At 42.3% G+C, this 144,179-nt stretch overlaps 1 pseudogene; it reads left to right on the top strand.

The window, feature by feature from the left end:
- The first annotated feature begins 24,194 nt into the window (after positions 1-24,194).
- LOC139563499 (galactocerebrosidase-like) lies at positions 24,195-118,309 on the top strand (annotated as a pseudogene).
- Positions 118,310-144,179: the final 25,870 nt, after the last annotated feature.

The following is a 144,179-nucleotide window of genomic DNA, read 5'->3' as shown; positions in this document are numbered from 1 at the left end:
GTGTGGTAGGGTTTGTGGGCGTTGGCACTCTTATGTATGTGACATAACCAGCCATAAAATAACACAAAATATGTCACAACAGGTCTAAATATGGTCATGACGGTGTTATGACCATATTATGACGGGTTATCACAAGTTATGTCAGCTGTCATAGTTTAACATGGTTATGACCGTATTATAACATGTTATGACCCTATATGTCAAGTAATCAGACAAACAACATCCTCTTTAACTTTCAACCTTGTGCAACCTTAAGTCAGTGATGTTTGTATACCAAGGGAAATAAGGGCATGCATATTTCAGTGTGTTTTTTTAGTGGCACAATGACTTATGTGTCTTACAAAAAGCAACAGGGGTGTGGGACTCTGTAATTTCAATAAATGATGTTTGCTCTCATTGCTTTTGACAGTTTTATTCATAGCCTTGTCATATAAACAATGTCAAGCCCTATCTCTGTTTCAATATTGTACAGCAAAGTCACAGACAAACACTGTATATACAGTAGCATGTTATAGTTCTGGCTTCCAATGGTGTCTCCTGTAAGTCACTCTGGATAAGAGCGTCTGCTAAATGACTATCATGTAGGTAGAGAAGGTCAACGTTGGTGTGCTTGCTGCTGCCGGCGAATCAGTGTCCTTGAAACAAAACAGCAGTTGAACACAAAGCAACACGGTGGTCTTTGACTTACTGTCGATACCCGACAACCTCTGGAGCCATTCCATAGTTCATGATCTGACCAACAGTTTCTCCAAGCTGACCATCATGTTTCAGTCGCAGCTATTTTGACAGTTAAAAACTAGATACAACCTAAATCACCAAACTCATGACTGATTGATTGGTCTAAGATTGTTAAAGTAACCAATAATACAACAATTTGTTTGATGAACATGCAACAATTAAACTTAACGTCAGTAGCAGCTAGGACAGAGAAGGTGGAAACATAAGCTTCCCAATGAGAACATTAGGAGTGACTTGATCAGATTTATGAGTGTAATTTAGTCCAGGCATGACTACATATGGTTTATAGAACCGTGAGCATATTTGCACAAAGTAAGCGCACAGCAATATACTGATGATGGCAGTATGTATGGGCTTAGCTGGCTACACTTTTACGCAAGTAAGAATGGAAACAGAAAAAGTATGTATGCTAAATGCTAAAACTAACATTCTCACACACACATGCACAAACATGCACACAGACATGCACACACCACACACACACAATCAACCATCAAACAGCTGATCACAGATTATTTATAGTTCAGAGTTAAAAAACATGATTTGTAACAGGGTAATGACAGTGTAGTAACTTACATTTGGGAAGTCATTGTACTGTGTCCCAAAGGTCACAATTATGGTTTTAATGATGTGTTTCTTATGACGTCATCAGTCATGTTACCTGTCATATGTGTGTGTGTGATGGGGGAGGCAGACATTATAGGAACAAGGGCCCTGAGTAGTACACTGAATGTGGCATCCTGACAGAGTTATATGGAAATCAGAGACAATGTGCTGCAGTATATTGGACCAGAGAAGCACTGCAGCCTTATCCATGCACCATCAAGCATGTGACCCAAAGTTGCTCTACAGTATGATGTTTATTTTCCCTTCTTTTTTCACACCCGGAACATTTGCCATCGTTTCTCTGGTAGGCGGAAAACAGAAAAACAGCACAGCAGGGCAAAACAGATGTTAGGCGCAGCGGAGCTCCTTGGCCAGATCATGAACTATGGAATGGCTCCGGAGGTTGTCGGGTATCGACAGTAAGTCAAAGACCACCGTGCTACTTTGTGTTCCACTGCTGTTTTGATTCAAGGACACGATTACTCAGTTCCCCTCCACGCTGTGTACCCGTGTAGAGAGACAAAGCTGCCAGTCTCACAACCACAGGCCTCTGAGCTGAGGCGGAGGCACCACATGGTACATTGTCATTCTCCCTCCCACCTCCTCTCTGTACACCTGCAAAGTGTGTTTGTGATAGTGTGTGTGTTTGTGTGTGAGTCAGTCTGTCTTGATGTTATTCTGCCAAAACACAGTGAAGATTCTTGTAATTTGTTGTTTCCCACCTTGTCTCTCTACCTGCAGAGTGTGTTTGTGAGAGTGTGTGAGAGTGTGTGTGTGTGTGTGTGTGTGTGTGTGTGTGTGTGTGTGTGTGTGTGTGTGTGTGTGTGTGTGTGTGTGTGTGTGTGTGTGTGTGTGTGTGTGTGTGTGTGTGTGTGTGTGTGTGTGTGTGTGTGTGTGTGTGTGTGTGTGTGTGTGTGTTTGTGAGAGTGTGTGTTTGTGAGAATATGTGTGTGCACTTGAGAGTGTGTGTTTGTTTGTGAGAATGTGTGTGTTTGTGAGAGTGTGTGTTTGTGAGATTGTGTGTGTTTGTGAGAGTGTGTGTTTGTGAGAATGTGTGTGTTTGTGAGAGTGTGTGTCTTCATGTGTGTCTTTGTGTATTCCGCCAAACACGAGCCAAATTACAGATTATTGTAATTCCTTCAAAATAGAATTCCATTTAAAAATTTGGTGGGCGCTTATATTTGTCATGTTACACACATACAGGTGTGTATTATGCAGATGTGTGAAACAGAAAAGTTTTTTTTTTCACCTTGTCGGCTCAGGGATTCGAACTAAGGACCTTTCCGTTACTGGCCCAACACTCTAACTACTAGACAACCTGCCGCCTCTATGCCTTTTAATACTTGAGTTCCAATTCTGGAACTCAGTTATGCCACAATTACTAAATATGGTGCGTGGAACTGAACAAGGTAGTAATTGCAGCCAGGCAGCACTCCTGATGCATGGTAATCATAGTAATGTATTTTTGTAGATAACATGAGGCATTTTAGAACATCATGCTTTTTGAGGTGTTTATCATTGGAGGGAAGGAAAACACTTTGCAGCAGCAGCATGATTCATTACATATTTTCTAAGCCATTGTCAGTCAAATTGATTTCATCACCAGAATGTTGTCTTTAGCGTTTTAAATGTGATTTTTCCTTCTTGTTATTGTTGTTTTTGCTAAAGAGAGCTTTAAAAGTCACACCTTAGCTGATTGTGACCTGCAGGACGCTGCCATTTCTCTTCTCCTCGGCTGGCAGTCTGCTGCAGTGACGGAGGTTAAGAAACTAAAAGGTCAGTGGCAACACAGCACCGGGTTACTGCTCCTTATTCCTCACCAAGCCAAAGCCTGGCAGAGATGATAAACTGGAGAAAGAGGCTTCTGGTACATATTCAATAAAAGACCAGTTTTTCTGCTTAAAATATGATTCAACTTGCAGCGTTCCATAAATAACGGTGTTGTTGTCACGGCTCTGCCTCAGTTCATTCGTTATTCAGTTATAGATTCTTTATCAAGCGCAATGGAAACTTGTCTAACAGATACTAACCAACATTACTGTAAGCTACCTTTCATTTTGATATTTACGATATGTAGCTCCGGAAATCATGTGACGTCTTAAGAGATTCTATGTTCGAGGTGTGTTTCAACCACTGTGCTCCAAGGACCATCCATTTAAATGATTAGATAGGTGTCTCTGTTGCCTCTAACTCAAGACCTCTAAGGAGGAACGTGTCCAAAAAATCCATACAGATAAATCACTTGATGCTCCCATCTTAAGTTCCGGGAGCTAGCGTCAATACCCTACACAGTACAGATGAGGACCAATGCAGACGTGTTGCACATACCAAAAACAGAGGACATCTATCCTTGAAGCTTAATTTATACCCTACACAGTACACAATGCAAGAACTATGAATAGCTATGCAAAATGGCAATCCTGTACAATGGCGTAGCAAGAATAGGCAGACATGTGAAGCCCCGCAATTATAAACTTTTTACCCCTTTTTCTCCCCAATTGGTAGTGACAGTCTTGTCCCATTGCTGCAACTCCCGTACGGACTCGGGAGAGGCAAAGGTCAAGAGCCATGCGTCCTCCAAAACACAACCCTGCCAAGCCTCACTGCTTCTTGACACACTGCCTCATGGGTCTCCCGGCCACAGCCAGCTGTGACACAGCCTGGGATCGAACCTGGGTCTGCAGTGGCACCTCTAGGACTGCGATGCAGTGCCCCTAGACTGCTGCGCCACTCGGAAAACCCTCACAATTATAAACTTGATGCAAGTACGTAGGATCGCCATTTCGCTTTTGTGTTCTTTCATTGCGTATGTACGGTGTAGATTAGGTTAATGTCCTGCAGGTCATATTTCTGGACTGTTTTAGTAGATAATAACACATATTCACAATTGTTTTTAAACATCTAATTTCTCACAAAAAAATTGCATTTGTGGATGGGGCCTGATAAATACACGTTCCTTACAAACCAATGAAGAGACACACTTAAAATTAAATTAAATGGTATAATTAGACATAGCCGTGTATAGAAGTATTGAAGGCAGATTGCAAGGACAGACGAAGTAGGCTCCATTGCCCATTCCATCTAGTGAAAAATTCCTCCACTTGTCGAGTTGAGTGCCAGCCAATTCACTGGGTTATTGTCATGCCAGTTACTTTTAGATTCCTAAAGGAGGGTACACATTCTTTGAAAAGTCTATTTACTCTATTTCATTCTATCCTTGGCTGGAGAACTGATTTAGTTATTCACTGGGGTCTGTGCGTCTCGTCTCTCTATAGGCTGAGCTGCCACCTCAGAAATCATCAGTGGAGTTCTGTTTCAGTCTGAAATTGCCTGAGCAGACGGATATGGCCTAACAACTCCCTTCGTAATTAGCAGTCTTCAAACCAGTGGCACACTGTTTGTTCTCTGAAGATTAAACTTTACCCAAACCCAGTTTCATTAATAATAATATGGGAATATGTTTTCATCTTCGAGATTCATTGAGGGACCCAGGTTTGTTTGATTGTGTCCAGGATGTGTATTCTGCTTGTGTCCACTGAGACTGCCTTGTCTAAGGGTAGTTTCAATTAGGTGCATATGAATAAAATGTTCATAACTCTTGAATACAGACATCAAGCCATCGTTTTACCAGCTAAAACAAAATATGCGGAAAGTACTGTCAAACTTAACCAAAGTGATGAAATCTTCCACTTTGTTTTTGATTGGAAACTTTCTCCCAAACAAGTTGTTGTCATCCATTGCAAGTTACACTAATTCTGACACAATCAGAATGCTGTCTTATGAGACGTCCCCTTTGTTTTCCGTTCCATTCCAGAAGTGTGATTACTGTGGTGCTGACCTGTTGCACCCTCCACAACCACTGTGATTATTATTTTTTGACCCTGCTGGTGATCTATAAACATTTGAACATCTTGGCCATGTTCTGTTATAATCTCCACCCGGCACAACCAGGAGAGGACTGGCCACCCCTCATAGCCTGGTTCCTCTCTAGGTTTCTTCCTAGGTTCTGGCCTTTCTAGGGAGTTTTTCCTAGCCACCATGCTTCTACACCTGCATTGCTTGCTGTTTGGGGTTTTAGGCTGGGTTTCTGTACAGCACTTTGAGATATCAGCTGGTGTAAGAAGGGCTTCATAAATACATTTGATTGATTGATTTATTGATTTAAAGAGCGGTGTAGAGTAGATGCAGAGTAAATCTACACACAATACACCCCACTGAGACCCACTAACAACTATCTACAGCTTCCCTATCATCTACAGTTTCCTTCGCAACTCGCAACACTTTGTGATTCTCCCAAATTCACCAGGGACTTCATTACGCTTGTATTAATTAATAAAACTTGTTAGAAGAGCTTTACATAAGTAGATCAGGGAAGAAAAGTGAATTTAAAGACAGAACCATCACCATGGCAACTCTGTAATAGCACTATTTGATAATGACACCCTTAGTTATACATGTCACCAATATTCTACAGTTTATAGATTGGTTCATTAGATGGTCATTTTTCAAATGCAACACTCATTTAAAATGTGATACAGGGTACACTTAAATTAGCAAATTACTCAGCTAGCATATTGGTTGCTTTCACACAAATGTAATATCTTCTGATATCTGGTAAAATATCTGGTTTTGAATGACAGTATGATGAAGAGCAATTAATTTGTAAACAGAAGACAAGGATCGTGTCCTTGGTATTTGTTTCTATATCTATGGTGTTAACATGCAGTTACCAAACACTCCAAGCCTGGTTAGCCTCTGAAGGAATCTCTCTCTTTCTCTGCAAGTAATTAGAAAGGGATGACCTAACTGGAGAGGATTCCCAAAGACTAGGCAGGGTCCGGTTAAACAGAATCTTCCCTAGCACAGGATTAGAGTTAGCAATTTGGCGTCCATGTAATTAATGAATCCCTCAACCGAGCCCTGTATAAACTCTCTATCACTCTCTCTCTCTTGCTCTCTCTCCGAGAGAGCCAGGCACAGGGTTGGAGACAGGTATAGCAGTGTGAGCATACGCTGATAATGTCTCAGTGATGGTTAGGGGTGAGCAGGACCTACGGGCCCTGGAGACTAGTCTGCTGTGGAGGTGGGGGGGTTGGGGGGTCTTCGGCTAAGGTACACTCAGGCAAGAGTGAGGCTCTGTTATGTGGGGCAAGAAGGGAAAGGGCACCTCTGCAGCTTCCAGCTTACGGGTGGGTTGCAGAGGGGCTGTGAGGGGATCAAGATTCTTGGGGTGTATCTGGGCTCAGAGGGGTGGGCAACCGGTGCTGTACCTGCCGGCTACAGGAACAGGGTGTCAGGGTTCCGACTCAAAGTGGAGCAGAGACTACTGTACAACACTCTCTCTCTCCTCTCTTGTCATGCTGAAACAGGAACGGGTCTTCCCCAAACTGTTGCCACAAAGTTGGAAGCATAGTATCGCCTAGAATGCCATTGTATGCTGGAGCATTAAGTTTTCCCTTCACTGGAACTAAGGGGCCTGAACCAAGAAAAACAGCCCCAGACTATTATTCCTCCTCCACCAAACTTTACAGTTGGCAATATGCATTCGGGCAGGTAGCGTTCTTCTTGCCAGAGTCATCCGTCGGCCTGCCAGATGGTAAAGCGTGATTCATCACTCCAGAGAATGCGTTTCCACTTCTCAAGAGTCCAATGGCGGTGAGCTTTACACCCCTCCAGCCAACGCTTGGCATTGAGCACGGTGATCTGAGGCTTGTGCGGCTGCTCGGCCACGGAAACCCATTTCATGAAGCTCCTGACGACAGTTCTTGTGCTGACATTGCTTCCAGAGGCGGTAGTGAGTGTTGCAACTGAGGACAGACGATTTTTACACGCTACACACTTCAGAACTCGGCAGTCCCGTTCTGTGAGCTTGTGTGGCCTACCACTTCGTGGCTGAGCCGTTGTTGCTCCTAGACGTTTCCACTTCACAATAACAGCACTTACAGTTGACCGGGGCAGCTCTAGCAGGGCAGAAATTTGACGAACTGACTTGTTGGTGCCACGTTGAAAGTCGCTGAGCTCTTCAGTAAAGCCATTCTACTGCCAATGTTTGTCTATGGAGATTGCATGGCTGTGTGCTCGATTTTATACACCTATCAGCAACGGGTGTGGCTGAAATAGCCAAATCCTCTCATTTGAAGTTCACATACTTTTGTATATATAGTGTATTTGATTAAACTTTGTAAAAGCCCCAGTATCGTTAATTGACTGAAAAGATGTGGGTGCTCTCTCACAGCACTTGGCAAAGGAATGTGATTCCTTTTAAAATAATAAAAGTGATGAAAAAGTGAAAATTATGAAGCAGAGACCTTTTCCATTGTCTCTTTCTAAAATAAAAGGCTACTGTGACACAAGACTATTTCACCTCTGTTTTGTTAAGACTGTTTTGTTATTACTTCTTTACTCAAGTGTAATGCTGATTTCTCTCTCTCTCACCTCTCTCTCACTCTCCTCTCTCTCTCTGTCTCTCTCTCTCTCACGCCTCTCTCACTCTCCCCTCTCTCTCTCTCTCTCTCTCTCTCTCTCTCTCTCTCTCTCTCTCTCTCTCTCAGATACAACAACAGATATGCAAATATTTCATACATTATTTGGCTTAGAATAGCTTACATACATTTGCTCTGCTCCTATAACAAAGGTGCAAATTAACATCAAATGGAAGATTAGAAATATCTACTTTCAATCCAATTTACTGTTTTTCAAACAATCTACACACATCTAATAATAATAATTATAATAATAAATATAGCTTGGAGCAGCAATGAACGGGGTTCACAGGATGACAGATAGGACACAAGATCAAAGCAAGAACTTTGCTATCCAATTATGAAGGAGCTGTCTTCTTTTATGCGCAATCAGTGAAAGCATCACCATATTGATCTCTCAATACCACAATGATGATGTAAGTTAAGTTTAGTCTAGTGCTGTATGCACCAAATACTCATTACTTAATGTATTGAGTTTATTTACCAATTCTGGGGTCAATTTGACAAATGGTTTATGTTAAGATTTGTGAAATATTTTCTGCTTTATTTTAACGATATTTCACATTGTTCATCTGCAGAATTTAAATATACCATTCATTTGCATGGGACAAAGTCCACTTGATCAATAGCTATTTCTCTTGTATCCTATGATGCCACTGGTGCCAATGACATCGATAGTGCCATCAACTGGTCTGGCACAGCCATATAAGGTTGCAGTGACTTTATACTCGCATAGCTTCTAAGGACATATACATAAGCTTTACAAATGAAATGTCATGGCCCCGTGTCCATCTGTTCAGTTCTTATAGCCCTGATGTGATATGATGCCATCTAGTGGTGTAGCGTGGACGACTTTGAATGCATCAACTAATCACTCTCAAATTCATTAGAATCTATGTGAGTGGACTTAATCTGATTTATGGTTCATGAGAGGATTTTTAGCGTTAGTATATGTGCTAACGTGCATCTATAGGCACAGTGTGGACATATTTGAATGCATCAACAATTGTTTCACCAAACCATTGAAGACTGATGTAATGAGTCTAAATTCAAAATCTGTAGTGAATCTGACGTATATTTCATGAGAAGATGATTGCAGATGATTTCAAGTATTAGCGATACATGTGCAAAGAATGAGTTGTTAATAGTTTCCTTGTTTTTAGAGATTCATACCACATGCAGTGAGGCTCATCTTAGGGATGTCCATGATAGTGATGACACGTTTCAAGTTGATAGACCACTCTGGAGTGGATGTACAGCAGATTAAATGGACACGTAAAATCTTATTTTGATTTGTCAATAACTCAGCGATCTTTTGACCAATCCCTTAACTTGCATGCACCGTGGGCCTACATTCTGAATCTGTTGTCATGTTTTGAATAGTTTAGCATATTAGCATATGTGCTAATATGCATCTACTGCACAGGAGGTTGGTGGCAGCTTAACTGGGGAAGATGTGCTCCTCGATAACTACTGTGATTATTATTATTTGACCATGCTGGTCATTTATGAACATTTGAACATCTTGGCCATGTTCTGTTATAATCTCCACCCGGCACAGCCAGAAGAGGACTGGCCACCCCTCATAGCCTGGTTCATCTCTAGGTTTCTTCCTAGGTTTTGGCCTTTCTAGGGAGTTTTTCCTAGCCACCGTGCTTCTACACCTGCATTGCTTGCTGTTTGGGGTTTTAGGCTGGGTTTCTGTACAGCACTTTGAGATATCAGCTGATGTACGAAGGGCTATATAAATACATTTGATTTGATTTGATTTTGATTTGATGGTAATGGCTGGAGTGGAATAGGTGGAATGGTATCAAACACATGGTTTCCATCTGTTTGATGCCATTCCATTTGCTCCGTTCCAACAAATTAATATGAGCCATCCTCCCCTCAGAAACCTCCTGATTCAACTGATATAGTGTGGAATTCCAGAGACCAAATTTGTAATGAATAACACTTTTAGTCCATGAAAAGTAGATTTCTTACGATCATTTTAAGCAATTGCGTCACATAGTCAAAAAAGTGAATTGTTCATTGTTTCCTTATTTTTGAAGATATCAATGCCAAACTTAACATAGTTCATCGTGGCAATGGCTTTGACGACCCTAAAATGTTCAAGTTGGTAGGCCATTGTGGAGTGGATTTACAAAGGATTTAAATGGACAAGTACAATTAGATATCCTGATTTATTAATAACTCAGACATTTCTTAATTAACCAATCTTTAACCAAGCTATTTCTCAAACTAAGTTAAGATAAAATCAGCAAAAAATGAAACGTCCTCTCACTGTCAACTGCATTTATTTTCAGCAAACTTAACATGTTTAAGTATTTGTATGAACATAACAAGATTCAATAACTGAGACATAAACTGAACTAGTTCCACAGACATGCCACGAACAGAAATTGAATAATATGTCCCTGAACAAAGGAGGGTGGGGGGTAAAAATCAAAATTAACAGTCAGTATTTGGTGTGGCCATCAGCTGCATTAAGTACTGCAGTGCATCTCCTCCTCATGGACTGCACCAGATTTGCCAGTTCTTGCTTTGAGATGTTACCCCACTCTTCCACTAAGGCACCTGCAAGTTCCTGGACATTTCTGGGGGGAATGGCCCTAGCCCTCACCCTCCGATCCAACAGGTCCCAGATGTGCTTAATGGGATTGAGATCTGGGCTCTTCACTGGCCATGGCAGAACACTGACATTCCTGTCTTGCAGAAAATCACGCACAGAACGAGCAGTATGGCTGGTGGCATTGTCATGCTGGAGGGTCATGTTAGGATGAGCCTGCAGGAAGGGTACCACATGAGGGAGGAGGATGTCTTCCCTGTAAAGCACAGAGTTGAGATTGCCTGCAATGACAACAAGCTCAGTCTAATGATGCTGTGACACACTGCCCCAGACCTTGACGGACCCTCCACCTCCAAATCGATCCCGCTCCAGAGTACAGGCCTCGGTGTAACACTCATTCCTTCGATGATAATCGCAAATCCGACCATCACCCCTGGTGAGACAAAACTGCGACTCGTCAGTGAAGAGCACTTTTTGCCAGTCCTGTCTAGTGCAGCGACGGTGGGTTTGTGCCCATAGGCAACATTGTTGCCGGTGATGTCTGGTGAGGACCTGCCTTACAACAGGCCTACTAGCCCTCAGTCCAGCCTCTCTCAGCCTATTGCGGACAGTCTGAGCACTGATAGAGGGATGGTGTGTTCCTGGTGTAACTCGGGCAGTTGTTGTTGCCATCCTGTACCTGTCCCGCAGGTGTGATGTTCGGATGTATGGATCCTGTGCAGGTGTTGTTACACGTGGTCTGCCACTGCGAGGACAATCAGCTGTCCATCCTGTCTCCCTGTAGCACTGTCTTAGGCGTCTCACAGTACGGACATTGCAATTTATTGCCCTTGCCACAGTCCTCATGTCTCCTTGCAGCATGCCTAAGGCACATTCACGCAGATGAGCAGGGACCCTGGGCATCTTTCTTTTGGTGTTTTTCAGAGTCAGTAGAAAGGCCTCTTTAGTGTCCTAAGTTTTCATAACTGTACCGTTAATTGCCTGCCGTTAATTGTAAGCTGTTAGTGTCCTAACGACCGTTCCACAGGTGCATGTTCATTAATTGTTTATTTTTCATTGAACAAGCATGGGACCCTTTTTAAACCCTTTACAATGAAGATCTGTGAAGTTATTTGTATTTTTACTAATTATCTTTGAAAGACAGGGTCCTGAAAAAGGGATGTTTTTTGTTGTTGCTGAGTTTATGTACCATGGGCCTACATTGTGTTATTGGGACGTATGGTTCATGAGAATATATGTTTTTCAAAGACGGACCTTATGGATCCTTGAGACAAATGTGTTCAGGGGCGACGGATATGAGGGTTTAAGTGAGACTCGTCAACTAAAGACCAATCGGTTAATTTTTTTTTTACCAAGTTACTCATGGCCTCTAGTTTCTGTGTGCCAAATTAGAAGAAAAAAAAGTACCAGACTATGCTTGAGTTATTTGACCAGCTTTGCTTTGAACTCATAATAATAATCATTTGGGGAGTGCTTATGTTTGTCCTGTTACAGACTTTTACAAGTGTGTAACTGGACAAATAACAACAGGACACTTTTACAAAGTGTGTAATGGAAATTTGTTTTTTATAGATCCCAATCCCCCCTGAGACAGTGAGTGGGGTCACAGACACCATTGCCCAGCATCCCTGGAACAATTAGGATTAAAGGCTTTGCTCAAGTGTGACAGGTTTTTAAATTTGTCATCTCTGGGATTCAAACCAGCATCCTTTCAGTTACTGGCACAACACTCTAACCTCATGGCTACCCCCGTACCTTTGCTGCCGGGTCAGGATGGATGTATTGTAGCCATGCTAAAACAACCTTTTACTTCTCCTGGTTTAATTAGTACCAGCTTGAAAAGTAACAATTACAACCTCATAGGGAGGAAGTTGTCCTGCAAACATACTGTCTCAGTCTTTGCTTTAATAAAAACAAAAACTGCCCTCATGTTTTATTAAAGACATTTTATTGTTGGGGAATGCAAAGCTTTCACAGCAGTCTTTGATGTTCAGACCAATTCCACAATGGATATTATGTCAGCTTTGATACTAATTACACGTAACTTTGAGCATAGTTCTGCTTTTAACCTTGCAATAGAGGAGGACATCTTTTGAGGGTTTACATATTTGTATTTATTTTTAAAGACAGTGTTTTGTCCACAGAGTTCATTCAGAGTTGTTCACATATTCCTTTAGACTGTGAGCCTTTCATATGTTTCTTATGTATTGTTTCTGAGTGTGGTTATGAGAGCTATGTTTTACAGTAAGTGAGGCAATGCTTTAAACATGAAGGAATTCATTTTTAGTGTAGATCCATGGACTCCAGAACCGTAGATAGCATCTGGTAACGCCAGAGTTAGAATGAGGGTAGCAGGAGTTACATGAATGTAATAAATTGACATGGACACAAGAGATTATAGAGATAGCGAACTGTGTTGATTTTCAATGTAGCCAGCATTTTTAGATTCAGTGTTTTCTTATCTGAGCTCTGTTACTGGGTGGGATTGGACTTTGACCTTAGTGAAGGGCTCACTGTATATTTATATGTAACACAATGTAATCATCACCATTGTCTAAGCAAATTAATCCAAAACTGTTGACACTCTGATATCTTCTTGTAGCCATATGCTTGCAGTTTCAAAAGCTGAAGATGTTGCCAATCCAAATGAGTTGTAGCTACATACAAAATGCTTTAGGTTTTCCCGTTAAAGCATGCCTCCTATTCCCTCCAGCACAGCCTGAACCATTACACCAACACATGATGGTTTACTGGTCTGAATACCACAACCACAGTCTATTGTGTTGCATCACCTTGTAAAATAAGTAAATCGTTTCACATACTGTGTACAATATAGTGTTCCTAGTGCACCCACACACTCCAGTAATCACTGCTCCTCCAGGGTAGGGTATATGAGCATTTTTAATAACAACATCCAAAGTTAATTACCTTCAGCCCAAGTCTCCATGCATCATGTCTCACTCCTGACAATACACCGCTAACGCACTTAATTATGTTGCTTCTACTGGTATGTAACAGATATGAAATCTCATAGCCGCCGCAGCTGGGGCTGGGGGTTGGAGGCTTGAGGCTGGAGGTTGGGGGCTGGGGTAGGGGCTGGGGGTTGGTGGCATGGGGCTGGGGGTCAGGGATGGGGGCTGGGGGCCGGGGCTGGGGCAGGGGCTGGGGAAGGGGCTGGGGGCCGGGACACGGGGGCTGGGGGACGGGGGCTGGGGGCAGGGGCTGGGGGCTGGGACACGGGTGCTGGGGGACGGGGGCTGGGGACTGAGGTCAGGAGCTGGGTGCTGGGGGCATCTATAAAAATATAACATGCAGGACCTTGCTGAGTGGCCTCACCCCATCTCAGTGTGTTTGTATATTACATTATCCGGTCGCGGCATACTGGCTGGCTGCACTTGTCTCTGAACATTCAACGTCTGTATCTCAGCCTTGGAGTCTGTATGGAGCTATCTGTGTGTCCTCCGTCCGGCTCTATACACTCAAATAAGTATTCAATACGGTCAACAACATCCAGGATTTAAATGAGTCATGTCTGTATTGAAAGAAAAGTGTCATATCAAAATAGTCACCCCAGTTATATAAGATGAAATATACCTGGTGAAAAGTGAAGATGGGAATATAGTGTAGAACTTTTTAATCTGTTTCCCATGTTTGTTTGGTTTTTATAGAGAGAAGCCTATGGCAATGGTAACCCACTAACTACAGTCTCTTCTTTTTTTTTGAACTACAGTCTTATGAAGACGAAGCAAGGGATGGTTCTGTAGGGCCTGAGTGTGTATACAGAACTGCAGTTACAGTAGCACAGGCTACATTGATATGTTAGTCAGAACAGCTCAATGAATGCATCCAAAATAGCACCCTATTCCTCTAGGGCACTGGTCGAAACCATTTGGAACGTACTCAATGCCGCCGGATGCATCCTGTTGTGTAAACATGTATTTATTGGATTAACAACATCTATGCTTCGCAAAAAACAAATGTTGCTTTAATAGGGTGAGGATAATGTCAATGACCTCGGACGGACCCTTACAAATGCAGACTAAAGCTAAATGTCAATCTAAAAGACTTTGATTCAAATGACCGCAATGACGCAATCCCTGTATTACTGAGAAATAATCATCATAATGCAAATATCAGACACTTTGTCATTAGTCCTTATTCAAATGCACATGGGTAAAATTATAAATGTTTTAAGTGTTCATAAATGTAATCTCAGCTAAAAAAGAAACGTCCCTTTTCAGGACCCTGTCTTTCAAAGATAATTAGTAAAAATCCAAATAACTTCACAGATCTTCATTGTAAAGGGTTTAAACACGGTTTCCCATGCTTGTTCAATGAACCATAAACAATTAATGAACATGCACCTGTGGAACGGTCGTTAAGACATTAACAGCTTACAGACGGTAAGCAATTAAGGTCACAGTTATGAAAACTTAGGACCCTAAAGAAGCCTTTCTATTGACTCTGAAAAACACCAAAAGAAAGATGCCCAGGGTCCCTGCTCATCTGCGTGAAGGTGCCTTAGGCATGCTGCAAGGAGGCATGAGGACTGCAGATGTGGCCGGTGCAATAAATTGCAATGTCTGTACTGTGAGACGCCTAAGACAGCGCTACAGGGAGACAGGACAGACAGCTGATCATCCTTGCAGTGGAAGAGCATGTGTAACAACACCTGCACAGGATCCATACATCCGAACATCACACCTGCGGGACAGGTACAACAACTGCCCGAGTTACACCAGGAACACACAATCCCTCCATCAGCGCTCAGAATGTCCGCAATAGGCTGAGAGAGGCTGGACTGAGGGCTTGTAGGCCTGTTGTAAGGCAGGTCCTCACCAGACATCACCGGCAACAACGTTGCCTATGGGCACAAACCCACCGTCGCTGCACCAGACAGGACTGACAAAAAGTGCTCTTCACTGACAAGTCACGGTTTTGTCTCACCAGGGGTGATGGTCAGATTTGCGATTATCGTCGAAGGAATGAGCATTACAACGATGGCCTGTATTCTGGAGCGGGATCGATTTGGAGGTGGAGGGTCCGTCATGGTCTGGGGCAGTGTGTCACAGCATCATCGGACTGAGGTTGTTGTCATTGCAGGCAATCTCAATGCTTTGCATTACAGGGAAGACATCCTCATCCCTCATGTGGTACCCTTCCTGCAGGCTCATCCTGACATAACCCTCCAGCATGACAATGCCATCAGCCATACTGCTCGTTCTGTGCGTGATTTCCTGCAAGACAGGACTGTCAATGTTCTGCCATGGCCAGCGAAAAGACCAGATCTTAATTCCATTGAGCACGTCTGGGACCTGTTGGATCGGAGGGTGAGGGCTAGGGCCGGCCATTCCCCCCAGAAATGTCCAGGAACTTGCACGTGCCTTGGTGGAATAGTGGGGTAACATCTCACAGAAAGAACTGGCAAATCTGGTGCAGTCCACGAGGAGGAGATGCACTGCAGTACTTAATGCAGCTGATGGCCACACTAGACACTGACTATTAATTTAGATTTTGACCCCCCCTTTGTTCAGGGATACATTATTCAATTTCTGTTAGTCACATGTCTGTGGAACTTGTTCAGTTTTTGTCTCAGTTGTTGAATCTTGTTATGTTCATACAAATATTTACACATGTTAAGTTTGCTGAAAATAAAAGCAGTTGACAGTGAGAGAACATTTCTTTTTTTGATGCGTTTACATGTGTACATTCAAATTGATTTCCAAATGCTTAACACAATAACAGAACAATTTGATCAAAAGATTTGGGATGCATCCTAAATGGCACCCTATCCCTATGGGCCCTGTTCAAAAGTAGTGCATTACTTAGGAAATAGAGTGCTATTTGAAACACAGACATGGACTCCCAAAGCCATAAATCAACAGGTGATCAATGAGGCTTAGGTTGATCATAGGCCGTTGATCTTAATGGCAATTACTGGACTGGGTAACTATGTGGACCTCACTTCCTCATGTCCTTCTCTTTAACCTTGTGGCTCTGACGGAGGAAGGGAGTGTGGCACAGGGCCATGCACTAATCGAACTGTATCTCATGCAAATGACCATCCTCCCCATTCCCCATTACAATCTCTCTGGTCTGAGATATGATTATGAGTCTGCATAAAGGAGCCACACAGAGGTCTGCAGACCAGGGCTTATTCAGACTGAGGGATTGAGTTATGATTGATTACGCACAATTTAGCCATTGGTCTTTCAGTGAAATTGGCACAGCAACAACACACAAATCAAACGTGTAGTTGAGTTCCAGGAAGTGTTGTCTGGCTTTTGATTTGTTTTGATATGGATGTTAGTTACCTGAGGAGCTTCGCTTTAGACTTTCAAGGGAGATTTCCAAGAGAGGATCTGTCCAGAATAGGGACAAGGTTAAGATATTGATGGATGGCCAGTCCTGCCCAAATTCCCAACCCTCATACCATCATGGCCACCTAATCATCCCCAGCTTCCAATTGGCTCATTTATCCTGCCTCCTCTCCCCTGTAACTATTCCACAGGTTGTTGTTGTAAATGAGAATGGGTTCTCAGTCAACTTACCCGGTAAAATAAGTGTTAAATAAGGATAAAATAAGAAAAATACATGTGTTGTTTGCCGCTGTCCATGGTGCTGATTCTGTGGCAAGATACATGACAGCAACATGATTTATCAGCTGTGGTAGGGGGGATACAGTACAGACACATACAGTACACGGCCACAAGTATGTGGACACCTGCTCGTCAAAAATCTCATTCCAAAATCATGGGCATTAATATGGAGTCGGTTCCCCTTTTGCTGCCATAACAGCCCATACTCTTCTGGGAAGGCTTTCCACTTGATGTTGTAACATTTCTGCAGGGACTGGCTTGCATTCCATCACAAGAGCATTAGTGATGTCGGGCACAGATGTTGGACGATTAGGCCTGGCTCGCAGTCGGCGTTCCAATTAATCCCAAAGGTGTTTGATGGGGTTGAGGTCAGGGCTTTGTGCAAGCCAATCTTGACAAACCATTTCTGTATGGACCTCGCTTTGTGCACAGGGGCATTGTCATGCTGAAACAGGAAAGGGCCGCCCCCAAACGGTGGCCACAAAGTTGGCACAGAATTGTCAAGAATGTAATCATATGCTATAGCACGAACCATGAAAAACAGCCCCAGACAATTATTACTCCTCCACCAAACTTTACAGTTGGCACTATGCATTTGGGCATGTAGCATTCTCCTGGCATCCGCCAACCCAGATTATTTCGTCGGACTGCCAGATGGTGAAGTGTGATTCAACACTCCAGAGAATGAGTTTCACTGCTCCAGTGTCCAAAGGCGACAAGCTTTACACCAATCCAGCTGATGCTTGGCATTACTAATGGTGATCTTAGGCTTGTGTGCGGCTGCTCGGCCATGGAAACCCACTTCATGAAGCTCAGACAAACACTCGTTGTGCTGATGTTGCTTCCAGAGGTAGTTTGGAACGGGGTAGTGAGTGTTGCAACCAACGACAGACGATTTTTAAATGCTACGTGCTTCAGCACTGGGCAGTTCTGTTCTGTGAGCCACTTCGCAGCTGAGCCGTTGTGCTCCTAGACGTTCCCACTTCACAATAACAGCACTTACAGTTGACCTGGGCAGCTCTAGCAGGGTAGACATTTGACGAATTGACTTGTTGGAAAGGTGGCATCCTATGATGGTGCTACGTTGAAAGTCACTGAGCTCTTCAATAAGGCCATTCTACCTCCAATGTTTGTCTACGGAGATTGCCTGGCTGTGTGCTCAATTTTGTACACCTGTCACTAACGGGTGTGGGTGAAATAGCCTAATCCACTAATTTGAAGGCATGTCCACATACCTTTGTACATATAGTGTACTTTAAAAGCCAGCATGACCTCTGACCTCTATACCATGTTGGTTCAAATGTTCAGCATGTCTTGCCACGTGAAAGCAGCACTGGGATGCTACCATTATCATTGAAAAATATTTGTCACCTCATTTATGATAAATGTATGGATGATTGTATTTTTTGCTTTCCAAGGGCTGGGGCTAGGGCTGAGGCTAGGGCCTAGTGCTGTGGCTAGGGCTTGGGTTGGGGATAGTGCTGGGGTTGGGGCTGGGGCTAACGTTGGGTTTGGGGCTAGGGCTGGGGCTGGGGCTGCTATATATATATATCCTATAATGGGAACCAGAACCACCTAAAGCTAACATCATGACTTAGAGAAGCAGAACTGTTAGAGGGCTTAGAATAAAGATAATATATTTTAATTAAACTTTTTACACAAAAAGGAAAGAAAATACTGGCCAGCTCCCACTATACCAATCCCAGAGTGCTGCTATTTACATCACTACTGTACTGGCCAGCTCCCACTATACCAATCCCAGAGTGCTGCTATTTACATCACTACTCTACTGGCCAGCTCCCACTATACCAATCCCAGAGTGCTGCTATTTACATCACTACTGTACTGGCCAGCTCCCACTATACCAATCCCAGAGTGCAGCTATTTACATCACTACTGTACTGGCCAGCTCCCACTATACCAATCCCAGAGTGCAGCTATTTACATCACTACTGTACTGGCCAGCTCCCACTATACCAATCCCAGAGTGCTGCTATTTACATCACTACTGTACTGGCCAGCTCCCACTATACCAATCCCAGAGTGCTGCTATTTTATCTGTGGGAATTCTATGGTTGGCCAGACCCAGAACATTTACATCACTCTGGTAGATTTAGGGCAGTCAAGGTATTATATATAAATGAGTATGGTAAAGACTAGGTGGAGACTGATAAAACAGCAAGCATTCGCCAAAATGCATCCCAAATGGCCCCCTATTCCCTATGTAGTGCACTACTTTTGACCAGGACCCATAGGGAACTATATAGGGAATGGAATTCATTTGGGATTATAGCTAAAGTCAGCTCAAAGTGTCTAAAAAGCAGTGGTGAGCTGTCACTATGTAGTCAGACCAGTTTGACTTAAACCTGGTTCACCAGGGCTTAGGCCTCAATCCTCTTCCAGCTGTCAGAACCATTGTGTTGGTTCTGTCTGACAGGAATATATTAGAGATTTTCACTGGGCTCATACTGCTGCAGCAGCTAAGAGTTGGTAAACAGGTAAATATTCTCCAGGCTTCTGATGGCTTTGAGTTATGTCTTTAGTCATGGGTTTGGTTTGTTTTGTTTTTATGAGTTAGAAGCTAATTCCCAAACTGCGTAAAATATCCAAACTTCAATGTCTTGCCTTGTAATCTCTTCTGAGTCCCTTCCCTTCTTTCTACCCTCAGCGCTTCAATCAAACTCTTTAAGACACCTAAGAGGAAGAACAGTAATAATATACAACTTCAGCCCAAGTTCAGAACAGATCATTTCCTTGTAGCTATATAGCACTTAGTATCAGCTACTCATAAATCATTTAGTAATTATGCCAGTCATTTTCTATACTTAACCATTCATGGCAGCATATAAATACACTGGCAATGTGCCCACTGTTCTTAGTTTCAACACTGCTGAAAAAATAATTAAATTTTCATGAAGTAGTTTGTTGGCCAAATACATGTCCAACTGTGTTTCTAGGAAATAGTTTTGATTCGTTAAGGGAATGTTTTTTAAGGGAATGTTTTTTCTAGCTTAATGATCTTTGAAATGTATTGTCCATTTACTTTGAATTAAAGTGGGAAATGTCTGTCGTATTATATCCATAAAGGACCAAGGAGCTGCTTCCATATATTTTCTGGACTATTACTTTTCTGAATGTTTTATATAAATTCCCTCCAGATTTACCCTGTATGAATGTGTCTTTTCTCTTCAGATGGTATCCAGTAAGGACAAAACATCTTTACTCTCAGTTCGTGAGATATGATTTGTGTTCCCTTTATAGACTATTGTATTTCACATAGGATGAAATTTAAGATGTCTCTCATTTATATAAATGAGTGTGAATTTAAGTATGCTCTCCCTAATTCTCTCGTTCTCTCTTTCTTTCTCTCTCTCGGAGAACCTGAGCCCTAGGACCATACGTCACGGCAAACCGGGCATGATGACTCCTTGCTGTCCCCAGTCCGCCTGGCCTTGCTGCTATTCCAGTTTCAGCTGTTCTGCCTGCGGTTATGGAACCCCTACCTGTCCCAGACCTGCTGTTTTCAACTCTTAATGATCGGCTATGAAAAGCCAACTGATATTTATTCCTGATTATTATTTGACCATGCTTGTCATTTATGAACATTTTGAAAATCTTGGCTCTCTCTAATTCTCTCCTTCTCTCTTTCTTTCTCTCTCTCGGAGGACCTGAGCCCTAGGACCATACGTCACGGCAAACCGGGCATGATGACTCCTTGCTGTCCCCAGTCCGCCTGGCCTTGCTGCTATTCCAGTTTCAGCTGTTCTGCCTGCGGTTATGGAACCCCTACCTGTCCCAGACCTGCTGTTTTCAACTCTTAATGATCGGCTATGAAAAGCCAACTGATATTTATTCCTGATTATTATTTGACCATGCTTGTCATTTATGAACATTTTGAAAATCTTGGCTCTCTCTAATTCTCTCTTTCTTTCTCTCTCTCGGAGGACCTGAGCCCTAGGACCATACGTCACGGCAAACCGGGCATGATGACTCCTTGCTGTCCCCAGTCCGCCTGGCCTTGCTGCTATTCCAGTTTCAGCTGTTCTGCCTGCGGTTATGGAACCCCTACCTGTCCCAGACCTGCTGTTTTCAACTCTTAATGATCGGCTATGAAAAGCCAACTGATATTTATTCCTGATTATTATTTGACCATGCTTGTCATTTATGAACATTTTGAAAATCTTGGCTCTCTCTAATTCTCTCTTTCTTTCTCTCTCTCGGAGGACCTGAGCCCTAGGACCATACGTCAGGACTACCGGGCATGATGACTCCTTGCTGTCCCCAGTCCATCTGGCCTTGCTGCTATTCCAGTTTCAACTGTTCTGCCTGCGGTTATGGAACCGCCACCTGTCCCAGACCTGCTATTTTCAACTCTTAATGATCGGCTATGAAAAGCCAACTGAAAATTATTCATGATTATTATTTGACCATGCTTGTCACTTATGAATATTTTGAACATCTTGGCATAGTTCTGTTATAATCTCCACCCGGCACAGCCAGAAGAGGACTGGCCACCCCTCATAGCCTGGTTCCTCTCTAGGTTTCTTCCTAGGTTTTGGCCTTTCTAGGGAGTTTTTCCTAGCCACCGTGCTTCTACACCTGCATTGCTTGCTGTTTGGGGTTTTAGGCTGGGTTTCTGTACAGCACTTCGAGATATTAGCTGATGTACGAAGGGCTATATAAAATAAACTTGATTTAAAAAATAAATAAACTTGATATGTCAAAAGTTTTCCGTCTTTTCTGTTTTTAGCGAAGGAAAGCAGCATGTACAGTACCAGCAGCAAGTCAAAATATGAAAGGATATTGAAAGACCTCACTTTCAATGATGTTAAAGGGTCATGTATTTTCATTTAATAAAAAACAAATGTATTGTTAACACACATCTTCTTTTGTAGAAAATAACCCATAACCTTGGTGTTTCCAGCACAATACTTTAGGCAACCATACTGCTGTACCACAGTTAACAGACTATTACAGAAAGCTGTTAAATACTGTCTGCCTGCTTGACCCTTTGGTCTGGGTTGGCAAATGTATAAGTAGTGCTGTGGATCCTTGGAGCTTGTTAAAGGAAAATTATATCCAAACATTATCTGTTGGCATTTGTTTCATTAGTCCATTGTTGATACACTCCCAAAATGTTTTGTATGTCATCAATCAAGTTCTCAAGATATATAACTTTCAAAGTACAGAAATACAACTGGTGTCATGCATTTTGCATCATATGATGCAAAACACAGCAGCATATGAGGCAGAATGCATCATACCGGCTTATTTCTGTACTTTGAAAGTTATATATCTTGAAATCTTGATTGATGACATACAAAACATTTTGGGACTGTATCAGCAATGGACTAATGAAACAAATACCAATCGATAGTTTTTGGGCGGAGTTGTCCTTTAAGTGTAGGGACCAATCTCATCTCATTGGCACTGGTTACATCCCAAATTACACCCTATTCCAAATATAGTGCACTACTTTCGACCAGAGCTGTATGGGCCCTGGTCAAAAGCAGTGCACTATAAAAGGAATAGGTTGTCATTTGGGATGCAGCCTGTGTATTTCATTCCTTTACTGCCCCAGCCGTCACACCCCAGCACACACCCCTCTCTCTGTGCCACGCTCTCTGCCCACCACCAGTCTAGCTTTCCCAAGCCAATCTGACTTCACACTTTGATGCTAAAAGCTGTCGACAAGCAGAGCTCCAATTAAGCAGGTGCTATAGTAGCAGCACCCACACAGACAGGAGGCACAGAGGTCGGAAACTAGGAAAATATAAACTGTTTGGGAGTCTTTTGCTTTGAGTTTTATTGTAGTGTATGAGCTCAGCTTTTTTAAATAATATTTTTCTGTGGAATAGTCCATTGGGTTTTTAGTAATATTCTGCTTGGTTCAAACTGTACTGTTAGTCTCATGGGAACACAGAAATAAAATTCCACTCTCTCTTCCTCTTTGGTCATAAGGGATAGCATGCCGTGGAGGGCAGGATTCCCAGATAGTAAGTCTATTAAAAGTTGGTGGAGTATATAGAAGATTAATGTATTAATATTGAACGGAGGGACTTGGGTCTCAAAACGACATGAAAACCTAGTGATATAGAATGGATGAACAAGAGCAGAGCAGCTGCTGCCCTTCTGTGGCTTTCAGAATAAACTGGGACTCCTTTACTTTCAGTGAGAAATGGTGTCAAATTTATCTCCCCCCGATGTTTAAACTTTAGAGGCAAACCTTCAGTTGTAAAATATAGTTTTCATAAAAGCCTTATCAGCATTTGAGTGGCAAATTTAGACCTGTGAACTTTGCGTTCTCACTGTACTGACTGATGTCACTTTCGATACTTTCCAACGCAGAGGAGAAGAAATTGCTGGCGACCTGATAACACCGACTGATGGCAATTTGCTCTGACAGTAATTTGTGATCGGAGCATCGAGCACTTTTTCCCCAGGATTGCGTCTGTGCCTGCGACTGTGGGTTGGACTGTAGAGAGAGGACATTATCTTCTATGGTTACCGCTGACATCTCATATTTAGAGACTGTCACAGCTCTGCCATGCCCACCTGTCCCCCTGGTAATACACATCAGAGTAGAGGAGGTGGATAAGTGCCTGAAGGTACGGTTCATATTGCTTCATATTATAGTCCTCTATGGAACATAGTAAAATACCTCCACTGTGTTGCTCTAGTATCACTTGTTTACTCTATTGAAATAAACATAGAATTTCTCTTCAGTGTCATTGAGGTTGTGCAATTTTCAAAAAGTATCAACTCTCAGCACTCCATAGGTATCAACTGCAAGTGCTCCATAGGTGTCCTTAATTCAACTGTACACAAAGCCTATGTTTACACAATAAACATTAATCCTCCATGAAATCCGTTTTTAAAAGAGTGGTAGAATCAGACACAGAGACAGAGACTTTATTTATTTAACCTTTATGTTGACAGGGAGTCATGCTGAGACCAAGGTCTCTCTTTTGTTTTAATTTTTGTTTACTTTTCACCCCTTTTTCTCCCCAATTGGTAGTTACAGTCTTTTCACATCCATGCAACTCCTGTACGGACTCGGTAGAGGCAAAGGTTGAGAGCCATGCGTCCTCTGAAACACGACCCTGCCAAGCCGCACTGCTTCTTGACACACTGCTCGCTTAACCCCGAAGCCAGCCGCACCAATGTGTCGGAGGAAACACTGTATAACTGGCGACCATGTCAGCGTACAGGGCGCCCGGCCCACCACAGGAGTTGCTAGAGCGCGACGGGACAAGGACATCCCAGCCGGCCAGACCTTCCACTTACCCAGACGACGCTGGGCCAATTGTGCGTTGCCTCATGGGTCTCCCGGTCACGGCCGGCGGCAACAGCCCGAGATCGACCCCGGATCTGTAGTGACGCCTCAAGCACTGCAGTGCCTTAGACCGCTGCGCCACTCGGGAGGCCCCAAGGACTCTTTTACAGATGAGCCCTGTATCACATATACACATCAATAAACACTTTCACATCAATATACACTATACACTATAAACCTAAAATGGTTCTCCAATAGATTATTTACAAAGGCTCGTCCTTTGTTCTAAATTGGCCTTTTCACCTATATTCAGATTACAACTTCTCATTTCCGACTAATTGTTTAAAAATTCACCCTTTCTTAAACAAGCCATACAAAGCTGGTTACAATTTCAGTTTTATCCTCCAGAAAATATTAAACAAATATTACAACAAATGTTATGGTTAAACTCAAATATACTGATTAATAAACAACATTCTTTATGGAAAAATAAATAATAATTGTGTCCTATTTATTAATGATATTATGAATAGAAACGGAGGAGTTGTCACATATGCAGCTATCGAAAATGTATGGGAATATCTGCTCAATCCAAACTTACTGTGAGGACAGATGCTTAGAGACAAGAAGCAAGTACAGGGAGTGAACTTTAATTAATGAACAGACATGAAACAGGACCGGACAGCGTCTGGACATGAAAAACATAACAACATTAATACTGACACAGGGAACAAACTGAGGAGCAGACAGATATAGAGGGACAATCATCAAAGTAATGGAGTCCAGGTGAGTCCAATATTGCGCAGATGCGCATAATGATGGTGACAGATGTGCGTAATGATGGGCTGCCTTGCGCCCTCGAGCGCTAGAAATGGGGAGCGGGAGCAGGCGTGAAACTGACAACCAACTGATTCCAGCATTAACAAAGAAATGGAAGGTAGGGAACTTGTTTGCCTGCCATATATTAAAGATACAAATTGGCTGAAAGGAATTGGCATAAATAGACAAATATACCAGTTTCAGTTGAGGACAAAAATGTTGAGAGCTGCGCCATACAGGTTGCAAAATAAATAGGAAGAGATTTCATGGCACATGTTTTATGAACTGGTACAAAAAACAACAATTGATTCAATTTAAATTATTATATAAAATTCATGCCACCAACAGAAAGTTATACAGTCGTGGCCAAGAGTTTTGAGAATGACACAAATATTAATTTTCACAAAGTCTGCTGCCTCAGTTTGTTTGATGGTAATTTGCATATACTCCAGAATGTTATGAAGAGTGATCAGATGAATTGCAATTAATTGCAAAGTCCCTCTTTGCCATGCAAATGAACTGAATCGCCCAAAAACATTTCCACTGCATTTCAGCCCTGCCACAAAAGTACCAGCTGACATCATGTCAGTGATTCTCTCGTTAACACAGGTGTGAGTGTTGACGAGGACAAGGCTGGAGATCACTCTGGCATGCTGATTGAGTACGAATAACAGACTGGAAGCTTCAAAAGGAGGGTGGTGCTTGGAATCACTGTTCTTCCTCTGTCAATCATGGTTACCTGCAAGGAACCACGTGCCGTCATCATTGCTTTGCACAAAAAGGGCTTCACAGGCAAGGATATTGCTGCCAGTAAGATTGCACCTAAATCAACCATTTATCGGATCATCAAGAACTTCAAGGAGAGCGGTTCAAATGTTGTGAAGAAGGCTTCAGGGCGCCAAAGAAAGTCCAGCAAGCGCCAGGACCATCTCCTAAAGTTGATTCAGCTGCGGGATCGGGGCATCACCAGTACAGAGCTTGCTTAGGAATGGAAGCAGGCAGGTGTGAGTGCATCTGCACGCACAGTGAGGCAAAGAATTTTGGAGGATGGCCTGGTGTCAAGAAGGGCAGCAAAGAAGCCACTTCTCTCCAGGAAAAACATCAGACACAGACTGTTATTCTGCAAAAGGTACAGAGATTGGACTGCTGAGGACTGGAGTAAAGTCATTTTCTCTGATGAATCCCCTTTCCGATTGTTTGGGGCATCCGGAAAAAAGATTGTCTGGAGAAGACAAGGTGAGTGCTACCATCAGTCCTGTGTCATGCAAACAGTAAAGCATCCTGAGACCATTCATGTGTGGGGTTGCTTCTCAGACAAGGGAGTGGGCTCACTCACAATTTTGCCTTAGAACACAGCCATGAATAAAGAATGGTACCAACACATCCTCCGAGAACAACTTCTCCCAACCATCCAGGAACAGTTTGGTGACGAACAATGCCTTTTCCAGCATGATTGAGCACCTTGCCATAAGGCAAAAGTGATAACTAAGTGGCTCGGGGAACAAAACATCAATATTTTGGGTACATGGCCAGAAAACTCCCCAGACCTTAATACCATTGAGAACTTGTGGTCAATTCTCAAGAGGCGGGTGGACAAACAAAAACCCACAAATTCTGACAAACTCCAAGCATTGATTATGCAAGAATGGGCTGCCATCAGTCAGGATGTGGCCCAGAAGTTAATTAACAGCATGCCAGGGTAGATTGCAGAGGTCTTGAAAAGAAGGGTCAACACTGCAAATATTGATTCTTTGCATCAACTTCATGTAATTGTCAATAAAAGCCTTTGACACTTATGAAATGCTTGTAATTATACTTCAGTATTCCATAGAAAATTCGGACAAAATATCTTAAGACACTGAAGCAGCAAACTTTGTGGAAATTAATATTTGTGTCATTCTCAAAACTTTTGGCCACGACTGTATATATGGGGCATACAACAATCTCAGCGCTGTAGATTTTGCTGCGAAGAGACAGAATCAATATACACTATACACATCAATATACACGAAACACATCAAAATACACTATACACATCATTATGCACTATACACATCAAAATACACTATACACATCATTATGCACTATACACATCAATATCTACTATACACATCAATATACACTATACACATCAATATACACGAAACACATCAAAATACACTATACACATCATTATGCACTATACACATCAATATCTACTATACACATCAATATACACTATACACATCAATATACACGAAACACATCAAAATACACTATACACATCATTATGCACTATACACATCAAAATACACTATACACATCATTATGCACTATACACATCAATATACACTATACACATCAATATCTACTATACACATCAATATACACTATACACATCAATATCTACTATACACATCAATATACACTATGCACATCAATATACACATCAATATACACTATACACATCAATATACACTATACACATCAATATACACATCAATATACACATCAATATACATGAAACACATCAATATACACTATACACATCAATATACACATCAATATACACTATACACATCAATATACACTATACACATCAATATACACATCAATATACATGAAACACATCAATATACACTATACACATCAATATACACATCAATATACACCATACACATCAAAATACACTATACACATCAATATACACTATACACATCAATATACACATGCATATACACGAAACACATCAACATACACTATACACATCAATTACACTATACACATCAATATACACTATACACATCAATATACACATGAATATACAATATACACTATACACATCAATTACACTGTGCACATCAATTACACTATACACATCAATATACAATATACACATCAATTACACTATACACATCAATATACACATCAATATACACTATACACATCAATATACACATCAATATGAACATCCATATACACTATACACATCAATATACAATATACACATCAATTACACTATTCACATCAATATACACATCAATATACACTATACACATCAATATGAACATCCATATACACTATACACATCAATATACAATATAGACATCAATTACACTATTCACATCAATATACACATCAATATACACATCAACATACACTATACACATCAACATACACTATACACATCCATATACACTATACACATCAATATACACATAAATATACAATATACACATCAATTACACTATACACATCCATATACACATCAATATACACTATACACATCAATATACACTATACACATCAATATACAGTATTCACATCAATATGAACATCCATATACACTATACACTTCAATATACAATATACACATCAATATACACTATACACATCAATATACACTATACACATCAACATGAACATCCATATACACTATACACATCAACATACAATATAGACATCAATTACACTATTCACATCAATATACACATCAATATACACTATACACATCAATATACACATCAACATACACTATACACATCCATATACACTATACACATCAATATACAATATACACATCAATATACACTATACACATCAATATACACTATTCACATCAATATGAACATCCATATACACTATACACTTCAATATACACTATACACATCAATTACACTATATACATCAATATACACATCAATATACACTATACACATCAATATGAACATCCATATACACTATACACATCAACATACAATATACACATCAATTACACTATTCACATCAATATACACATCAACGTACACATCAATATACACTATAAACATCAATATAAACATCAACATATACTATACACATCAACATACACTATTCACATCAATATACACTATAAACATCAATATACACTATAAACATCAATATTCAAATCATTACACCAAAAAAACACAATCATAGAAAAACAAACACATTCTTCAGTTAAAAAGGTCCTCAATCAGCCAACTGAATTGCCCTAGAGGCACAAACTCTTCTAATTTGATAGAGCTTTGGAGATCAAACGAAGAGATGATGATTAGAGAGAGAGAGAGAGAGAGAGAGAAAAGGAGAGAAAAGAGAAAGAGAAAGAGGAAGATTTGTGTGTGTCTATAAAGGTCCATGGTTTGGATAGAATCAGAGTGCATTGCACCCAGCTGGCAGGCTAAGTATGCCTCCCTTGCTCACGGCCAAGATTGATCTTTGTCAGAGCTGAAGAAATTCTCATTGTTTCCGAGCAGGCAGTCCATTTATTTGAAGCCTTGCACATGCTCCAACCCACAGAGGAGAGATTTAAAATGGACCTATAAACCCAGAGAAGATTGAAATGTCTGTGTGTTCAGTGTGTTCAGTGTGTTCGGAATGTGTGTGTGTGTGTGTGTGTGTGTGTGTGTGTGTGTGTGTGTGTGTGTGTGTGTGTGTGTGTGTGTGTGTGTGTGTGTGTGTGTGTGTGTGTGTGTGTGTGTGTGTGTGTGTGTGTGTGTGTGTGTGTGTGTGTGTGTGTGTGTGTGTGTGTGTGTGTGTGTGTGTGTGTGTGTGTGTGTGTGTGTGTGTGTACTGTATGTGTGTATATGTGTGCATGCGTGCGTGAATGGACGTGTTTAACTATACTTGTGGGGACCAGAAGTCCCCACAAGAATAGTAAACGAGCAAAGATTTGACCAACTGGGGACATTTTGTTAGTCCAAACAAGGTCAAATGCTATTTCTAGGAGGCTTAGAGTTAAGGTTAGAATTAGTTTTAGGCTTAGAAATATGTTTGGGGTTAGGGTTAAATTTAGGTTTCTGGTTAAGGCTAGGGTTAGGGTTAGGGTCAGGGTTAGGGTAAGGCAATGATTCACAATATTAAGAATTCACAATATTGTGCAAAATGATCAAATCCGTCTAAGCCATCTTTGCTTTTCTACTACAAAGCCATGGTCATACAGTATATTTGCAGCTTAGTACACAAATCTTCAATGCCAGACAGTGTGTCATAGAGAGGAGCGCTAAAGAAAAGGGTCTGCCCTCTCTGATGGCCTTCTTACCTTCTTACCTTCTCACCTTCTTTCCTTCTCACATTCTCAACTTTTCACCTTCTCACCTTCTTACCTTTTTACCTTCTCACCTTCTTACCTTTTTACCTTTTTACCTTCTCACCTTTTTACCTTCTCACCTTTTTACCTTCCTACCTTCTCACCTTCTTACCTTCTCACCTTCTTACCTTCTCACCTTTTTACCTTCTCACCTTCTTACCTTCTCACCTTTTTACCTTCTCACCTTCTTACCTTTTCTTTCTAGTACAGATGAGTGCTGACGTGACTCAGATGAAAGGGAATGTGTCAGCATCCAAAATGGTGCCTTATTCCCTACATAGTGCACTATTTCTGACCAGAGCCCTATTGGCCCTCGTAAAACATGTTACACTATGTAGGGAAAGGGGTGCCATTTTGGTACACCGACATCTTGAGAAGAACACTGAATGCTGAATAAACGGCCTTGCTGTTAATCATCACAGCTAAATAATGGAGCTGACAAGCTGAAAGTAAATCACATGAAATGTCAATTTCAATACGGTTTACAATGAAGAATATTGCATGTTATGATCTGCTGTTTTCTCTCTGAGGCATCGATGGAGGGAGCTTTTGCTGGAAGGAAAATGTCTTCCTATCATTTCGAGCATAACCAATAATAACCCTATGGATAAGAAGTCTTGTCATTACGAAGCTACTATGACCAACGTTCTACATCTACAGAATTTCCACAATGCTATGATGTCATAGTGAAAGAGGCCTATCATTCTCTTTCCCTAACATCATAAAGAAACTCAGCAGATATTTTAAACTACTGCCCAGAGCGAAACAGGCCCCTTTTAAATTCCCAGAGAAAATTCTGCGGTATTCAAACAGTAGCATAATTGAACCTGAGGTGTGATTGTCTGCATCATCACCGGCTGCTTTGAATACTACGAACGCATTTGACAATGGCTGTGGTCAAAAGCAGTGCACCATATAGGGAATAGGGTGTTAATTGGGATGCAGGCCCATGTGCCTGTGTCTGATGCTGTCTGTGTAGTTGGAAATTCAGCAACATTACCATTACCTCTCTCTCTCCCTCTCTCCCTCTCTCCCTCCCTCCCTCCCTCCCTCCCTCTCCGGCAGTTCAGTGAAGCAGAGAATGGGGAAAATAGATTTTTTTTAAAGATGTGATGGTTTATTCGAGTAAAGAAAAGCTCCGGTTATGTCCCCAGTGGCATCCTATTCCCTACACAGAGTATTACTTTTGCCCAGGGCCCATTTTCCCAGTGTTCTAAAGTAGTGCACTATGTAGTGAATAGAGTTCCATTTGGGACACATTCTCTGTCCTTCATAGGAATTGTGAGGCACCTCAACGGCTTGACTAATTGTACTTAATTGGAATGCAATAACACTAACAAATGTACAATAAGATGGTTTCAAGTGTTAATGTTCATATACAGGGAAAATAGGGAACAGAGTTATACCATGCAGCAACTGAATTATACACTAAGGGTATGCACACAACGACAAAAAACAGCTGACAAACTTTCATCAAAAGTTTGAAGCTTTACTGTGTGTCTGGAAAGAATAGATTATACAGTTATCAGTTAGTTCCTTCTGTATTCTGTTGTGAAGATCACATATGTTTTTTTAATAGTCTTATTTCTTAGTTTCCTCCACAGAGAGTATAGCTTACATAATGGGCCTGTGATCAAATTAATGACATTTGTCGAGAATCTCTCCTCTCATCAACGGTACAGTGGGTGGAGGGATGAGGTAATCAAGTAATTCAATTTTTCATGGATCGGCGAGGACTGGCGGTACACAAAGCTGCTGCTCTGCATATAGAAAAACATCTACCTGCAGTCTATGTATTCTAATAAAGAAGAGCAGAATACGAAGAAGATGAATAAAAAGATGGAAAAGAAAACAACAACTCTGAAGGAGGACATAAAGGGAGTGTATATAATTAAATATTTATTTATTTTTAAACGAGAGAAAGTCAATGACTTAGAGAGAGCATATGCAACAGAAGAGCACTGATAGGGTCATGTGTACTGGCCAGAAAATGCTAGAATAAGAACGTGCTACTTATTCCAGACGTATGGCTTCGTGAATCGGAGTTGAGGGCCAAAAAGAGAGCCGCACCTTTTCTGCTGCAGAAGCTTTGGCTGTTTTATTTTGATCATTCATCACAGGGTAATGAGGTGCCCTTTTTCTGCCAGACTAAAAACAAAACCACAATGAAACAGCCAGGGTGAAGAGAAGGGAAGCCATGCAAATATATCAGATTCACTCATTTGAAATAACACGGCTAACATTTTCAGCAAGAGACTACGCAAAATCTAGTGAACATTTTTTGGGGGAAATATTTCAGTCCATTGTCAAGGCCTTAGGTAAAAATATGAGGACATCTGTGACCCATATTCATCAGTGGTCAAATAGACAAAACCTTCAGAGTTCACAGTAGGGACGAGCAAACTTCTCTTTTTCCTTATCCGACCTTTGTATGACAGACAATGCTTTGGGATGAAAATGATGCTGAGCATATGTCTGTCTGGAAGAGGACAAAAATCCCTCCCGTCTGGCAGAGTACTTGATGATGCTAGTGAATTTGGCTTAGTTCCCCTGGTCAGTTTCCAGAACTACCGGTCAAGTCCCGGAGCTAAACTCCATACAAGAACTCACACACTGCTGGCACTGAGTCAGTCTGCCACACCTGCTGTTAGTTGTCTCACACACCACAGACTGGTCTATGTCAACAAGACAAGGAAGCTGTATGTCAGTGTCTACTTCATCATTTGCTATTAGTCACTTATCACGGTTAGAGCCTGGAGTTTCTCCTGACTGGTACAAATGACTTACCCTATTCATGGTCTATTCCTGATCCCCTCATGGACTACTATATGTACAGCTTTGAGTAACAGCTCTGTCATTTTACTCCAATTACAGGAACATGTCCCACAGAGGAGCTGAATAACACGACACACACAACCCACCATGACACAACACAACACACCATGACACAACACAACCCACCATGACACAACACAACACACCATGACACAACACAACCCACCATGACACAACACAACACACCATGACACAACACAACACACCATGACACAACACAACACACCATGACACAACACAACCCACCACGACACAACACAACCCACCATGACACAACACAACCCACCATGACACAACACAACACACCATGACACACACAACCCACCATGACACAACACAACCCACCATGACACACACAACCCACCATGACACAACACAACACACCATGACACAACACAACCCACCATGACACAACACAACACACCATGACACAACACAACCCACCACGACACAACACAACCCACCATGACACAACACAACCCACCATGACACAACACAACACACCATGACACACACAACCCACCATGACACAACACAACCCACCATGACACACACAACCCACCATGACACAACACAACACACCATGACACAACACAACCCACCATGACACAACACAACACACCATGACACAACACAACACACCATGACACAACACAACACACCATGACACAACACAACCCACCACGACACAACACAACCCACCATGACACAACACAACCCACCATGACACAACACAACACACCATGACACACACAACCCACCATGACACAACACAACCCACCATGACACACACAACCCACCATGACACACACAACCCACCATGACACACACACAACCCACCATGACACAACACAACCCACCATGACACACACAACCCACCATGACACAACACAACACACCATGACACAACACAACACACCATGACACACACAACCCACCATGACACAACACAACCCACCATGACACAACACAACCCACCATGACACAACACAACCCACCATGACACACACAACCCACCACGACACACACAACCCACCACGACACACACAACCCACCATGACACAACACAACCCACCATGACACACACAACCCACCATGACACAACACAACCCACCATGACACAACACAACCCACCATGACACAACACAACCCACCATGACACACACAACCCACCACGACACACACAACCCACCACGACACACACAACCCACCACGACACAACACAACCCACCATGACACAACACAACCCACCATGACACAACACAACCCACCACGACACACACAACCCACCACGACACACACAACCCACCATGACACAACACAACCCACCATGACACAACACAACCCACCATGACACAACACAACCCACCATGACACAACACAACCCACCATGACACAACACAACCCACCATGACACACACAACCCACCATGACACAACACAACACACCATGACACAACACAACACACCATGACACACACAACCCACCATGACACAACACAACCCACCATGACACAACACAACCCACCATGACACAACACAACCCACCATGACACACACAACCCACCACGACACACACAACCCACCACGACACACACAACCCACCATGACACAACACAACCCACCATGACACACACAACCCACCATGACACAACACAACCCACCATGACACACCACAACCCACCATGACACAACACAACCCACCATGACACACACAACCCACCACGACACACCCAACCCACCACGACACACACAACCCACCATGACACAACACAACCCACCATGACACAACACAACCCACCATGACACAACACAACCCACCACGACACACACAACCCACCACAACACACACAACCCACCATGACACAACACAACCCACCATGACACAACACAACCCACCATGACACAACACAACCCACCATGACACAACACAACCCACCATGACACAACACAACCCACCATGACACAACACAACCCACCATGACACAACACAACCCACCATGACACAACACAACCCACCATGACACAACACAACCCACCATGACACAACACAACCCACCATGACACAACACAACACACCATGACACAACACAACCCACCATGACACAACACAACACACCATGACACAACACAACCCACCATGACACAACACAACCCACCATGACACAACACAACACACCATGACACAACACAACCCACCATGACACAACACAACCCACCATGACACAACACAACCCACCACGACACACACAACCCACCATGACACAACACAACCCACCACGACACACACAACCCACCACGACACACACAACCCACCATGACACAACACAACACACCAGACAGCACTGCAGCATACCGCAACACAACAGACCGCACCGCAACACAACACAGCACACAGTACTGCAGCACACCACAACACAACACAGGACACAGTACTGCAGCACACCACAACACAACACACCACACAGCATTGCAGCACACAACAACACAACCCACCATGACACAACACAACCCACCATGACACAACACAACACACCATGACACAACACAACCCACCACGACACACACAACCCACCACGACACACACAACCCACCATGACACAACACAACACACCATGACACAACACAACCCACCATGACACAACACAACCCACCATGACACAACACAACACACCAGACAGCACTGCAGCACACCGCAACACAACAGACCGCACCGCAACACAACACAGCACACAGTACTGCAGCACACCACAACACAACACAGCACACAGTACTGCAGCACACCACAACACAACACACCACACAGCATTGCAGCACACAACAACACAACACACCACACCGTAACACAACACTCTACAACACACCACACAGCACTGCAGCACACCGCAACACAACACACCACACAGCACTGCAGCACAACACACCACACCGTAACACAACACTCTACACAGCACTGCAGCACACCGTAACACAACACTCTACAATACAACACACCGCAACCCAACACAACACACCGTAACACAATACAACACACCACAACACACCACACCTCAACACACCACACCTAAACACACCACATCGTACCACACCTCAACACACCACACCACAATACAACACACCACAACACCCCACACAACAACAGAGTTTACTGTTGACATAATTTCCCTGGCATCCACAATCCCTCCGTATTAACTCTCTGCCCCCTCAGGCCACTGAAGGGATTATGCCCTGTCTCTCTCCCTCTCTTTCTCTCTGCATTGTTATTACCGGCTCTATCGCTGCTGATGTTGTTTGCTCAGCTCAGTCGTCTCGGGAGATTTAAGAGCCCTTGCAGGCAGTGAACAGGACAGGCTGGAACAGAACAGAGGGGCAGAAGGGCACAGGAAGTGTGCTGAATCAGGAGTCTTGGCAGAGGCAAACGGTATATGACCTCTGGGCTAATTAACATGGTCTTATAAGGACAGGTACAGGTAGTCTCTCGTTAGCTCCTCTCTTATGCTAAATCCCAAATGGCACCCTATTCCCTATATAATGCACTACTTTTCACCAGGATCTATAGGACTCTGGTCAGAAGTAGTGCACTATGGAGGAAATAGGATGTCATTTGGAAGTTAGCCGAACAGTGCAGCCAGCAGGCTCCAAGGACCGTGTTCAGGATGATGTACGGGTGGCCGTGACATTTGCCCACTGGGGCCTGATTAGACGCTCTGGCAGCGGATCAATACCCTCCTCCCCTCCTCCTCACCTCCACCTCCTCCACATCCTCATCACCTCCCCCCTCCTGCTATCCTCATCACCTCCCCCCTTCTCCCCTCCTCCTCACCTCCCCCTCCTCCACATCCTCATCACCTTCCCCCTCCTGCTATCCTCATCATCTACCCCCTCCTCACCTCCCCCTCCTCCACATCCTCATCACCCCCCCCCTCCCCATCCTCATCACCTTCCCTCTCCTCCCCTCCTCACCCTCCCCCCTCCTCCCCTCCTCATCACCTCCTCCCCTGCTCATTATCTCATTCTTCCCCTGTTTCCCTCTTCATGGGGAAACAGGGGAGAGAATAAGACACCCCCAGGCAGAATGATGCTTGTTGAACCACTCAATCACCCTACATTACCATCTCGAAACACTAACCTGGTCTCCAGAGTGCTGCACAGATATGCTGTGGCTCAACAATTAAGAGTAGGTTTGTGTATCGTAGGCAAGCTCTTCCTTTTTCCTTTTTCTAATGCTTTTCTGCTTTTTCTCTTTCTCTCTCTCTCTCTCTCTCTGGCTTACAGACACAGTCACAGACACAGACACACACATATACACACACAATGACGTGTAGAAGATAGACATCAGAGGAGAATGCATCAAAGGATAATTATTCCTCTGAAAAGTCCTCACCTTTGTGAAGGGAGATGGAGATTAAGTTTTGATATTGTCAAAAATGCCATGACCTCTAGTGATGAGGTTGATACTGACAGGCTCCAAGGGGTGCAAGAAAGTACTTCTTTATTTTAGGCACTGTAGATCTTAAGGTGCCTCCCTTTAGAATAACAGCCGAGACAATTTTGCTGAGGTAGCACTTCTGACAAATTGGAGATGCTCTGCCTTTGTGTTTGCACAGTACCACCATGCACCACTGCTATAGCTCAGCCTGTTATCAAAGCATAATCTGAAGCATTATCACACATTTCCTCATGCTAACTCTATCGGACACTGCATGGAATTGTGTGGCTAAAATTACAATAGGTTACAGTAATTACTATTGACTATTCTGTCTTGTTATGTTCCAGCAGTTACACAGTCTGAAAAAGGTGAGATAAGGAGAATCTCAAAGTATAAGACATTTATTTAGCTTTGAAAAATGTGCCTCAAAATGTTCCATATTCCTAATGGGCTACCTAAAAATACAATCTGACAGTGAAATAAATTCATTTACAGTAAAAATGTGCCTCAAAATGTTCCATATTCCTAATAGGCTACCTAAAAATACAATCTGACAGTGAAATAAATTCATTTACAGTAAAAATGTGCCTCAAAATGTTCCATATTCCTAATAGGCTACCTAAAAATACAATCTGACAGTGAAATAAATTCATTTAAAGTTTAAAAAAATCCTCAAAATGTCCTTGAATATCCCTATGTTATAGTCTCCATATAAGATACATTAGCTAGCTTCCTCTTAATAATCTCATCCCCAGTCACTGGAAGGTCGGCAGGAGAATTCTCCCTGACACTTGAGGTTTTGTGTGTAATTTAAAGACATGTCAGTGAAGACCTTTGGCTAACTCGGGCGAAGAGGAGAGGAAACATTCCATATTTATGACGCCTCTTTTGAAGGGTATTAGAGGGATAAGTATGAGGGAGTTGTGGGACTGTAAGAGGTCTGATGTGCTTACCTCAGTGGATCACAGGAGGCTCACAGATCACACATCACAACAACAATGAGGTGGCCGTGACAGACAGGCCTGAGGATGAAGAGGAGGGGGTGGGGTTGGGGGGTTGATCAATGGATACACGTAGATGGAGGTCGATTAATGGATACATGTGGATGGAGGTAGAGGGGGTCGATTAATGGATACAGGTGGATGGAGGTAGAGGGGGTCGATTAATGGATACATGTGGATGGAGGTGGAAGGGGTCGATTAATGGATACAGGTGGATGGAGGTGGAAGGGGTCGATTAATGGATACAGGTGGATGGAGGTGGAAGGGGTCGATTAATGGATACATGTGGATGGAGGTGGAAGGGGTCGATTAATGGATACATGTGGATGGAGGTGGAAGGGGTCGATTAATGGATACATGTGGATGGAGGTGGAAGTGGTCGATTAATGGATACATGTGGATGGAGGTGGAAGGGGTCAATTAATGGATACATGTAGATGGAGGTGGAAGGGGTCGATTAATGGATACATGTGGATGGAGTTGGAAGGGGTGGGTCGATTAATGGATACATGTGGAGGGAGGTAGATGGAGATGGATGTTCAACAACAATCATTGTCTCACGTCAGATAGCATTGAGATAGAATTGAGGGAGGAGCGTAACTATGGGAGGTGTGTCAGTGTGCAGGAGGATACAGCACACCGGCGGTTGGGTATATCAGCTGAGTACAATTTTCTGGGCCCTGGTCAAAAGTAGTGCACTGTTAGGTGCCATTCGGGACACAGCCCCAGTTTTCTAAAACCTGTTTTCCATTCCTCCCTGTCCCATGGGACCTTCCCATCCTATCCTCTCCTATCGTCAGCCCTCAGGCTGTTCAGTAACACTGCTGACCTCCTCCACGGATGCTACCTCTGCTGTGAGGATGTGCTGTCTGCCTGTCCGCCGTTCGCCAATAACAGATCCATTTCCACGCTCCTCGCTGCCCCGCCGTCACACATCTGATGCTGTACCGGTTTGATTTATCCCCCCTGCCTTTCCATTCCCTCCTCCCTGTCCTTATTTGTGCATTTATTTTGGGATATGATTTTCCTACACACAAACCGTAAATGCCAGGGCCATCATATAGATTGACTGTTGCATGGTGGGCTCTGGGGGTTGCTGCTGTTAAGAAGAATACTAGTTGAGTTATGAAAACAGATTTCCAAGTTCCTGACCGTTGATGGATGAACATGAAAACAAATTGGACGGTGGACTGCATGAGCTTAAGTTATGTGGGGTTGTTGATATGGGGATCATTGAAGAATCAATCCAAATGCTCTCTGAGTTCAAATGAATACAGAATACAGAATATGGCATACAGAAGGACCTCAAACTAGATCTGAGGTAAGAGGCTTCAGTATCTAACGATACAGAGATCTGAGAAATGAATTCATGTGCAATGTGTAGGCTAATTTAGAAGGAAAACTCGTATTTCCTTGCGGTTGGCATCATTTACACATTGTGAATTTAATAGTCCCCATCATCTCCAGGCCCCATCACATTACTTCCTCTGTTTCTACGTCCCAAATGATACCATTTTCCCTATATAGTGCACTATTTTTGACCAGGGCCCTGGGCACAACATAGGGAATAGGGTGCCGTTTGGCAAGCAGACTATATCCATATTCAGTAAGAGCTTATTAGCTTGTAACTCCGACCATACTATAACAACCTCTGGAGAGGCTCTGTGGCGAGATCCAAGGTGATGGTAAATGTTTAATAAGTGTTATGATCTGGGCTCGGCACTCGTTAACAGATGCATGGCTCCTGAGGGGTGAAACACCAAAGGCTGAACAGGAGGTGAGCGAAGAGCGCTAACACCTCAGATCGTCTTATGTCTGTAGCACAGCAAGCAGAGCCTACAGGGCCTTTTCCCTCTGCTCTACCTCTGCACCTGAGGCATCTGAAGCCAAGGCATGAAGTGGGTGGGAGAGCAGCGAGCAGGGGAATAAGGTGTTATCTCAGAATAATGAGATGCCACACGGCATGCTGAAGTGACTGTGTTGGTGTGTTCAGGCCTGATGTCAAGGATTGGTTAGGCAACTTCCATATTCCCTATAAAGTGCATTACTATTGAGGGCACTAGTCAAAGGTAATGCACAAGGTAGGAAATAGGGAGCCATTTGAGACATAGTTTTACTCTCCAAATGTTCAATATATATATACAGTGGGGAGAACAAGTATTTGATACACTGCCGATTTTGCAGGTTTTCCTACTTACAAAGCATGTAGAGGTCTGTAATTTTTATCATAGGTACACTTCAACTATGAGAGACGGAATCTAAAACAAAAATCCAGAAAATCACATTGTATGATTTTTAAGTAATTAATTTGCATTTTATTGCATGACATAAGTATTTGATACATCAGAAAAGCAGAACTTAATATTTGGTACAGAAACCTTTGTTTGCAATTACAGAGATCATACGTTTCCTGTAGTTCTTGACTAGGTTTGCACACACTGCAGCAGGGATTTTGGCCCACTCCTCCCTACAGATCTTCTCCAGATCCTTCAGGTTTCGGGGCTGTCGCTGGGCAATACGGACTTTCAGCTCCCTCCAAAGATTTTCTATTGGGTTCAGGTCTGGAGACTGGCTAGGCCACTCCAGGACCTTGAGATGCTTCTTACGGAGCCACTCCTTAGTTGCCATGGCTGTGTGCTTCGTGTCGTTGTCATGCTGGAAGACCCAGCCACGACCCATCTTCAATGCTCTTACTGAGGGAAGGAGGTTGTTGGCCAAGATCTCGCGATACATGGCCCCATCCATCCTCCCCTCAATACGGTGCAGTCGTCCTGTCCCCTTTGCAGAAAAGCATCCCCAAAGAATGATGTTTCCACCTCCATGCTTCACGGTTGGGATGGTGTTCTTGGGGTTGTACTCATACTTCTTCTTCCTCCAAACACGGCGAGTGGAGTTAGACCAAAAAGCTCTATTTTTGTCTCATCAGACCACATGACCTTCTCCCATTCCTCCTCTGGATCATCCAGATGGTCATTGGCAAACTTCAGACAGGCCTGGACATGCACTGGCTTAAGCAGGGGGACCTTGCGTGCGCTGCAGGATTTTAATCCATGACGGCGTAGTGTGTTACTAATGGTTTTCTTTGAGACTGTGGTCCCAGCTCTCTTCAGGTCATTGACCAGGTCCTGCCGTGTAGTTCTGGGCTGATCCCTCACCTTCCTCATGATCATTGATGCCCCACGAGGTGAAATCTTGCATGGAGCCCCAGACCGAGGGTGATTGACCGTCATCTTGAACTTCTTCCATTTTCTAATAATTGCGCCAACAGTTGTTTCCTTCTCACCAAGCTGCTTGCCTATTGTCCTGTAGCCCATCCCAGCCTTGTGCAGGTCTACAATTTTATCCCTGATGTCCTTACACAGCTCTCTGGTCTTGGCCATTGTGGAGAGGTTGGAATCTGTTTGATTGTGTGTGGACAGGTGTCTTTTATACAGGTAACGAGTTCAAACAGGTGCAGTTAATACAGGTAATGAGTGGAGAACAGGAGGGCTTCTTAAAGAAAAACTAACAGGTCTGTGAGAGCCGGAATTCTTACTGGTTGGTAGGTGATCAAATACTTATGTCATGCAATAAAATGCAAATTAATTAGTTAAAAATCATACAATGTGATTTTCTGGATTTTTGTTTTAGATTCCGTCTTTCACAGTTGAAGTGTACCTATGATAAAAATTACAGACCTCTACATGCTTTGTAAGTAGGAAAACCTGCAAAATCGGCAGTGTATCAAATACTTGTTCTCCCCACTGTATATATATTTAAAATTATTATTATATTTTTTTTTTAACCCCTTTTGCTCCCCAATTGGTAGTTACAGTCTTGTCTCATCACTGCAACTCCCGTACGTACTCAGGAGAGGCGAAGGTCGAGAGCCATGCGTCCTCCGAAACACAACCCAACCAAGCCGCACTGCTTCTTGACACAATGCCCACTTAACTCGGTAGCCAGCCGCACCAATGTGTCGGAGGAAACACCATACACCTGGCAACCGTGTCAGTGTGCACTGCGCCCAGCCCGCCACAGGAGTCGCTAGTGCGCAATGGGACAAAGAGTTCCCTGCCGGCCAAACCCTCCCCTAAACCGGACGACGCTGGGCCAATTTTGCGCCGCCCCTTTGGGTCTCCCGGTCGCAGCCAGCTGGGACAGAGCCTGGACTCGAACCCAGAATCTCTAGTGGCACAGCTAGCACTGCGATGCAGTGCCTTAGACCACTGCGCCACACCACACCACCCCACCCTAATGTTTTAAGTATTTTCTTATCGATCTACCAAGGTCTTTGGAATAAATACAGGATACATTCCTTCTCTGAAAGACATGTTGACACCGACAGTTTACTGTACATACATGACCAATACTTTAACAGACCTACTGAAATCCAGGAAGAAACTCTGAATTAATCAAATATTATACAAAATATTGCCTCTACTTTTTTACAAATAGCTTTCTCTCCACCAGAAAAATAAATACTTGAAAAACACTGTTTCTTGAACAACTCAGAAACACTTGAAAAAACTCAGAGACACTTGAAAAACATGAACACTCTTGACATGGAGAGTTTATCCTCAGCCCAGTTTATTATTACCCTCAAAATGGTTTCTGACTTTCGGGTGAATGAATCACTTGAATGTTGCAAAATATTGGATTCTTCAAACCTTAGTAATGCTTATTTATTTGACTCCTTCCCTTCATGGCATCTCGGTCTCCCAACTAAGATGCAAAGCTCACGTATTCACACACATACAATTCAGTAAGGTAAAGACAACCAAACTACTTCAGAGGGAAGCTAAAGTACTGCATAGGTGCAAGCAAGGAGGTTTTTGGCCATCCATTTAAAAAATATACAGCAGGGTATTGGAAGAATGTGGATTCTCCTCTTATCAAAATGTTACTATGCTACATATATGTATTATGTGCGTAAGAGATGGGGGGACATACATTGCAATCCAGTAATCACCATATCTAAGAAAAATAAAGCTCTTAGAGATACTCTTAGAAGCACCTCCTCTCCCCAACATTTACATTATTGCCTGGGGATGACGGTGGATTTTTTTTTTTCATATTTTCCAAAGCTGTGTTTCCCATCATTACACTGCGGGTGAATATGTTAGTTTTATAGGAATACATTTGTTTGTGCAAACGGCATCTCTCCAACATTTTTAAGAGAGGTTTTGATTCAAATAACATGTATTTTTCCTTTCTGCTAGAGTACAAAGCCTAAAGGGTATAGTAAAGGAAAGATGCACTCTCCCTCTCTTTCTCTCTTCTCTCTCTCTCCCCCTCTCTGCCTCCCTCTCTCTTTATTTTATTTTACTCTGACAGAAACAAAAGATCTGGCAACCGAAAGAAAAAACAGAACAAGAATAGAGAAATATATGGGCGCTTCGCAGTGATCAGAACGTATTGACTGAGTCTTGGCAGTGCACATATGATTTACAGTTTGACACCATCTGTAGCTCACTTTGATCAGAAAGTATTGATTGAGTCTTGGATGAAGTTGAATCAATGGACTGGAGACCTTGGCCATGCCCTGATGTTAATACATGTGTAACATGGATGGGCGTCTGAGGTTCAGGTCTCTCTCACTCTCAAGCTCTCTTTCCCTCTCTCTTTTTGATTCTCTCTTTTTGATTCTTGTTCTCAGCAGATGTGATGTGTAGGAGGAACGAAGAGGAGAAAAGAGATGCTCACTATGAGTGCAAACAAAGCCAGAGGGTGCGCGCCATTCTCTCTCCACAGCCCCAGAAGACAGAAAGAGAGAGAGATTTACCTGCAACGATGCTAGCTTTAGCCACAATCCACCCCAACAAGCCTGGATGGGGCCAGTCTTTTCCTAGAGACACGGATGATGTTCTGTTCTCTGCTCTTCTTCCTACAAAACAAATCCCATTAAATGTGTTTTCCCCTTATTCATGACAAATATGGTTATATAGATGGGCTTTCGTGCTGCTACTAATGTCTTAAGAAACATAAAATGAACAAAATTAAATATCCAGCTATATCTGAGTGTCAAGATAGCAGGGCGAAATGGGCTTTTCCCCTCTCAAAGTGTCAAACTGAACAGCTAGAGAAACAGCATATTGTACATCTGTAGATCCTCCCTGCTCAAGAATTACTGTGGACCTTTTATGAAAGGCCAGGGTATATATTGCTTGCATCCCAAATGGCACCCTATCTCCTATATATCCACCCTATCCGCTTTTGACCAGGGCCCATAGGGCTCTGGTCAAAAGTAGTGCACTACATATGGAATAGGGTGCCATTTGGGACATAACCCTAGTGTTGACTTCCAGGAGTGATCTGTTCACTCCTGGCCCTTTTCTCTCTCTGTAATTAGAAATTAACACATTCTTTCGGGCAGACACTCTCTATTTCTCTCTATTTATCACCGATACCGTGCCAAATCCCATTCCCAGGAGCTCGCCTGCCAAAACCTCCACAATCCAAGGATGTGTCCCAAATGGCACCATATTCCCTTTATAGTGCACTACATTTGACCAGCGCCCTATGGTCCTGGTCAAAAGAAGTGTACTATGTAGGGTATAGGATGCAAATTGGGATGCACAGTAAGACTCACAGGGTAGGTAAACCCTTCAACTATGGAGGCAAACAAATCCTCAATGATTTTTGTTTTCTTTTAACTACCTCAAACTCTTAAGAGATTGAATAATATGTCAGACCACGTCCCGAAACTCTTAAATCTATTTATTTCCTTGGTGATCACTTGAAATGTATGTGTATAATACGTTGTGAATCGTTTTACACATTATTTTCACTGGGAGATTGGCATACATATTTGAGTTGCAGACACAGCAATTGAGATTAGGATTTGGCCCGAGGAAATGCCTTATTGTTCTAGCCTTAGGGGCGGCAAGTAGCCTGGCTGTTAGAGAGGCGAGCCAGCAACCAGAGGGTTGCCAGTTTGAATCCCAGGTCCGACGGGAAAAGTCTGGAAGTGAGCTGGCAACTGGAGGGTTGCTGGTTTCAAATCCTAGATGCCATTGCATGGTGTTGTGCCCTTGAACAATGCACTTAACCCCCCCACAACAGCTCCCTGGGCACCAAAAATAATTTTGAGCCAGTTTGCTACAGCAAGAAAAAAAATCCTGCAGCAACAGGAAATGTGGATTATAATTAATGGAAATTTTTGTAGGGGTGATTCATTTTTCGTTAGGGCAAATCAAGTCTGACATTTCAAAGTGCAAATTACAAACTACAGAAGTCTTTTAAAATCTCAAATACACTACAATTTTGTATTTTCTGCCTTGCAGTAAAATTATCAGCAACAAAAGTGTGATCAAATTAAAATCCTACATCTGTATGTATGTATGTATGTATGTGTAAAAGTGGAAATAAAATGTCTGTTGGAACTTGTGTGCAATTGACCAATAAAGTGATCTTAATCTTAATATAAATGGAATCCATGGATTGGATTTCTATGGTTCTAACTTATCCACATCTTATATATCAGTGGTTATGAATGACAAGAGACTAGGAAATGGAGCCATTTAAAACAAATAATTGTACATATCCTCTCTGTACTCACTGTGAGCCATGGCTCATTTCATCAGCTTCCTGTGTGCTTTGTATGAACATCAAAAGGAGAATGCGTTGTCTAAGCAGCAAGCCAACTCTGCTCTGCCTCTATGCTATTAACATATAATTGAGAGTGATGCATGAAATTTAAGCCTCCAATAGTTCCTGAATATGCTATGAAGCAATTACCGGGTATTAGAAGACCCGTGTCACCAATTAATTAACTTTTTAACAGTTGTGTTAGGAAAATCTAAGGAAGAGAAGGCTTATCATCGCAAGCCTCATGTATTCACTCTCAACAAGCAAGTGTAGAGTACAGCCAGTCAGTAAGTAACGAAGTATGTATATGTAGCGCTCTCCAAACCAGAACGGCCCACAGGCCCTGCTTCTGTAGCGTAAAGCAGCCTGATGAACAAGTAGGCCAGCAGGTCATCTAGAGGTTAGAGCGTTGGGCCAGTAACAGAAAGGTCGCTGGTTGGAATACTCCAGCTGACAAGGTGAGAAATCTGTCGATGTACACATGGGCAAGGCACTTAAAGCTATTTTTCTCCAGGGGTGCTGCACTACTATGGCTGACCCTGTGATAATAAACATTTATTTCGCGTTTTTTTTATACAAAAATACAGTTAACGATATCCACAGGAATAACTTGAGTCTTGCAGATATTATCACCTTCACGCAACATATCATTCTGCTACGTTCAAACCATATTCATGACTTCTTTGCCGTCTAATAGAGAGGTCGTGCCAAACCCAGATATAGAACAGTAATAGTAGTCCTATGAGAAATCAAGTCTGCATGTTTAATTCAGATGTGTTCAGTGGCATGGTGTCAAAGCACAGTGCAGCTGCGTCCTGATTCTCAGTAGCTAGCTAGCTTGCTCTGGCTAACGTTGGCTAGCTAGCTATTAGCTGTGTACAAGGCAGGGGATTGTTTTAAAGAGAACCCCACAGCGACTACTATGAGACACTACTCCTTTATTTCTGCTTATTTCTGCTGTAACAAAATTACAACAACACCTTGCTAGCTGACTTACTCTTCCACTCAACAAGCACTGTTTCCTGAAGCATTCTGCCATGTTCTGAAATAGCTCCCTGGGTTTACTGTCATGCTGTGGATGTTTGGTCAGAACATGTCCTTTTAAGTGGCTCATTTTTGAGAGACTCATTACTAAGCACCTCCCCACACAAAACACATTGTGGGCGCTTCTCCTTATTTCTCAACGTTTGTATTAAACTAAGAAAGAGAAACTCATCGCTGTATTTGCGTTTCAATACAATTGAGCTCAGTCAGAACTTGTGGCTAGCTTGAGTCCATTCGATGACAGCGGTGAGTGATGGCGAGTGGGAACGACAAGTCAGTCACTGACAGCGCATCATCTGATGCTGAGCGACAGCGCTGCAGCGTGTGGGTCGCAGAGTGATCTTCCAGAAAACTGCTGAAAAAAGATCTGGTAAACCGTGAAGCGCATTGGCTTCTCCCTCCCACTCGTGCAGCTGCCAAACTGAGCAGAGACACCCAGGGCTGCCATGTCCGAAGTTTTCCTGTTATTGGGCTACTTGGAAAACGATGTCGCGGGTGAAAATGTATTGGTCGTGGGTTTTTGCCCTACTTTTAAATTGCACCGCGGCCGCCATGGCATTTATCTTTAAAAAATGTGACCTTCTGCAGCTGACTATCAGGCAGTGAGCAGGCTGTTGGTGATTGGTGGGGAGGGCCGTGGATGTCTGTGTTGAGAAGGCACTGCAGCATGCAGTTTAGTGAGAAGACAGAGCAGCAAGCGCAAATGGCATGACACATTTTTACCAAGGCTGCAGTCCAAACACTTAAAAGACACAACCTATCCCCTCAGCCCTGAAATTAAGTGGGCACTTCTGATGACATATCATGACGTCTGATGAGTATACACTTTCATGAAACAGCCCTCTTTTTGAAAGATGCTGACCAGATTCCTAGAGCAGTCGATGTGAAAAATATATTTTCCAAAGAATCTGGTCTTTGCCTAAACCTTAATAAGGGTGAATTGTTTGCTGTTAAAGACTGTGTGACACCCTCTATATGCAATATTCCAGTCAAGGAAAAGGTAACATACCTTGGGATTACCATATCTAAGGATCAACAGGAAAGATGCTCATTAAATGTTATACCTATTATTGAAAAAACCCAAAAGAAGTTGAACCATTGGTTGCAGAGGGATTTATCTTTGAAAGGTTGAGTATTGCTTTCTAAAGCTGAAGGTATCTCCAGACTTACTTGTGCAGCCCAGTCCCTATATCTTGACAACAAAATAGGTAAAGCGGTTGATCAGGTGCATTTGAACTTCATCTGTAAAAATTGTACACATTATATTAGGAAATCTGTCGTTATGAACACATGAATATGGTTGACTCATTTTTTTAGATTTTCTTTGAATAATACTTTTAAGATAAATCGGGCTAAACATTTTTTTTAAGAATCCTACATCAATTTGGAATTTCATCCCTCATTATATCTTCTCCCGTTTTGGTGGCATCAATTTCATGTTACTTTGTAACTATAACATTGATAAGATTCCTGCAAAATGATCTGCTTCTCATAGACAAGTATTGTTAGCGTGGTCGTGAATATATAAACATAATTTTTCCCCTCATAGGTATTTCACTTGGAACAATAAGGACATTTTGTATAGAAACAAGTCTTTGTTTTTTAAGACCTGGTTCAATAGTCATATCCTACTGGCGAGTCAACATTTTAATGCAGAAGGATTGTTACTCAATTATGAGGAATTTTTATCTCGTTACAATATCCCTGTAACACCTAGAGAGTTCGCCATAGTCTTTGATGCTATTCCACCTGGAACGCTCATGTTATTTAGAGGTGTAGCCAGACCTCACCCTCGCTTAATCCAGTTGACTCTCCAATAGGGAAAATATGTTTCTCCCTGCTCCCTCAGAACAATAGGTCTATACATGCTTTATTTCAAAGGGATATTGTATCCTTCCTTATGTCACAAGTTACTGGAATATATTGGTCACTAATATCTGTTGGAAAAAAGTATGGTTATTACCACACAAATACTTGCTTGTTAACAAGGTCAAAGAGGTCTCTTTCAGAATGATCCATAAGTATTATCCTGTGAATCATTACCTGAAGAAACTCAAAAAAGACATTAACATTGATTGTACTTTTTGTGTTGAGCATCCAGAAACAGTTTCACATTTATTTTGGCATTGTCTATATGTAAAACAATTATGGAAAGATATTCACAGTTTTATAATTGTTAATATTCTTGATGACTTTTGTTTTTTTATGGGAGAATGTGCTGCTCGGTTTCCTTAACCATAATAAAGATAAAGAAAAACTAGTTTACCTTATAAATCTAATTGTGCTAATGGCAAAATGTCATATTCATAAATGTAAATTCCCTAATAAAAACCACTCTTCTGTGTTTTCTATAAGGAATTCGAGCAATACATTAAGACCATTATACATTCTTCTAATAAGAAAGCTGTTAAAACAATCAATATGTGTGCATCTTTTAAGGTCTTTGTATAATCTGTCATTTGTTGTACCCCCTAGCATATGTTATCATTGTCTGTTTATATACTTCTTGTATGTATACTGATTTTTCTCAACAAAAAAAAAGGGGGGCGAGGGAGGAAGAAAATATTTTTAAATGGACCGCCCTTGCCCGGAAATTCGTCACTCCTCATCCCGCGATGATTGTGTTTTCAGCCACCGGTAGCTTGTGGGTGCTTTATATGCGCTACAGTCAATTAAGATTGCATGTCTACTTATATTAACTATATAATTATTGTTAGATTAGATTACTTGTTAGATATTACTGCATGGTCTGTATGATCGCTAGCAAATTAATTAGCCTGCCTAGCTGGAACTTCTGAAGAAGGAAAATGTTGTATTTCTACAATTTCCAAAAGCTAACCAAACAAAAACATAATTACTTTTATGAGAAGGGTTTGTGCTGTCATGGGCATTAGCAGCACATTTGTTTTTACTTACACTTGTATGTTGACTTCTCCATTGATGTTGTTTTTAACTTTTCTTAGCAGACTTTTCTTAGCGGATGTACAATCGTGGCAAATTTAATTATGGGGAGTTTCAGGCCCCGGAGTGAACATAATTATACACTCACAAATCCGACTAAAAACGAGGGTTTAGGGGTTTATTTTACAAAATTCCCTTGCTTGGCTAATCATTTAGACCAGCCAACAAGTTGGTGACGAGGATTCCCCCAAGGGCGTAAGGCGAGGGTAAGTGGAGGAGGGTGTGTTTTTTTTTTTTTTTACCGCAGCCCAGTTGTAGGTAGGCTATTTAACTTCTCATTAATGGTGTGGAAAATTGAAGTGGACGTTATGGAACTTTGTGTGGGGAAAAGTTCTCAATGAAATTGACATTAAATGTGGCAAATGATACATTTGCATCTGTTGGCCATCAAGTAGCCAATTAATGTATATATATGATTATTATTTTTAAATTATTTAAAAAAAAATGTTTTATTTAAATAAGCAAGTCAGTTAAGAACAAATTCTTATTTACAATGACGGCCTTATTTACTTTTCCTAGTATATGCCATTGTAGTCTCCTGTAGGCTACCATTTGATACAGTAAATATGTTGAAAAAGTCAGTTAAGAACAAATTCTTATTTACAATGACAGCCTTATTTACATTTCCTAGTATATGCCATTGTAGTCTCCTGTAGGCTACCATTTGATACAGTAAATATGTTGAAATGACTATACCACTTGAGTCATTGCAAATCAAATTGTGTGACTTGTGTAGCCTACCTGGAGCTGACAAACAGCTGTAATAAATATCCTATAACTTCACTGTATTGTTGTTGTAGCCTTGTGTTATTATGGAATTATTATTGGCAATGTTTAATTAATTAAATTGGAAGTTATCAAAGCTCTATCGCAATTGCCGATCAGTTGTTAGAACGCATTAGATTGACGATAACAGTCGGTCAGATTTGGCTACAGGTTAAAAAAAATGTAATAAACAATGGCTGTTGTTGACAAGCATATTCAGTCCATATACATATTATTAATATTTCATTCAGTGGTTGATATTACGACCTCATTCTCAGTAGCCTATTCCACCAGGCTATTGGGCAACACAAGCACTTCTTACCTTGAAATCACCTCCCTATTCATGTTGAATGAATTAGTCTGTTAATTTGAACTAAGCATTCAGCTAAATCGTTCAATTTACATCTTGCCTACATTTTGTCTAGGCTACTATAGACTATCTGAAATAAGATGTAGGCCTATCAGGGGCTATAGGCTCCTTGCATCTGTCCAAGCAAACCATGGCAAAGTTGAATTACAATCATAAACCCAGATCCCTCAAACTCTCCTGTCGGATTTATTTACAATTATATACGTGGTTCGGGCCCTGAATGCTGATTGGCTGAAAGCCATGGTATACCAGACCGTATACCATGGATATGACAAAAAATAAAATTTTACTGTTGTAATTATGTTGGTAACCAGTTTAAGCAAAAGAGCACTCCGGGGGTTTGTATATTTGGTCAATATACCACAGCTAACAACTGTATCCAGACACTCAGCATTGTGTCATGTTTAAGAACAGCCCTTAGCCGTGCTATATTGGCCATATACCATATACCCCCGTGCCTTATTGCTTAATCATTAATCACAGCAGTCAAACGAGTTAAACCGAAATCCATTGACTGAAAATAATCTGGCAAGTTTAATAAAGGCGAATTATATACTGCTCAAAAAAATAAAGGGAACACTAAATTAACACATCCTAGATCAGAATGAATTAAATATTCTTATTAAATACATTTTTTTTTTACATAGTTGAATGTGCTGACAACAAAATCACACAAAAATGAACAATGGAAATCAAATTTATCAACCCATGGAGGTCTGGATTTGGAGTCACACTCAAAATTAAAGTGGAAAATTACACTACAGGCTGATCCAACTTTGATGTAATGTCCTTAAAACAAGTCAAAATGAGGCTCAGTAGTGTGTGTGGCCTCCACGTGCCTGTATGACCTCCCTACAACGCCTGAGCATGCTCCTGATGAGGTGGCGGATGATCTCCTGAGGGATCTCCTCCCAGACCTGGACTAAAGCATCCGCCAACTCCTGGACAGTCTGTGGTGCAACGTGGCGTTGGTGGATGGAGCGAGACATGATGTCCCAGATGTGCTCAATTGGATTCAGGTCTGGGGAACGGGCGGGCCAGTCCATAGCATCAATGCCTTCCTCTTGCAGGAACTGCTGACACACTCCAGCCACATGAGGTCTAGCATTGTCTTGCATTAGGAGGAACCCAGGGCCAACCGCACCAGCATATGGTCTCACAAGGGGTCTGAGGATCTCATCTCGGTACCTAATGGCAGTCAGGCTACCTCTGGCGAGCCCATGGAGGGCTGTGCGGCCCCCCAAAGAAATGCCACCCACACCATGACTGACCCACCACCAAACCGGTCATGCTGGAGGATGTTGCAGGCAGCAGAACGTTCTCCACGGCGTCTCCAGACTCTGTCACGTCTGTCACATGTGCTCAGTGTGAACCTGCTTTCATCTGTGAAGAGCACAGGGCGCCAGTGGCGAATTTGCCAATCTTGGTGTTCTCTGGCAAATGCCAAACGTCCTGCACGGTGTTGGGCTGTAAGCACAACCCCCACCTGTGGACGTCGGGCCCTCATACCACCCTCATGGAGTCTGTTTCTGACCGTTTGAGCAGACACATGCACATTTGTGGCCTGCCGGAGGTCATTTTGCAGGGCTCTGGCAGTGCTCCTCCTGCTCCTCCTTGCACAAAGGCGGAGGTAGCGGTCCTGCTGCTGGGTTGTTGCCCTCCTATGGCCTCCTCCACGTCTCCTGATGTACTGGCCTGTCTCCTGGTAGCGCCTCCATGCTCTGGACACTACGCTGACAGACACAGCAAACCTTCTTGCCACAGCTCGCATTGATGTGCCATCCTGGATGAGCTGCACTACCTGAGCCACTTGTGTGGGTTGTAGACTCCATCTCATGCTACTACTAGAGTGAAAGCACCGCCAACATTCAAAAGTGACCAAAACATCAGCCAGGAAGCATAGGAACTGAGAAGTGGTCTGTGGTCACCACCTGTAGAACCACTCCTTTATTGGGGGTGTCTTGCTAATTGCCTATAATTTCCACCTGTTGTCTATTCCATTTGCACACCAGCATGTGACATTTATTGTCAATCAGTGTTGCGTCCTAAGTGGACAGTTTGATTTCACAGAAGTGTGATTGACTTGGAGTTACATTGTGTTGTTTAAGTGTTCCCTTTATTTTTTTGAGCAGTGTATTTTATTTTGCGAAATAAAAAAATACGTCATGTCAAAGTTTGCAAAAATAATAATAATAATCATTTTTAGATGAAAATCTAATTTTGCTTCTAACGTCGTTACAAGTTACGTCAATATTCCTTCTTTATTGGCTCTATAACATTATGGAAAAAAGTGTTTATTGTATAAATGTGGCAACTCCTCTCTTGCTGTGGAAAAACAATTTGGGCTAGTTTCAGGCCTTTTGGGCAGGTTTTGAGGGGTCATTGGTTAGAAATGTTTTAGCTTGACCTGGCAACCCTGGAGACACCGCTGCTAAGCATAGAGCGCAATGAAATGAAAGAGCAGTTGCTCTTGACCAAATTGATTCCAGTAATTTATGAAATAATTATACATATACTCTGACACGTCGCGACCCACCATTAAGAGGTGACCCATACTTTAAGAAAGGCTGCCCTATATAGTGCACGCGCACTCCCACCTCAGACTCCAGGTGCTTTGGGAGAACATGAAGTGCTGGCGGCTCTGTCATGCTGTTATCCCGAAGAGCTGACACTGCCTTATTGTTCCCAAATCGAGTGTAGAGACAGAGTTTTGCATGTTTTAACATTAATGAGTAGTTGGGGAAAGAGACAGATAATCACCCACTGTCACTTCAGGCGAAAAGCCGATTTACTGTCTTCCACACTTTCTCAGACACTCAGAGACACTCCTTATTCGTTTTCCCTCTGTCGGTTCACCTTCAAGTCATTATTCTCTGATCTACAGCGAGAGCGAATTCCAAAACCCTGAGAGATTGATTTCGACAACACATTTCGGTATGGCACTAAGAAAGAGAGAGCACACACACATTTTTGTGAGACGAGAAGTGAACAAAAACAGCAGATGTTACTGCTAGAGGAAACACCAAACTTTTTTATGGTATCATTCATGATTCATGTAAGACATTAAGCTGTGTTCAACTATTTAATAGCTTATACTGGTTGTGGATCCTGCCGGCTGCTGGGTACAGGCCTGGGTTCAAATACAACTTTGCTTGATTGAGCTTGGCTGGCAAAATGGGACCAATAGAATGGTCGCCAAAGTGCAAGCAATGCTAATTGTATTTGGAAGATTTGAAATAGTATTTGAACCCAGGTCTGGCTGGGTATTGCCTGAGTGCTCTTCCAGTGGGCCTTTCTCCACTTTATTGGCCAGATTAGTCTCCCAATGAGTAGCACGGGGCTACCCTGAAACACTGGCACTATCAACCATGCACCATGAATACTTTATAACCCTAATAAAACATGCATTTATTGTAGCAGAAGTGTAGGGAATCCTGGCGCCTGAACTCCCATCATTATGTCCACTAATTAAAGCTCATTACTGATGGAACTGGGACTGATGATTGGCGGCCATTTTTTTTATTGCGTCTTGGAATTATTGGATTTTATGAGCCTAAACCTAAACCACATTTACACACAACTCAATGAAATAGCAATATATCCCACTGTACACAACTTTATTCGTTTTGACGGATTCATTGTTGAGTTCACATGAAATAAACCAATTCATTTAGAGACGTCAAGCCAAAGGCTAAAAAGGAAATTATGCGGTTATCAGGAGTATAATCTATTGCTTTATTTTATTACGGCTCATTTTATAAGCTATCCCACCTCTCATTTCTTTCAAATTCCTATAAGTCAAATGAGATGTTTTGTCTCAAGTTAGAGAGAGATATTGTATTATGAGGATTGGACAGCAGTTAATCCTCTCATTTTCCTCCCCTCTCGCAGCGTTAACAAAATAATGCATTCTGCCTGAAATTAAATTGATTACTTCGATATCCCTATTAAATTGCAGGCGTCAAAAGCATTCAGTGCGGTAGTTAAGCAGAACATTAAACACAAAAGCTGGCTGTTAATGATGTTGGAAATGAATGAATCGACGCGCCACATTTTCAAAGTCAGACGAGACTCATCTCGAGATGGTGTCTTTGTTACGAGGGAGATGTCACCAAAAATGATACATTCCCAGTACTCACATAATAAGCCAGACAGCGTGGGTTTGGAAACAAACTAAATTATGCATTTATCCAAATGGAACTTCATAAAAATGTTTATGAGTATTCTGTGAGGAAAACAATAGGAACAGATACGGAGTAATCTGGAAAGTCATACAGTTATGTAACCAGAATGATATACAGTCATGATACATTTCATTACACATAGTGACGTATACTGGGAAAAGAATGGCCATCGACTCACAACCCCAATACCAGGTCAATATCAGGAGAGTGCCACAGCCTCCGGCTCTTACAGCAACTGACATAAATAACCTCTATTGCTCAACGTCTCTGTTGTAGGTGACCTCATGCAGGTCAATAGCCATATCGTGAGAATCTGTAAAAGGCGTAGAGCCATAAACATAACCAACGATGTGTCCTGTCTGCAGCCATTAAGATCTGCCTCTGAGGACGGACAGCTGATGAGGTTCAACCTCATTAAAGACAGGTAGTTTGCCAAGGTGACAGACTGACAAACAGGCACAACACTGTAGTCGTTGAGAGAATAAACTGCATAGTACGGTGAGGAGCAGAGGGGATTGTCTAAGTTAGATTGTGCAGCAACTTAGACTGCACTGATGGTTGAGGAATGAGCATTGTGTAGGAGTCATGCCAAATGCCAAAAGACAATGGGTCATAGGAACTATTCTTCAGTAGAACATTAGAATGTTCTATAGACTTCTACAGAACTTGTGGCATGACAGAACTCATTAGAATCTGTAGACACACACACCATAGAAATAGATTATCTTTTTTTATGGAAGAGACAATGTGGCAGGATGAAGCTAGAGCTGGTCCTCAAATCACCTGTGTGTCCTTTAGCTGCTTTAGTTATACCTTGTCAGCCTAAGACAGGGGTCCCCAATTACATTCAGCCGTGGGCCGATTTTTCCTTGAGAGGATGGTCGGGGGGGCGGAACATAGTTATAAATAATTTGTACACTGCAAATTGACCACAAGAATCCCAAATCAGATATGGTATTTGGCCCCCGAGTGGCGCAGCAGTCTAAGGCACTGCATCTCAGTGCAAGAGGTGTCACTACAGTCCCTGGTTCGAATCCAGGCTGTATCACATCCGGACGTGATTCGGAGTCCCATAGGGCAGTGCACAATTAGCCCAGCGTCGTCCGGGTTTGGCCGGGGTAGGCCGTCATTGTAAATAAGAATTTGTTCCTTAACTGACTTGCCTAGTTAAATAAAATTAAAAGTATTTGACATAAACAGAATCATTTCAAACCTTGATTACATTGGGATACGATCACATATGCCTCTCTATTTATGCGTGGAAATACTTGAAGTGATTTCCTAAGTTTAAATCAATTTCAGATGATTTCCTGGTGATTTTACAGTCTTTTATGTCGAAGCACGAAAATTATAAATATATATATATATATATATATATATATACGGCCCACCAATTGGAGAACCCTGGCTGAAGACATCTAACAGACCGGTTCAAACTCAATCAACCCATAGACAGACTAACAACAGGCAAAGCTTGAACGTATAGGCTACCAGCCATAGCAAAAAATACACATTTAATCAAACCCCATCTTTTCTCATCACAGCCATTGCTAATACCGAGAGCCTAGTCAGTGCAACCAGTATTTTGAGATGAATAACAGTGCAGCCCAGTATTCCTAACACATTCCTCCACACTCTGCCTATGTTAATGTGTTTGTTACAGAGATGACTCATTTGCGTATGGAATATATTATGTTCATTGGAACAGTCGGGGAGCGTGCTAGCGAGATTAATAAGATGCTTTATTTTAAATGAAAATGCTTATTACCGCCAAGGCTTCCTGGGGAGTCTGGCGATACTCATTTTTCATCAGTAGGATCCCTTGCTAAACACACACACACACACACACACAAACACATATACACACACACACACACAAACACATATACACAAACACCCACAATAACTCGCCCTGTGTTTCACAGCAGCTGCCGTAACCTTGGATACCGCCACTTAAGGAAGACACATAAGTTTTCCCGCCAACAGGGGGTCAGGTAGCCTAACGGTTAATAGTGTTGGGCCAGTAACCGAAAAGTCACTGGTTCGAATCCCTGAGCCGACTAGGTGACAAATCGGTCGATGTGCCCTTGAGCAAGGCACTTAATCCTAATTGCTCTGGATAAATTACTAAAATGTAAATATTAAACATCAGGAACATACTGTTGGTGTATACCATGCGGTAACAGCATACATGATGGACAACAAAAATAACTGTAATGAAAATACAACTTCTGAGGCAGAATATAGCATTTAAGATGACATTATACATTACATGATGAATCTATATATTATATGTTGGCTGTTTCTGGGCAAATAACTTTGGCTGAGTTTACACAGGCATCCCAATTCTGATCCTTTTTTTCCCTCGCATATTTGTCTTTTGACCAATCAGATCAGCTCTTTTGCCAATCATTTGGGAAAAGATCAGAACTGGGCTGCCTATGTAAACACAGCCATAGTGCACTACTTCTGACCGGGCTAATATGGTCAAAAGGCTGTGTTTACACAGGCAGCTAAATTCTAATATTTTGCCTAATTATTGGTCTTTTGACAAATCATATCAGATCTCTTGCAAATAATTGGGCACAAGGGTCAGATTTGGGCTGCTGTGTAAACACAGCCTAAGTAGTGCACTGTCACTATTTAGGGATGCAGACAGAGCGAGGCGCTTTACAGTATGAGAGAGTAAAGTAGGTCAATTGAAGAAACCATTTCCAATTAGTCCGATCGGAGGAGTGTTAATTTGAGCAGCATGTCCTCGCTCCTTAGTGAGTGGAAATGCTGATGTCGACTGAAGTACCGTATTTAAAACAGAGTTAATTTCTGCTCGCAAGCAATGCAATTCGCCATAACTCAAATTTCCCCCCCGCACACACAATGTGTTATTGCTAGCTATGGGGAGGGGGATGGCGAGCGACCACTAGCATACTCACATGTCTGTAATTGAAGTGGTACTTGAGGACATTGCTTGGATTAGGAACGAATGCATCACTCTTCTCTCTCTACAACAATCACTCCACTCTATACAGCAGTGTCCACAAATGACCCGCTCTCACTTCAAGGCCAACTACAGAGTGGAAAGACTCTGTTACCAGCACGTCAAATCCTTCAAATTCAAGTCTTTTGGGATATAACAGTAAGAGGGATACGATTGGTGATACGACTTGTTTTTGTTTGCTTAAATTTCCTGTGAAAAGCCACTGCAACTGTGGCCCATGCTGTTCAAGTCCTGCAGCTGAATCCTAGAACAGCTATTAGACCCTGTCTTATCTAATAGTTCTCTGGAAGACTCTCCAAAGGCCTGACTAGCAACACCACGGCAGCATCCCAAATGGCACCCCGTTCCCTTTACAGTGCACTACTTTTGACCAGGGCCCAAGGGATGTGGTCAAAAGTAGTGCACTATATAGTTCTGGTGCCATTTGGGACACACACCATCGAGAGACATTAGTTTGCAAACAAATGACTTCAAACTCTCATTGTATCACAGTTGCATTGATAACACTATTCCTATTAAACTCTGACAACCCTTCTTGTCTTTCTCACAGAGCCAAGAGCGTCCTTTCTCCTTCTCTCTCATACCAAGTGAGGGGAATGTGACAAGCTAGTCTGCTGTCGTATTGGTGCTCGCGGCTGAATATCAAAGGGCATGAGACATTGTCAAAACTAACCGAGCCCATCTGTTTGCATTCAGATCATGCTGCTATGCAAATGTATTTGGGTCTAGATAAATAAGAACCATCCTTCCTTACAAATGTGTATTCTGGTACTCTCTGCTTTTGGCTTCTGTGATGAACAAAAAGAGAATAAGCTAAATCAGGAGAGTTATTGCGATCCCCTTAAGCCAGAATAAGAAAATAAAGTTAAGAACTTTTATGATGCACAATAAGCAGGTAATCAGATTCATGCTTTGGGTTATGGGCGGGTGTGCATTAAATGAAGTGTCTCGTGCATGAAATGAAGTGTCTCGTACACAGGACACGCAAGTAAGAAACTCAGAAGAGAATGTTCCATTTAAGTGAGAAATTAGTGTTTCTTACACAATACAAGGCTCAGCGCCAGTAAGACTGAGTATTTTACAGATTATACTAAATAATGGAGTTTTATCCCCCTGTCAGATTGCCATGACGGACTCTCACAATCATGTCTTTCAATCAAGTCCTTCTCGTGACTGCTTTTGAAGATGACTTTTTAAGGAAATCACAGCCGTTTGGAATATTCAAATCTGTCTTTCACATTAATTTAAGTTTGGCAGACATGTGATTCGTTTGACATTGAAATCCCTGATAGACTGACAGAGAACAGAGTAGATGATGACAGCGTTGGCCAGTAAGTGTTCATATTTCAAAGAACACTTTGACTTTGAAGCATTTATTTAAATTTGAGGATTCTTCTGGACTTCTGTCCACCTCTGACTCTGTTCAGTATGATTTTACCTACATACAGTATCATCCAATACAAGGGTTAAGTGACTGAATGCCTGCAGCTGCTAATATGTAAAATAACAAAACAAACACCTAAATATTTTTACATACCAAACACAGCAACGGAAAAGGACAGGCTTGTGAACATTTATTTGGATGTTCAGTGAAAATTTTTTTTAAATCCTGAACATAATCTATTCTCTCAAGCTATGCCATAATCTCCAGGGGTAAGTAAATTAGGCCTATGCGAAGCATTTCCATTTAAAGCGACCCACCACAAAAGCTGTATTTCAAGGCTCCATTTTGTTGTTCAAGGTGAGTTGTCTTGCCAGGAGTGATTGTCAGATGTAGGGCCTGACTGGCTGGCTGGCTGACTGGCTGACAGTGCTGATGTGATGTTTAGGGCCTGTGTAGTCTGTCCACTCTCACTGCTGGCTGGTTGGCTGGATGATTAGACAGTGGTAAGATGGAGGAAGAGTCCAGATGGTTGATTAGGAAAGATGTGTGTCATCTTCAATGCCTGGGTGGCCCCTGGGGAATCACTTTATGTATGGACAGCTTCTCCAAGAATTGTATTTTTTATGATTGGAGGAAAGTGGTTCAAGATGACTATGAGTACAAGTCTGCATTGTCTTGATATTGCTGTATGAGTGAACCTATCTGGATGAATCTCTACATGTACCCTAATGAAAGGTATCTGTACAGGCTATGTTCTGAGGATAAAAAATGTGTAATGTAACACATTTCTGTAAGACCTATTTTTCTGGTTCAGTGCCATAACCCTAAATATAAGTCTAAATCAAACTAATATTACCGAGACATTGGGTAAAGCTCCGAGTGCTATTCTCTCAACCATCTCCAATTGATCTCATGCCCATCTTTCAGCAGGTAGAGAAGAGAAGGGCCTTTAGTGACCCTGTTGTTGGCTCAATGAAATGCCCCTGGGCCCACTGTCCTACATCTTTCACACAGCCAACTACTCATGGATTTCTTCCATGACAACCTTCTTGGAGGTTCCTGGAGAAGCAGAGAGAACATTATTATATGTCATTATGGGGTGAGTATTTGTGGCCATCTTATTTTTCTCTCCAAAAAGTGTCTGTCCAAAATGGTATCCTATTCCCTATATCGTTTTGGACAAGGGCTCTGGTGAAAACTTTGTTTTCTACTCTGTTCAAACTTAGCCTTTGTTCGTTACTCTCTCTCTCTCTGTCTCTCACACTCTCTCACACTCTCTCTCTCTCGATCTCTCTCTCTCTCTCCCTAGCCATCACCCTACCTCTCACACCCTCTCTTTCTTTCACTCTCTTTTCCTCTCTCCCTAAAGTAATCTTTGACACACACATGTTCGTAACCAGACAATATTGGTATTATTGCTGTGGCCCCGGGGCAGATGGGAGATGTTGTTCCTCCACCCTTGGGCAGGCAGCAGCTCTCCTCTTCCCCGATATGTCACTGTTGGTGTGTTAGCAGCACACTATTTCTAGCCTCAGGCTGCTTTTGTATTGACCACTGTTCCCGTGAAGCCTCCTGAAGCCAATCACTAAACAACCTCTCAGGGCTGGCCCTAACTCCAGACGATAGCATTGCCTAACATCACAATACATTTCCTGAATGAGAGTGAAAACATGAAACGGAATTGCATTGCTTTCGCTTATCTTCATATTGCCTATAATTAATCAGTGTAATTTTGTATTTATTTAATTAATCACAAATATGCTCAGAGAGAGAGAGAGAGACAGAGAGAGAGAGAGAGAAATACTCTTTACAGACTTAGACGCTGTCATTCGTACATGCCTGAGCCTTTGTACATAACAACATACAGGATTGTCATCAGGACCATGTTGTAGGTTACTCTATCAGGTGCACCAGAGAGGCCGTGGGGCAGGGGCACCACTGAAGAGTGTGGAATGACCTTGAGAGGGACAACTGGAGCTGTCCTTCATCCCCAACACAGACTATGGCTTTAAAATGTCAGTATTCCCTTCATACCTGAGCCAGTGGCCACTACCACAGGTGCATACCACTACACTGTACCAGAGCTGCAGAACAGACCATGGGGCAGGCAGGAGTACAACCACAGACTGTAGAATGACACTGATAAGCATATAGATCATGGCTTTAGGGGGAAGCGCTCTGATACCCCAGCCCATGTCACGCTCTTATCCAGGTGTCAGTGTTAAATTATTTTTATATTGATGAGAAACCCCTTACTCCACTAAGTTGTCTACTCTGAATTGGAATGAGCCCTCAGTCATAAAACCTGTTTATCGAGAGGATATTATTCAATGGAGTTGGTGAGAAGATTCAGTGAAGCGTTGCTTTTAAGCGCTTGGATTCATGTTGATGTTTTTACTCCCCTGGTTTTAAACTACATCCTGCTTTTTTAAGATTGAAGTTTAATATTTGATCATTTCATTGTGGTTGTTTTTGCCCTTTTTATAATTAATATCCAACCAAGTCTGATAAACTGGGTCATATGACACATCCATGAGGTATAGAGATTTACTTATGGATGAGAGTAGGTTGTTTCTTTCTAGAAATTATCTAAAACTCCATATAGCATGTGACCTTGATCCCTTGGCTTGGATCAAAAGCCTTTAATAGTAAATGGCAGTAACATCTCCTTAGGAGTAGGAATGCAGCCAAATGTCCAGTGGTGATTATTATTAAATCGATAACATGGACTATGGATCATGCATTTCTCATTGGTTAAGAGAGAAAAAGGCTACTACTGTGCTAGTTACACAGTTATCAACATAAATATGTCATACCAATGTAGCAGCGGCAGCTTAGAGAGAAGGCCAGTCGGCACCCAGTGGGACTCATCATAGCACTGCATGGCTAAAGGGCTGTAAACAAATCCAAGATGTCGGTCTCAACAACTCAAATCAAATCAAAGTTTATTGGTCAGCTACACTGATTTTCAGATGTTATCGCAGGTGCAGTGAAATGCTTGTGTTTCTAGATCCAACAGTGCAGTAATAATACTAGTAATAAGACCTAGCAATATAAAATAATATGCACATAAAATTAAAATTTATTAATTAAGAAATATCAGAATGAGAAATGTCAGATTCCAGAATATACAGTATATGAATATAATGGTGTATGGCCAGTATGGACAGTATATGAATAGAAAATGTGAGTACAGCAGTAGTTATACAGGATGAGCCATGACTAGAATACAGTACATTCATCTAAAGTGACCAGTGTTCAATGACTATGTACATAGGGCAGCAGTCTCTAAGGTGCAGGGTAGAGTATTGGGTGGTAGCCAGCTAGTAACAGTCACTAAGGTTCAGGGCAGGGTAGTGGGCGGAGGCAGGCTATTGGTGACTATTTAATAAGAGTCTGATGGCCTGGAGAAAGAAGCTGTTTGTCAGTCACTCGGTTCCATCTTTGATGCACCTGTACTGTCTCCTCCTTCCAGATGGTAGAAGGATGAAGAGGCCGTTGCTCGAGTGACTGAGGTCCTCTTGTGACACTATTATGACACAACTATAACCTCTCTTCCTGGTACAGGATTATGAAAGAGGCTTTGTTCCAGAGGGACACGTTCAATTGGAGCAAGGTTAGAAAAGAACAGCTTCTCTTTCTCTGGCTTCACCACCAACTAGTGACTATAGTAGTTACTGTCCTGTAACCCTCCTGTGGTAGTTAGCGTATCTGGCTTTCCTGTGCTGAGGCCTATACTACAACGCAGGATCAAGGAGTTAGTCAGCTAACTTGACAAAATATTCTGATACAACTTTTTAAGAGACCACCGGACCTGACCAGGAAAACTCTGGGTCTATAGTTATCACCAGGGCACAGAGCCACTGGGGGAGGCAAGGTTTTTCCTGTTAAGGTCCCTTGTTCAGAAAATAATACTGACCTTAACCACGGTCTGAGAGCAGTAGATAGTCCTCCAGTGGCAGACATACATTATGACTTAAACACTTATTGGTAGCCTTGAACACAACAACATATCATGCAGTCGTGACTGACCATGAAGATGAAATTCACCTCGAATGAATTTCTTAGACGGTTGATGATTGGTTTTACTGTACCAATGAATGAGGTTAGTTACGGTGGAACGTCCATCCTGTTTCTCTTTTGATTATACCAAATCTAAAATAATAGACTGCAAAAGGCCTCTTGTACTTTGGTACGGTACAGTAAGTGTCCAATGACACACACACAGAAACATTGGATGAACCTATAGAAGCTATCAAATACATTTCTGAAGCAGAGCTGTTTAATTCTGTATCCCTGACCCTATTGCCAATGTATGTTTAATCACGTTGAAGATCCTTCTCTGCCTTCCTCACTTCATTTTGTATCATCTGAGATTCCAAAAGATTGGAAAGCAGCTGCGGTCATCCCCCTCTTGAAAGGGGGAGACACTCTAGACCCAAACTGTTAAAGACCTATATCCATCCTGCCCTGGCTTTCTAAAGTCTTCGAAAGCCAAGTGAACAAACAGATCAAGTGAATCCAAACAGACTCAACAGCCTTGGTTTCTCTAATGACTGTCTTGTCTTGTTCACTAACTACTTCTCAGATAGAGTTCAGTGTGTCAAATCGGAGGGCCTGTTGTCCGGACCTCTGGCAGTATCTATGGTGGTGCCACAGGGTTCAATTCTAGGGCCGACTCTTTTCTCTGTATACATCAATGATGTCACTCTTGCTGCGGGTGATTCTTTGATCCACCTCTACGCAGACGACACCATTCTGTATACATCTGGACCTTCTTTGGATACTGTGTTAACAAACCTCCAAATGAGCTTCAGTGCCGTACAACACTCCATCCGTGGCCTCCAACTGCTCTTAAATGCTAGTTAAACAAAATGCATGTTCTTCAACCGATCGCTGCCCGCACCTGCCCGCCTGACTAGCATCACTACTCTGGACGGTTCTGACTTAGAATATGTGGACAACTATAAGTACCTAGGTGTCTGGCTAGACTGTAAACTCTCCTTCCAGACTCTAATTAAGCATCTCCAATCAAAATTAAATCTAGAATCGGCTTCCTATTTCGCAACAAAGCCTCCTTCACTTATGCTGCCAAACATGTCCTGCAATTCAGGCAAGAAAGCACAGACGGGTTTGGCAGCAAAGCTACTGTAAATGCATGTAGATTTTAACCCCTCCATGTTCCATGACTCAACATACACACACAGTGTAATTTATTACACTCGTCAGTGTTACACAATCATACAAGGACGGAGATGAGAGACATTTTTAATAATATTAGCAATAAGTTATGTTACTCTTCAATAACAGAAACCACAAAGCAAATTAGGGGGAGGAAAATAGGTTTCTTCGAAGAGGACAAATCATACAGGGAGGTAGATGGTCATTCTCCCCTGTCCTCAGTGATGCTCTCTCAGTGGTTCTCTCCAATGATTCTCTCTCCAGAACAAAGAGACAGCATGTAGTTTTCTAACTGAGCCCTAGCCTGTGGTTGACCAATTATAATTCTTTGCAATAAAACTAGCCATTTGCCAAATAACAAGTATCCTATTTCAGAAGACATATTCCACACGTCTCTGAACCATTGATCAATAATTCCCTATTACAGAAAACACTATTTCCATTGATCGTTAGTTCTATTCTTGTACTCTGTCTCTGCGTTGTGTATTTATCTTCGACATATTCTTACACTCCCTCCTAGACCATTTTAAAAATAAATATACTTAAAATGTATTTTTAGAAAACAATAAAAACATGAAAAAATAGACATTGTAAAAAACACAAGCAGTAAGCATAAAATTATTCACATTAAACACCTGGCATTTCTCTAAAAGGAAAAGGGCATATTCTACTTGCTGTTAGAATAAGAAATAAATGTCTAACAAAATACATATCAACAGGTGTATTGATGATGTCCCTTACGATTCCCACCACATCCTGTATTAGGAGGAAACTCACACAAAAAAAACTTGTCTACAAGACAATATTCAATCGTCCTATTGGCAAAGTAATCATTCACCAAGTCCTTTAAAAGTGACCAGCTCTTCCACACTAGTATCAGTCCCAAATAGATAACTATTAGAAATTATGTTCTGACAGTTTGCCGGTATTGAGGAATTCATCTTCCGTTCAACTGGTTGCACTTCACCAGTGATGTTGTATCATTTCAGGTTCAGTCCTTGAATCGAAGGATATTGCTTCAGCTTCAGACTGTGGCTTCTCATAACCTATAATGAAGGAAACAAAAAAGTGAAAGTAACATGTCCTGGTTTCAAGAAAAATTTATTTCACATAGATTTCCCTAAGTAAGCATGTCCAAATTTCAGCAAATCGTTGGACATTTCACCTATGATGACTGCGGTATACAACATAGAAGCTTATCAGGTTCTGATCACCTTACTATGCTTCTTCACCCGAGATTGACCACCGATTGCTAATCAGTCAGTTCTTTATTCTCCAGGCTCAGCTTTGTCATCAAAATGGACAACCTTGCAATGAGTGACATGTATCCATCGTGATTTTCCCTGGACTTTTACTGCTGACATCGTTATGAGGAAAACTCGGGCCAAAAAGGACCTTTCCATTTTGGCCCTATTATGTCTGCTACATCACCTGCTGTCCTGGCACTACATCATGTCCCCCCTCAGGAGTTATTCCCCACGTCTCTTTAACTTGTCTGTCTGCTTCCCCTGCTGCATTAGGGAGTTGTATGCAATAGTTAAGCATTGTGTCACTCATAAAGTGAACGTCTGCTTTTCTCATATCTAACGTGCCTGGTAGTGACATGGGTCGACCTGTGACAATCTCAAATGGACTCAACCCTGTGGTTTTGTTATGTGTGCCCTTATACTACATAATAACGTAGGCAATGCGTCTGGCCATACCGTCCCTTCTTGATGCATCTTTGAAAGTCTCGCTTTCAAAACTCGATTTGTGCGTTCTACCTGTCCACTCGATTGAGGATGATAAGGACAGTGCCAGTCTACAGTCGTGGCCAAAAGATTTGACAATGACACAAATATACATTTTCACAAAGTTTGCTGCTTCAGTGTCTTTAGATATTTTTGTCAGATGTTACTATTGAATACTGAAGTATAATTACAAGCATTTCATAAGTGTCAAAGGCTTTTATTGACAATTACATGAAGTTGATGCAAAGAGTTAATATTTGCAGTGTTGACCCTTCTTTTTCAAGACCTCTGCAATCCGCCCTGGCATGCTGTCAATTAACTTCTGGGCCACATCCTGACTGATGGCAGCCCATTCTTGCATAATCAATGCTTGGAGTTTGTCAGAATTTGTGGGTTGATGTTTGTCCACCTGCCTCTTGAGGATTTAACACAAGTTCTCAATGGGATTAAGGTCTGGGGAGTTTCCTTGCCATGGACCCAAAATATCAATGTTTTGTTCCCCGAGCCACTTAGTTATCACTTTTGCCTTATGGCAAGGTGCTCCATCATGCTGGAAAAGGCATTGTTCGTCACCAAACTGTTCCTGGATGGTTGGGAGAAGTTGCTCTCGGAGGATGTGTTGGTACCATTCTTTATTCATGGCTGTGTTCTTAGGCAAAATTGTGAGTGAGCCCACACCATTTGCTGAGAAGCAACCCCACACATGAATGGTCTCAGGATGCTTTACTGTTGGCATGACACAGGATTGATGGTAGCGCTCACCTTGTCTTCTCCGGACAAGCTTTTTTCCGGATGCCCCAAACAATCGGAAAGGGGATTCATCAGAGAAAATGACTCAGAGAAAATGAAGAAGTGGCTTCTTTGCTGCTCTTCTTGACACCAGGCCATCCTCCAAAAGTCTTCGCCTCACTGTGTGTGCAGATGCACTCACACCTGCCTGCTGCCATTCCTAAGCAAGCTCTGTACTGGTGGTTCCCTGATCCCACAGCTGAATCAACTTTAGGAGACGGTCCTGGCGCTTGCTGGACTTTCTTGGGCGCCCTGAAGCCTTTTTCACAACAATTGAACCGCTCTCCTTGAAGTTCTTGATGATCTGATAAATGTTTGATTTAGGTGCATACTTACTGGCAGCAATATCCTTGCCTGTGAAGCCCTTTTTTGCAAAGCAATGACGACGGCACATGTTTCCTTGCAGGTAACCATGATTGACAGAGGAAGAACAATGATTCCATGCACCACCCTCCTTTTGAAGCTTCCAGTCTGTTTTTCGAACTCAATCAGCATGACAGTGTGATCTCCAGCCTTGTCCTCGTCAACACTCACACCTGTGTTAACGAGAGAATCACTGACATGATGTCAGCTGGTCCTTTTGTGGCAGGGCTGAAATGCAGTGGAAATGTTTTTGGGGGATTCAGTTCATTGTCATGAAAAAGAGAGACTTTGCAATTAATTGCAATTCATCTGATCACTCGTCATAACATTCTGGAGTATATGCAAATTGCCATCATACAAACTGAGGCAGCAGACTTTGTGAAAATTAATATTTGGGGCATTATCAAAACTTTTGGCCACGCTGTATGTTCAGAAGACGAGCTACCTCCAGACACACTTTTCCTGTGAAATGAGTGCCTTGGTCGAAATCTAATTGTTCCGGAAATCCCCATCTGGGAATGATTTCTCTAATCAGAATTTTAGCTGTGTGTGGTGCAGTTCCTTTCTTAGTAGGGTAATCTTCAACCCATCTTGAGAAACGATCAACAACATCCAGCACATCTTCATGTCCTTTACATTTGGGCAGCGTGATGTATTCACCCTGTAGATGTCTGAAGGGTCCTGGTGGGGCAGGCGCTCGTCGTGTCTGTACTTTCACTCGTCCTTTGGTGTTGTTTTCCATACAAATGTTGCAATTTGCCACAACAGCCTCAGCATCTTTCAGCACACCAGGATTCTACCATCTGCTCACAAAACAATAAGCTTGTCTACACCAATGTTTCCCAAAGAGTGCATCTGTGTCACCAAGTGCATTTGGCACTACACATCTCAGGTTGTATTTCCACACACCTTCTTGATTGAGTTTGTATCCTGCAGCCATCCATTCCCACACTTCATCTTTTGGTGCACTGCTTTGCATATCTCTAATGTGTTGCAATGTATCCAAGGTGCATCTCCTAATCAGTTTAGGTGCCAGAGGTGTTCTCTTGGCAGCAACCTTGTCAGCTCTGTCAGCCAAATCATTACCTTTACTCTTGTCTGTAAAGATCTTTCCATATGCTTTCAAAATGGAAACTTGTCCAGGTAACTGGAGAGCTTTCAGCAGAGCCATCACCTCTGGTCCATTCTCCACATAAGCTCCCAGGGATGTCATGAATCATGGGTAACACCAAAAGCATATCTTGAGTCTGCGTAGATATTAGCTGTTTTTCCCTCAGCTTGTTTCCATGCTTCTGTCAAAGCCACCAATTCTGCCACCTGTGCTGATGTTTCTGCAGGTAACGTGTCTGTCACTATCACATTGTCCATTGTAGTAACTGCCCAGCCTGCCTTCCTCACACCCCCCTCCACAATGATTGAACCGTCTGTGTAGAAGATAAACTCAGTGTTTTCCAACGAATGACTCTGTAAACCCATCAGAGAGCTGATCCAAAACAACTCACAACAGTTGTGTTCAAGTAATGTGGTATCTGTAGGATACATCAGAGTAGCTGGATTACATGGTGTCAACTATACCATGTCCCATAGATCTTTAATCACTACTTTATTAGCATCCATAGCTTCCTTGCTAATGGAATATTGTTTTGTGCAAGGTGGAGCAAAACCTGTCAAGCACACTGGTTCCATATCCAAAGTTCCACACAAATTTTTCTTTGTAGTCCAAATAGGATGGTTCTGAACTGTAGATCCCTGCAGTTGTCTAATTTGCCACGTCACCTTTCCTTCAGAAATGTTCAATCTAGAGTCAAGTTGAATAATAACATCAAGGCCTAAAACAGGTTGTTCAAATGAGCCTTTCCACACCCCTGCATCAATCTTCATTGGACCAATAGAAATTGATAATGTTTTGGTCTGTTTCATATGTGTCCCCACCACTCCTGTTGCTCTCATCTTCTTGCCTGTGTACTGAGGACATACAGTGCCTTGCAAAAGTATTCATCCCCCTTGAAGTTTTTCCTATTTTGTTGCATTACAACCTGTAATTGAAATTGATTTTTATTTGGATTTCATGTAATGGACATAAACAAAATTGTCCAAATTGGTGAAGTGAAATGGAAAATATAACTTGTTTTAAAAACTACAACAACAAAAAAAATCTGAAAAGTGGTGCATGCACATGTATTCACCCCCTTTGCTATAAAGCTCCTAAATTAGATCTGGTGCAATCAATTACCTTCAGAAGTCACATAATTAGTTAAATAAAGTCCACCTGTATGCAATCTAAGTGTCACATGATCTGTCACATGATCTCAGTATATATACACCTGTTCTGAAAGGCCCCAGAGTCTGCAACACTACTAAGCAAGGGGCACCACCAATCAAGCGGCCCCATGAACACCAAGGAGCTCTCCAAACAGGTCAGGGTGTCACGATCTGTCACGATCGTTGTCCTCCTCGTCTGAGGAGGAGTAGTTGGAAGGATCGGAGGACCAAAATGCAGCGTGGTATGTGTTCATCATGAATTTAATAAACAGAGAACACTGAACAAACTATACAAAACAATAAACGAACAACGAACGTGAAGCTATATAAGAAATGTGCTGACACAAGCAACTAACATAGACAATCACCCACAACCCACAATGACAAAACAGGCTACCTAAATATGGTTCCCAATCAGGGACAACGACTAACACCTGCCTCTGATTGAGAACCATATCAGACCAAACACAGAAACAGACAAACTAGACATACAACATAGAATGCCCACTCAGATCACACCCTGACCAAACAAAACATAGAAACATACAAAGCAAACTATGGTCAGGGCGTGACACGATCTTGGAAATGAGCGGACTAAGGCGCAGCGTGAGAATAGTTCCACATATTTATTTAAGTGAAACTAAAAACCAAATAACAAAAATTACAAAGACCGTGACGACGTAGTGCCCAAACACACTAACACAAACAATATCCCACAAATGCAGGTGGGGAAAAAGCCTACCTAAATATGATCCCCAATTAGAGGCAACGATTACCAGCTGCCTCTAATTGGGAACCACACAAACCACCAACCTAGAAATCTATAAACTAGATAACCCCCCCAGTCACGCTCTGACCTAAACACCATAGAGAACCGAGGGCTCTCTATGGTCAGGGCGTGACACAGGGACAAAGTTGTGGAGAAGGACAGATCAGGGTTGGGTTATAAAAAAATATCAGAAACTTTGAACATCCCACGGAACACCATTAAATCCATTATTAAAAAATGGAAAGAATATGGTACCACAACAAACCTGCCAAGAGCTGGGCTTTACCAGAAGAGTGGCCAGAAAAAATGCCATTGTTAAAGGAAATAGAAGGCATGTGGGAGACTGCCCAAACGTATGGAAGAAGGTACTCTGGTCAGATGAGACTAAAATTGAGCTTTATGGCCATCAAGGAAAACACTTTGTCTGGACCAAACACAACACCTCTCATCACCCCGAGAATATCATCCCCACAGAGAAGCATGATGCTGCCACCACCATGCTTTTCTGTGGGGATGATGTGTTTCATCGGCAGGGACTGGGAAACTGGTCAGAATTGAAGGAATGATGGATGGCGCTAAATACAGGGAAATTCTTGAGGGAAACCTGTTTCAGTCTTCCAGAGATTTAAGACTGGGATGGAGGTTCACCTTCCAGCAGAACAATGACCCTAAGCATACTGCTAAAGCAACACTCAAGTGGTTTAAGGAGAAACATTTAAATGTATTGTAATGGCCTAGTCAAAGCCCAGACCTCAATCCAATTGAGAATCTGTGGTATGACTTAAAGATTTCTGTACACCAGCAGAACCCATCCAACTTGAAGGAGCTGGAGCAGTTTTGCCTTGAAGAAGGGGCAAAAATTCCAGTGGCTAGATGTGCCAAGCTTATAGAGACATACCCCAAGAGACTTTCAGCTGTAATTGCTACAAAAGGTGGCTATACAAAGTATTGACTTTGGGGGGGTGAATAGTTATGCATGCTCAAGTTTTCCGTTTTTTGTCTTATTTCTTGTTTGTTTCACAATAAAAAATGTGGTAGGCATGTTGTGTAAATCAAATGATACAAACCCCCCAAAAATCTATTTTATTTCCAGGTTGTAAGGCAACAAAATAGGAAAAATCCAAGGGGGGTGAATACTTTTGCAAGCCACTGTATATGTTTTGCCTACAACATGAGCAATACAGGGACTTCAGCACCCGTATCTACAAATAAATATACTGCAAAGTTGTTAACCATCATGTTCACATATATTCCATCCAATTTCATATGTACACCAGCTGAGATGGGACGTAAAGAGGGGGTCTATTAGTGTCCCTCAACAGCATCCAGCAAACTCTGCTGCTGAGCCAGAGAGAGCTTCTTACATTTCTGCTGAAACGGAGAGAGCTTCTTACATTTCTGCATCGGCATTGTGTCGTTGGGGCTGTTCTCTTGATTCCATTTTCCCTTAGACGGACCCTACTTCTCCTGGCCACTTCTCATAAAATCATGTTTACTTATCTGACATTCTCATTGCCAGTGACCAGAAATCCTGCGATAATGACATACTCCAGGTTTCTCTTCTGCTGAACGGATAATGTTGTTGGTTTCGCTCTGAACCTGCACAACTCTGAAACAGACGGTTTATTAGGTTGATTGATGTCTCTGTCCAGTCGAGACAGTCTGTCTGATGTCACCGTAGTTTTGTCTCTCCCAGTCATTAGTTGTGGAAACAAATGTTTTTCGCAAATCATCATGTATGGATTGCATCAACTGATGAGTTATTTCCCCATTTCTGGATGAATTGAGTGTATCTTCATCCTCCATGTCGGGTAACCCACTGTGTCTAACCACCTCTGCTCTAAACCTTTCTTCAAATTCAATCTTTTATTTTGGTTTTTGAACACATTTGGTTATCTCTCTCCAGTTGGTGGTTGCATTGGTCAGACCCTTAAGGAAAACATGTATGGCTCTCCATCCATGGGCCACATCTTGTTCTTCACCACCCACAGCTCTATAAACCTTTTCTTGAACCATGTTCACGGTTGTCAAAACAAAGGCTATCAACTGCAACCATTCATAAGGATGTGGATTGTAGAGTTTCTTATAACGCTTCAAATGGTCCCATGTCTTCATACCCACTTCTCTGGGATGTTTCAACGTTTTCATACCCACTTCTAGGGGATGTTTCAATGTCTTCATACCCACTTCTCTGGGATGTTTCAACGTTTTCATACCCACTTCTAGGGGATGTTTCAATGTTTTCATACCCACTTCTCTGGGATGTTTCAACGTTTTCATACCCACTTCTAGGGGATGTTTCAATGTTTTCATACCCACTTCTAGGGGATGTTTCACCATTTTCATACCCACTTCTAGGGGATGTTTCAACGTTTTCATACCCACTTCTCTGGGATGTTTCAACGTTTTCATACCCACTTCTAGGGGATGTTTCAACGTTTTCATACCCACTTCTAGGGGATGTTTCAACGTTTTTATACCCACTTCTAGGGGATGTTTCAACGTTTTCATACCCACTTCTAGGGGATGTTTCAATGTTTTCATACCCACTTCTAGGGGATGTTTCAACGTTTTTATACCCACTTCTAGGGGATGTTTCAATGTTTTCATACCCACTTATCTGGGATGTTTCACCGTTTTCATACCCACTTCTAGGGGATGTTTCAACATTTTCAACCATTCAGCCAATTGTTTTGGAGATGCTGATTTTGTGTGATTACTGTCACCAGGGGGTTGTCTTTACCACCTTTTACAGCCTGTGTTCTGATTGGCCTAAGACATCGTTTGTCACCGCTCTCAGTATCTGTTGACTCAAAGCCAGGCAATGCTGACCAGATGCTTGAAACCCGATCATCCTTGCGCAACTCAGCCTGAGTCTGGATTGAAGGAAGAAATAGTCCTCCACATGTTGGAGCCAAGTATATTTTTACGACCCTTGCCTGTAATTGTTGAATTTCTTCTTTCAAGGTTTTGATTTATATATATACACAACTTTTTCATAGAGAACAAAGGAAGTATGTAATAGAACAAAGGACTTGAACCCTTATACATCACAGATACATATCACTCATTGCATTCATTCATTTTAACATGATTTGGTTCTTTTAAAATTATATTGTTCTAGACTCACCCAGCAATTCTGCCATCAATCAGGAGATTAAGAGTTGACTCTCTCAAAGTGGGTTGCGCTCAGCCTTCTCTCTTTCTTCTGGATCAACACACAGTTGATAAGTTTTCTTGTTGTTGTTCAGACCAATTCATCCAGGTCACGGCACCAAATGTTAGCAATTTATGTTACTCTTCAATAACACAAACCCCAAAGCAAATCAGGGGGAGGAAAATAGGTTAACTCGAAGAGGACAAATCATACAGGGAGGTAGATGGTCATTCTTCCCTGTCCTCAGTGATGCTCTCTCAATGATTCTCTCCTGTGGTTCTCTCCAGTGATTCTCTCTCCAGAACAAAGAGACAGTATGTAGTTTTATAACCCAGCCCTAGCCTGTGGTTGACCAATGGTTGACCAAGTATCCTATTTCAGAAGACATATTCCACACGTCTCTGAACCATTGATCAATAATTCCCTATTACGGAAATATCACTATTTCCATTGATCATTAGTTCTATTCTCGAACTCTGTCTCTGAGTTGTGTATTTATCTTCGACATATTCTTACAATAACATGGATCGTCATTCTTACAATAACATGGATCGTCTTTTTCCTCTCAGGAAGGTAGAGTACCACATAGTACTCTAGAAATTTAAATCTTTGCCATTTGATCTTCTGTGTCAATCTGTTTGACATTTCTACCTGTTTCAAATGAGAGGAAATGCATTATTTTTTAACCTTTATTTAACTAGGCAAGTCGGTTAAGAACAAATTATTTACAATGACGGCCTACCCTGGCCAAACCCGGACGACGCTGGGCCAATTGTGTGCCACCCTGTGGGACTCCCAATCACAGCCGGATGTGATACAGCCTGGATTCGAGCCTCTTGCACTGAGATGCAGTGCCTTAAACCGCTGCGCCACTCGGGATCAAATGAGGAAGACATAAGAAAGCTCAATAGATCAAGCAATCAATGCAGACAGAGGCTACCTTCAATCAGTGGAACATAAACATACAATAATAATTTCATTGCTCTTAAAACCGCAACTGTTGTTGTTTACATCTTAGGACATAAGTCCATTAAACATTCAGATACCATGTGAGATGTCAGGTTTTACCTCCCCCCCACACCCTTCTACTCCTCAAACTCATTCACAACATTGTAAGAGAAACTTTTTCAGCGGTGGGTGCCAGAGCTCCAACTGTGAGAGATGGAGCTGATTGATAAACCTTGAAGCCTGAAAGCATTTTCAAGCTGTGCCATTAATCAGCTTCCTCTTTCTCTCCTGATTGGGAGAGCTATTTCATTTAAAAAGGCCTTGTGGGTTCATTGAAAGATAGGAGCAGACAAGGTTTTAAAGAGAATAGATTGTGGTGTACAAAGTGGTGCTCTTAAAAATGATGTAATTTCTAAGAGTAAAGTTAGCATTTGGAAGGAATTGGCGCGACTCTCGCTCACAATTTGAGTTAAAATCATGATATTTCAGCCGTTAATGGCCTTCTTTGTATATAAGAGTAGAATTTGGTAAATGTAAAAAAAAAAAAATCATACTGTTTGTAAAGCAGTGCGGAACATCTTTGTGAATGGAGATATGGTAAAGGCCTGTGACCAGATGATATTGCATCTCTTTGTCAACATAAAACACATGTAACACACTGGAAGTACATTGACACATATTGCAAGTGTCCTGTTGTAAGTTAGATTAATTCTGAGGCATTCAAGTCAAATCCTACTGTTGTTAATGAATACGATCAAAGATAGTTTAAGGCCAGCAGCAAATTGGGACACACCCAGTAAACTAACACTCTCCCAAATCTCCAAGAGTTAAACTGTGTGGCCTCCTTGGATGGTCACACCAAACAGCATCCCTACCCTAAACCTGCTCCGCTTTGGGTTGTAACACATTGCATCAAACTGCACAGCTTGGATGCATTAGCACACCGACATGCACCTATCAGCTGACGTGGCATACCTGCACGCCACATGTCTATATTTCAGGCCCAGGGTAGCGTGTCTCAGGTAGCTGTACCCTTGTGTACATTAACATTTGAAAAGGGCACGCTCTCGACAAACTGTGCAAAACAAGAGGGACATTGGATTGGGAGAGTGATTTAGGCAGAGTAGACACTTTTCGTGGGAGGTTACAGATTAGATGGCAGCCAGCCGCCATTGTTTGGTCAGCAAGGGTTAATAGTGGGTTTCAGCAGAATATATCAGGAGATAAACAGACAGACAAATAGATAAAAGATGGCGCCGGAGAAGAAGGCAGATGTTTTACGAGCCCCCAGCCGATTGTGCTTTTTTGTTCGTTTATTTGCGTTGTTTGTGACTTGTTTTTTTAGATATTTTGTACATAATGTTGCCGCTACCGCCTCTTATGACCGAAAATTACTTCTAGACAGCAGGACTGCGATTACTCACCACGGTTAACAGAATCCTTATTTTCCTTTCATGACTCTGACAAGCCCGACGCGAAGGATATACTGCTTCTTTGAGAACAGGCCCGATCCCCGTGATCTGCGTGAAGAGGAGGTAGAGAAAGAGGGGTCGAAGGTCGTGCTGCCTTCTGAGAATTCGTAGGCGATCGAATAAACCCCCACTTCCCTCCATTCTGCTAGGAAACGTGCAATCTTTGGAGAATAAAATCAACGAGTTACGCGGAAGATTAAACTACCAACGGCACATTAAAAACTGTAGTATCTTATACTTCACGGAGTCGTGGCTGAACAACGACTATATCAACATACAGCTGGCTGGTTATACGATGTACCGGGAGGATAGAACAGCGGCATCTGGTAAGACAAGGGGCGGCGGTCTATGTATTTTTGTAAACAACACCTGGTGCACGATACCTAAGGAAGTCTCGAGCTATTGCTCGCCTGAGGTAGAGTATCTCATGATAAGCTGTAGACCACACTACCTACCGAGAGAGTTTTCATCTGTGTTCTTTGTAGCTGTTGACATACCACCACAGTCAGAGGCTGGCACTAAGTCAGCACTGAATGAGCTGTATTCCGCCATAAGCAAACAAGAAAATGTTCACCCAGAGGCAGTGCCCCTAGTAGTCGGGGACTTTAACCTCTCTAGTGTATGTGGGACGCTAACGTCCCACTTGGCCAAAAGCCAGTAAAAATGCAGCGCGCCAAATTCAAATATATTACTATAAAAATCAATCTTTCATGAAATCACACATGAAAGACACCAAATTAAAGCTACACATGTTGTGAATCCAGCCAACATGTCTGATTTCAAAAAGGATTTACGGCGAAAGCACACCAAACGATTATGTTAGGTCAGTACATAGCCACAGAAAAACACAGCCATTTTCCCAGCCAGAGATAGGAGTCACAAAAAGCAGAAATAGAGATAAAATGAATCACTAACCTTTGATGATCTTCATCAGATGACACTCATAGGACATCATGTTACACAATACATGTATGTTTTGTTCGATAATGTGCATATTTATATAAAAAAATCTCAGTTTACATTGGCGCCATGTTCAGAAATGCCTCCAAAATATCAGGAGAAATTGCAGCGAGCCATATCAAATAACAAAAATACTCATCATAGACTTTGATGAAAGATACATGTTTTACATAGAATTAAAGATACACTTGTTCTTAATGCAACCGCTGTGTCAGATTTCAAAAAAACTTTACGGAAAAAGCAAACCATGCAATAATCTGAGACTGCGCTCAAATATAAACAACATTTCTCCGCCATGTTGGAGTCAACAGAAATACGAAATTACATCATAAATATTCCCTTACCTTTGAAGATCTTCATCAGAATGCACTCCCAGGAATCCTAGTTCCACAATAAATTGTTGTTTTGTTTGATAATGTCCATTAATTATGTCCAAGTAGCTACTTTTGCTAGCACGTTTAGTACACATGTCCAAACGCTCGCGCAGGTCCCGCATAACGTCGGACGAAAACTTCAAAAAGTTATTACAGGTCGAATAAACTTGTCAAACTAAGTAGAGAATCAATCTTCAGGATGTTGTTATCATAAATATTCAATAACGTTCCAACCGGAGAATTCCTTTGTGTCTACAGAAGTAATGGAACGCAAGGCGATATCATGTGGAATGCGTGTGACCAGGAACTGGCTCTCTGCCAAACCACTGACTGAAACACCTCCCATCCGGCCCCACATCACAGTAGAGGCTTCATTCAACGTTCTACAGACTGTTGACATCTAGTGGAAGGCGTAGGAAGTGCAAACAGATCCATATCTTACTGGGATTTGAATAGGCGATGAGTTGAAAATCGACCAGCCTCAGAATTCTCACTTCCTGTTTGGATTTTTTCTCAGGTTTTTGCCTGCCATATGGGTTCTGTTATACTCACAGACATCATTCAAACAGTTTTAGAAACTTCAGAGTGTTTTATATCCAATAGTAATAATAATATGCATATATTAGCATCTGGGACAGAGTAGGAGGCAGTTCACTCTGGGCACGCTATTCATCCAAAGTGAAAATGCTGCCCCCTATCCTAGAGAAGTTAATGCAGGGAAACTTAAATGCATTTTACCAAATTTCTAAAAAGAACTCTGGACCACTTATACTCCATACACAGAGACCAATACAAAGCTCTCCCGTTCCCTCCATTTGGCAAATCTGACCATAATTCTAACCTCCTCATTCCTCCTTACAAACAAAAATTTAAGCAGAAAGCATCAGTGACTAGATCAATAAAAAAGTGATCAGAGGAAGCAGATGCTAAGCTACAGGACTGTTTTGCTAGCACAGACTGGAATATGTTCTGTGATTCCTCCGATGGCATTGAGGAGTACAAATCAAATCAACGTTTATTTGTCATGTGCGCCGAATACAACAGGTGTAGACCTTACAGTGAAATGCTTACTTACAGGCTCTAACCAATAGTGCAAAAAAGGTATTAGGTGAACAATAGGTAAGTAAAGAAATAAAACAACAGTAAAAAGACAGTGAAAAATAACAGTAGAGAGGCTATAAAAGTAGCGAGGCTACATACAAACACCGGTTAGTCAGGCTGATTGAGGTAGTATGTACATGAATGTATAGTTAAAGTGAATATGCATATGATAAACAGAGAGTAGCAGCAGCATAAAAGAGGGTTTGGGGGTGGCACACAATGCAAATAGTCCGGGTAGCCATTTGATTACCTGTTCAGGAGTCTTATGGCTTGGGGGTAAAAACTGTTGGGGGTGAAAGCCTTTTTGTCCTAGACTTGGCAGTCCGGTACCGGTTGCCATGCAGTAGTAGAGAGAACAGTCTATGACTGGGGTGGCTGGGGTCTTTGACAATTTTTAGGGCCTTCCTCTGACACCGCCTGGTGTAGAGGTCCTGGATAGCAGGCAGCTTAGCCCCAGTGATGTACTGGGCCGTAGGACTACCCTCTGCGCCTTGCGGTCGGAGGCCGAGCATCAGTCAGTCATGGGCTTCATCAATAAGTGCATCGATGACGTCGTCCCCACAGTGACCGTACGTACATACCCCAACCAGAAGCCATGGATTACAGGCAGCATCCGCACTGAGCTAAAGGCTAGAGCTGCCGCTTTCAAGGAGCGGGACTCTAACCCGGAAGCTGATAAGAAATCCCGCAATGCCCTCCGATGAACCATCAAACAGGCAAAGCATCAATACAGGACTAAGATCGAATTGTACTACACCGGATCTGACACTCATTGGAAGTGGCAGGGCTTGTAAACCATTAGACTACAAAGGGAAGCACAGCCGAGCGATGCCAAATGACACAAGTCTACCTAACGAGCTAAACTACTGTCTATGCTCGCTTCAAGGCAAATAACACTGAAACATGCATGCGAGCACCAGCTGTTCCGGACGACTGTGTGATCACGTTCTCCGCAGCCGATGTGAGTAAGACCTTTAAACAGTTCAACATTCACAAGGCCGCAGGGCCAGACAGATTACCAGGACGTGTACTGCGAGCAGGCGCTGACCAACCGTCAAGTGTCTTCACTGACATTTTCAACCTCTCTTTGTCTGAGTCTGTAATACCAACATGTTTTAACTTCTTAGTGATCCCTTCGCGCGGGATTGATTTGACAACACCCAGCGAAATAGCAGCGCGCCAAAGTCAAAAACAGAAATACTCATAATAATAATTCAGAAATCATACAAGTGTTACACATGGGTTTAAAGATGAACTTCTTGTTAATCCAGCCACGGTGTCAGATTTCAAAAAGGCTTTACGGCAAAAGCAAACCATGCTATTATCTGAGGACAGCACCCCATCAAACAGCACAACACAAAAGTCAGAAAAACATATCATTCATGCCTTACCTTTGAAGATCTTCTTCTGTTGGCACTCCAATATGTCCATTAAAAATCACAAATGGTCCTTTTGTTTGATAAATTCTGTCGTTATATATCCAAAATGTCCATTTATTTTGCGCGTATGATTCAGAAAATACATCAGTTCCAACTCGCGCAACATGACTACACATTATCTAATTAGTTACCTGTAAACTTGATCCAAACATTTCAAACAACTTTCCTAATCCAACTATAGGTATTTTTAAACGTAAATAATCTGTCAAATTTAAGACGGAATAAACTGTGTTCAATACCGAAGGAAAACAAAGTGGAGCGTCCTTTCAGGTCATGCGCCTCTAACAAAAAGTACACTTCACTCGACCCTCGTTCTGAACAGGGCTACTTCTTAATTTCTCAAAGGAAAAACATCAACCAATTTCTAAAGACTGTTGACATCTAGTGGAAGCTATAGGAACTGCAAGCAACTGCCTTAGAATTCTAGATTCCCATAGAAAGCACATTGAAAAGAGAGTGACCTCAATTATTCCCTGGACGGTTTGTCCTCGGGATTTTGCTGCCAAATAGGTTCTGTTATACTCACAGACATAATTTTAACAGTTTTAGAAACTTTAGAGTCTTTTCTATCCACATCTACCACGTATATGCATATCCTAGCTTCTGGGCCTGAGTAGCAGGCAGTTTACTTTGGGCACACTTTTCATCCGGACGTGAAAATAGTGCCCCCTAGCCTTAAGAAGTTTAAAGCAGACCACCATAGTCCCTGTGCCCAAGAACACCAAGGTAACCTGCCTAAATGACTACTGACCCGTAGCACTCATGTCTGTAGCCACGAAGTGCTTTGAAATGCTGGTCATGGCTCACATCAACACCATCATTCCAGAAACCCTAGACCCTCTCCAATTTGCATACCGCCCCAACAGATCTACAGATGATGAAATTTCTATTGCACACCACACTGCCCTTTCCCATCTGGACAAAAGTAACACCTATGTGAGAATGCTATTCATTGACTACAGCTCAGCGTTCAACACCATAGTGCCCTCCAGGCTCATCAATAAGCTAAGGACCCTGGGACTAAACACCTCCCTCTGCAACTAGATCCTGGACTTCCTGACGGGCCTCCTCGGGTGGTAAGGGTAGGTAACAACACATCCACTACGCTGATCCTCAAAACAGGGGTCCTCAGGGGTGCGTGCTCAGTCCCCTCCTGTACTCCCTGTTCACTTATGACTGCACTGCCAGGCACGACTCCAACAACATCCTCACATTTGCCGATAACACAACAGTGGTAGGCCTGATCACAGACAACGGCAAGACAGCCTATAGGGAGGAGGTCAGATGCCAGGACGACAAACTCTCTCTCAATGTGATCAAGACGAAGGACATGATTGTGGACTACAGGAAAAAGAGGACCGAGCACACCCACATTCTCATCGACAGGGCTGCAGTGGAGAAGGTTGAGAGCTTCAAGTTCCTTGGTGTCCACATCACCAACAAACTAACATTCTCCAAGCACACCAAGACAGTGGTGAAGAGGGAAAAACAAAACCTATTCCCCCCCAGGAGAATGAAAATGTTTGGCATGGGTCCTCCAATCCTTCTTCAGCTGCACCAACGAGATTATCCTGACTGGTTGCATCACAGCCTGGTATGGCAACTGCTCCGCTTCCGACCGCAAGGCACTACACAGAGTTGCGCGAAGAGCCCAGTTCATCACATTGGCCAAGCTTCCTGCCATCCAGGACCTCTATACCAGGCGATGTCAGAGCAAGGCCCTAAAAATTGTCAAAGACTCCAGCCACCCTAGTCATAGACTGTTCTCTCTGCTACTGCACCGCAAGCGGTACCAGAGCGCCAAGTCTTGGTCCAAGAGGCTTCTAAACAGCTTCTACCCCCAAGCCATAAGAGTCTTGAACATCTAGTCGAATGGTTACCCAGACTATTTGCAGCATCCCCCCCCTCACCCCCTCTTACACAACTGCAACTCTCTGTTATTATCTAGGCATAGTCACTTTAATAACTCTACCTACATGTACATATTACCTCAATTACCTCGACACCGGTGCCAACGCACATTGACACATTGACTCTGTACCGGTAGCCCCTGTATATAGCCCCGCTATTGTTGTTTACTGCTTCTTACTTTTTTGGGGGGTATTTTCTTAGAACTGCATTGTTGGTTAAGGGCTTGTAAGTAAGCATTTCACTCTGAGGTCTACACCTGTTGTTTTTCGGCGCATGTGACAAATAACATTTGATTTGATTTGATTTAGTGGCAACAGAAGAACTTAAACCCTAAAACTTAGCCCTATTGTGTTGTGCATTTGCTGAGCACCTATACTGAAAATGCAATATATATCATTGAAAAAGAAAAGGCATATTTATGAGAACATTGAGGTGACAAATTCAATTGTAGGCTTCTGTGTTGCAAAAAACAGGATGTTTAGTCTCTTACTAATCGTCCTTCTAGCTAAGAGGACATATTGGCTCATACATGAAGGACACAGGTATACAGTAATAATTTATCATCAGGTATTACAGGTGCTGAAATAATCAACTCCAAGAGACAAGATGTCTTTCAATAACCTTTGGATGATAGATTTCACCAAGCTTGGGACTTGAGGCTCAGAGCTATCACGTATAGCTCACCACTGTGTGTGTGCGTGGTTTATCAAGTACAGCTCATCAGTCTGCGTCTCCATAGCGCCAGGGACACAGTCGTCACACCTACCATGGAGTTATTTCCCATAACCCGTACCACCCTGAGGGAATAGACTATCAGCCGACAACACACTGCCTGCCACCTCCCACGGGCCCTGTCACACACAATCCTACACACACTCCTCATCTGCTAGCAGATACTGTCATTCCTTCAATCAGCTAGCCCCAATGCTACTGAACCTACTTATGCCAGAGGAGGCTTGTGAAGGGAGGACGGCTCACAATAATGGCTGAAATGGATTTAATGGAATGGTTTCATTCCAAGCCTGTCCTCCGACTTAAACTGCCACCAGTCACCACTGGAAGTTTAGTTACCTGTATACAGGCTAAACAACGTAGAGCTGTATCTTGTCTGAGAACCATACAATGGTATTCCCTGACTCTCACACTCTATTCTTCAGCAGTCGATATCGAAGCTACTGTATGCTGGCCAAACAATGCAGTGCCAGACACTACTCAGTCACAATGGTATTCCTCTGCTGTTTGTGAGACCCTACATGAATTCACTGTTATTCCCCACAGTATAGCGAGACGGCAGTGGAAGGGAGCAGTAGTTGTACACATCAGGGTTTCAACATCTGGTTGAATGCAACAGACCATGTCGTGAGCACAGTGACTGATTGGCTGCCCTCATAGATGACTCAGGAAGTAAACAATAAACAATGTGACTCACAGAAAGGACTGCACTTCCTGATGTCAAATTACTTAATGTCATCTGAGAAAGATGAATAATATGTATAATTTTTCTACAACACAAAACACTGGAAAAGCAACTAATAAAATTGTATTTGTCACATGCTTCGTAAACAACAGGTGTGGACTATCAGTGAAATGCTTATGGGCCTTTCCCAACAATGCAGAGAGAAAGAAAAATGTTTAAATATTAAAAAACTAAAATGCCTAATAATAAAAGTAATAATAGATACAGTGCATAATGAGTAATGATAACTTGGCTATATACAGTACAAAGGCGTACCAGTAGCGAGTCAAATCTATGTGCAGGGGTATGAGGTAATTGAGGTAGATACAGTGCCTTCAGAAAGTGTTCACACCAGTGTTAAATTTGAGCCACATCCTGTACCTCTCAGTGTCAGTTCTCATTCTAATTCTAATAAAAGCGATCAAAGTTTATTCGAGTTGCCTCTTCTTTTATTCTCTTTTTATGATCTCTCTCCCTTTCTCTGCTCTGATAGAAACGAGCATGCAACTCTCATCTCTCCAGCATTGCACTTCATAATTTATTTCCTTATAGAGCCGCGCGAAGGGTTCTGGAGGAGCTGCAGCACGCCTGATGAATTGAAATACATTTTCCAAAGTTATAGAGTTACTACTGTCTGTTCATAAAGAAATGTAATAATTCAGAATAGCCTATTGCACCATGAGAAAGACAAAAATTTTGCCACAGAGTACAAAGAGCTTATTTTAAAAATAGCCTCGCTGTGGAGTGTAAGCCAATAACAAGGCATAGCCTACAGTCGGGAACAGACAGCAAACCTGTCAGTGAAGAAACAGCATGCAGACAAAACTGGCCTTCCGCAATATTTCAAAAAGTCTACAATCGCGGGACAACACAGGTTGGAAAGCAAATGGCTCCTACTGAAAAGAGAAGACTCTAATCTGTCAGCTGTAGGATACCAAAATACTTGATCAACTTGTCTTCCAAATATTGTTTTACAAAGTAAAACACTAGCGCATATGGCATCACCAGCAAGTGAGCTGCGCATCATTGGGTGAGGTCAGTGAAACTGGAAAGCTTTTTTATATTGTAGCATACAATATGTCTCCCCACACCTAGGCATAGGCTATTGATGGATTCAAGACAAGGTCGTTTTCATTGATCTCAGATTCTCAGTTTGTCGGTGTCAAAGTAGCCTGTCATTTCGGTCATTTGTGTGGTATTATGGTGTTTTCAAGACAACGGGGAACTTTGAAAAAAAAACTTGGTTAAATCATGACGTCGTGCTCTTCAGGACGGAAAGTTAGAGCTCTAGAAAGAGGCCAGAGTTTCCCATTTCCCAGTTGTCTTGAACACACTGAAGTCGGAAGTCTGAGATTGCCCAGCTTTTATAAAAGGACATATTCCGGAACCCTAGGCCACACATTTTCCCATATGTGCAACTTCTGTAAGTGCCTTTCCTCTACTGCTCTATGCCACTATGTAAATGTCATGATATGTATGCAATGATTTATTATGAAAGTAATTTTTTTTCTTTATGTAAATTTCATGATATGCATGTAGTGCTTTATTATAAAAGTGATTTTTTTTCTTTATGTAAATGTCATGATATGCATGCAGTGCTTTATTATAAAAGTTTTTTTTTTTTTTTTTTCTCCTCAGGTCACCCTCTAATCCCCCCTTAACTTCCGTCACCTCCCGATTTACAAATTAGGCACTGATTCACACCCCTTGTAACAGCCTGAATTTTTTTTATTTTTATTAAATGTAGATGTTTTGTCACTGGTCTACACATAATACCCCATAATGTCAAAGTGGAATTATGTTTTGATTATTTTTTACTAATTAATTAAAAAATTGAAGCTGAAGTGTTTTGAGTCAGTAAGTATTCAACCCCTTTGTTATGGCAAGCCTAAATAAGGTCAGGTGTAAACATTTGCTTAACAAGTCACATAATAAGTTGCATGGACTCAATAATAGTGTTTTTATGATTATGTCCTCTTTGTACCCCAAACATACAATTATCTGTAAGGTCCATCAGTTGAGCAGTCAATTTCAACCACAGATTCAACCACAAAGACCAGGGAGGTTCTGCAATGCCACGCAAAGAAGGGCACCAATTGGTAGATGGGTAAAAATTATGAAAAAAGCAGACAATGAATATCCCTTTGAGCATGGTGAAGAAATTAATTACACTTTGGATGGTGTATAAATACAACCAGTCACTTCAAAGATACAGGTGTCCATCCTAACTCAATTGCCGGAGAGGAAGGAAACCACTCAGGGATTACACCATGAGGTCAATGGTGACTTTAAAACAGTTGCAGAGTTTAATGGCTGTGATAGGAGAAAACTGAAGATGGATCTACAACATTGAAGTTATTCCACAATACTAACCTAATTGACAGAGGGAAAAGAAGGAAGCCTGTACAGAATGCAAATATTCAGTCTGCTTTCCACCAGACACTAGGAGATGAATTCACCTTAAAGCAGGACAATAACCTTAAACACAAGGCCAAATATACACTGGAGTTGCTTACCAAGAAGACAGTGAATGTTCCTGAGTTGGGAAGTTACCGTTTTGATTACGGTTTTTAATTAAATCTACTTGAAAATCTATGGCAAGATCTGAAAATGTTTAATCCATTTTGAATTCAGCCTGTAACATATCAAAATGTGGTCAAGGGGTATGAATATTTTCTGAAGGCACTGTATGTACATATAACTAGGAATAAAGTGACAGATTGTAAACAGTAGCAGCAGCGTATGACAATGAGTAAAACATTTTTGGCAAAAAGGGTCAATGCAGTAGTTAAATAGTTAACCAAATAGCTACCCGAACAAACTATTTAGCAGTCTTATGGCTTGGGGGTAGAAGCTGTTCAGGATCCTGATGGTTCCAGATTTGTTGCATCGGTACCACTTGCCTTGCAGTAGCAGAAAAACAGTCTATGACTTGGGTGGCTGGAGTAGGGCCTTCCTCTGACACCGTCTGGTATAGAGATCCTGGATGGCAGGGAGCTCAGCCCAGGTGATATACTGGGCCGTCCACACTACCCTCTGTAGCACCTTGCGGTCAAATGCCAAGCAGTTGCCATACCAAATGCTGATGAAGCCAGTCCAGATGCTCTAAATAATGCAGCTGTATAACTTTTTGAGGATCTGAGGGCCCATGCCGAATCTTTTCAGCCTCCTGAGGGGGAAGAGGGGTTGTCGTGCCCTCTTCACGACTGTGTTGGTGTGTTTGGACCATGATAGAAACTTAGTGATGTGGACAAGGAGGAACTTGGAGCTCTCAACCAGCTCCGCTAAAGCGCCGTCGATGTGAATGTGAGCGTTCTTGGCCCTTTGTTTCCTGTAGTCTTGCTGACGTTGAGGGAGAGGTTGTTGTCCTGGCACCGCACTGAAAGGTCTCTGATCTCCTCCATATAGTCTGTCTCATCGTTGTCGGTGATCAGGCCTACCGCTGTCGTGCCGCTGGCAAACTTAATGATGGTGTTGGAGTAGTTGAGAACAGGAGGGACTAAGCATGCACCTCTGAGGGGCCCCTATGTTGAGGGTCAGCGTGGCAGATGTGTTGTTACCTTACCTACCCTTACCACCTGGGGGCGGCCTGTCAGGAAGTTCAGGATCCAGTTACAGAGGGAGGTCTTTCATCACAGGGTCCTTAGCTTAGTGATGAGTTTGGAGGACACTATGGTGTTGAACGCTGAGCTGTAGTCAATGAACAGCATTCTCACGTAGGTTGTCTTTTGTCCAAGTGGGAAAGGGCAGAGTGAAGTGTAATAGAGATTGTGTCATCTATGGATCTGTTGGGGCTGTTAACCTGCCTTTCAAAGCATTTCATAGCTATAGATGTGAGTGCTACAGGCCAGTCATTTAGACAGGTTACCTTGGCGTTCTTGGGCACTATGGTAGTCTGCTTGAAACATGTAGGTATTACAGACTGGGTCAGGGACAGGTTGAAAATGTCAGTAGAGACACTTGCCAGTTGGTCAACGCAGCTGTTGACCTGTTTAAAGGGCTTACTCAAATCTGCTACGGAGAGCATGATCAGACAGTTGTCCGGAACAGCTGGTGCTCTCACGTGTAGTTCCGTGTCGCTTGCCTCGAATTGAGCATAGAAGGCATTCAGCTTGTCTAGTAGGCTCGCATCACTGGGCAACTTTCGGCTGGGTTTCCCTTTGTAATCTGTGATAGTTTGCAAGCCCTGCCACATCTGACGAGCATCAGAACAGTTGTAATAGGATTCGATCTTAGTCCTGTATTGACTTTGCCTGCTTGATGCATCGTCGGAAGGATTTCTTATGAGCATCCGGGTTAGTGTCCCATTCCTTGAAAGTGTCAGCTCTAACCTTTAGCTCAATGTGGATGTTGTCTGTAATCTATGGCTTCTGGTTGGGAAATACAGTGCACCCGGAAAGCATTCAGACCCCTTAAATTTTTCCACATTTTGTTACGTTACAGCCTTATTCTAAAATTGATTAAATTGTTGTTTTCCCTTATCAATCTACACACAATACCCCATAATGTCAAAGCAAAAACATGTAAAAATACAAATAAAATCAAAAAACGGAAATATCACATTTACACAAGTATTCAGACCCTTTACTCAGTACTTTGTTGAAGCACCTTTTGTCAGCGATTACAGCCTTGAGTCTTCTTGGGTATGACGCTACAAGCTTGACACCCCTGTATTTGGGAAGTTTCTCCCATTCTTCTCTGCTAATCCTCTCAAGCTCTGTCAGATTAGATGGGGAGTGTCGCTAAACAGCTATTTTCAGGTCCCTCCAGAGATGTTAGATCGGGTTCATGTCCGGGATCTGGCTGTGCCACTCAAGGACATTCAGAGACTTGTCCTGAAGCCACTCCTACATTGTCTTGGCTGTGTGCTTACGGTCATTGTCCTGTTGGGAGGTGAACCTTCACCCAAGTCTGAGGTCCTGAGTGCTCTGTGGCAGGTTTTCATCAAGGATGTCTCTGTAATTTGCTCTGTTCATCTTTGCCTCAATCCTGACTAGTCTCCCAGTCCCTGCCACCAAAAAACATCCCCACAGCATGATGCTGCCACCACCGTGCTTCACCGTAGGGATGGTGCCAGGTTTCCTCCAGACATGAAGCTTGGTATTCAGGCCAAAGAGTTCAATCTTGGTTTCATCAGACCAGAGAATCTTGTTTCACATGGTCTGAGAGTCCTTTAGATGCCTTTTGGCAAACTCCAAGCGGCCTGTCATGTGCCTTTTACTGAGGAATGGCTTCCGTCTGGCTACTCTACCATAAAGTCCTGATTGGTGGAGTGCTGCAGAGATGGTTGTCCTTCTGGAAGGTTCTCCCATCTCCACAGAGGAACTCTGGTGCTCTGTCAGAGTGACCATCGGGTTCTCGGTCACCTCCCTGACCAAGCCCCTTTTCCCCCGATTGCTCAGTTTGGCCCGGGCGGCCAGCTCTAGGAAGAGTCTTGGTGGTTCTAAACTTCTTCCATTTAAGAATAATGGAGTCCACTGTGTTCTTGGGGACCTTCAATGCTGCAGAAATGTTTTTGTACCCTTCCCCAGATCTGTGCCTTGACACAATCCTGTCTCGGAGCACTACGGACAATTCCTTCGAACTCATGGCTTGGTTTTTGCTCTGACATGCACTGTCAAATGTGGGACCTTATATAGACAGGTGTGTGCCTTTCCAAATCATGTCCAATCAATTGACTTTACCACAGGTGGACTCCAGTCAAGTTGTAGAAACATCTCAAGGATGATCAATGGAAACAGGATGCTCCTGAGCTCAATTTTGAGTCTCATAGTAAACGGTCTGTACATTTATGTAAAATAGGTATTTCTGTTTTTTAAATGTGCAAAAATGTATGAAAACATCTTGTTTTCACTTTGTCATTATGGGGTATTGTGTGTAGATTGATGAGGGAAATGTTTTATTTAATCAATTTTAGAATACGGCTGTAAAGTAACAACATTTGAAAAAAGTCAAGGGGTCTGAATACTTTCCGAATGCATTGTATACGTATAGTCACCATGGGGATGACGTCGTCGATGCACTTATTAATGAAGCCGGTAACTGATGTGGTAAACTCCTTAATGTCATCAGATGAGTCCCGGAACATATTCCAGTCTGTGCTAGCGAAACTGTCCTGTAGCTTAGCATCCGCTTCATTGCACCACTTCTGTATTGAGCGCGTCACTGGTACTTCCAGTTGGACTTTTTGCTTGTAAGCTAGAATCAGAAGGATATGGTCAGATTTTCCAAATGGAGGGCGAGGGAGAGCTTTGTATGCTTGTCTGTGTGTGTAGTAAAGGACAGGGCGAGGGAGAGCTTTGTATGCTTGTCTGTGTGTGTAGTAAAGGACAGGGCGAGGGAGAGCTTTGTATGCTTGTCTGTGTGTGTAGTAAAGGACAGGGCGAGGGAGAGCTTTGTATGCTTGTCTGTGTGTGTAGTAAAGGACAGGACGAGGGAGCGCTTTGTATGCTTGTCTGTGTGTGTAGTAAAGGACAGGACGAGGGAGCGCTTTGTATGCTTGTCTGTGTGTGTAGTAAAGGACAGAGCGAGGGAGAGCTTTGTGTAGTAAAGGTGATCTAGCATTTTATTTCTGCCTCTAGTTGCACAGGTGACATGCCGGTAGAAATTAGGTGAGACAGTTTTCAGTTTTCCTGCATTAAAATCACTGGCCACTAGGAAAAGGTTTCATCCTTGGCAGAGTCTTCCAAAAGACTGAGTGAAGTGTTCATATTTCTACTTCAAATGTTCCTATTTCCCCTCCAGCACCTCACCATCTTGTAGGGTCTTGAGAGGGAGGACGTGAGGAGTCAGGGAAATGCAATTGAGAATCTACCTTGGCCTCTGTTGGTTTTCTTTGAGATGTCTTTCTGTTATGAAAAGTGCTATAGAAGTTAAATAAATTATTATTAATAAATCTCCTGTGAGATAAGATGAAGGTATTTCCCTAAGATGATTTCACATAGATTGGAGGGAAATAAATATTTGATGCACCACAACACTGGAGAAAACATACATGATACCATTACTGTGGAATATCTTTTGATGCCTATGAATCTGGTATCACAACTCCCGTACCAATCTCGAATTAATGATACATACCTGCCTACTAGTCATGATGTGTTGGTTGCTGTGCAGTTACAGTATATAAATAGCACATGTGCACCCAACATTGTGACAATGAGGTACAGAATAGAAAATACAGAAAAGGTAAAGTAATCAAATCACTTCCCTTTTGGCTGTCTAAAGTATGTAATATACAGCATATATTTGACAGTTGTATACAAACGCTGCAAACTTCTACTTGATCATTTGCGTCTTTCTATACCTGCCATTTAGAAAATGTCACAGTATGCAAATGTTTCACAAATGATTTAACTCACTGGTGTTAAACCTTTCCGACTGCATTTAAAGAGGTTGCTTGTGTACATGACGAGGAGGCTTGCATAGTTCAATTCATTCTAACTTTACAACATAGCATGCAGTTTTTAAGCTAGGTTCTTACAAGCAGCGCAATTTGAATTCTGGTCGTGCTCTTGGCAGTCCAATAGAGGACAGTTTAAATCTAAATCTTCTGTCTGGCAGCTTCACTAATAAGTGACAGGCAATGGAGCAAAGCGCCGCACAAATTAAATTCCTTTTAAGTGGCTGCCACTTTGTGATTGGGCTTAATATGCACATTTAGAAAGTAAATAGTTCCACAATCAAAGCCTCTGAAATTAATTTTGTCCCCAGATAGTAGGTGTAAGAACATTAGGCACCCCAAGTATAAGACCAAATATATATATTTTTTTGTGTTTCAGATGATAAAATAGAAAGTGATACAATTTGAAAAGATAATCCTTATTAATAACACTGGGTATGTTGACAAGCATTGAACTGAACACTGAAAATATTACTGTAGGGTATACTTGAAGTGTGCGTGTGTGTGGGTGTGTGGGTGTGTGCATGCGTGAATCCAACATGTGCTAAATTAAAATGTATCCATAGTAGCCATAGGATGTTCCAAGAGGATGACACTGATGAGAGAATGAAGGCACAAAACAACAATTCAAGTTTTGTATTATCATTGGACAACACTGACATCAAGTGACAGCCTGCTACCATTGCATAAGACTGACTGACAACAAGACTGTAATGCAGAAAGACATGAGTCAAGTTAACATGTTTAGTGGTTAGATAATATGGCAAAGATACAGGTCATACATCCGGGTATTGATATTGACCAAAATGGTATAACCCTTTACAGGACAGCAACCTCTTATACAGGGAAGTAGTGGGATGTCTTGCATCCTATTTACACACACATACCATGCTCTGTTGCTGTTCCCTCAAACAACTCTAAATAACCAATCATACTTGTCACCAGAGCCATCCCACTGGGTAGACACTGGTTGAGTCAACATTGTTTCTATGTCATTTCAATGAAATTGAGTTGAACCAACGTGGAATAGACGTTGAATAGACGTTGAATTGACGGGGACGGGATGGAGCACATGTTGTTACCACTATTATATAATTAAGCAATAATGCACGAGGGGGTGTGGTATAACCACCCAGTTTATAATCCTTTTAATAAATTGGGTGGTCGAGCCCTGAATGCTGATTGGCTGACAGCCGTGGTATATCAGACCGTATACCACGGGTATGACACAACATGTCTTTTTACTGCTCTAATTACTTTGATAACCAGTTTATAATGGTAATAAGGCACCTCAGGGGTTTGTGGTATATGGCCAATATGCCCCGGCTAAGGGCTGTGTCCAGGCACTCCGCTTTGCGTTGTGCATAAGAACAGCTCTTAGCCGTGGTAAATTGGCCATATACCACACCCCCTTGGGCCTTATTACTTAATTGTTCTTTACAGTTAAACTCTGAGTAAATATGTGGGTATGATGTTCCCTTCTGAGGGGATCAAAACAATAGCGATGTTGACAAGAACACGTTCCTGATAAACCAGAAATATCACATGGAGTACTGCAACAGCTTAAGGTGATCATGAAGTCTAACAAATTAATTAGATATAACTGAGAGATGATTGATTGTTTACAAATGTACAGACATCTATAGAAAATCTGATTTAAAATGTAGGGCTCTATTTCAACAACCTAACTCAATGGTAAATCTTAGAGCTGGCGATAGTGTTATAGGTTCGGGGGTGTGTCAGAAATATTTTTGCTATTTTCACAACCATAATTATGGGCACAATACTGTAGCTGGTGGTGGCTTGTGGATGTGTCGACGCTTGGCCCCTCACTGGACAATCAGAACGTGCTCCATGGTTAAAAATGTGGTTGCTTGTCTATTTACGGTCTTTTATGTATTGCGTTGTCATCAATTTCAATTCGAATGTTAGTCCTTTGTAGCCTAGTTCGTTAAAAAGCCTGCCCCCATATTTGCTAAATATGTTGAACGTTTTCAGTCCACTTTGTTAGAATTGCATTTCTTCAATAAGGAAATACATTGTTAAACATAGGCTATATAGCCTTCACACTGATATAGGGGCTGGGCCTACTGGAAATTGTAATCTGGACATGGACATGCCAAACATAGTCAATAAGCAAGATTAAATTAACTTGGCTATTGATGAGGACTAAAAGATAGTGTATAATTCTAATCAAATTCTAAATAAAACTAAACAATAGGCTGTTCCTAAATACAGTTAAAGGCACCATAATTGCTCCATGTGGGCGTATAATAAAGGCAGTTAAGACTATGAAAGGTTTTACACACATCCAAACTTTTCACAGGAGCTGGATAAATATCCAATATAAAGATAAATGGGGAATGTTCATTCACTGTTATATTGCTTGCAAATGTAATATTGTAAGATCATATCTGCACTTCTCCAAAAATTGGCCTAGCGGATGAAATTGCATTGCATTCGAGCCATGTACATTCTCACCATAGACCCATGGACAGTGAATCTTTTTGGTTTTTAATCAAATGAAATGTACATTTTTTTTAAACATTTTTTTAAACATACAATAAGATTTCTAAAAATGATTGGGTCAGAAGCATGATATCATGAATCACTTCTCTCGTTCCACGGCACTTTGTGCACACGTATAAATGTTTTTATGCATAACATTCGCACATCTATAAAATATACTAGGCTCCTGTCAATTGTATCGTTGCCTATGTGTGAGGCATATTCTCCAAAAATATTCTTTCTAAATACACAATTCACTGGCACAAAAGGCACATCTCTCCTTCCATGGGCACTGTGTTTCATGGCTGGGTAGGCTGCGCTTCCGCTCTCAAAATCCATGCCTTTATCAACTGCATTTAAGACCTGCTTTTTGTGGGTCTTAAAAATTCCCATTAGCACTGTATGAAATTGTCACTTTTGCGCTTGTTTTTAAGGACACGCCTCAAATATTGCCACCCCTCCCCCTTAGCAGAAGCTAGCTGATGTTAGACAGGTAAATTGCCGAATATATGCCAGTGCGACAGTTTTAACATGACCAAATTGTAAACTAACATGCGTTTGACACTTGCCACTCCTTAGAGCCAGCTGAAAATAGAGCCCTTAGTGTGTAACAGTCATATGCACATGATAATGGGTATTCACTTTTTTTTTTTTTTTAAGTTTGTTTTGTGTCATTAGCAGGATCTCTTGAAAACAAAAGTGCTAGTTAATTGATGACAGTGTAGGGTTTGGAGTGAAACATGTGGTCGGCTTTCCGTCAGGCTCTAACATCTATAATACGTGTCTTTTATTTGCCTTTTGATCATTACAACCATGATGGATAGGGTGATGGAGATACCAAACCCAATGGCCCCATTTTATACCCCAAGCAACGCCCATACCACAACCCCCACCAGGCATAACATAATAAAAAGAACCATCACAAACAAGCCCCACACCAGTAGTTTTGAGGTAGCCCTGAGTTCTCGCTCTCTTATTGGTTGTTGTCCTTGTTCGTTGTCACCTGAATAACCTAGGTCTTTTTTGAGAGTGAAGGGCTCCATGTTTCCTGACATTGTTTCTAGTCTAGCTAAAAGCTCTATGATCTGATTGTTGTTTGCCACGGCATTGCTAATGAAACACATATATCCGACCGTTACATTTCTGAACAAGCGGCGGCAGGTTTGTGTCTTGTTGAATGAACTCATCTATCAATATGTTCTTTAGTCTCCCCCCTGTGAAGAGAACAACAGTGTACTCATTGACCTCAGATGTAGTCTCCATCACTCTCTGTTCTTGCGGAGTGAATTGTCCCAGCTGAAGGACCAGTAGGAAGGGATGAGGTCCAGGGGCATACAGAGACAAGGCCTTTTCCATCTGAGCCTCTCCAGAGGGCTCACTGTTGAACGAGCATGGAGTCTCAACCACTGTTACTCCTCTCCCACACACTGCCTCTGCTTTCCAAAAGTCGTTGATCAGGGAGGAAAGACCAACGCAGTCCATATTCAAATGCCTCTGTGCCTAGGACGGTGTTACCCACAGTGCTCTTCCCCACTCCACACTGGCCAACCAACATCAGTCTCAGACATGAGTCATCAGACCGTGCAAAGAAATAAAACACTATTGTCCTGGACACAGATTAAGCCTAGTCCTCGACTAAAAATCATTCTCAATGGAAATTCTCCATTGAAAGCGCTGAGAGATTATGTCGGTGTCTACATGAAAATAAACTAGAGATGCTCCTGATCATTGATGGGCTTCTTGTACCTCTGGACAAGCAGCTAGAACACCCAGACCAGTAAACATAGGCCTCCAGTACACTAAACTTCAATTCTGAAAACATGACTCATACATGTCTCAGCTAAAGCTATAAGTGATTGCCATCATAAATCATTTGGTAACACTTTACACTTTACTTTACTGGTCTATGATGAGGGCTTAATTGAATCATCTTTAAGCGATTGTGTAAAGAAATCAAGCACACCCGATTCCAAGCTTGTGTCATTCATATTTTGTAGATGTGTGCAGTAAATTCATACAAATGTTTCTGCACTCCCCTTGTAAAAAAAGAATCCTTCTATTCTATGAACACAAAGCACATGACTTTTACAGATATTTTTTTTTTATATACAGATGAAGCAAAGAGATTAATCGTTTCCTCTTTGTGAAATATGAATGGTATTCAGGTCAGTACTTTGCCTTTTATTTACCGCGTGATAAAGAATCATTGCAATAGTGTTAGGGCAGTTTCACAGAAGAAGAAAAGTAATCAGTGTGGCTCAGTTGGTAAAGCATGGCACTTGCAACGCCAGGGTTGTGAGTTTGATTCCCATTGGGGAACAGTATGAAAATGTGTGCACTCACTACTGTACATTTCTCTGGATAACTGTGTATGTAAGAAAAGATAATTGAGACAACATTTTGTGAAGAGTCAACATACACAACATTACTTTTCACACATGAAAACAGGCTCAAGGGACAACCAATTGAGGAATTTGTGGCGAAGATTCCAGACCCTCAAAACTAATTCAGAAATGCCAAGGGTCATATCATGTATTTAACAATTTAAGTTCAGGGTCCCTCAGAGACCATTGAGCTTCTTGACAAAGTTGTCATTGAGTATTCACATCAAAACACATTGTATTCATCACATGTGCCGAATACAACTGGTGTGGACTTGAAAGGGACGTGCTTGGTTATGAACCTTTCCCAATGATGCAGAGTAAAAATTATACGATCATTTTTTTAAATAGTGACGAACACAAGAAGAATAAAATAAAATACACACGAATGGAGCTGTAAACAGGGAGTATCTGTACCAAATCAATGTGCAGATGTACGAGGTATTTGAGGTAGATATGTACATGAAGGTAGGGTAAAGTGACTAAGCATATGGATAGATAATAATAAGAGTAAAATGAAGAACAGAATAGCAGCAGCAAATGATCAAATCAAATGTTATTTGTCACATGCGCCGAATACAACCTTACAGTGAAATGCTAACTTACAAGCCCTTAACCAACAGGCCAGTTTTAAGAAGGAAAAAAGTGTTAAAGAAAGTATTTCAACAAGGCAGAGTTCATCTCAGCCTATGCTTCCCTCCAGTCCCTCGACTTCTTGGCACTGACGGAAACATGGATTACCACTGATAACACTGCTACTCCTACTGCTCTCTCCTCGTCTGCCCACGTGTTCTCGCACACCCCGAGAGCTTCTGGTCAGCGGGGTGGTGGCACTGGGATCCTCATCTCTCCCAAGTGGACATTCTCTCTTTCTCCCCTGACCCATCTGTCTATCGCCTCCTTTGAATTCCATGCTGTCACAGTTACCAGCCCTTTCAAGCTTAACATCCTTATCATTTATCGCCCTCCAGGTTCCCTTGGAGAGTTCATCAATGAGCTTGACGCCCTGATAAGTTCCTTTCCTGAGGATGGCTCACCTCTCACAGTTCTGGGTGACTTTAACCTCCCCACGTCTACCTTTGACTCATTCCTCTCTGCCTCCTTCTTTCCACTCCTCTCCTCTTTTGACCTCACCCTCTCACCTTCCCCCCCTACTCACATGGCAGGCAATACGCTTGACCTCATCTTTACTAGATGCTGTTCTTCCACTAATCTCATTGCAACTCCCCTCCAAGTCTCCGACCACTACCTTGTATCCTTTTCCCTCTCGCTCTCATCCAACACTTCCCACACTGCCCCTACTCGGATGGTATCGCGCCGTCCCAACCTTCGCTCTCTCTCCCCCGCTACTCTCTCCTCTTCCATCCTATCATCTCTTCCCTCTGCTCAAACATTCTCCAACCTATCTCCTGATTCTGCCTCCTCAACCATCCTCTCCTCCCTTTCTGCATCCTTTGACTCTCTATGTCCCCTATCCTCCAGGCCGGCTCGGTCCTCCCCTCCTGCTCCGTGGCTCGACGACTCATTGCGAGCTCACAGAACAGGGCTCCGGGCAGCCGAGCGGAAATGGAGGAAAACTCGCCTCCCTGCGGACCTGGCATCCTTTCACTCCCTCCTCTCTACATTCTCCTCTTCTGTCTCTGCTGCTAAAGCCACTTTCTACCACTCTAAATTCCAAGCATCTGCCTCTAACCCTAGGAAGCTCTTTGCCACCTTCTCCTCCCTCCTGAATCCTCCTCCCCCTCCTCCCCCCTCCTCCCTCTCTGCGGATGACTTCGTCAACCATTTTGAAAAGAAGGTCGACGACATCCGATCCTCGTTTGCTAAGTCAAACGACACCGCTGGTTCTGCTCACACTGCCCTAACCTGTGCTTTGACCTCTTTCTCCCCTCTCTCTCCAGATGAAATCTCGCGTCTTGTGACGGCCGGCCGCCCAACAACCTGCCCGCTTGACCCTATCCCCTCCTCTCTTCTCCAGACCATTTCCGGAGACCTTCTCCCTTACCTCACCTCGCTCATCAACTCATCCTTGACCGCTGGCTACGTCCCTTCCGTCTTCAAGAGAGCGAGAGTTGCACCCCTTCGGAAAAAATCTACACTCGATCCCTCCGATGTCAACAACTACAGACCAGTATCCCTTCTTTCTTTTCTCTCCAAAACTCTTGAACGTGCCGTCCTTGGCCAGCTCTCCTGCTATCTCTCTCAGAATGACCTTCTTGATCCAAATCAGTCAGGTTTCAAGACTAGTCATTCAACTGAGACTGCTCTTCTCTGTGTCACGGAGGCGCTCCGCACTGCTAAAGCTAACTCTCTCTCCTCTGCTCTCATCCTTCTAGACCTATCGGCTGCCTTTGATACTGTGAACCATCAGATCCTCCTCTCCACCCTCTCCGAGTTGGGCATCTCCGGCGCGGCCCACGCTTGGATTGCGTCCTACCTGACAGGTCGCTCCTACCAGGTGGCGTGGCGAGAATCTGTCTCCGCACCACATGCTCTCACCACTGGTGTCCCCCAGGGCTCTGTTCTAGGCCCTCTCCTATTCTCGCTATACACCAAGTCACTTGGCTCTGTCATATCCTCACATGGTCTCTCCTATCATTGCTATGCAGACGACACACAATTCATCTTCTCCTTTCCCCCCTCTGATAACCAGGTGGCGAATCGCATCTCTGCATGTCTGGCAGACATATCAGTGTGGATGACGGATCACCACCTCAAGCTGAACCTCGGCAAGACGGAGCTGCTCTTCCTCCCGGGGAAGGACTGCCCATTCCATGATCTCGCCATCACGGTTGACAACTCCATTGTGTCCTCCTCCCAGAGTGCTAAGAACCTTGGCGTGATCCTGGACAACACCCTGTCGTTCTCAACTAACATCAAGGCGGTGACCCGTTCCTGTAGGTTCATGCTCTACAACATTCCCAGAGTACGACCCTGCCTCACACAGGAAGCGGCACAGGTCCTAATCCAGGCACTTGTCATCTCCCGTCTGGATTACTGCAACTCGCTGTTGGCTGGCCTCCCTGCCTGTGCCATTAAACCCCTACAACTCATCCAGAACGCCGCAGCCCGTCTGGTGTTCAACCTTCCCAAGTTCTCTCACGTCACCCCGCTCCTCCGCTCTCTCCACTGGCTTCCAGTTGAAGCTCGCATCCGCTACAAGACCATAGTGCTTGCCTACGGAGCTGTGAGGGGAACGGCACCTCCGTACCTTCAGGCTCTGATCAGGCCCTACACCCAAACAAGGGCACTGCGTTCATCCACCTCTGGCCTGCTCGCCTCCCTACCTCTGAGGAAGTACAGTTCCCGCTCAGCCCAGTCAAAACTGTTCGCTGCTCTGGCACCCCAATGGTGGAACAAACTCCCTCACGACGCCAGGTCAGCGGAGTCAATCACCACCTTCCGGAGACACCTGAAACCCCACCTCTTTAAGGAATACCTAGGATAGGATAAAGTAATCCTTCTAACCCCCCCCCCACCTTAAAAGAGTTAGATGCACTATTGTAAAGGGGTTGTTCCACTGGATATCATAAGGTGAATGCACCAATTTGTAAGTCGCTCTGGATAAGAGTGTCTGCTAAATGACTTAAATGTAAATGTAATGTATTTACTAAAAGAAACTGAAGTAAAAAATGAATAAATGAAAAATAAGAAAATAACAGAGGCTATATACAGGGTGTACCGGTACAGAGTCAATGTGTGGGGGCACCAGCTAGTCGAGGTCATTGAGGTAATATGTACATGTAGGTAGAGGTAAAGTGACTATGCATGGATAATAAACAGAGAGTAGAAGCAGCGTAAAAAAGGGGGTGAGGGGAGAGGACAATTCAAATAGAAGCCATTTGTTATGGCTTGGGGGTAGAAGCTGTTTAGAAGCCTTTTGGACCTAGACTTGGCGCTCCAGTACCGCTTGCTGTGCAGTAGCAGAGAGAACAGTCTATGACTAGGGTGGCTGGAGTCTTTAGAAATGTTTTGGGCATTCCTTTGACACCGCCTGGTATAGAGGTCCTGGATGGCGGGAAGCTTGACCCCAGTGATGTACTGGGCCGTACGCACTACCCTCAGTAGTGCCTTGCGGTCGGAGGCCAAGCAGTTGCCATACCAGGCAGTGATGCAACCAGTCGGGACGCTCTCAAAGGTGCAGCTGTAGAACTTTTTGAGGATCTTAGGATACATGCCAAATCTTTTCAGTCTCCTGAGGGGGAATAGGCATTGTCATGCCCTCTTCACGACTGTCTTGGTGTGTTTGGACCGTGATAGTTTGTTGGTACTGTGGACACCAAGGAACATGAAGCTCTCAACCTGCTCCACTACAGCCCCGTCGATGAGAATGGGGGGCGTGTACGGTCGTCCTTTTCCTGTAGTTCACAATCATCTCCTTTGTCTTGATCATTTTGTGGGAGAGTTTGTTATCCTGGCACCACACTGCAGGTCTTTGACCTCCCTGTAGGCTCATCGTTCTCTGTGATCAGGCCTACCACTCTTGAGTCATCGGAAAACTGAATGAGGGTGTTGGAGTCGTGCTGGGCCATGCAGTCATGGGTGAACAGGGAGTACAGGAGGGGACTGAGCACGCACCCATTAGGGGCCCCCGTGTTGAGGATCAGCGTGGCAGATGTGTTGTTACCTACCCTTACCACCTGGGGACGTGCCGTCAGGAAGTCCAGGATCAAGTTACAGAGGGAGGTCTTTCGTCCCAGGTTCCTTAGCTTAGTGATGAGCTTTGAGGGCACTCTGGTGTTGAACACTGAGCTGTAGTCAATGAATAGCATTCTCACGTAAACTATTAGCTAACACAATGTGCCATTGGAACACAGGAGTGATGGTTGCTGATAATGGGCCTCTGTACGCATACGTAGATATTCCATAAAAAATCTGCCTTTTCCAGCTACAATAGTCATTTACAACATTGACAATGTCTACACTGTATTTCTGATCAATTTAATGTTATTTTAATGGACATAAAATGTGCCTTTCTTTCAAAAACAAGGACATTTCGAAGTGACCCCAAACTTTTGAACAGTAGTGTTCCTTTTGTCCAGGTGGGAAAGGGCAGTGTGGAGTGCAATAGAGATTGCATCATTTGTGGATCTGTTGGGGCGGTAAGCAAATTGGAGTGGGTCTAGGGTTTCTGGGATAATGGTGTTGATGTGAGCCATGACCAGCGTTTCAAAGCACTTCATGGCTACAGATGTGAGTGCTATTGGTCGGTAGTCATTTAGTCAGGTTACCTCTGTGTTCTTGGGCACAGGGTCTATGGTGGTCAGCTTGAAACATGTTGGTATTACAGACTCTGACAGGGAGAGGTTGAAAATGTCAGTGAAGACACTTGCCAGCTGGTCAGTGCATGCTCGGAGTACACCTCCTGGTAATCCATCTGGCTTAGTGAATGTTGACCTGTTTAAAGGTCTTACTCACATTGCCTGCGGAGAGCGTGATCACGCAGTCGTCCAGAACAGCTGATGCTCTCATTCATGTTTCAGTGTTACTTGCCTTGAAGCGAGCATATAAATTATTTAGCTCATCTGGTAGGCTTGTGTCACTGGGCAGCTCTCGGCTGTGCTTCCCTTTGTAGTCTGTAATAGTTTGCAGGCCCTGCCACATCCGACAAGCGTCGGAGCCGGTGTAGTACGATTCGATTTTAGTCCTATATTTACGCTTTGCCTGTTTGATGTTTCGTCGGAGGGCATTGCGGGATTTCTTATATGCTTCCGGGTTAGAGTTCCGCTCCTTGAAAGCAGCAGCTCTAGCCTTTAGCTCAGTGCGGATGTTGCCTGTAATCCATTACTTCTGGTTGGGGTTTGTGGTGTTTATTTTTTGGTTCATTATAGATATGTTTGCCTTTCAAATTAGAAGACAAGCAGTTGGATATATCCAGTGCTTAATAACTTGGACTGAAATAGGTGCCGGTACTGTTTATATTTATGTGCGGGAACTCTGCAATACTTTTGAGCTAGGGGAGGTGGATTAACTCACTCTGTTCTGGTGTGCTCCTGCCCAAGCCAAGCGCTGGATATATCTGGTATGATTTCACAGGTAAGACCTGTAGCTAGTGTGTCAGATTTTGCATAGGCCATTAGACAAGCGTCAGCTGTGGTCTTTCTCTAACAGTGGTCTCTGTTAATGTTACCTCTTGTACCTGTAGGCTTGCCATGGGCCTTCCCAGGTTGGGTTGGGCAAGGGAAGAACTGGCCATACGACTTTCCTGATACAACTGCAACCTATGTGGTGTCCTGGATCTTAGGAGTAGCCAAGCAGTACCATGACCTGGATATTGATTATGTTGGGGTGTGTATTCTATTTGTTTTTGTGGGTTGTATATTGAGAATATTGTAATTTATTTAACCAGGAAGGGCTCATTGAGATTTTAAATCTCTTTCTCAAGGGTCATTACACAATTACAGACAGACAACATGAAAAACTACAAGTAATCTAGTAAAAATCACTGGAGTATAACGAAATCATAAACAGCAAATTTAAAAACATTGACAGTTCAAGGAATCAGCCTCAAAATCTGTCATCAATTATTTAAAAACACCAATCGGGACAAGTTCTTCCAGTTTAAAACTATTTTGTAAGGATTTTCATTAAAGCCCTTTTACCAAATTCAGTTCGGACATTTGTAACAGTTAGCAGGATAAAGTCCTGCGAATGAAGAGAGTACCCACCACATTTCTGAAGAATAAAAATTCCCAAATAAAATGGTAGTAAACCCAAAATGGCTTTGTAAATAAAAGTATACCAGTGACTGAGCATACGAGTGACTAGAGAAGGCCATCCAACCGGTTGTGGAAAAAGTACTAAATTGTCATACTTGAGTAAAAGTAAAGATACCTTGATATAAAATGACTCAAGTGAAAGTCACCCAGTAAAATACTACTTGAGTAAAAGTAAAAAAGTGTTTGTTCTTAAATATTCTTAATTATCAAAAGTAAATGGAATTGTTAAAATGTACTTCAGTAAAAGTATAAATAATTTCAAGTTCCTTATATTAAGCAAGCAAGACGGCACAATCTTCTTGTTTTTTTGTTGACGGATAGCCAGGCGCACACTCCAACACTCAGACATCATTTACAAACTAAGCATTTGTGTTTAGTGAGTCTGCCAGATCAGAGGCAGTAGAGATGACCAGGGATGTTCTCTTGATAAGTGTGTGAATTGGACCATTTTCCTGTCAAACTGTAACTAGAACTTTTGGGTGTCAGGGAAAATGTAAAAAGTACATACTTTTTTTTAGGAACATAGTGAAGTAAAAGTTGCGAAAAATATAAATAGTAAAGTACAGATACCCCCAAAATCTACTTAAATAGTACTTTAAAGTATTTTTACTTAAGTACTTTACACCAATGCAGCCAACCCTGGTTTACAAAGTGCAGTGTTGCATAAGAGTTTTTCAGTTTAAAATAAATCTCAATGCTCCATGGTAAAGGGTGTCAATTGATCTCAAACGCTGAGTGGAATCATTCATATATAAAATATCACCATAGTCTAGGCATAAATGTAGCTGATAGACTCTTTCTGGCTTCAAAAGAAAAGTAGACCGTACCATGGTAAAATAAGGGTAAAAAAAAAAGCAGGCCTAATCCCAACTTCAGCTAATTGGATACAAACACGATCTACATATGTGTTCCTTCAATCTACCCACCTGTTTAAATATATGCTGTTGATGTTTTCTAATTATATAGATCTGGAATGAAAAGAACTTTGACAGCAAGTACATCAAGGTTTGTATTTGTAAGGTTTTCTGTCCCTATTTTAGCAGCCATTACCATTTTACACAATGTGAACTGTCTTAGAAGAAAAAAACAGCCACTAACATTTGGTTTTACTTTTGTTAATTTAGGTCTATATGCAATTGGCAGAGAGAGATGTAGAGGTATACATAGGTTCATAAATTCATCAAAATCCTATCAAGATATATCAGCTGTTTGCGTCTGAGAGCATTTAATTTGTATTCACCTTTTACTTTAACATATGCCAGCGCCATGCAATAGAAGCATCTTAGATACTAGAGCGGACACATTCTCTATTAATAGATAATCAACTCCTGGTAAATGCAATGTCTTGGGACTGCCATGAATATATGCACTAAATAAGATTATCCAGATATGCAGATGAATTATGAAGAATGTATTTGCATTTACCAGGAGTTGCTCTGAAGTGACACAGAACAGCCCCTGCTATTCCGTCTCACTCCAAATCACTGTTTCCTCCATGGCATGGTATTTCTCACGTGAAGCTAAGTCATTTCACAGGTATTTCTCTCTGTAGATGTGGTGTAGGCAATAGTGTTCTATAGGTCTATAAATGCACTGCTCCATACCAAACAAACATACTCTCAGATGCATTTTCACCAAAGTAAAGTGTTAAATAACATTGCATCATTAAACCCAGATGCCAGTTAAGGTGATTGAGGAACTGAACAGTCTTTCAGTTCGCTTTTGTCACCAGTTAGTTATTCCACTCCACCCTTCTAGAACACTTGGCAGGCAAGCGATAAGGCAGTCTGCGTGATGCCATCCCGTTTCGTAACTGGGATTGTTCTGTTGTGTTCAGACTAGCCAATAAGCTGAATGTTGGTGGCTGTTTTTACTTCAGATGCCTGAGCAGTCAGGAGATGTAGATGCCTAACACAATTACAGTCAACTCCTGGTAAATCCAAACTTTGTTTTAAGTGCATTTCAGTGCACCAGTACAAATGCAAATACATTCTTCATAATTCATCTGCATATCTGGATAATCTTATTTAGTGCATATATTCATGGCAGTCCCAAGACATTGCATTTACCAGGAGTTGATTATCTATTAATAGAGAATGTGTCCGCTCTAGTATCTAAGATGCTTCTATTGCATGGCGCTGGCATATGTTAAAGTAAAAGGTGAATACAAAAATGTAGTCCATGGTCCTGAATGGTTCTTCAATACTTCATCACCTTCTCACTCACCTCTCTCTCTCTCTGTCACTGGGTAGCTGCTGCGGCACACTCTGGATAAGAGGGGTTTGGAGAAGGTCAGAATCATAGCCAGTGATAACCTATGGCAGCCCATAACCTACTCAGTGCTTGTCGATCGAGAGCTGGCCGAAGCAGTTGATGTGACAGGGTAGGAGAGTGTTTCTGCTGAATTCTGCTGCGTCATCTCTTGAAGAGACCACCTCTTCCATTTACTGCATGAAGCATTTCATCCTTTCAGAAAGTATTCCTCAGGCCTACATTCTGCATTCACAGTGCTTATTTTTTTAATAATATATTATTTATATTATTTCATAGTTTTGATGTCTTCATTATTATTCTACAATGTAGAAAGTAGTAAAAATAAAGAAAAATCTTTGAATGAGTAGGTGTGTCCAAACGTTTAACTGGTACTGTATGTCTGTATACGTATGTGTGTGAACATGTGTGTGTGTATGCACACGCGGGTGTGTGTTCATCACCTTCATACCATTCCATGTGTGTCGCCTGACAGGGCCCACTACCCAGGCACCACCACAGTGATGGAGGCCCGGAAGACGCAGAAGAAGCTGTGGTCGTCTGAAGACTATAGCACTTTCAACGACGAGGTGGGGGGAGGCTGCTGGGCCTGCATTCTCAACCAGAACTATGTCAACGGACTCATGACTGCGTACCTTTTATTTATTTATTTCTACACAAAATCAGCCTAAGTACGGCAACAGTGAGAAGGTCGTTCTATGACTTACCCAAGGTTTGACATTAAGGGTTACCCTATTGACCATGGGCAAGTGAACTTAGCATTTAGACAAGTTGAGCCTGCTTAGATCATTTATTGTCAATTGTCACAGAGATGGTGAAATTTGTAATTTTTTCTTTTGGTACTCCGTCTGCGATTGAAATAGTTGACTTTTGTTGTTAGACTAAATAGAGTTAGTTGTCAATTAAGGCCCTGGCTGAGAATACGGAGTTTTCGCCCCCGGCCTTAAAGAAATCTTTCTCAATCTCTTTATCGAAGCTAAGGATCCGGATCACGTTCTGAGCATGTTATTTTACTCACAGTACGTAGCTACTGCTCACACTCCCCTTTATGTTGCTCTCTTTACTCACCCTTGATGAAGAAGCCTACACTGAGTGTACATTAGGGACATGACATAGACTGACCAGGTAAATTCAGGTGAAGGCTATGATCCCTAGTTGATGTCACCTGTTAAATGGTCCCGTGTGGCTCAGTTGGTAGAGCATGGCGCTTGCAACGCCAGGGTTGTGGGTTCATTCCCCACGGGGGGACCAGGATGAATATGTATGAACTTTCCAATTTGTAAGTCGCTCTGGATAAGAGCGTCTGCTAAATGACTTAAATGTAAATGTTAAATCCACTTTAATCAGTGTAGATGAAGGAGAGGAGACAGGTTAAATAAATATTTTTAAGTCTTGAGACAATTGAGGCATGGATTGTGTATGTGTGCTATTCAGAGGGTGACAAAATATTTAAGTGCCTGTGAACGGGTTATTGCAGTAGGTGCCAGGCGCACAGGTTTGAGTGTGTCAAACACAGCTACATTGTTGGGTTTTTCACACTTAACAGTTGCCTGTGCGTATCAAGAATGGTCCACTACCCAAACGCTATCTAGCCAACTTGATACAAGTGTGGAAAGCATTACCGGTAGTCAACATGGGCCAGAATCCCTGTGGAAAATGTCCGACACCTTGTAGAGTCCATGCCCCGACTAATTGAGGCTATTCTGAGAGCAAAAGGTGGAGCAACTCAATATTAGGACACTGTTCCTAATGTTTTGTACACTCAGTGTTTGTGTGCCTCATATTTCTGAACAGCTAAAATAAAAAACTGTGGCGATTTGAACAAACATTCTCAAAATTAAATATATGTTTGTTCAGCACCATATCCTGGAACCTGGTAGCCAGTTACTATGAGGATCTTCCCTTTGGGCGAGATGGTTTGATGACAGCAGAGGAGCCCTGGACTGGGAACTATGTGGTGGAATCACCCATCTGGACAACTGGTAACCCTCTGCACTTAAAGAAATGGATGGTTCACCCTCAAATGGTTGTTTTTCATATATTTTGAGTTACACTTGTAACTATATGAGTTACACTTGTTAACACTTGAAAAGTAGGTACAGATTAGCACAATGATGTTTGATGACCTTCTTACAGTTTTGCTATTATGTGAAGCTTCCCCAAAAGTAGCTATCAGCATTTCACATTTTGTCTTGAAGCAAGTGACAACTGCTAATGTAGAAAGACTTCATAAAATCATTGGATTATTTGATTTACATTTGACAATATTGTCTCCTAGCACACACCACCCAGTTTAGCCAGCCTGGATGGACCTACCTGCAGACCGCTGGGCATCTGGCAAACGGGGGAAGTTATGTCGCACTGACTGACAGCAAGGGAAACCTCACCGTCGTCATAGAAACCATGGTCAGTATTTATCTTCCTGTATATTACATGTGTTAAACTGAATATTTATTCTGAGTAATGCTATCTAATGTTAGTAGAAGTCTTCATTCTTTTGTTGATTGTACACTGTGCTTTGAACAATTTCCTAATTTGAATAGTCCATTCTAGTAAAGCTCTTTTTAGGTATCTGAAGCTTAACTTTTAAGGCTGGTTTTGGAGAAAGTCAACAATTTCCTCAGGCTCTCTTTTTCATACTAAGCTGTGCTTTCCCAGGAGCGTCTGATCTAAGCTTTAGCTAGTAAAAGGAAGTCCGGTGAGTTATCAGCTCACTTCCGCTGTCTGTTGATGCAAGGACCGTGTTGTGACCATAGTTTGTTTGTAGATTAAATTGTCTGTGACACAACATGACTGTGAAATGTGATAAATGTTTTTATTTTTCTATCTTTCAGACTCATGATCATTCTGTGTGCGTAAGGCCTCCACTCCTGCCCTTCAATGTCACACCCCAGAATGTAACATTCCAACTCAATGGATCTTTTGTGAGTATTGTTACAGTTATTGCATGCCTGTTAATGATTAAAAGGCTACTTTGTCTTAGTAAACGTGTCTCTTTCCTAGGCCTCGATCAGGGAACTACAGGTGTGGCAGTGGAGGTTTGACTTCAAGACTAAAAAGCCATTCTTCTTCAAGAAACTGAGCCCCTTAAAGGTAAACTTACTCCTCTGACAACTGTGATCTTTTAATGTACATATATACAGTTGAAGTCGGAAGGTTACATAAACTTTGGTTGGTGTCATTAAAACTTGTTTTTCAACCACTCCACAAATTTCTTGTTAAAAAACTATAGTTTTGGCAAGTCAGTTAGGACATCTACTTTGTGCATGACAATACATTTTTCCAACAATTGTTTACAGACAGTTTATTTAACTTAGAACTCACTGTATCACAATTCCAGTCGGTCAGAAGTTTACGTACACTGAAAAATTCCAGAAAATGATGTCATGGCTTTAGAAGATTCTGATAGGCTAATTGACGTCAATTGGAGGTGTACCTGTTGATGTATTTCAAGGCCTACCTTCAAACTCAGTGCCTCTTTGCTTGACATCATGGGAAAATCAAAAGAAATCAGCCAAGACCTCAGAAAAATTATTGTAGACCTCCACAAGTCTGGTTCATCCTTGGGAGCAATTTCCAAACACCTGAAGGTACCACGTTCATCTGTACAAACAATAGTACGCAAGTATAAACACCATGGGACCACACAGCCGTCATACCGCTCAGGAAGGAGACGTGTTCTGTCTCCTAGAGATGAACATACTTTGGTGCGAAAAGTGCAAATCAATCCCAGTACAACAGGAAAGGACCTTGTGAAGATGCTGGAGGAAACAGGTACAAAAGTATCTATATCCACAGTAAAACGAGTCCTATATCGACATAACCTGAAAGGCCGGTCAGCAAGGAAGAAGCCACTGCTTCAAAACTGCCATTAAAAAGCTAGACTACGGTTTGCAACTGCTCATGGGGGCAAAGATCATACTTTTTGGAGAAATGTCCTCTGGTCTGATGAAACAAAAATATAACTGTTTGGCCATAAAGACCATTGTTATGTTTGGAGGAAAAAGGGGGAGGCTTGCAAGCCGAAGAACACCATCCCAACCGTGAAGCATGGCAGGATCATGTTGTGGGGGTGTTTTGCAGCAGGAGGGACTGGTGCACTTCACAAAATAGATAGCTCATTAGGGAGGAAAGTTATGTGGATATATTGAAGCAACATCTCAAGACATCAGTCAGGAAGTTGACGCTTGGTCGCAAATGGGTCTTCCAAATGGACAATGACCCAAGGCATTCTTCCAAAGTTGTGGCAAAATGGCTTAAGGACAACAACGTCAAGGTATTGGAATTGACATCACAAAGCCCTGACCTCAATTCTATAGAAAATGTGTGTGCAGAACTGAAAAAGTGTGTGCGAGCAAGGAGACCTACAAACCTGACTCAGTTACACCAGCTCTGTCAGGAGGAATGGGCCAGAATTCACCCAACTTATTGTGGGAAGCTTGTGGAAGGCTACCCCAAAACATTTGACCCAAGTTATACAATTTAAAGGCAATGCTACCAAATATGAATTGAGTGTATGTAAACTTCTGACCCACTGGGAATGTGATGAAAGAAATAAAAGCTGAAATAAATCATTCTCTCTACTATTATTCTGACATTTCACATTCTTCAAATAAATTGGTGATCCTAACTGACCTAAGACAGGGAATTTGTACTAGGATTAAATTGGAATTGTGAAAAACTGATTTGAAATGTATTTAGCTAAGGTGTATGTAAACTTCCGACTTCAACTGTATATATTGTTTTTTATACAAGAGGTGTGTGCCCAAGCTTCTGAAAGTGTTAGACAGAGTGTCATCTTGTCTTTGGATCTTGTTTTGAGTCTTGCACAGTATAATATTTCTCCTCTTGTGACATTTCACATCTCCAAACTAACTTTTATGAGCGCTTATGTTGGATATGTTGTTTTGGTGTGGGCAGTTTTGCCACGAGTTTCATGCTGGCTCCCTTACACTTTCCTTGCTAGATTTCTGATGGTTTGTTCACCTTGAGCCTGGATGTAGATGAGGTTTACACTTGAACTACCATAACCACTGGGCAGAAAGGGACTTACCCTGATCCACCCCCCTCTGGACCATTCCCCAAAGTATACAAGGATGACTTTAAGGTTGGTAAGTACATTTTAAAGGGAGAAATGTCACTATCTACCAAAAACAACCCGCAAATGATCAAAAAACATATCAAAATGTAAATGATTAAATTAATGCTTTTCTCTTTTGTGCTTGCTCTGTCTCTTTCTCTCCTTCTCTTTCTCTCTCTCTCTCTCTCTCTCTCTCTCTCTCTCTCTCTTTCTCTCTCTCTGCAGCGATCCCTTCCTTCTCTGAGGCCCCAGACTTTGCTGACCAGACGGGGGTGTTTGAGTATTACATAAACCTGACGGACCCTGGTCCTCATGTCTTCACCCTGCGCCAGGTGGTCACACAGATGCCTGTTACCTGGGCAGCAGATGCCGAACAGACCATTAGCGTCATCGGAGACTATAAATGGTGAGGAATCAGGGCAGGGGGAGTGGGGGGGGGGGGGGGGTATAGGGTGAAGTTGCCCCTAGTTGTTGATCTAGGGTTAGTTTTGCATTTCCCCCACTAATGGTTAAGTTTATGATTGGGGCAAGGGAAGCTTATCCTAGATCTGTACCAAGGGGAAACTTCTTAGACTCCTGCTCAAGTCATGATAATAACATTAATTAGAAAGGGCTTTTAATACTTTTATCTGCCTTGATGTGCTACAAATGTCTTATGAAACTGGTGCGTGTAATTAGTGGAAAGGAAAATGGGTCAAGAAAGAGTGCATTTTACGGTGTAGAATTGTAATGGTGTACACTGTATGTTTTCCAGGCAGAACCTGACAGTGAGCTGTGATGTCTTCATGGAGACGGTGAAGACTGGAGGAGTGTTCATCGCAGCCAGAGTGGACAAAGGTGGCGGGTCGGTCCGCAGCGCCAAGGGAGTCTTCTTCTGGGTGTTCGCAGATGGCTCCTACAAAGTCACCAATGACCTTGGTCAGTATTTTACTCAAAATAAATGTAAATGGACGGACATTTTTCCAGACACAGGTTAAGCCTAGTTTAGGACTAAAAAGGCATCTCAATGCCAATTATCCATTGAAAGAGATTTTACATTTTAGTCATTTAGCAGACACTCTTATACAGGGCTGAAAGTAGATTTAATTTCTTCCTGGTACGGGACCTCCTGTGTGTGCACGCTCGTCCCAAAACATTTATGAGTGGCAGAATGGCCCTTTACATTATGCCGCCCTGTACGTTCTGCCGCCCTAGGCTAGACAAAACATTACCACCCCCATCCTATCCTCTCTAAACTAGAATGAATTCAGGAGGGGTCGGCAATAGGTTGGGACTTGGGACCATTTCTTTTTCTCAGCTAATAGTCGGCAGAACAGAACAGAACGGCAGCCCAATTCTTAGACCTATGCTACAAATTAAACCCAATTTAACATATCTGATTAGTAGGATATATAAATCAGTTCAATGTCAATAATATATCCTAATATTTTCAATCTGATTACTGTGATAAAATCACCAAGTTCTCTCTTAAATTAGTTTTTTAACGTTTCTTTGTGCGTTGATTGGGGAAGAACAGCTTGCATTCAACAGAAAATGTAGCTCTGAAAGTCTCAAAAGAAAGGTGGATCATGAAAATAGAAGTTTCAGGGAAGAATGGATAGAGAAATATGCATTCTTACCATATTTGTCCAATGTCAAACCAGAGTGTCTTGTTTACAAAGAAACGGTTTCTGTTTGCAAATAATTTAATATTAGACATGAGTATGAATTTAACCAGGCACTTTAAAAAGTTACCTGTCCAACCACACAGGCGGCTCAACCAACACACACAAATGGAAACTTCAACTGCTTGCTACTTGTCCGTCGCTTAGCCCAACAACAGAAGTGTTTCCCTAAATGCTGCCTGGGACAGAATAGCAAAGTACATGTTGCTATACATTCTGCAGCTCAGCTTCAGAATGTCATAGAGACTAATCGATTCATCCTATATGCATCAGTCACGTCTTTTGTGGGCATTTTAAAGCTTGTTTGTAGCGTAAGGCACCACAGAGTTAAGCATTGTTATAGAACACTTTGTATTATCTGGATGCTTTTTATTTAGTTCAAAATATAAAGCTAACAATGGGTGTCCTTTTTGCATTTTACTTAAACAAACAGTATGGCATACCCTCAATTAATTTGAGCCCTGGTTTTACCGAAACACACCAAGCCGTTCCCCGACACGGAGGTATTGAAATGAAGTCAAATTAAAATGAAGACAATTGTTGAAATGAATTACTTTCAGCACCATTTACTGTCTGTCTGTTTGACTGTGCCACTCTAAAGCTGATGTCTGCCCGCTTGCAGTTTTTCTTTCTCTCCTGCACTCACTCTCTCCTCATTAATAAGTTAAGGACTTTAAAAAGTGTCTGTTTCATGACATTGTAATACATTTGGTCTCCAGTCTGGGGCTACAGAAAAGGCTACCCAACAGGCTACTCTTTCTACTGTAGGCTACACAGGCCTAATTTATGTTAAATTGATTTGATGGAGCCCTGCAGTGCTGCATCTCTCCAACAGCACCCTGCAGAGGCGCGCTGGACATGGATAAGATAAATATGTTTGGCAAAGTGGGCATAGCTTATCATGAGGCAGCATCAGCGCTCACTTAAGTAGCCCTCATGCCACTGAGTGAGTGAAGTTATCATTGTTTTGGGGCAGAATAATGTGAGGTGTTATGTGTTGTTGGAGGTGCGTCTTGGTCAAACTGCTGATCATAGATTTATGTTTAGAATCCCTATTAATTCAATAGCATCTGTGGGCCTATGTATGGCCTTTTATTGTGGCATGAACACAACAATCACTTCAAAGGGCTCCTTTACTAGGCTTCCTGCGCACATTTACCAACTGGCAACATATCTCTGGCAACAGTGGTGAATGGAAAGAGACTACTTCTGTTGCATTAAACACCACAGTGTCATGCTATTTAGTGACAGAATTAATGGCTCCACTAAACACCACAGTGTCATGCTATTTAGTGACAGAATTAATGGCGCCACTAAACACCACAGTGTCATGCTATTTAGTGACAGAATTAATGGCTCCACTAAACACCACAGTGTCATGCTATTTAGTGACAGAATTAATGGCTCCACTAAACACCACAGTGTCATGCTATTTAGTGACAGAATTAATGGCTCCACTAAACACCACAGTGTCATGCTATTTAGTGACAGAATTAATGGCGCCACTAAACACCACAGTGTCATGCTATTTAGTGACAGAATTAATGGCGCCACTAAACACCACAGTGTCATGCTATTTAGTGACAGAATTAATGGCTCCACTAAACACCACAGTGTCATGCTATTTAGTGACAGAATTAATGGCTCCACTGCTGTCCGTGCGAGTCTCGGTTTTCGACCACTCATATCTGCCTTGGCAAAATGTCAGTGTTTTCCTCGAACCACGTGGCATTCTGGAACATAGGCTATACCACCCGCTTTCAAGTTGATTCTCTCATGTTTCATCCCTCAGACGTGAGATAATGATAAATAATGATGTAATAGCCTACAGTTTTGACATTTTGTTTTCATTATTGTGGTAGGATCATGTTTTACCAGTACGGCGTACCCCCACAATTTATTTTGCCGGGACGCCAATGTTTGTGAACAATGTAATCATAAACAAAAACTGTATAGCCTCAAAACATGGTTAAATCTATAATTTTGATATTGTGGATGGTCAGTCCTTGAATCCATAGCTCTGTCTATGAATCTGAGTGGTTACATTTCTCCAGCCCCATTCCTTAACTTTTTTAGTGTTTGAACTGTAGATTGCCCCTTTAATTGTTTGAAGTGACACCTGCGTTTAACAAATTCCTGCTTATCAGTTAATGTATTGTTGTGTAGTGCACAAGCCATTGATATATTAATGCCTATTGTTTACCAAGTCTTTTTTGTTTCACAGTTGGAGAGACTGTGCTTGCGGAGGGTCATTCTGGAACGAGAGGGTACGGCTGGCACACGCTATCCCTCACAGTCGAGGTATGTTCACAACTTCAATCTCTGAAACAGTAGGAAAACTAGTTCCAAGGAAACCTGATAATTATCATCAAAATGCATCTCTGTCAGCTCTTCTTTTCATATAAATGACTTCAAGATCTTAGTAGAGGAAAATCGTGTTTGTCTCTACCAGACAACTTAACAAATTGAAGTATTTGGTGGTTAGTTTCCTCTCCCTGCCTTTTCCTTTACACAAATAGCCATATACAGTATATTTATCTGTGTTATATGGACACATTAACTAATAGAAACCTGTCTATTTTCAGGGGGAATGTGCCACAGGGTTGCTGAATGGATATCATCTATGGAAGAATACTGTGGTATTGGGACCAAGGAATGGCTGGGCTGCCATAGGAACACACTCATTTGAACTGGCACAGTTCGACAACTTTGCTGTGGAGGCAAAATCATCATTTGTCTGTGTTTGTTTGCGGTGAAAATGTCTTGGTCATGAATTCATTTATTGAAACCATTATGCCTCTGTGGGCCCTTAAATGTGATTGTGTGTCAAATGAGAAAAGGCTGGCTTTTATTTACATGTTACATGTACATGTTTTTTAAAGGGAATAGCTCATTTGATTGCACAAATATTCGATTAACAACTATACTGTACGTTTGCCACATGTGTGTGTGCAAGCCTTGCTAGCTTTAAAAATTGGGAAATGCCTTGTATTTTCCAACAAATAATGGGAAATCAACCGTTTCGATCTGAGAATGACCTTTTCTATTAACTTTTTGTTCTCTATGCACTGTGAAAAGAATCATTGCCTAGTGACTAAATACCGAAATTATTATTTCATTTTTATTTTACGAATGTTTACAATGAATAGAAGGCCTATTTTGAAATTACCTCTAGCATATTTTTTTCAACAAATTTGCACCTGCACAAAAACGTGATGAAACGATACCCCTTGTTAATAAATAACGTGAGAGACGCCCAGACAACATCTGAGCGCAGGAGAAGATTATTTATAGCACCTTGACTCCTATGCCTCAATGTATTGCAGAGGTTATTATTTTAGATTTTGATATACAGGTACATATCATATAAATAATAATTAACTGTACGCCTCCGAGCTAAACAGAGAAATCTTATTTTATTCATTGTCGGCGAGCTAATGTTAGCTTTGCTGTGCGCTTTTCAAAACCAGGAGAAATAGGCTGTGTGGCTGTTTAATACACCTAGGTAAGGATGATGATAATAACAGTTAGCTACAACGGGGTAAGACCAATCATTTATATATAGACTAGATGACAGATTGTGTTGAAGCCACCCGGCTGCCATCTTGGCACTCCCCCACCGTTATATTATATTTTGCAAGCTATAGAAATGCATTTATGTTTTTGCCACATTTATTATATTAAAGACTACTTAATGCATACTTTTAAATTGTATAATGTGAAATAAATATATAAAACATTTGCTTTAATGTATAATTTTTTGAGACGCTAATATTACTGTCCCCACAACAACAAAAATACGTAAATACATGTAATTTGGTCCTTGAAACATTTAATTGAAATACTGTAGGATTCCATTCATTCCTATGGAGGACTGCTCCTACTGGGGAGTGCCAATATGGCTGACCGGTGGCTTCAAAGCCTCTCAAAGTTGATATAGACCATTGGATAAGACTGCCGGCCTAAAAGGTCCCCCATCTGTGTGCAGTTCTTGTCTACCTATGTAGTTGGGGCGTCCTTGGTGGAGAGTGTTGAGCCAGAGGACATCCAAATGAAGCTGAACAAATCCTCATAGAAAACATGTCCGAAGTTACCAATAATCCTACAAATCTAAGTGATGCTCATAGCATGGCTTGCTAGACCCCATATCGTTGCTGCCGGATGACAACTTATCTCCAAAAATGAAACTAAGAAAAATGTAAATTCTTTATGAGGTTTCACCTCCGATCCGATATATTATTTATGTGTTTTGTATTTCAGTTAGAATATCTCTTCAAGATCATCCCCCAAGTGGAGTGAAGTAGGGCTTGTCATCAGGATTTAACATCAGGTTAGTACCCTCTGCAATTCAGAATAGTACTCGCATCATATGTAAAAGTGATTCAGTGAAAGCCTTTCCTCCCTTTGATTATATTTAGGGGGAGTTCTTACATAAAGTTATGTAGTAGCATTTTCATATTATTTGTCCAATAATGTGATCACAACACAATTGTAACAGTTGATGCAATTAAGCTGTGATGTCCTACTAACAGTTTACCTCAAAAGTCCTATTTAAACACTTAGAAAGTGTGAACTGAACAGGGAGGGGTCCCTTGAGTTTGAGTGCAGACAGTATTTCAGCCATTTCAAGTGGCCCCTCATTTCACTTAGACGTTGATTAGGTTGATTAGTAAATGTGTCGTTCCCTGCCCTGTTTTGTTAACACACAGCTTTCTTTGTGCTGTTTTTCTGTAGACCATTACTTAAAAGCCCTGAGAACGGGATGAAACCCTGACTGAAGCCAGCAGTTAATTAACATGTTAATTGGAGCAATGAACTTGGGTGCGCTTGGTAACTAAAAAGTAGTCCCAGTCTGATCATAATGACTTTGATTTGTCTTGTGATTTCAAAGGACACATGTAAAAAAAAATGGCAGCTCATTGCTCGTCACTCTCATGTTTCCACTTGCAGCTCTAAGCGTACATAATTGGTTGCAGTGGAACCACATTATTTAATTGTACATGCTTAATCAGCACGAGCCAACACAACACAATTTCAAGTTTTTATATTTTCCTTTCTGATATGTAGGCCTAAATCAAATTACAACTCTGAGGTATAAAAACACATTTTACTTGGACTTAATCTCTTTTTTACCCTCAAACAAAACCAGATTGATGTACTTGTATTTGGTGTTCAAATAGTTTGTTGAAAAGTAAGACAGATTCTTGATACTTCCAGTTCCTTCTGTTAACGTGGCTTCCTCCTTCTTATTATTTTATTTCCTCTATCTGAACTGACAGTAATGACAAACCATCAAACGTGAAAAAAACACATTGTTTTGCATCTATTCCGATTGGTGCAGTTGGAAAAAGGGAGATGAAGAAATGAGAGAAAGCCACAAAAGACTGGAGATGCATCTCTCATGACATCATCCACCATGGGTCACTCTACTTATTTTGAATGTCAGCATTAGACCACTAGATGGCAGCCTTGCCTCAGCTATGGGCTCATTGGAGTTTTTCAGTCTTCCCATATAACATTTATACAGAGATATTTACAGCAGACATTGTCTATCATATCTATGTACTGTATGTGTTTAAACATAAATTGATTAATTTACATCTTTACCATGAAGAAATGCAGCACATTACAGCACATTACTCAGTGTAAGAAGGTATAGCTTACTGTGTCACAGGGTCCATTCAAAATGCTGAGCTGCAGGTGGAAGGGATCCACTGTGAGTGATGCTGGTCACTGTTCCTCAAAGCCCCTTAAGCCACGGAGGGATGTCTTTTTCACACACATACAGAGGACACACACACCATGAGCCGAGGCCTTAATTCGGTGGGGAAATTTCCCCCAGTAAACCTCAGCCTCATCGGCATTCAGAAAGAAAATGTGTTTTGTTGCTTAGGAACAGTTTGCCTTGCGTCTCTGCAGGTGGTCTCCTTGTGAATATCATTATGTGCCCCTCAATTCGGGAGGATGACACATTTTTCATTTCTGCCAATATTTCTGGTCTGCTCCAGTCAATCTCAGGAGGCCTGGAAAATGCTTTCATTGATTAAAGAGGGAGCTAGGCAGTCAAAGTCTGTGAGAGACATGTCACCTACCTGTATATTAATGTCTAATTTATCGACATTGTATTTCTGGGGGGGACAGCTTCAAGCTTACAGTCAATATTGTTATGTTTGCTTTATGGGGACAACTGAAAAGACAGTGTCATTTAAGTGCCAAAACATCCCAAGTCATGTCCTCAGAGCATGTGCAGATCAGCTGGCTTGTGTGTTTACAAACATGCTCATTCTCGCTATATTCCAGTCTGTTGCCCACCATTGTTGCCCACCATTGTTCCTGTGCCCAAGAAAGCGAAGATAACTCAACTAAATGACCATCTCCCGGTTGTACTTCTGTCATCATGAAGGGCTTTGAGAGGCTAGTTATGGACCATATCACCTCCACCTTACCTGACACCCTAGACCCAGTTCAATTTGCATGTCGCACCAACAGATCCACGGGCAACACAATCGCCATTGCACTGCACACTGTCCTATCCCACCTGGACAAGAGAAATATCTATGTAAGAATCCTGTTCGTCGACAACAGCTCAGCCTTCGAACCCAATGTGCCCTCTAAGCTCATCACTAAGCTCAGGGCCCTCCAAGCTCATCACTAAGCTCAGGGCCCTCCAAGCTCATCACTAAGCTTAGGGCCCTCCAAGCTCATCACTAAGCTCAGGGCCCTAGGTCTGAACCCCTCCCTGTGCAACTGGATCCTGGAATTCCCACAAGGGCCGACCCCAAGTGGTGAAGGTAGGCAACAACACCTCCGCCGATCCTCAACACAGGGGCCCACGGGTGCATGCACAGCCCACTCCTGTACTCCCTGTTCACCCATGACTGTATGGCCATGCACGTCTCAAAGTCAATCATCAAGTTTGCTGACGACACAACAGTGGTTGCCCTGATTACCAACAACCAGTGGCGATTTTAGCATGTAAATCGTGGTGGGGCAAACTCAAAAAAAGTGTTTTAGATGCATGCCAGCAAAGTCACTAAACAATACATTAATTGCACTATACCGGCCTACATAAAGCTGTCCCAACAGCAGAGCTTTCTTTTTAGCACCAAGGAGTGAATCCTTACCACCACTACACCTGGTTATCAGCGGAGCCTTGTCTGGCAGCGAAACAGTTCATTCAGCCTCATTTACTACATTTAAAAAAAAACATAGCTGCTATGGCTGACTTGCTTAAACAAATGTGGTTTCTACCATCAATTGAGATGTACAAACTATGGCATAAGGGATCAATGAGCAGATAAGAAGCAATCCGTAATTTTGATTAAGACGTTAATGAGAGAGCTAAGACGGACGTAGTCAAAATAACTATTTGTTCAGCACTTTTGAAATGTACAGCGACAGAATTCAGAACATGGGCCGTTCTTACAGTATTCTCCCTGTACACCAAGTCAGAACCGTATGATAAATAAAGGGTGTCACGCTCTTGGAAATGAGCGGACCAAGGCGCAGCGTGAGTATAGTTCCACATATTTATTTAAGTGAAACTAACAAAACAAAATAACTAAACTTACAAAGACCATGAGGACGTAGTGCCCAAACACACTAACAAACAATCAATATCCCACAAAACACAGGTGGGGAAATAGCTACCTAAATATGATCCCCAATCAGAGGCAACGATAAACAGCTGCCTCTAATTGGGAACCACATTAGCACCAACATAGAAATAGATATACTAGATCACCTCCTAGTCACGCCATGATCCTACTACACCATAGAGAACCAAGGGCTCTCTATGGTCAGGGCGTGACAAAGGGGGCATATAAGCAGACAATGAAAGCTCTTACAATATTCAATGATGACATTTCTCTAAGACAGGCTATAGGCTACATGTGCACCACCAAGTCAGAATAGTAGGCTAAGTTCTGAGGGGGAAAGGGACCAAATTATTAGGGTGAGGCACATGGGCTACTAACTACTTACTACAGAACATACACTTAGTATTACTTTCTTAGCTACAGTATACATATCTCCCTGGCATATTACATAATTTATGCAGCAGCATACAATACATTTTTGGACTCACCTTGTTGTGAGGTTCTCACTTGAAGAGAAAGGTGGCGCGGCTGTCATTCTTGTGGGCAAATTTTGTCATCAAACTTTGTCATCAAAGTCTGGCATTCTCTGGTGCTTTGAAGACAATTGGGAACTCTAAAAAAACAAGGTTGAATCATGACATCAGTGATCTTCAGGTCGGAGAACTAGAAAGAGTCCCGAGTTCCTGACTTGGAATTTCGAGTTGGATGACCGTTCAAAATGTTTTTTCCACAGTCAGAGCTCGTTTTTTTCCTGGTTCACAGTTGTTTTTAACACAGCAGAAATCATGCTGGATTGACAGCATGGCCACTGTAATTCAACCTTTTTTGTGTTGCATGGGAATGTTTATCCTTTTAAACGTAGAAAAGAGACCCTTAAACCCAGACTTGGACCACACACCATCTCCACTGAATAGCAGGCTTGTGATTGCTTTGCAGTTAGCCACTGATTCCTTCCAAACCACTCATTGTTGAATTTGCGAGCACAGAATACCAGGCTGAAACACCTGCATTTTGGAGCTGCCTTACTCAAGAAAGCAAAAAAGAGACCATGTTGGAACCATACACCCTCTCCACCATACACCCTCCACCACTACTAACTCATTTTATTTTATTTTTACATTGTTTACCAACTGATATGTGACACATATAAATTCAAAAATAACATGCGAAACAGGCAACCAAAATATATATATATTTTTTTTTAGCTAAGCAGGTGGTGCTCAAAACAGGTGGGGCTCTGCCTCACCTGCAATGAATGACGGGTCACCACTGCCAACAACAATGAAACAACCTACAGGGAGAAGGTGAGTGCCCTGGCGGAGTGGTGCCAGGAAAATAACCTCTCCCTCAACGTCAACAAAATGAAGGAGTTTATTGTGGACTTCAGGAGATAGCATAGAGAACACGCCCCATCCACATCGACGTGGCTGCAGTGGAGAGGATCAAAAGCTCTCCACTGTGCACATCACTGAGGATCTGAAATGGTCCCTTCACACAAACAGCGTGGTGAAGAAGTCTCAACAGCGCATCTTCAACCTCAGGAGTCTGAAGAAATTCAACTTGGCCCCTAAGACCCTTATGAACTTCTACAGATGCGCCATTAAGAGCATATTTTCAAGCTGTATCACTGCCTGGTAATGCAATTGGAGAGCCCTGCGGTTGCGGAAGAAGCAGAGGTTGGTGCACATCACCGGGGGCACACTGCCTGCCCTTCAGGACATCTACAGCACCCGGAGTCACAGGAAGGCCAAGAAGATCATCAAGATCTACACCCACCCGAGCCACACCCTGTTCCCCCCGATACAGGTGCCTGAAAGCTGGGACCCAACATATTCAGTTGGCCATGCTGTTCTGATTTTTGTTGTCCTAGATGTCTTTTGTTTTTTTGCATTGTTGTTTTCTTTTGTCTTTCTCTTTTTTCTCTTTTGTTCATTTTATTGGTTTTTGGTGCATTGGAGGATGGGGCTTGGGGGACTGGAACGGAATTAGAATTGTTTTCTCGGTGGAGGGGTGGGGGCTCTGGGGTGGTCTCGGATGGTTGAGGGGCAGCTCTCGGGGAACTGTGGGGGGGACCTTGGAGGGCGGGTGGCCTGGCGGTTGGAAGCTTGGGCCGGTGGCTGATTGGTCGCTGGCTCAGATCCTTGTTTTTGACCTTGTGGGAGATATGTCGACCTTGCCATTGAGCAGGGAGTTGACCCTGGTTGCTTCTATGGGTCGCTCTGGATGGGAGTCTGTTAGATGACTAACGTGATGTAGATGTAGAGCGGCTTCACTGCAAGTAGATTGTATGTTTTAAATATTCAATAAAAAAATCTGAGAAACAGCTTCAATCTCCAGGCCATCAGACTGTTAAACTTCTTCGGGATCGGTCTCCCGTCCACGGGAAGGTTGAGCTAACGTAGGCTAATGCGAATAGCATGAGGTTGTAAGTAACAAGAACATTTCCCAGGACATAGACATATCTGAAAAAGCAGAAAGCTTAAATTCTTGTTAATCTAACTGCACTGTCCAATTTACAGTAGCTTTTACAGTGAAAGAATACCATGCTATTGTTTGAGGAGAGTGCAACGTTTGAACATGAAATGTTATTAATAAACAAATTAGGCACATTTTGGCAGTCTTGATACATTTTGAACTGAAATGCAATGGCTCATTGTATCAGTCTAAAACTTTGCACATGCACTGCTGCCCTCTAGTGGACAAACTCGAAATTGCAGCTGGGCTGGAATGATACATTATGGCCTTTCTCTTGCATTTCAAAGATGATGGTCAAAAGAAATGCAAAAGAACGTTTGGTTTTATATTTGTATTATCTTTTACCAAATCAATTGTGTTATATTCTCCTACATTCCTTACACATTTCCACAAACTTCAAAGAGTCTCCTTTCAAATGAACCAAAAATATGCATATCCTTGCTTCAGGGCCTGAGTTACAGGCAGTTAGATTTGGGTATGTCATTTTTGGCGAAAATTTTAAAAAGGGGCGGATCCTTAAGAGGTAAACAGTCACCACCAGCCTTAGTCACTGACCTAGCCGGCTACCACCCGGTACTCTACCCTGTACCTTAGAAACTGCTGCCCTATGGTAGTACACTGTGTTTTCCACTAGCGCCGGCTATAAGCTATACAGCCAATTACAGAGTCCTTTCTAGCCGGGTACTTTTTCCAATTAAATTAAAAAGGCTACTTTTCAATTCGCTAAGTCAGAAAATTTGAATTTGCTAAATCAGAAAAGCATGAATTTGCACGTGCCATAAAATATGAGTGAATTCGCAGTTCCCATATAATGCGGTAACGATGAGTCGAAATCCACTTAGCCTACTTTTTTTTCTGGTATATTCATTTATTTTCTTTCACGTGCAAGGTGCGCCAGTAACTTTTCAGCACATTTTTGCATTCCAGTTCTACATTTAGCTGCTCTGTTATAGTCTACCATTGAAAACCATTGAAGACTACATTCATAAATTCAGTCTACTCACCGAGCTTATTTATTTTAGGGAAGGTGATTTACAAAAGTAAACGTTCAGTAGTGAACATACCACCAATTTGCTGGCTACTATTGACAGTCTGCAAAAACAAAGCTACAAAAACACACCTATTATTCATCTTGGCTAGCCGTACTGTAGCCATGTCGATATCTTTTGGAACATTTGTCTTAATGGAATTGTCTGCATCATTTCCAATCCCCAATAATTTTTGGGGTAAATATATACAGTACCAATCAAAAGTTTGGACACACCTACTCATTCAAGGGTTTTTATTTATTTTTACTATTTTCTACATTGTAGATTAATAGTGAAGACATCAAAGCTATGATATAGCACATGTGGAATCATGTAGTTACCAAAGAAGTGGCAAACAAATCAAAATATATTTTATATTTTATCTTCATTAAAGTAGCCACCCTTTGCCTTGATGATAGCTTTGCACACTCTTGGCATTCTCTCAACCCTCTTCACCTGGAATGCTTTTCCAACAGTCTTGAAGGAGTTCCCACATATGCTGAACTTGTTGGCTGCTTTTCATTCACTAACTCATCCCAAACCATGTCAATTAGGTTGAGGTCGGGTGATTGTGGAGGCCAGTTCATCTGATGCAGCACTCCATCACTCTCTTTCTTGGTCAAATAGCCCTTACACAGCCTGGAGGTGTGTTGGGTCGTTGTTCTGTTGAAAAACAAATGATAGTAACACTAAGCGCAAACCAGATGAGATGGCGTATCACTGCAGAATGCTGTGGGAGCCATGCTGGTTAAGTGTGCCTTGAATTCTAAACAAATCACAGACAGTGTCACCAGATAAGCACCCCCACACCATCACACCTCCTCCTCCATGCTTTATAGTGGGAACCACACATGCAGAGATCATCCTTTCACCTACTCTGCTTCTCACAAAGACACAGTGGTTGGAACCAAAAATCTCACATTTGGACTCATCAGACCAAAGGACAGATTTCCACCGGTCTAATGTCCATTGCTTTTGTTTCTTGGCCCAAGCAAGTCTCTTCTTCTTGCGTGCTGACCAGACCGCATGCGCACATGCGTCCGTGTGCGCCATCCCGTGCAAGTTGATTTTGTCCACCCACACCAGACGCACCAAACTCTGTACCATATTAATTTGGGGACCGGTCGAAAAGCATTAAACATTTATGGCAATTTAGCTAGCTTGCTTGCTGTTGCTAGCTCATTTGTCCTGGGATATAAACATTGGGTTGTTATTTTACCTGAAATGCACAAAGTCCTATACTCCGACAATTAATCCACAGATAAAACGGTAAACCGAATTTGTTTCTAGTCATCTCTCCTCCTTTCTTCAGGCTTCTTTTTCTTATTTTGGACTTTATATGGCGTTTGGCAACCAACTTCAGGTGCATTACCACTACCGACTGGAGTGTGGACCTCAGTTCATCTTTCAATCACCCACATGGATGTATGCTCCTAAAATCCAATGAGGAGATGGCATGTGGGTATATGCACCTAAAAACCAATGAGGAGATGGGAGAAGCCGGACTTGCAGTGCGTTGAGCGTCACAAATAGAACAAATCTATTTTAGCGTCTGGCCATGGAGACGCTCGCTGACGTGCACGGGCTGTGTGGGTGCAATGATTGAATAACATGTATGTGTACATTTATTTTGCAACATGAGCAGTGTGTTCAGCATATTATTTGTGTCCTTTATTAGTGGTTTCTTCGCAGCAATTTGACCGTGAATGCCTGATTCACACTCCTCTGAACAGTTGATGTTGAGATATGTCTGCTACTTGTGAAGTATTTATTTGGGATGCAATTTCTGAGGCTGGTAACTCTAATGAATTTATCCTCTGCAGCAGAAGTAACTCTGGGTCTTCCTTTCCTGTGGCGGTCCTCATGGGAGACAGTTTCATCATTGTGCTTGGTGGTTTTTGCGACTGCACTTGAAGAAACTTTAAAAGTTGTTGAAATTTTCTAGATTGACCCACCTTCATGTCTTAAAGAAATGATGGACTGTTGTTTCTCTTTGCTTATTTGAGCTGTTCTTGCCATAATATACACTTGGTCTTTTACCAAATAGGGCTATCTTCTGTATACCCCCCTACCTTGTCACAACACAACTGATTGGCTCAAACTCATTAAGAAGGAAAGAAATCCCAAAGATTAACTTTTAACAAGGCACACTTGTTAATTGAAATGCATTCCAGGTGACTACCTCATGAAGCTGGTTGAGAGAATGCCAAGAGTGTGCAGAGCTGTCATCAATCAAAGAGTGGCTATTTCGATTTGTTTAACACTTTTTGTCACGTTCTGACCTTTATTTCCTTTGTTTTGTCTTTATTTAGTATGGTCAGGGCGTGAGTTGGGGTGGGCAGTCTATGTTTGTATTTCTATGTTTTCCTATTTCTGTGTTTGGCCTGATATGGTTCTCAATCAGAGGCAGGTGTTTTGTGTTGTCTCTGATTGGGAACCATATTTAGGTAGCCTGTTTTGTGTTGGGTTTTGTGGGTGGTTGTCTTCAGTCTTCGTGTGTCTGCACCAGACAGAACTGTTTCGGTTTTTCACATTTGTTGTTTTTTGTCTTTTGAGTGTTCACTTTTATTAAACAAAATGGACAATTACCACGCTGCACATTGGTCCTCCGATCCTTCTAACTTCTCCTCCTCAGACGAGGAGGAAGACGAAAGCCGTTACACTTTTTGGGTTACTGTATGATTCCACATGTTATTTCATAGTTTTGATATCTTCACTATTATTCTACAATGTAGAAAATAGTAAAAATAAAGAAAAACCCTGCAATGAGTAGGTGTGTCCAAACTTTTGACTTGTACTGTATAAAAAATCTGCTCCTCCCTCAACGGGGATCGAACAACTGGGCTCTGCATTCCTCTCACTCTGGGCTCTGGTCCACCACCTAAAAGGGGCAATGTACTATTTTCAAAACTTCTCAAAATGACATACTTTAGAAACAAAAAATGAATGCAATTAATACAATGCAATTCTGAAGAATAGAGTAATGACTTGCTAGATTATATTCCACAGATTTTTATTACATATCATAACAACAAAATGTAGCCTTTTAATAGCGGACTATAGAGAGAAATCCTGCCAACCTATAGGCCCTGCATGAACCCAATGCATTTAAGAAGTACACCATCTCGGCCAGTAGACATTTTGGCAAAGTGGCAGCCTATAAGCTATTTACTGTGCTTTGATTGACTAAGAGCAAGCTTGACTAATTTATAAAAATGTATAAAAGGTGTCAAACTGACTGAATAAAGTCACTGTACACATAGTCATTAAACACTGGTCACTTTAATAATGTTTACATGCTGTTTTACCCACTTCATATGTATATACTGTATTCTAGTCATGGCTCATTCTAAATAACTACACACATTTTCTATTCATATACTGTCCATACTGTCTTTACACACCATTATATTTGTATATATTTATATTCCTGTCTCTGACATTGCTTGTTCTGATATTTCTTAATTTCTTGATTTTTCTCTATTATGTGTGTTTTATTGAATTGTATTTTCTTTGCTAGGTTTTACTGCACTGAGGCAGAAACACAAGCATTTCACTGAACCTGCGATAACATCTGCAAAACTGTGAAGGCGACCAATAAACTTTGATTTGAACACAGCTATACTGTTTCACATTGTTTTTATTCTTAGCTTTGTCTGTAGTCATTTTGTCTTTTAGGTGAGTTTATAAATGAACCTCCCTCTCCAAAGAATTGACACCTGAACATTTACAGCATTTCCTACCCTCAAATGCACACTCTCTCACTATCCTGTGAAAACATGCTTGACTTTACATTTTCCTCAGGTGCTACAGTATATTTATCCTCTTAAATGTAATGGCAAAATGTAGATTTCCACCTAAATAGACTTATCCAGAAGTAACTGCTATTCATATGTAATTATATCATTCTGACATGCAAAAACATGGTATATTTGGAAAGAAGACATCTGAGAGATTATGATGAAATGAATGAGTTACATAGTTCAGAATATACAAGATCAAGCACACACCAAATAACCGTTTTTAATTTTTTTAATTTTGAAAGTCATCTTTCATTGATAAGCTATGATTGAATTATTGATGACTAGAGCTGGAAACACATCAGATGGCTTTCACAACATGTGAACAATATCAGAAATAAATGGGATTGATAGACTTAACAACGAGAAATGGGCAACGTTTTTAGTAAGTGGTGTCAGGTGTGGTCAGGGGACATTTCCAAGTGTCCCTAAAACTCTCCAAAGTGGCATATGTCTGTAAATGACATAATTCCAGTGCTATTACATATTTGAAATTCCTAAATGCTAGTTGTTCAGTATAAAAACACAATTTCTACCATATCAACCTCACTCAAACATTGTGGTGGTGTTATGGGGTATCCAGGGTACATGCAAGTGTTCTTTCAACCTCTCCAAAGTGTCCGAAGGTGGTAATTGCACTGTTTTTGCACACTAGATGTGCCTAAACGTTATTGTTCACAAAAAAAAATGTATTTCTACAACACCAACCTCTCTGAAACATTGTGCTGGTGTTGGGGGACATTGGGGGTACATTGTGCTGGTGTTGGGGGACATACAGGGGATATGGATGTCTACAGTGTACATTGTGCTGGTGTTGGGGGACATACAGGGGATATGGATGTCTACAGCGCGTAAACAGGCAACATCATATTCTTGATGCGCAAAGATATAGTCATTCGATAGAATTGTGATGTTGCCATTAATACATTCATCCTCAGATAACATTGTCCAGGGTGAGGGGAGAGCAGAGCCCAGAGTGAGAGGTGATCAGAGCCCAGAGTGAGAGGTGATCAGAGTCCAGAGTGAGAGGTGATCAGAGTCCAGAGTGAGAGGAGTGCAGAGCCCAGAGTGAGAGGTGATCAGAGCCCAGAGTGAGAGGTGATCAGAGTCCAGAGTGAGAGGAGTGCAGAGTCCAGAGTGAGTGGAGAGCAGAGTCCAGAGTGAGAGATTCCTCCTTACTTCTCCCTCTGAAGTTAGTTTTTGCTTCGGAATGGCAGGGCAGATTCATTAATATGCCACAGATAAGTACCAAGGAAAATATTTGGAGGAAGAGGAGGAGAAAGAGAGGGAAGGTGGTGGTGCGACAAGACAATCATTCTATCGCTCTCTCTCCCGGCTGGGCCATGCCAGCTTTCGGAAGCAGATGACAGGCGCTGAGGGAAGGAGGGGGTGCAGACAGGCAGGGCGGGAAGAGATGGGGCCCAGAGAGCGCCCAGAGGACGCAGCGAGAGGCGGAACGGCCCCCACCGCGCCCTAGCCTCACGACGGATCGACGGAGGGATTGTGTTGACAGGGGGAAGGAGGAGAGGAGAAGAAAAGGAGAGGCAGCCATACTTACAGCAGGGAAGCTGGGAACAGGAGCCTCCAAGAGCCACGCTGCAACAGCAGGCTCTGTCGAACTGTGTGCGTGAGTGTGTGCGGCTCTCCCTTCCCTATTGGAAAGTCAGGGGGTTTTCTCTGTGATGGATGGTAGTGGAGGGTGTCTTCGTTAGAGCATTGTTCAATGGTAATGTATGCTACTGTTCCGTATAATTGCTTACCCATAATGTCAGTGTAGGATCAATGATTAAACTCCCTCTGACCTCTTCTCCACGTCAGAACAGAAGATTCCCCTGCGCTGCAACTTTACTACTTTGTGTTCAGCATCTGTTATGCTAACAATGTTTAATCACATACTTAAAGTTGCTTTAGTAAAACATGTTTTCTGACCTTTTTGCTCACCTACACAAGTAGTTTATTATTCTGTTGTTCTGGTTTTATTTGTCTGAATCAACAACAAAATAGATTGAATGAATAAAGTACTAATGGTGCTGACCTTCTTGCGCTGTGCCTCACTGCTTTTCCCACATGTGATAAAGTGTGTAGCCGTAGAGGGGCCAGCACAGCCCTGCTCCTCTCCCACTGTCAGTGCATCTGCTCCCTGTCTCTCCTCATCTCCCTACCATCAGGTTTCATACGGTTGGCTCCAGGATTGTGGAGGCAGCGGCAGGATGGATGGGGCCTGTGTTGGGGCTGGGGGCTGGACCTGGCTACAGTTGACCTGGCTCGGGTAGGGTCTGGCTGGGGTTGGGGGGGTTGGAAGGCAGCCATGGCCAGGGATGTGGAGGTGCTGCTGGTAGTGGAGTTGGAGACGGAGGCCTTTGTTAAAACATCAGGTGGAGCGTGGGGGTTTAGGCACAGTGGAGGCCTGCCCATGCTGCTCTTTCAATCTGCCTCTATTACACACACAGTCACACACACACACAGAGGCCAGGGGGTAGGGGGCATTTGGGTGGGCATCCAGGCAGCATGAAATCCAATTCACAGCCAAGGACGAAGAGGGGCAGATCATCCCCTGTTATATACGCTCATCTGTCAATCAGGCTGATCTTTAATAAATATACAGGAGAGGAGAGCAATACACTGTTTCCCAAATTACATATGTTCCCTATGAATTGCAATACTTTTGACCAGGGCCCATAATGAATAGAACTAGCAGAGAAAAATGTGCTTTTGGAAAGTTATTTATTTGGTATTTTTTTACAAAAGGTGCAATGCAACTTCTTGACATATTTCTGCTGCACAAAGTTGTGTGACTGTTATAACCATCAGAATCACAACGTCAATCCCTGTATGATTAACTGTGAACATGGTGTACTGTAAGCCCCGTAAGTATCATGTATTAGCCTGTGCATTAACAGAGCGCTAATGCAGAGAAGCCTTTTACCCACGCTCTCATTATCATGATGCTTATGTCAAAGCCAAGTTATGCCTTCCATATCCGCAATTCTGCTATTCCTTTTCACTGCCCGAGAAACTTTTTATAAAGTGTGTCAAATATACAGTAGGATTTTGCAGCAAATACACAGCAATACGGAGAGATTATGTCATACATTCAGGTGTCGTAGCAACGCAGCTCTGCTGGTTTTGAAATCATAGAACAAGAATAATAAATACCAGTGGTGGAAAAAGTACCCAATCGTCATAGATACCTTAATAGAAAGTTACTCAAGTAAAAGTGAAAGTCACCCAGTAAAATACTACTAGAGTAAAAGTCTAAAAGTATTCGGTTCTAAATACACATGAGTATCAAATGTAAATGTAATTGCTAAAATATACTTATTAAGTATCAAAAGTAAAAATCATTTAAAATGTCTTATATAAGCAGACGGCACCATTTCTTGTTTTAAAAATGAACGGATAACCAGGGTCACACTCCAACACTCAGACATAATTTACAGATAACCAGGGGCAGACTACAACACTCAGACATAATTTACAGATAACCAGGGGCAGACTACAACACTCAGACATAATTTACAGATAACCAGGGGCAGACTACAACACTCAGACATAATTTACAGATAACCAGGGGCAGACTACAACACTCAGACATAATTTACAGATAACCAGGGGCAGACTACAACACTCAGACATAATTTACAGATAACCAGGGGCAGACTACAACACTCAGACATAATTTACAGATAACCAGGGGCAGACTACAACACTCAGACATAATTTACAGATAACCAGGGTCACACTCCAACACTCAGACATAATTTACAGATAACCAGGGGCAGACTACAACACTCAGACATAATTTACAGATAACCAGGGTCACACTCCAACACTCAGACATAATTTACAGATAACCAGGGGCAGACTACAACACTCAGACATAATTTACAGATAACCAGGGGCAGACTACAACACTCAGACATAATTTACAGATAACCAGGGGCAGACTACAACACTCAGACATAATTTACAGATAACCAGGGGCAGACTACAACACTCAGACATAATTTACAGATAACCAGGGGCAGACTACAACACTCAGACATAATTTACAGATAACCAGGGGCAGACTACAACACTCAGACATAATTTACAGATAACCAGGGGCAGACTACAACACTCAGACATAATTTACAGATAACCAGGGGCAGACTACAACACTCAGACATAATTTACAGATAACCAGGGGCAGACTACAACACTCAGACATAATTTACAGATAACCAGGGGCAGACTACAACACTCAGACATAATTTACAGATAACCAGGGGCAGACTACAACACTCAGACATAATTTACAGATAACCAGGGTCACACTCCAACACTCAGACATAATTTACAGATAACCAGGGGCAGACTACAACACTCAGACATAATTTACAGATAACCAGGGGCACACTCCAACACTCAGACATAATTTACAGATAACCAGGGGCAGACTACAACACTCAGACATAATTTACAGATAACCAGGGGCAGACTACAACACTCAGACATAATTTACAGATAACCAGGGGCAGACTACAACACTCAGACATAATTTACAGATAACCAGGGGCAGACTACAACACTCAGACATAATTTACAGATAACCAGGGGCAGACTACAACACTCAGACATAATTTACAGATAACCAGGGGCAGACTACAACACTCAGACATAATTTACAGATAACCAGGGGCAGACTACAACACTCAGACATAATTTACAGATAACCAGGGGCAGACTCCAACACTCAGACATAATTTACAGATAACCAGGGTCAGACTACAACACTCAGACATAATTTACAGATAACCAGGGGCAGACTACAACACTCAGACATAATTTACAGATAACCAGGGGCAGACTACAACACTCAGACATAATTTACAGATAACCAGGGGCAGACTACAACACTCAGACATAATTTACAGATAACCAGGGGCAGACTACAACACTCAGACATAATTTACAGATAACCAGGGGCAGACTACAACACTCAGACATAATTTACAGATAACCAGGGGCAGACTACAACACTCAGACATAATTTACAAAAGATGCATTTGTGTTTAGTGAGCCCGCCAGATCAGAGGCAGCAGGGACGACCACGTGTTCCCATGATAAGTTCGTGAATTGGACCATTTTCCTGTCCTGCTAAGCATTCAAAATGTAACGAGTACTTTTGGGTGTCAGATAAATTTCTTTAGGAATGTAGTGAAGTTGTCAAAAATATAAATAGTAAAGTACAGATACCCAAAGTAGTACTTTAAAGTATTTTTAACTTAATTACTTTACATCACTGTTGATCTGTTGATGTGATATCTGTTGGTGCCTCCGTGCATCTAGAATAGTTTAACCCGAAGTTCCACGGCCTCCATACCGATGATTGAAATGTTAATATCCAGGTAGGAAGGCTGTTTAAAGCTGGAATCCTAACATGTAAAAACACCAGGGTATAAATTGATTGTTTGTAAACTCATAAAAGTAACACCAGACAGCTCACTATAAAAACGGAAGGTAAACCATGTCTCTAAAACAATATAAGGGTTCTATTCTCTGAGTTGTGTGTCTGGCCATGTCCTTTAACAGATGATGTGAATGTGAGTTAGCAGAGTTTGGTTCTGTTGTGGCTGTCATACCGTTGATGCTGTGGGACATCAGTAACAGCCAGACACAAGAGTGATCCCATGCCAAGGAGAGTGTGAACATTAGTGATGATGGAACAACACAATCAAAAATGGATTTACAAGTCACACACACAAACACAGACACACCTCCGTATCAACGTAGCTTTAGTCCGCATCACTCTCCGGGGACATTGAGCGAGGGAGATGGGGAGGAGAGGAGGGGAGAAGGAGAACAGAGGGAACAGTTCTCTTCATTTCTAGGTAATTCACGTTTCCAGTGGGCTTGCAAAATTGCTTTATGGAAAGTGTGTGTGAGCCTGGAAACAGCAGGGAGGCTGAGTCTGTGTCCCAAATAGCACCCCATTCCCTACATAGTGCACTATTTATGACCAGGACCCTATTGGCCCTGGTCAAGAGTAGTGCACTACAAAAGAAATAGGGTTCCATTTGGGACGTAACCCAAGTTTCATTAGGGAACAGAGCTCCGGCTTTATTACCCAGGTTTGGAGTTTTATGGTTATCATTATTTCCCATCAAATTATTATTTGAATAGATCTGCTAGTCAGCTATTTGGGACAGGACATCAGTGTGTGTATATGTGCCTCTGTGTGTGTGTATGTGTGTGTGTGTGTGTGTGTGTGTGTGTGTGTGTGTGTGTGTGTGTGTGTGTGTGTGTGTGTGTGTGTGTGTGTGTGTGTGTGTGTGTGTGTGTGTGTGTGTGTGTGTGTGTGTGTGTGTGTGTGTGTGTGTGTGTGTGTTTAAGAAAGAGAGTGTGTTTTGTGTGTGAGTGAGAGGGAGAACATGTGTGTGTGTCAGTTGGTGTGTGTGAAAGAAAGTGGGTGTGTGTCTTTGCATTTGCACGTGTCTTTGCAAGCCTGCATATTTCTTTGCGTGTGTGTATCCGTTTCAGTCATGTCATGGGGTTGTCAGTGGGCCTCAGAGGAGTCGGGCTGCAGCGGTTCTGTTTCCGTGGCGATGAGGTGGCGTGCAGCGTTCCCCGTGCAGAGCTCACTCATCTCTCTCAGTAGACTCTTCTGTGTCTCCATCAGAAAGGCCTCCTGAGAATGACAACAATACAAAGACACTCAGTACAGTGGAGTACAGTAGGGAGGACCACTGGATGCATATTTAATCTCTTACAGCTCCATCTTTCCATCTCATCTTATTCTTATTTATTTATTCATCTATTCAGTTACTTTGTGTTTCTTTGAGTTCTATATGATAGAGAGGATCTCATGAGTAAGGAAAGGGGAACAAAAGTAGAAACACACAGATGCTTCTTGCTGCCGTGTTGTGTTTGGGGGGAGAGCGAGAGAGGGAGAGAGAGAGAGAGAGAGAGAAGGAGAGAGAGAAGGAGAGAGAGAGAGAAGGAGAGAGAGAGAGAGAGAGAAGGAGAGAGAGAGAGAGAGAGAGAGAGAGAGAGAGAGAGAGAGAGAGAGAGAGAGAGAGAGAGAGAGAGAGAGAGAGAGAGAGAGAGAGAGAGAGAGAGAGAGAGAGAGAGAGAGAGAGAGAGAGAGAGAGAGAGAGAGAGAGAGATAGGGAGAGAGAGGGAGAGATATCCATGGTGTGGGATCTGGTGCATAGTGAGCTAGCTGGTGGACAGCATTAGAGATGCATTTTCCTCCTCATAAATTACCACCGTGACTACCGGGCCCTCCAGCGCACCGGTGTGATTCTGTCAGCGGTGGGGACGGAACCCAGCGTGGACCCGCCGTCATCCCGCGGTGACTCCCCATCCCACCCACACCAAACGCCAACTCGAGACAAACCCACGCCAATCCAACCCATGCCAAGGCCTGTGTGTTACTATGAGGCAGAGGCCCTCCCTCCCCTTCTCTTCTCTTCCTTCCTACCTTCCTCCTCCTCCTCCTTTCCTTCCCACCGTGTGGCCGGGCCGGTCTGCAGCAGAGCAGTTAATAAAGAGATTGATTATCAGCCTGTCAGGAAGTGACAGTTGGACAGGGCGTCTCTGCGTGAGTGACAGAGGGCACGCTCGCAGCGCAGCAGCCAAGAGAGGAGGCGCAGGCACCACACCGCCATCCGCCCTACCCGCTCCACCCGCCCCATGCCCTCCACACCCCCAGCCCCCAGTCCGACACCCCGCGCCAAGCCGTGCCAACACTGCTGCCTGCCGGGGGGAGGGAGGGGGGAGGGTGAGAGAGGAGGGAGGGAGTGAGGGGAGAGGGCGAGAGGAGGGAGGGAGGGAGAGGACAGGAGGAGGGAGAGGGGAGGGTGAGAGAGGAGGGAGGGAGGGTGAGAGAGGAGGGAGGGAGGGAGGGCATGCAGAGCATGCTGCTCCAACCTTCTGGAGAGAGAGCAGGGGAGAGGAGAGGAGAGGAGGAGAGGAAATCAGCGGCTGGTGACTCTCACTGCCAGAGTCAGAGTTCAGAGACGCTGCGTTCCTGAGAGAGAGAGAGGGGAAGAGAGAAAAAGAGAGAGGTAGAAAGAGAGGGGGGCGATGCCAGTGACGACATAATGTACTGCCGGCAAGGTCAAGAGTAGACCCCACACCAATCACTCACACAGATTCATATATCCACAGTGCACATGCTAGTACATATGCACACAATCAGACACACACACACAGAAGTTTTAGCTATTATCTTGAGTAACATATGCAATGCTCTGTTTTGTTAGCTTAAACACAGCCACAGACATGCACAACCAATCCCAGATCATTCTACGGTACTAGTGAGGATATTTCTGGCTCGGTGATGGAAGGAAAGGTGTCGAGTGCCAAGTGCACAGCCCACACCCTAATGAATGATTTAACAGCACACAGGTAAACCCAGACAGACAGACAGGCAGACAGACAGTGGTGTAAAGTACTTAAGTAAAAATTCTTTAAAGTACTACTTAATATGGCTGAAGTCCCGGTAACGGGACCGATATGACAACAGCCAGTCGAAGTGCAGGGCGCCAAATTCAAAAAACAGAAATCTCATAATTAAAATTCCTCAGACATTCATGTGTCTTATATCATTTTAAAGGTAATCTTGTTGTTAATCGCACCAAAGTGTCCGATTTCAAATAGGCTTTTCAGCGAAAGCACTACAAACGATTATGTTAGGTCACCACAAAACCACAATAAGCATAGCCATTTGTTCCAGCTAAATATAGCTTCACAAAAACCAGAATAGAGATAAAATGAATCACTAACCTTCGGTTATTTTCATCAGATGACACTCATAGGACTTCATGTTACACAATACATGCATGTTTTGTTTGATTAAATTCATATTTATATAAAAAAATCTGAGTTTACATTGAGGCGACTAGATTCACTAAATGCAAAAACATCAAGTGACTTTGCATAGCCCATCGTTTCAACAGAAATACTCATCATAAATATAGATGATAATACAAGTTATACACATTGAATTATAGATATACCTCTCCTTAATGCAACCGCTATGTCAGATTTCAAAAAAACTTTACGGAAAAAGAAATGCACGCTATAATCTGAGACGGCACTCAAAAGTAGCATACCACAGCTGCAAAGATGGCGTCACCATAAACACAAAAATACATGATAAATATTCCATTACCTTTGATGATCTACATCAGAAAGCACACCAGGAATCCCAGGTCCACAATAAATGTTTGTTTTGTTCGAAAAAATCCGTTATTTATGTCCAATTGTTAGCGCGTTTGGTAAACATGTCCAAACGCTAATTCTGGTCAGCTTTATATCGGACAAAAACTTCAAAATGTGATATTACCGGTCGAAGAAACATTTCAAACTAAGTACTGAATCAATCATTAGGATGTTTTTAACATATAGCTTCAATAAAGTTCCAACCGGAGTATTCATTCTTGTCTGCGTGAGCAATGGAACGTAGGTGACTTCCATGAAAAAAAAGCATGATCAGAAAATGGCTGCTTGATGGACACCTGACTGATTCTGCTATCATTCTCTCCCACAACATCATAGAAGTCTCATTGGAATTTCTATTGATGGTTGACATCTAGTGGAACCCCTAGGCAGTGCAACATCATTCATATCTCAAGGGGATTTCATTAGGGACTCTGGTGAATAGATACAGGCTCAGATTTCTGACTTCCTGTTTTGATTTCAACTCAGGATTTTGCCTGCCAATATGAGTTCTGTTAATCTCACAGACATAATTCAAACAGTTTTAGAAACTTTAGAGTGTTTTCTATCCAATACTAATAATAATATGCAAATATTAGGAACTATGACTGAGGAGCAGGCCGTTTGATATGGGCACCTTTCATCCAAGCTACTCAATACTGCCCCTTCAGCCATAAGAAGTTAAGTAGTTTTTTGTGGTATCTGTACTTTACTTAACTATTTATATTTTTGACAACTTTTACTTTTACTTCACTACATTCCTAAAGAAAATATTGTACTTTTTACTCCATACATTTTTCCTGGCAACCCAAAGTACCTGTTACATTTTGAATGCATAGCAGGACAGGAAAATTGTGAAATTCACACACTTGTCAAGAAAACACGTGGTCATCCGTAGGCCTATGGTCTGGCGGACTCACTAAACACAAATATATCCTTTGTAAATAATGAGTGTTGTATGGCTATCCATACATTTTAAAAACAAGAAAATGGTGCTGTCTGCTTTGCTTAAAATACGGAATTTGAAATCATTTACACTTTTACTTTTGATACTTAAGTATATTTTAGCAATTACATTTACTTTTAGACTGTTACTCAAGTACTATTTTACTGGGTGACTTACATTTTATTTGAGTAACTTTCAGACAGACAGACAGACAGACAGACAGACAGACAGACAGACAGACAGACAGACAGACAGACAGACAGACAGACAGACAGACAGACAGACAGACAGACAGACAGACAGACAGACAGACAGACAGACAGACAGACAGACAGACAGACAGACAGACAGACAGACAGACAGACAGACAGACAGACAGACAGAGAGAGAGAGAGAGAGAGAGAGAGAGAGAGAGAGAGAGAGAGAGAGAGAGAGAGAGAGAGAGAGAGAGAGATAGGCAGGCAGGCAGGTGCTCCACTCAGTGTCACTCTCCTCTCCTCCACTGAAGGCTGCCTGGTACTATACACCTCCCCTCCTCCTGACTCTGTTTGAAGCTTGGGACCTCTCTGCCTGTCTGTCCAACAACAGCACATCCCCCAACTCCCAACATTACTCCCCCTTTCTAATGAAATCCAGGCACTCTCTGGATCCATCTTTTTGGGGGTGGGGGGGGGGTGGGGGGGGAGTTGCAGCTCGCCACATTGCCCTGTTCAAACAGTGCATTGTTCAAAGACAACGCATGCAAAAGAGAGAGAGGGCGTGATAGACAGTTCAGGAGAGGTAGCTGCTCCCTGTCTTGAAGGAGATCAAAACAACCCTAGAGTCAAATACACAATGAAGGCCCCTGAATCTGCTCTGGCCATGCAGAGAGGAGGAGGAGAGAGGAGCGGAGAGGGGAGCTGTCATTCTGCCATGCTGCCAAACACCGTAGCAGGCTAGAGAAGAGTTGAGCAAGGCCTTTCTCTGGATGGACCATTGTGTTCAGTACTAGACATCATACTCTACCATTACACAGTAAACAGATTCAGAACACAGACAGTAGACCACAGTGTTCGGCGTTCTGCATTACAAACTACTGGCCGTTCACACACACTCACAGGCACACACACAGGCACACACACACACACACACACACACTCGCACACACACACACACACACACGCACGCACGCACACACACACACACACACACACACACACACACACACACACACACACACACACACACACACACACACACACACACACACACACACACACACACACACACACACACACACACACACACACACACACACACACACACACACATACACACACAACACTTCTTATTCTGAAAACTGGAAGCATCTACCTGAGGGGAGACTACCTACCTAGCAATAGTATAAAAAAATATCCAGTATATATTTTATACCATGACAATTCTGCAATTTTATCTTGACCAATGGGAAAAATATGATCACAATGAGGGTTCAATTGAACTCCAGCCTTAAACGGTAAATCTGAAAGAGTTGAAGCACAGCAACAATGACCATATGCTGTATAACGAGCATGAAATGTTTTATACAAAGGCACAACCACCGCACCGTATCTACCCCACAGGGAGCATTAAGAAGCCTTCACAGCCGTCAGGCAACAATCCGTATGGCCATTACATGGATATGTTGATGAGATCAGTGGCCATACGTATCCAGCGAGTAATGATTTAGGATCAGTTTTTCCTTTTACATCACAAAAAAAAGGCTCCAGAGACGATTGTATTGTTCTTATTCACACTACAGTATATGTAGAAGGCAAAATGTCTATATTTTTATGTTAGAGTACATAACATGAAAGACAGACATAAACATATATCAACCTGCTATTCTGAATGCCATCACAATGCATTCTTCATTGGGGCATAAAACAGGCACAGTCTCACATAGCACTATTGCACGTTGGTACATAAAACCACGGTACATGTTTTTACATGTTCAAATTGTACTGTATAATGAATGACAGTAAACAGTATACTTTACATTCACAGTGCAACTTTCAATATGTCAATGACTTTTATGTTAGATTGTCAGTCTTCTAGAGCTAGGTCACATGGATGCATGCAAAAACATAAGTGTTAGGGGAAATTCACAATGCATAATGAACATGTTAGCGAGAGTATTGCAAATATACATGCATATTGCAATGTATTCTTCCAAAGGTGACAGACTGTGTCACGTGGAGTAGCAGATGGAGTAGCAGGTGGAGTAGCAGATGGAGTAGCAGATGGAGTAGCAGGTAAGCAGCATGTTTGAGAATAAATTCGCAGTATGTAAATAACACAATAGTAAAGGTCTTCTAAAATCAATAAGAATGAATTCCAATACTATAGACCTCCATACCGGCAATGTGCCACAGACATATTCACACAGCAGCAGTATGTGTCACAACGACGCCACCCATCCCCTCGTCACCCGCTTGAGTGGGCTTATCTTGTCTCTCTCTCTCTTTTCCCAGTAAATACTATTTTTGCACTCGATTGGCCGTCGGAGAGATCAATAGCCCCAACAGAGTGAGTAGAACACCAGGATGGGAACGTCTTGTTGGGTTTCTTCTCTCTTCATAAACTGACACAGAGCACGAGAGAGCATTTCGCAACGCCTAGAAAGAAGAGACTACAAGAGGAGGAGAAGAGGAGGAGGAAAAAGAGAGGGTGAGAAGGCAGGCGACACAGATAGACAAGTTATTTTACGGCTGAAGCTTCTGCTGGCACGGTGCCACGGGCACAGACTCCTTGTGTTTGCCAGGCTACTAAACGAATGGACATAAAGGCAGGTTCCTGCTGGCCTGGAATTATAAAGTCATTAAGGAATACAAATCCACACACGGCACACAACACACAGGGGCCAGAAGAGGGGACGACCTGACGAGGCCATACCCCTGGAGCAGGCTGAGGCTAGGGTGTGTGTGTGTATGTGCATGCGTGCATGTTGGGGCCTTGAGTGACTTCACTGTGAGCGTCAAATATGCACACACACACACGCATGCACACAAACACAGACATGCATAACTGAAGAGGAGCTTAAACACATACAGCTCCTCTGCAACACAATTTAAAAAAAACTTTAATAAAAAATACACCACCTCCACACACTCCACAAATCGTTCCAAAAACGGTTACCTTTGTTCCTCTGTAATCACAGTACTACATTGTCAAACAACGAATGTGTCATTCTTCACTATGAGTATTGTTCCCCTCCTTACATGTCTGCTTCGCCACAAAAGGATCCCCCGTGGGCTTTTGTCCTCGGCGTAATCTTAATATTATTTAAGATGGCCAGCGTACAATGGCAGCGAGAACAGGAGCTGCGTAAGCCCCTTTCCCTGAACAGTGGTCTTGGCAACTAAACTAGCTCATTTGTTAGCTGTGCAGTGCCTCAGACAGCATCGTAAATGGAGGTACTATCCAATTATTACAAGGGATAAAACTAGAGCTATTGCTGCTTCTGTATACACCTGGCTGGCCACACCACCATCTATGACCTCCTATGGCTGCAGAAAGAGACCCGTCAGGCCATTCCTAGCAGGCCATTCTGAGGTATTCCAGAAGTACGTAAATATGTTCTGGAATTTGTCTTTAGAATTTGGTATGGAATAGTTATTATCGGCATGATCTATTGTAAATGTGAAGATTTGGTGCCATCTGACAGTGATACCCATACGCACCCAGAGAGAGTTACTACTAAAGACCATGGTGTATTGATATAGTGGTAAACAAGCACAGGTTGTGATGTAGAAAGTACCTAAATTCTCATGGGCTCACTTAACAAGAGTAACAATACAGTACCTGTCTTCAGATCAAGAGTTGTACTGTAGTACTGTGTGTTAAAAGCATAGTATTTATAACAGTAGAACACATCACACAGTAGAACACATCACACGTGTTTGTGTGTTTGTTCTTCTCCTGTAACCATGTATTCTCACTATAATAAACATGTTTCTTCTTCTCCTGTACACAAAGACGTACGCCTGTTTTCAAACAGGGATTCAGAAGGGCGATATTTCAAAGGCGACACTTGAGAGAGGAGGCTGCTTATTTACAATATTTATACATTTAAGTATGGCGTGGCGATACTACAGTAGGCATATTATGCATTTGTGTGTGTGGTTTGTGTCTGTCTGTCTGTCTGTCTGTCTGTCTGTCTGTCTGTCTGTCTGTCTGTCTGTCTGTCTGTCTGTCTGTCTGTCTGTCTGTCTGTCTGTCTGTCTGTCTGTCTGTCTGTCTGTCTGTCTGTGTGTGGATTGTGTTTGGGTTGCATGTCTTTGTGGGTGTGTAGGTGACAATGAGACTATGAAGAGAATCACTGATGAAAAAAAAGGCTACTTTTGAAATTCTATGATAATTGGCTTCTTAAAAGGAACGTATTTTAACTATGTCACTGTGACTGCTGCATGACAATGAATCTGTTTTGCCACTGCTTCCTTGGCATCTGTGCCAATTACTTTATATGCTAATATATGTAAATTACTAAACATTTCAGATGCCAGTTATAAGTATATGCAAGTAGTGTATTGTATTTGAAGTAATATTCTTTAAGCCGGTCAACAAAGCAAATGCATAAAAAAAATCGAGGTGTGTATAATATTTTTCTTCTTGTGGTATTGTCCTAGGATGTGACGGTATTTGGGGCAGTGAAATAATGCAATAAATATTTACTCTCCGACTGAAACAGATATTCATGATAATGATAACAATTTACACCATAACTATTTTCTGCACGGTAAATGAAAAACTGTTAAAGGTATAGTTTCAGTATATCGAAGCCGAATGTTAACAGCGCTACAATTCTAAAGCATTGAAATGAGAATAACAATGAGTTTTACAACGCATAGAGTAATTAAGTTAAGAAACTAGTTTCTCCATCAACCTGAATATGTATTTAAATAAATAAATATGTGTTTACTCATCCAACCGTGTGTATCCTACCTTCTTCTGTCCTATCTCAGTGGTCGGAGTGTTAGAAGGGAAAGCTGTGGAATTGATTTTTATATTCTCTCTATAGGGGACTAACATTGTCGTTAAGTAAATGTTAAAGAATGCACTTTAAGCACCTTACAAGGCCCTTTTTCTCTTAACATAAATTGCTATAATTATGAGTGCATTCAGTTTTTCCACTCCCGGTCTCTCTAGGGAAGCTGCATCAATAGAATGAAGGGCTTTAAGCATGTTGTTCTATTGTTCTACAGTACCTTGGTCTACTATAGTACTCTGCCCTACAAAGCAAAATGCAGTAACTATGCCAACAGTGAAACTGAGAAAAATGGCTTTAAAGTTATTTTGCTATCCAGCCAGATATGTTTTAGGTAGATAAGTGATAATTCATTGATGTATCATGCTACTATGAGTAACGTTTTATGCATATCAACCATGACCACTGATTTGACCTATGACCCCTAAAATGCTGACACTGCACTCTGCCTTTGTATGACCTTAAACAACTATATGGTTAATGCAAAGGCAAAGTGCAGTATCTTCTGGAAAGAGTGTCAGAGCTCTAACTACATTCCAACTGTAGTTAGTGGTGTTCTGTAGTTGTGTTTTCATGTTTTGAATGTTTTATTGTAGTAACCTTCAAGCTATTTTTCACCATAAGGTACAATGAGGACTATTTCATCAGGCAGAATATGTATCCTTAAATACATTTTTGACTTTGTGCAGTATCTACAATCTAAATATGTTTTTCTGACATTCTTGCTGTTTTTCTGTTTAACTTTGTATGGTATTTTATTTGACTATGCATAAAACATTACTTCAAGTGTAGTTACTGTGTTTTTCCTTTGTAGGGCAGTACTGTATACCAGGTAGACTGGCTGCCTCTGTCTACTTCTCTTCTATAAAACTCAACTGAAGATGTCACTATTGTATACAGAATGGATACACAGGAGAACCACAGAGAGATAGGTAGAGAGAGAGAGAGAGAGAGAGAGAGAGAGAGAGAGAGAGAGAGAGAGAGAGAGAGAGAGAGAGAGAGAGAGAGAGAGAGAGAGAGACGGGAGGGAGAGAGAGAGAGATGGTAGAGAGAGAGAGAGAGAGAGACGGGAGAGAGAGAGAGACGGTAGAGGGAGAGAGCGAGATGGGAGAGAGTGGGAAAGAGAGAGAGAGAGAGGGAAAGATAGACAGACCAAGAGAGAGAGAGAGAGAGAGAGACTACTTTGGGTAAGAGTGTTTGCATGTTCATCTGTACAAGCAAATACAAAGCTGGATATTTTATTTTCAAACACATTTTAAAAGAACTCACTAAATGTATAAACTCACTGAAAGTATTTAGACCCCTTGACCTTTTCCACATATTGTTATGTTACAGCCTTATTCTCAAATTGATTAAATTAAATCACAAACCCCAAAATGACAAAGCGAAAACAGGTTTTCATACATTTTAAAAATAAATACCTTATTTACTTAAGTATTTATACACTTTGCTATGATATTTGAAATTGAGCGCAGGTACATCCCGTTTCCATTGATCATCCTTGAGATGTTTCTACAACTTGATTGGAGTCCACCTGTGGTAAATCCAATTGATTGGACATGATTTGGAAAGGCACACATCTGTCTATATAAGGTCCCACAGTTGACAGTGCAAGTCAGAGCAAAAACCAGGCCATGAGGAAGAAGGAATTGTCTGTAGAGCTCCGAGACAGGATTGTGTCGAGGCACAGATCTGGGGAAGTGTACTAAACAAATTCTGCAGCATTGAATGTCCCCAAGAACACAGTGGCCTCCGTCATTCTTAAATGGAAGAAGTATGGAATCATCAAGACTATTACTAGTGCTGGCTTCCTGGCCAAACTGAGCAATCGGGGGAGAAGGACCTTGGTCAGGGAGTTGATCAAGAACCCGATGGTGACAGTGATAGTGCTCCAGAGTTCCTCTGTGGAGATGGGAGAACCTTCCAGAAGGACACCACCAATCAGGCCTTTATGGTAGAGTTGCCAGACTGTAAAAGGTCTGGGTGTAGCTGGTGCAGAGGAGTCAGGCGCAGGACAGCAGAGATGAGTAATAAAAGTAACTTTACTCAAAATTACCAAATACATGTAGTAATACCACGCCCACACAATAGGACCGAAATACATAAAACAAACACGCACAAAAACCATGGGGAAACAGAGGGTTAAAAAATGAACATGTACTTGGGGAATTGAAACCAGGTGTGTAAAACAAAGACAAAACAAATGGAAAATGAAAAGTGGATCGGCGATTGCTAGAAGGCCGGTGACGTCTACCGCCGAACGCCGCCCGAACAAGGAGAGGGACCGACTTCAGCGGAAGTCGTGACACAGACGGAAGCCAAGCACATGACAGCCCGCTTGGAGTTTGCCAAAAAGCACCTAAGGACTCTCAGACCATGAGAAACAAGATTCTCTGGTCTGATGAAACAAAGATTGAACTCTTTGGCCTGAATTCCAAGCGTCACTTCTGGAGGAAACCTGGCACC

Source organism: Salvelinus alpinus, chromosome 34 (genome assembly GCF_045679555.1).
Source record: "Salvelinus alpinus chromosome 34, SLU_Salpinus.1, whole genome shotgun sequence".
Lineage (NCBI taxonomy): Eukaryota > Metazoa > Chordata > Actinopteri > Salmoniformes > Salmonidae > Salvelinus > Salvelinus alpinus.
This window is presented reverse-complemented; position numbering and strand designations above follow the sequence as displayed.